General features: G+C 43.2%; 7 protein-coding genes, 1 long non-coding RNA gene and 1 other non-coding gene across 13 annotated transcripts; 3 read left to right on the top strand and 6 right to left on the bottom strand.

Annotated features, from left to right (window-relative positions):
• Positions 1–1,445: 1,445 nt before the first annotated feature.
• On the bottom strand, positions 1,446–52,639 carry LOC117778435 (FERM, ARHGEF and pleckstrin domain-containing protein 1-like). 2 transcript variants are annotated; one of them, XM_034613992.1, is made up of 28 exons: positions 52,383–52,639; positions 46,316–46,543; positions 25,162–25,266; positions 23,953–23,995; positions 23,599–23,677; positions 21,170–21,267; positions 19,947–20,061; positions 18,386–18,533; positions 17,449–17,544; positions 17,131–17,297; positions 16,980–17,048; positions 16,770–16,845; positions 16,463–16,673; positions 10,388–10,596; positions 10,105–10,194; positions 8,614–8,747; positions 7,777–7,858; positions 7,616–7,677; positions 7,140–7,315; positions 6,919–7,049; positions 6,732–6,800; positions 6,538–6,627; positions 6,112–6,194; positions 5,563–5,675; positions 3,841–4,001; positions 2,927–3,034; positions 2,671–2,822; positions 1,446–2,286 (listed from the first exon to the last, which is right to left on the bottom strand). In XM_034613992.1, exons 2-28 carry the CDS (start codon positions 46,487–46,489, stop codon positions 2,211–2,213), a joined length of 3,117 nt encoding a protein of 1,038 aa, XP_034469883.1. In that variant the 5' UTR covers positions 46,490–46,543; positions 52,383–52,639; the 3' UTR covers positions 1,446–2,210. The 2 variants fall into 2 exon arrangements, with proteins under 2 accessions (XP_034469883.1, XP_034469877.1); XM_034613986.1 differs by having other exon boundaries at positions 10,388–10,599; positions 52,383–52,638.
• On the top strand, positions 1,837–8,123 carry LOC117778515. The gene is made up of 3 exons (XR_004616798.1): positions 1,837–1,951; positions 7,075–7,077; positions 8,084–8,123. It is a non-coding gene; the product is annotated as an uncharacterized LOC117778515 (long non-coding RNA).
• Positions 52,640–55,603: 2,964 nt separating the features above from the next.
• Positions 55,604–58,880, bottom strand: LOC117778496 (NF-kappa-B inhibitor zeta-like). The gene is made up of 10 exons (XM_034614088.1): positions 58,668–58,880; positions 58,015–58,085; positions 57,589–57,914; positions 57,397–57,502; positions 56,817–56,963; positions 56,418–56,481; positions 56,170–56,330; positions 55,978–56,088; positions 55,723–55,890; positions 55,604–55,644 (listed from the first exon to the last, which is right to left on the bottom strand). The coding sequence occupies exons 1-10, from the start codon at positions 58,717–58,719 to the stop codon at positions 55,606–55,608; spliced, it is 1,245 nt and encodes a 414-aa protein (XP_034469979.1). The 5' UTR covers positions 58,720–58,880; the 3' UTR covers positions 55,604–55,605.
• A 782-nt stretch (positions 58,881–59,662) lies between these two features.
• Positions 59,663–69,983, bottom strand: gk (glycerol kinase). Of its 3 annotated transcripts, XM_034614020.1 has the most exons (22): positions 69,799–69,983; positions 68,406–68,479; positions 68,214–68,320; positions 68,036–68,113; positions 67,843–67,922; positions 67,117–67,254; positions 66,924–67,033; positions 66,518–66,584; positions 66,307–66,324; positions 64,259–64,294; positions 64,098–64,165; positions 63,981–64,023; positions 63,826–63,906; positions 63,653–63,731; positions 63,459–63,555; positions 63,271–63,355; positions 62,643–62,763; positions 61,580–61,723; positions 61,422–61,454; positions 61,368–61,391; positions 61,022–61,108; positions 59,843–60,451 (listed from the first exon to the last, which is right to left on the bottom strand). In XM_034614020.1, the coding sequence occupies exons 1-22, from the start codon at positions 69,889–69,891 to the stop codon at positions 60,441–60,443; spliced, it is 1,674 nt and encodes a 557-aa protein (XP_034469911.1). In that variant the 5' UTR covers positions 69,892–69,983; the 3' UTR covers positions 59,843–60,440. The 3 variants fall into 3 exon arrangements, with proteins under 3 accessions (XP_034469895.1, XP_034469911.1, XP_034469902.1); XM_034614004.1 differs by having other exon boundaries at positions 59,663–60,451; positions 61,368–61,454; positions 69,799–69,982; XM_034614011.1 differs by lacking the exon at positions 66,307–66,324 and having other exon boundaries at positions 61,368–61,454; positions 69,799–69,982.
• Positions 69,984–70,644: 661 nt separating this feature from the next.
• On the bottom strand, positions 70,645–70,716 carry trnae-uuc. Its single transcript has one exon. It is a non-coding gene; the product is annotated as a tRNA-Glu (tRNA).
• Positions 70,717–71,005: 289 nt separating this feature from the next.
• wbp4 (WW domain binding protein 4) lies at positions 71,006–74,727 on the top strand. The gene is made up of 10 exons (XM_034614117.1): positions 71,006–71,159; positions 71,329–71,401; positions 71,495–71,557; positions 72,523–72,649; positions 72,733–72,921; positions 73,005–73,072; positions 73,183–73,258; positions 73,382–73,590; positions 73,684–73,931; positions 74,064–74,727. Coding segments are annotated over exons 1-10 (1,260 nt in total). The 5' UTR covers positions 71,006–71,157; the 3' UTR covers positions 74,269–74,727.
• Positions 74,728–74,990: 263 nt separating this feature from the next.
• mtrf1 (mitochondrial translational release factor 1) lies at positions 74,991–78,255 on the bottom strand. Its single transcript, XM_034614104.1, has 9 exons — positions 77,871–78,255; positions 77,097–77,194; positions 76,939–77,020; positions 76,731–76,838; positions 76,270–76,442; positions 76,056–76,173; positions 75,808–75,944; positions 75,635–75,733; positions 74,991–75,499 (listed from the first exon to the last, which is right to left on the bottom strand). Exons 1-9 carry the CDS (start codon positions 78,253–78,255, stop codon positions 75,362–75,364), a joined length of 1,338 nt encoding a protein of 445 aa, XP_034469995.1. The 3' UTR covers positions 74,991–75,361.
• Positions 78,256–79,554: 1,299 nt separating this feature from the next.
• Positions 79,555–82,107, top strand: LOC117775795 (coiled-coil domain-containing protein 122-like). Its single transcript, XM_034609241.1, has 6 exons — positions 79,555–79,663; positions 80,016–80,113; positions 80,800–81,198; positions 81,304–81,420; positions 81,604–81,677; positions 81,909–82,107. Exons 1-6 carry the CDS (start codon positions 79,636–79,638, stop codon positions 82,003–82,005), a joined length of 813 nt encoding a protein of 270 aa, XP_034465132.1. The 5' UTR covers positions 79,555–79,635; the 3' UTR covers positions 82,006–82,107.
• Positions 82,108–99,007: 16,900 nt separating this feature from the next.
• On the bottom strand, positions 99,008–121,457 carry zgc:65895 (uncharacterized protein LOC393546 homolog). Of its 2 annotated transcripts, none has more exons than XM_034609222.1 (3): positions 118,461–121,457; positions 102,651–102,702; positions 99,008–100,945 (listed from the first exon to the last, which is right to left on the bottom strand). In XM_034609222.1, exons 1-3 carry the CDS (start codon positions 120,518–120,520, stop codon positions 100,676–100,678), a joined length of 2,382 nt encoding a protein of 793 aa, XP_034465113.1. In that variant the 5' UTR covers positions 120,521–121,457; the 3' UTR covers positions 99,008–100,675. The 2 variants fall into 2 exon arrangements, with proteins under 2 accessions (XP_034465113.1, XP_034465121.1); XM_034609230.1 differs by lacking the exon at positions 118,461–121,457 and adding an exon at positions 103,037–103,377.
• Positions 121,458–121,896: the final 439 nt, after the last annotated feature.

Below are 121,896 nucleotides of genomic sequence, written 5' to 3'. Positions count from 1 at the left end.
AGGAAAAGAAAGAAGTGCGAATAAACGCATGCAAAGAGAACCTGCAGCTGCAGGCGGACATTCTCTGTATCCCCGTTGGTAAGGTTTCTTTTTATCTGCTCCTTGATTCTCACCTGAGCCACAAATGGTTCCAGTCCACCCATGGGGAGGATCGACGACGCATCTCAGAGACATGACACTAATGTCTTTTACCACTCGAACACAACCCGTTGCTGGAAATGTACACCCCAGAATCAATAAACTTATTTTAAACGTGAAGGTAAATCTGAAAAAAACAACCATCTGTTTATCAGAGACTTTCTTCTTTGTGATTTGTTATTTAACCTTGTGTGTATCATTAATAATAAAGGCAGGGAGAGCAATGATCAAACTGGTTCCTTGTCTGACAGGTCACCCTGATCCTGTGTTTATCTGATGGAACATCATGTGTTGTGTATTGCTGAGCACGAGCAAGTCAGACATGTTTATAAAATAGAGCTCTTGATCACTATAGCATCAAATTGTTATGACTGCGCTCTACTAATACATTCCAGTCAGTGTAGCAGACATGTTGAACAAGCACAAGTTTTATTTGTAAAGATTCCCAATTCTTGAAGTGCAAATATTTAGTCCAGTTTGTACAAAATGACGTCTAAATATGTCCAGACTAAAAAAGTGCTAACAAACGCTCTTCGCTCTTCGTGCTGGACCAACACTTCCAACCTCCATTCCAGAGGGACAAATTAGAAATGACTAATGGGACTTTAGATCTGTTTATTTTTTTTGCAGGAGTGTGCATGCAATGTTTTTGTTTGTACAATATTGCTACGGAATGATTTTAGCTTATTTATGTATAAAGTGTACTGATAGTTCAAATTGTTGTTTCCTCATTTCTGATCTGGGCCTCGTCGAGCAGAAAGGTGGGACGGGGTCATTGCACTTTACTCTTCACTGCCGAGTGTGTTTGCACTGCAGGTTTTTGTGGGAGAAGAGAAAGTGGCGGTGCAGGAAGTCAACAAGTGACTCCTTAAACATGCTGGATCCAGGAGCGAGTGAGACCACAGGCCTCAGCCACATTTATGAAGGTCAGTTACTGCACAGGACACTGTTTTCATGATAAGGGGGGGGGGGGGGACAAGGAGTTCACCGATATACATTTGTCTTGAACACTTGAATGCACGACCAAGTGCTTCTATGTCATTCTAAATCATTGGTCTTTGAAATTACTAGCGGGAGAGCCTGTAACTTTACTAATAATTATCTTGTTTTATATAAATTATAAAACACCACAGCGGCCAAAGTAAAAAAATCTGTCCCTGCTCTGCTTTTAAAAATGAGTATTTCTCCTTGAAATCCTTTTTCCTTTGTGATGTGTTGTTCTAATACAATTCCGACCGAGGCTCTGTTCATGAAACACCACAGTAAAACAAAACACATCTGTTTTCTGGGATGTTCTCCCTTTTTTTCTAATTTATTTATGAACACAATCTTTTCTCATCTTTATTTAAAATAGTAAAATACAAAAAAAAAAAAAAGTAGGGTAACACGGAGGAGAAGGTTTTTGGCAACGAACCAGTGAAATCTCAGTCGGCCTTTTTAAACAAAACTCGCGGGAAAAGAAGAAAAAAAAGAACATTTCACAGTGTATCAAAGTACTGTACAAAAAGTCACTCATAAAAAAAGTGGAGACGGATGTTTTCCAATCTGGCGTCACATTGAATTCATAAAATTATGGATATTGAACATGATTGAACATGAGTGTGTTCACGTGCACACAGATTCCCACATACAGTTCATTTCATCCTGGTCTTATTCAAGCCTTTCTATGTACATTTTTGAAACCTTATCACAAATGTGCTGCTCTACAGGAAAATAGAGAATATTTAAAATCACCTAGGAAATATTATATGGAGTGAAATACTTAAGGGATAAAAATCCTCCGTATTGTAAACAGGGATGTAGTTAAATCCATGTGTGTGTGTGTGTGTGTGAAAGTCACTCGATGGCACAAAAATAAAGAGTCGGGAAGGAAAACATCGTAGGCACGACTTTGCGTTGGCAGTTTGACGAAGAAAAAACGTTACGATATGACATGATTAAGTTTCTGAGTGACGTGTGTGACGATTAGTGTAGATTGTGACATGATTCTGTGAATATAAGAAAGAGTCTTTTCTGGTGTTTGTGCCGTCTGAAGTCCAGATCAGAACGAGGAAGAGGAAGTGGCCGGTTCATCAGTAAAGCTCCTTCCTGGTGCTCAGCAGCGAGTGGCTGGAGGAGCAGGTGGCGCTGCGGATCACCTCCATCCACCTGCAGGCCAGATTTATTCAGTTCATAAATCAAGATAAACAATCATTGTCACATCCATCAGGACTAAACTCATCACGCATTTCTATTAAATTGTTGCTGTTATTCATGTTCATGTATTATTCTGTTGGTTCTGTGGTCTAAATATCTTTTTTAAATTAAGTAATTGCAATAAAAACAAATAAAGAGAATAAATGAATCCAGATTATAATAGCATATTAATAGAAATGTGGAGCTATATTCAACAGAATGTGTTTTTTTCCCACATAGTTAAACCGTCCACGTTTCTCTTCTTGCCGAGGATAAAACTAAATACAGATTTGACGCAGTGTGAATAGAATCAATTCAACTCAACCCCCCAAGGGTTGAATATCCAAAGTGCTGTACCTTTCAAATGTGTACTCGCTCTCTGATCTGAAGTAGTAGACGTGGGACTTGAAGTGGAGCTTGAAGACGTAATCTTTGTGGATGTTCTCCGACTCGGACGGGACGGTGACGGAGTAGCCCAGCAGAGGGAGGCTGGCCAGCGGGTAGTCATCCTGCAGGACAGAAACATTTCAACTCATCGCCACAGCTCTGTTCTCAAACCAGAGGGAAACGTGATCACTGCATAATCTCCAGTTGGTTCCTCTGCGTCTCTAACCTGATGCGACTTGTAGAAGAAGAGGCTGAAGTTGGTGAAGACCACCCAGAGCTTCTGCCAGCCGTTACTGTTCTTGAACTTCCTCAGCAGGTTACCTGACAGCTGGTTCTGGAGGCACAGAAGACGAGAGAAAGAATAAAAAGCCCGCTGAAATAAAATGCTGATTTTATTATAGCGTTTCAACGGATGGAAAAAGAAGAGCCTGAAAAACCTGACACACAGTTGAATGCAAATATTAAGATGCTGTGGGGTTATTTAAATAAGGTGGATGCAGAGACTCTTGCAAACAAACTCTTCCCCTCCTTTTGCACACAACTCTGAAATCTAACATCCACGTGACAACTCCTAGAAGAATTTGAGGGGAAAAGACACACAAAAGGACAACAATAGAAAATAATCCCATACCAGAAATGATAACAGGATCTCTTTTATAGTTATATTTCTTTGGGCCAGTAAGAAATTAACATCCAATAGTTGTGTTACCAGGGTTTGTGCAACAAATTTGACATTTTTTGTATATTTCTTTGGCTCTTGCAATACCTCTCTACTCCAGGAGGTGTCCCTTAAGGACAGGTTGTGATTCCTGAACCAGCAAACCACAGAGAGAGAGAGAGAGAGAGAGACAGACAAGGGCCCCTGGTGTCTGCTGAGGGGCCTCATCGACTCACTGGTCACACTACTGCCCCCTTCAGCACGGGCAGGGGAATGGAAGATGGAGAGAGAAAGACAAGAGGGTGGAGGAGATGGATGGAGACAGAGACGTGGAGGAAAGACAGGATGTTGACATAAGACAGGAGGAGAAGAGTGAGACACCACAGAGACTTCAAGACTTCACACTGGACAGATCAGAGGACAGGACAGGAAGTGTGATGCGAGGAGGGGGAGAGGACGACCACGAGCGCACAGCGCCGTACCTCCACGGCGACGCTGAAGTCCACCATGGACACGCTGGTGTTGCGGTGCCAGCAGACGTGCACGGTGGTGTTGCCGCGGTGACCCTGGCGCTCCAGGGACGAGCGCGAGCCGCAGAGCTCGTCCTCCGACTCCTGCTCGGCCACGCCGTCCTCCGACAGCTCTGCGGGACGAGAGAGGTCAAGAGAGGTCAGACACGATGATCTAATATAAACATCAGGAGGGTTCATCTTTTAAATGAAATAAAAACCCACGACTGTGCCACCTTTGGATAAAATATTGCTTTAGTAAAGAACCTTTCACATTATATAATGTTGACAATTTGAAAACACTCCACTTATGTAACTATTTCTAATGTTAAAAAGATGAATAAATGAATACAAATACAGTACAGACGATTTATTTCCTTCTGTTATTAGGGGAAGAATTTTGCACATTAACATGATATCTTTAATGCACATAAAGGTGCATGTAAAGATGTTACTTGAAGGTATTATACAACTTATTATCAATGACAACTCAATATGTTTAAGTTCAATGATCAGCAGAATCTATCCCTTCATTTCCTCAAGGTTTCTGCAGGTTTCAAAAACTTAAATTTGAGACTTTTAGACTTTTAATCCTACGTATAATAATGATTTATTAATAATTATAAGATAAATTATGCTCCTGACATTATTAAGATGTTCATAAAACTGTTCAATATAAATAAACGAGATTAAATTCAAACACACAGTAGGGCTGCACGATTAACAAATAAAAACTGATTCACACCAATAGAATTTCATTTGATTGAGGATTTGTTTGACAGGGATTATGCTGCATTTTAATTTGGGACATCAGTTGCCTCAAAACAAGCGCCCCAGAACTTTCCCAAGGAACCTAAAGCACCACATAATGCTGCGTCATCTCTGTTTTCTCCCATTTGATGCAGAGAAGCAGAAAACCGGCAGTGAGAGAAATGTGGAGAAAAGTTTGTATCAAAAGAAACAACGAAATGAATCCAGAAGAAAACACGCTGAGGCTGAAGAGAACCGTGATTCTCATCTTTTCCAGAGTCTTGCAGCTCCAATTCCCATTCACACCCGTCTACATATTCTTAGGTTCACCGCGGCTGCAGATGAAGACGCCACAGAACAAAGAGCTGAGGCAAAAACATTGATCAAAGCAATTTCAATACAGTCTGGACATAAAAGAAGAGGAGAGAAAAAATAAAATCACCCTTTTGTTGTCGCTTGTAAGTTAATACTCTTCAACTGTTGGACAATAAGAGATGTCGAACCGAAGGTCACCAGGCGGGGGCCTCGCTGAGCGGGGTGACAGGCGTTTAAGATAAAGAATGAGAAAGAAGAAGGGGAGGAATAAAGGGCCGGCAGCTGGGGACTGGACCTACGTGTATCAGGTGACGTTACAATATGATGAAAGACCACCTGTGACACATCGGGGAGGTTTTTCATGTGGCACTGAAAGCTGCAGTGTGGAATTGTGGGAATTGTGCAGTTATCGCTGTAGGTAAAGGTCGGTGCTTCCCTGGAGGGCGTAAATATTCAGTCGGTAAAGAGAACAGGTCCCAGCTGACGTCCCTGTGTCACATGATGTCTTCTGAGACATAGACTTTTTCTAGAGACCGACTCGGCTCGTCCTCGACCCCACTGTTACGCTTCGACGATGACATAATGTGTTTGTGTTGTTGGGGTTTGATGCTTCAAAGGGTCGGGACTTACTGTTGTCGGTGAGGCTGGTGGAGAGCAGGTCATCGCTGGGGCTGCTGCTCTGCTCGGCGAGGTCGATCGCCATCCTGATGTCCTCCACCCACCGCTCCATCTCCGACGCACAGCTGCAGACGGAAAAATGAGCAAAAGGATTACACGCCTTTTTATTTATTTTTCATCTGCACTCTGTGGCCTTACGAGCCGATAAAACCAAGAAAAAGAGAGTGCGTGAGGAAAAAACAAGCAGCGAAATGTCCGTATCAGTGCATGAGTGACTGAATGGAAACTAGGTCACACAGTTAAATTTCATTAGAGGACAAACAAAGTGTGGCGGAGCTCCTGTGGAGGAAAGATTCATTTTTAATGAGGCTGACCTGCATTAAACTGCACATAGTTTCTATTCATTCTAAAAGGCTTTCATGAGAAATGCTCCGCTCAAGTTTTCAGCCATTTTCTTTTCTTTCTTTTTATCTAACATAGACGGTTTGTGGTGTTTCTTAACTCTTTGGGAAAGCTGTATCTTTGTTCTACAATAAAGTGTGTGTGTGTGTGTGTGTGTACCTGGCCGCCACCACCACTGACTGCCGCTGTCCGAACAAGGTGAAGGAATGAGGGACTCCCCACTCCTCCTCACTCTCTCTGATCTGCAGAAACACACACACACACACACACACACACACACACACACACACACATTACTTTCACACACATTACTTTCACACACATTACTTTCACACACTTAAATGCTGCTTAAGACCTATTCAAAATAACCCTGGATGATATATTTCAGACAGAACCATCAGTAATCTACTAATGGTGACTGTATTTGTGCCCACTCCTTTGTGGTAGACCTCAGTAATCACAAATATGGTTGGAAAATCTACAGTTCCTCCATGTAAACGAAATTATTACACTGACATAGAATGAAGACAAACTAATTTCATCCCCAAGAAAATCGACTTTTAGCAGAAAAGAAAAAGATCATACCGTCATGCCATAAAGAGGCAGCTGGCCGTGAACTTTAAACTGATTGACCGGGGTCGTCCCTCGACTGGTGTACACCAGGGAGTCACTGAACTGAGGGGGGACGACGAGAGGAAGGAAGGAAAGAGGTGTCAGTTGCATTTTGTTTGCCATCATCAGTTTTAAAAATACTCTGAAAAGCGGCTGTGCGGTCGTACCAGGAAGAACATCCTCTGCTGGAGACCTTTCCCTGAGAGCTTGCTGAGGCAGCCGAGCCTGATGAACTCCTGGAAGAGGAGCAAGAGAAAATATCAGAGCTGCAGAAATCAGCGGGATGAGTCACTTTTTTAACAGGATCATATGATTCTAAGTCTATATAATAATAATAAATGCAAAAGGTCGAACCCTTCCGCGGATGGCGAGGTTGTCGATGCCGGTCAGGTCTTTCTTCAGCTCCAGGAGCTTCTGGAAGTTCTCCATCTTCATCATGGTGCCTTGAAGCTGCAGCACCATCTCAGTGATGTCCGCCAGGCCCGCTGAGGGAAGAGGAAGAGGGTAGAGATGGTAAGGGGCGGGGGGGGGAACAGAGCATCCTCCTCTTCCTCACCCACACCCTGTCCCCGTACCTCTAGAGTCCCTGAAGTCGTCGTGCGTGGGGGGGTAGTGCTTGCAGAGCCGCTCCAGGATGAGCTTGTAGTGCAGCAGGCGATGGAGCGGTCGCAGCAGGAAGATGTTGAAGGGCAGGTAGCAAACCCGCTGCTGCTCAAAGTCTCGACACAGAGTCTCCACCTTGCGACTGGACCTGAGGACGGTCGAAGAGTTTCTTTTGTGTAAACTTTGGGTAATAAATCTTTCTCTTCTTTTATTTCTCCTCATGTAAAGCAAATGAGGATCTCAACAACAGTGAGGATAAAGTAGAAATGTGTTGCTTCTTATTGCTTTACATTCTGAATATTAATTCTCATGATTATATGTTTCAAAACCAAAAAGGCAACTTCTCCTCAAATGTAAAATTTTACACAAACGTCTAATGCGTTCATTTCCTACTGCTCCTTAACACCAGCCAGTAACGTTTGCATGATTACGGCTTTAGTTCTCTCACCTGCAGGCACGTTCCAGTTCAACCAGACACTCTGAATGTTTCTGGAGGTTAACGGTCAACTGCTGCACATGCAAAAGAGACAAGAGAGAGTTTAAGGATATGGGAAAAATGTTAAAATCACCTGATAATGAATGGATAAAGTGTAAGGGAGACATAGTTACCCTCAGACCCTGAATGTTCTTCAGTAGAACATCACCGATCCGCTGATAGTCTCCCTTAATGTGGGCGTTGGAGCGACCCTCCCTGTGAAAAGACAAAACAGACAATATTGCAGTAGCACTTATCAACCAGTAGGTGTCAGGTCAGAGCAAAGTTCCTCACACATGAGTGGAAAATCTCTAAATTCCCATCATCCCATTCATCTTTCCCAGTAAGACCTTGGTCCAGCTCCAAACGCACGGTTTGTCCTCCTGTCTGTCATTACGTAAAATAACACAGAGCAGATTCCCACAGGAGGACGACCATGAGTGTGTGTGTGTGTGTGTGTGTGTGTGTGTGTGTGTGTGTGCGCGCGCACTGGTTCCCATGCAGTGACGTCACATGAACTAAGACTTGAGGTCTTCTTCCACGTCTTAACGTTTCTTACATCTAAATTAAAATGGCACGTGGTGTTAATGGCAAATGCGACTTAAAAGTATTGAACTCAAAACTCTAATTTGTCCTCCTTCCTTTCAGCCTGCAAAAGAAGCAAACTGTAAAGCACTTATCTGGTTTAAAAAAAATCTGATTTCTTCTTTTTCCCCCTTTCTTTTTATTTGTAAAATATCTAAAATAAACATTTCCAGACATTTAAACTTTAACATAAGTTGCTTTCAGACGTGCACTGAAGTCCAGACATTTTCCTGACATTTCCCGGAGCGGTTGTGTGTGGATATTTCTAATTCATAATTATATCATGTTAACATACTTCATGTCTGAGTGAGGCCACGTGAGAATTCAGCAGGAAAATGGCTAGAAACTGTGTCAAATACAAATCATGGGAGTGAACGGACACTGACCACTGTGCCAGCCGCTGCTCCACCTCTTTGAGGAATCCCTGGTGGAACTTGTGGATCGGATCGTAGTTGGAAGAGATCAGGTTCTGAACGAGGTCTGGGAACGCCTCGTCTTTGCCCACAGAGCTCTGGAAGGACTGTGATGGACACACACACACACAAGAAACTGTTATGATCCCAGCAGACCCCCGAGAGAAGAGAACAGTGTGTCAGAATGAGTGATCTGATTTGAGAGCACGTTGACGTTTGGAAATCCATCAACTGCACGCACACAAACACACGAACATGATCCTCACGGCCCAAAGCGAGCGCACGACAACCCCTGACACAGAGGTGTTATATCTCCCCCCCCTCAGAGGAAATCACCAGCGATTATGACGGCGGCGCAGACAGAAGGCCGTCCAGCTGTTTGAAGAGGAAGGGTGACAGCGTGGAGGGAGAGAGGGGGAGGGAAAGAGGGAGGGAGGGAGGGAGGGAGGGGTGTGGGAGCTCAGGCCTCGGCAGTGCCAGCCAAAGAAAATATTTAAGAGGTTTTTTTAAAAGCGCCAGCGCACACCCTCCTCCCACATCAAAGAGGGTGGAAACTACGGTTGCGAAGGAAAACAGTGGCGACGGAGAGAAAGACACGGGAGAGGGGGAAACAAGATATCGTTTTCCGCTGCACGCCGAGGTCAGATGTCACGGTCAGCGTCTTTATATGAAGGTGACGCAGGCAGGTGCTTTAAAATGGGATTCCCCACAATTCTCGTCGTTACCTCTGCTGCAAATCCCTTCTAATTTGTCGGGAACAACACAGACAGCGGAGGAATCACATTAAGCCGACCTTTCATCCCAGGATTCAGGATCCAGACGTTGTGTCTACGAACGCACAGTGACTTTTCCCTCTTTTAGTGGTTTTACTTGTAAACCACAAAAAGAGGCTGGAGCTAATCGTCTATTTAAGCTTGAAGAACAAACAAGATACAAGCTTGAGGGAGGAAAGGGAGCTGACTGTCAATATAAAAAAACACAAGGAGCTTTAACATGCTGGCTTCAGAGCCGTCTTCCGTCCGGAGCGACAAAAAAGATCATAAAGCTTTAGATGTCTTGGTCCAAACTAAACGCACATGGAGCCAACTTTTCAGGGGGGGAATAAAAAGCAGAGGAATAACACAATGTAATCTTAATATCACATGACAGACTTGAGCTCCTTGTCCTTTTATTTTCAATTTCCTGATATTTTCGCCTGGAAAAACACAGAATTCGACCCGATTCCAGGCGTAGAATCACACAAACCAGAATCTTGACTCATTGTCAACACATGCTCCTTTCAAAAGACCGGCTTTCACTCACTAATCCACAACTGAGGCTTTTAAGAGACCAAATTTGGCTCGCCGTGTCTCAGTGGCTGTGCACTGAAGGGAATGTGTTTACGCTTGGTCAGGGCAGCTCGACGAATAGGACGGAACATGTAGGAAGAGACACCGTCTTGCTGACATGTCTCAAAGTCCTCACCTCTGTGACGACCTGCAGGTCGTTGAGGTAGGTCCGCTCCGTGGTCAACAGCTCCTTGGCGATGAAGTAGGCCTTGTCTGTGGGAAACTTCTGGACACAAACGGAAAGATTAGACGGATCCATCAGTCAATACATCTATTTGATAAAGAACTGTACAGACACGGTTTTGTTCGTCAAGTTCTGCAGGTTAAGAAATTCTTAAAATAACTGACAGTAGAAAGAAAAACCTGGAACAAATTTAAGGGGGGAAGTGGGGATTGTGCTCATCATCCATTCTGCCCACCTTCCTCCTCGCCTCCTCCTCATCCTCGTTGCGGACGTATCCGGCCTCAGTGAGCAGCGGGCTGGTGAGCGGCGATAACTGCTGTCCCTCCGCAATCTGACCCGGGCCCAGGACACCGTCGTTGCCCATGCCCTGTCCATTCATCGAGCCGTTGCCGTTGACCACCAGGCGGGGACTTCCCAGCGGAGAGTCGTCTGAGCCGGGACTTCCTGTGGGGGGAAAGATAGGAAAGTGGAAAAAGGGAGGGAGATGAGGACGGGAAGAGAAAAAGAGTGAGATACGATGGCAGGAGAGGATAAGGGATGGTGTTACTGTGGATTCTATATGTACGATATAAAAGCTGAATTCACGAAATTCACTGCCACGGTGAGGAGAAGGTTTCCGCTTTTAGAAGCTCAAGATGTGAGCTTGTTCTCTGAATCACCAGTCACCACTCAGCGTGGCAGTGGATTTCATGCATCGACCATCCTACGCCATCAATCTTTAACTATGAGTCAGGACCCAGAACGAGCAGCTGTGGTGTTCCAGCAGGTCGCCACATGACAAAAATGCTACGATCCCTCGACTCAAGGCTGCGTCTACAGAGTAAAGATAGAAGGATGGAAGGAAAAAACTATTCATTTGAAGTGGCAGGTTAGTAAGAAGCTATGTTTTATTCTGAAGGCGTTTAAGCATATCAGTGCATTATAAGGGAAGGTAAAAGGACAAATGATGCAAACTCAACTTTATGCCAAATATTTGCCAATTAACAGCAATTTGTTCCGTCCAAAAAGGGAGAAGTAGCCCAGACTTTTGTATTTTAATGTCCAAACTGGCCTTATGACGAACATAAGCTGCAAATTCTCCCATTGAAAGTTGAAAAGCTATTTGAACTGCATCACGTCTTTCCATTTCCCTCATGATGAACTACAGCAGGATCTTCAACAGTTGTGACGTCTAAAATTAGAGGTTTTTTAACAGGAGCCTGGTCTGACTATCATCTGGAAAGAAGACTAGAAACCTACTTTTCACTACAGAGCAGCTACAGAGGTTTGACTACAAGTTGTGACTTTATACTTGCCCGTACAAGAGTCCACTGTTACACACCAAACTGGATCATGGGTAAAAAAAACCATGGCAACCACTGAGTGCAGATCTGTGACGGGTGCTATAAAAGAACTTACCACCACACACAGACACAAAAACAAGACGGGTGACACAGCGAGCGAACACAAAACAAGACGTGTGGAATTCACATGTGCACGGTGACCACCAAAACAAAGCACTACTCTACAGTCTAGCTACCACGACACGAAACACGGGGAGGGGGTTCACGACTCAAGCGGGTCGGGGGGGGGGGGGATGGTGGTGGTATGACGGGGTTGGGGGCAGGGGTCGGCCCCCCTCCACAGAAAATTCCGGAGTCCCTTTTTTTTCTTCGAACATACAAGGTCGTATTTTATTGACACTAGTGCACACAATCAGTTACAGTGTTGAAAAAAAGAGCGATGGAGGGTAGAGAAAAATAAAAACAAAATAGGTTGTGCAGGAATACAGAGTGTTACAAGAGTGACAGAAACCCAGTGAGCCAGCCTCATGCCGTACAGTGTGCGTTAAAGAGGAGAAACGGATCATTTCAAACAATGCCTTTCGTTTGCACAGGGATATAAAGACTTCTTCTGGCAGGTCTGCAGCTAAACTGGCGGCAGGTTGACCTCGGCACGTCCAGTATTTATTAGGATTTCATGCTTTTAGAGATGATACGCGCCTGTCGCTCAACAAACACCGAGCTGTAGCGTTTGGCCATGCGCCATGGGAAATCAAGTGAATACCAGACATGCAAAGTAAAGCTGCCGCCAATCTGCGAATCAGCTAAATCGTTAGAACAGCCACAAAGCCGGGTTTATCCCTCGAAAAGAAAAATATGTAAACAGAACGAAGCACAAATGTGATGCTTAAACGTTTAACATTTTAAAAGACTAATTTAAAGAATGTAGTTTGACATCTTGGGGAAATAAGCTTATAGAAAACAAAATCACAATCTATCAATGTGTTACTGTTTGTACAGTACATGAAAATTACACAAAGCCTCCATGGAAGTGCTGCTATTCGGGGACAGGCAGTGAAAGGGAACACAAGGCGGACTCAACTCCAGCGTTCAGGTGCATGTGTGATCGTGTGTGTCCATCTTCTGACAATACTCAGACTTTCACATCTTGCAAAATCTCTCAAAGATCCATATCTGTTTTGTTTTTTTACACTTACACTTACATTAAGCTTCACTTTACTTGTGTCTGTCGCCCGTCGCCCTCTCATCATGTAATAAGAGCACTGGGGTTGAGTCGGCCCCGTTTCACACTTGTGCACAATGAGGGAAAAAAAAATGGGGCGATAAAAACAAATGGTTTCTGCACATTTAAAAAAAACACAGGGAGCAGTTAATTAATCATGAGGGTTAACTGGAATAGCTCACTGCACTGAAAGCCTCTTAAAATATGCGAAACCATTTTTGAGCCCCACGACAGAAAACAGCGGGTGATTAAGTGGAAAAATAAAAAAAGCAGAACAACAGAAAAGCAGGGACTTTGCTCGCCTTGTTAACATGCAATCAGAGTAAAGAAAAGGAAAAACAGTGAGAAAACAGTGTTGTCACCCATAAAAAAAAACATGCTTGAAATCAACACATTTACAAAGCATGGACATTGTGTTTCAGGAAGAAGCAGTAGCTCTGAGGAAAGAGAAGGTTTAGGGGATGAAAAAGTTGTTGTCCAAGTTTAGTCACCCCCAGTGCTTGGGAAATCAATGCAAATTCTATGTTTGCAGAATTTAGAGGGAGAAAAGTATGTATGCAAACTGTAAAGCAGGATATATAATCTAAATCCAATAGAACTTCTGTATTTCCCATGGTTCCTCCAGCTTAATGCTGATATCACTGTCGTAACCATTAACTAATTACAGTAGTAACACAATAGTTTTAATAATTGTTAAATGTGTTGGCTAAAAACACTTGATATAAATTGTATTCATAATGGTAAGGCTGGAATGTTTTTTCCTTTTTTGACATTTGGGAAACACAGACCTTTTATTAACGCTATCCACCTAAGAGTGTGTTTGTGTGTGTGTGTGTGTGTGTGTGTGTGAGCAGACAGCCAGCAAATGACAGTGACAGGGATGTGAGCACAGCTTCAATACACAGCATCGGAACAGAAGAGAAAACAGCATCCAAAGAAAGTGAAAGATAACAGTGAGTTCTGTGGTTATTGTTGTTGTTGTTGTTGTCGTGCATGCCAAGGGCCAAGGGCCAAGCCGAGCAAAGCGGACAGCTGGAGATGGTCACGGTGGTGGACGACAGTCGGTGTGTTCGTTTGTCGCTGACGTGCGAGTGTGTTGAAGAAAGAAAAAAGAATGATAGAAAGGAAATGACGAGTGAAACCAACAGCAGATAAAGCATCTGGAGCAGAAATGCCGAGACACGTGGAGCTTCGGTTATCATCTAAAATACAGATAATAAATGTAATCTACTCAAACTCTTGCTCTTCCACTAATACAAAAGAGAAGTACAGGATAACTTTCTACCACAAACATCCAAATTACAGTGCAAGCTGCCCACCGGACAGACGGACGGACAATCGAATGAAAGCATGAAAAAGTGCTCAGAAGAAAAGGCCTTCAACCGAATAAGAAGGCATTACCGACCATTAGCTACAGCACTCTGATCCCATTAGCTTACACATGAAACACGTTCTCCTACGAGTCGAGTGCGTCACTCTAAGTACAATCCATCCTCTAGCAGGAACTATAGAACTCAAATATTCTGTACACATAAAGGGAAATATCGTGGTCCGAACAATCACACTTTGCCTCTGCCTCCCCCTTCCAACTGGAATCCCTCCACGGACTCCAGCCATTTTTCTTACAGCCCTTCTATTGCACAAGACGACAGTAAAATAATTAGAATAGTTTGATTTACTGGAAATGCTACATTAGGGAACTACGAACGGGGGAAACAGCATTTTCTACAAACCGAGCCTAATAGTCTCAACAGCTTTTCAGAACGAGCTATGAAGCGTCACATTTCACCCCAAAAAACACCAAGAAATCTATTTTATCTCCCGCTTCAACATGAAAACATCTCATTTACAGAACTTGGCTAATTTCTCCTAAATGGATTAAACTGACTGGGATTACATCAGTGCTGTTAAAGGATTACAGCGATTACTTCTTCAGAAAAATGACAATTCCCTACAAAATCTATTGTTCACCTGCTCAAATGTCTACACAGTTTTTAAGTTATGGCACATTGTAAGGAAGGTTTTCCTTAAACCGTCACCTTTGCTCGTTTTGTAACTTCTCACAACTCTGGCTAAATTGCCTCAAGGCTTCTTTAATGATTATCCTTAAGACGAATAGCCAGCAAAAGTTCCAACGTGTAAAGTTTAACTGGATTGAAAATTACAAAAATCCTGGGGATTGGGAGGTTTACAAATATCGGATGAATCACAGCTACGTCGCTTTCTATTCACAGTTAAAAATACGTCCAAAACTCTAAAAATATGTTAAACCATTTGCTTAAAAAAGTGTATCACAGCAAATCTAGTGTAAAAAGGTGAACTAGAACGACTTCTATATTAATACTCAAAGATTGATGGACTGGTTTTCTGAGTGATAAGACTTAAACCAGTCGAATATCTGTAATATTCTTGATTAAGGTTTTATGATTCCTACATAAACAGGATTATATTTGTTTTGCATAATAATGGATGATTCGAGGCTCAGCTACTTCTTATACGAATCCGTCTCAGCAGCTAAAAACCCGGCCGCCGATATCTTCCTCATTAAAGCGGTAACATCCTCCCTCCTCTCCCTCCCCATCCACCCCCTCCTCAAGCTGCAGACTCCCGAAGGAGAACTTGCTGCGAGGCAGCGGCGACGAGTGTGCCACATTTGAGTTAACCGAATTCAGGGAGCTGACGGCGGCCGGGTTGCCGTACATTAGCGGCTGGCTGTACGCGCTGCTGCCAGTGTCCGACTCTGTGTCGCTTGTGTCGGTGCCGCTGCTGGTGGAGCCGTCAATCATCTGTACCGGTTGGTTTAGATTTTTGTGGTTGTTTGTGGGTTTTCCCTGGCGGCCAAACAACCGCTGCGGCGTGCTGGATCGCGCCTGACCCGGCACCACAAGGTTACCCGTGTGGTTGCCGTTAGTTACGATCATCCTACGCTCCATCGGGGCAGAGCAAGGGGCTTGGGCGTGCAGCCCGGGGCGATGAGGGTCCCGGTGGTGCATGGGAGTAGACGTCAGCTGGCTAAGAATGAATGGATCAGTATCAGAGCGATTTCTCATGTTGTTGTTGCTATAGTGTTTGGACAAATGTAGCGGTGTGCGGTTTGAGGTTATTGGGGAGTAGCTGCCGTAGTGGTTCGGTGGTTGGGACGACGGCGGGACAGTGGGGGCTTCCATGGTAACCGTGCCGGGTAGTTTACTGAAAAGATGGCCGCCGTCGTCCCATCGCGTACCTGAGCGCGGCTGACCGTTGTGACCGTTTGTCATCTCGGCGTGACTGAGCGAGTTGGTGCGGTGGTGGAAGCTGCTGATCACCGGGCTGGAGCACTGACTGCGAGTGCCAGACCCTAAAGGTCGACCTAACCCTCGCTTGTCTCGACCCTGAAAGATCTCATCCAACAAGGTGCTGTGCAGCGGAAGACGGCCGTGAAACGAACCCCCATTGGACAAGATGTCATCTGTTTGCCCATGACTCAGATTTAACTTGTTCGACACAGGAGACTGATCTACATGACTTCTGTTACCCAGCATACCCTGCGGCTGCGGCTGCTGCTGCTGCTGCATCAGCCCCTGGTGATTGGTGTGGTAGAACCCATTCACAACCCCAAACAAACTCCCAGCTTGCCCCTCATTACGACCGCTACCACCGCGCTTATTATTATACACCGCAGGCTCATCCTCATTGCTGTCATTTGCATTGCTGTGGCCCCTGGGGGCCCTGTTGTTCTTTGTCACATCACATTCACTGTCTATGTCGCTGCAGTCTATGTAAGGTATAGAGGAGCTGCTGCCTTTGTTTGTCCTGCAGGATGGACCTGGGTTGAGGAGGTGCTGGTCCGGTGCTGATCCCGTGCTGCCGTGGTTCCGTCTGGACTGAATCGGGTCCGAGCCAGGAGCCACCGGTATATCTTGGAAACCGTTGGCGGAGGCCACAACCGGCGGCGGCTCCTCAGAACCGTTCGTCTCAGCTCGATGGCTCAACCTGGCTGAGTCAGGCTGGTCTGCTAACGCGACGGACATGGCACTCTGCAAATAAGAAAAGAATAGGAAGAGAATATAAGATAATGAGAAGAAACTTTCCAAGGTAAATAAAGGTTAAAGACATACTAAATTGTGCGTTACCTCTTTTGGCACTTGTAATCTGAAGGACGAAGACAGAGGGGACATGCCGCTGTGGGACAGAACCTTACTGTGCTTCCTGAAAACAGCAGAGGAGAAAGATGAGGTCAAATCATCAGCAAACTGCTACAACAATAAACTGCTGTGGATTAGTTGCGACGTGATGGATGCTGGGTAGAGAGGACCTGTCTCTAATGAAGGAGGGAGATTCACCTTTCAAATGGAACTTTCTTGAGCTCCGAGTCTTTCACGTAATCGATGACCTGCTTCTGAGTTCTACCACTGCAGGAACAAAGCGGCTGATGAGAAACAAATTAAAGACAAAAGCAAACAAAGAGCCGTCACATCTCCAGCCTCTCCTGACCTGAAGCGGAATGAGGACCCTCTGGTGAAGAGGATGGGCTTGGCTTTGGCCTTGGGCTCCTCGAAGAGCCTGAAGAAGGCGTGATACTCGACGCTGATCTTCCAGAAGATCTTACAACAGTCCCTGCTGGCCATGGCGAACTCCAGCGTGTCGTGGTGTGCGCTCTGCTGGAGGACGCACAGGCAGATGTGAGCATGAAAGCGAGACAGGACAGAGGTCTAGATGACCACGTGATAATATAAGTAAAGAAAAGAAGGACGAGAGAAGAAGGGGGAAGACAGAAAAATGAAGGATTGTAAGAAAGTCGTATAGACTTACAGCGGGGTCGGCTCGCAGCTTAATTAGGAACCTTTTGCGTTTGAAGCTCAGCTTGCGAATCTTAGACCAGTTGAAGGCATTGATCTTGGTGTAGCCCTAAAATAAAGGAGAGGATATTATGAGAAGCTGGTTAATACTCACCATCTGTTATCTTACAGGGAAAAAAGATAAAAGGAAGGACTTCAAATGCAAAAATCACCTTTTCTTCTGTATGGATTTTTCATTTACCCCTAAAAACACACAGTTTCAGCTTGACTCAATAAAAAAAACCTCTTGGTATAACAATAAAATATTCTCAGTGCCGTTCTCCATTCTTCGTCCCTGCTCAGCTGGGTGTAGTCTTGCCACAAAACCTCAAGGATAAATTAACTATGCTGTGTCATATCAGCAAAAAATGTCAAGATCCAAACACTCTGTGAAAAGAACGAGTGCAGACTTTTTAACAAAATTCGGGTCAGAGTGGTTAGAAGAGGGTGGATCTTCTCTTTGAGTCCGAACGTATTGCAGGAAGGTGTAAGAAAGTCTTTGAAACCAGGTGTGGCCTCCATTAAACCAGGACATGCTGACTGCAACTTCTACATTCTGCTATTTGCTGTGTCCTTGTCTCAGTTTGTGTTTCTGTATTCACTCAGGAAAACATCCAAGATACTGCTAAATAATATATCTCCCTTTTTTTGGAAGAAACTATTTCAGGAATTTACGTCAAGCTGAGATTTACAGTTGTCTGCTTGTCCCTGCAACAACTTCAAACTATTTTAGGATTTCAGGCAGGTTGCTGAACCAGAGTTTGTGCCACAAGAGAATTCTAGAAGTAAAACCCTTCAAACTAAAATATTCTCGTGGATTTTAGTAACTGAAACACATTTCTCTGTAAGTTGGAGTAGGTTGCGTTATAAATATGTTCTATACTTGATACTCAGCTAAGAATCTGTTGTACCTGGAAGACCAGCACCCCGGTGTGTGCCACCGACAGGTTGAGCTTCGATCCCTCTCTGTCCTTGGCTGGGTGCAGACGAACGCCGTACATTTCCAACCGCCGGGCGATTTCCAGCAGCTGGTAGTCCGATTCTGCAGGAGTCTGCCCGCTAAGGAGGAGAGCGATCTATCAGTTCAGCAATTATCCATCAATCAATCAGCATCTTATGTGACTCTTTCTAAAGTGTCCTTACACCTTCTTCTCATCTGTTGATTTGAAGATTAAGTGTCTCCACATGCTTAACTCTCTGAGAGCACTGGGGACTGTTGCTGCCATGATTTGACAGCTCATCAATATCCTTCACCACATGGTCATGTGTCATTGTTTCAACTGTATCTGCCAGATTTGAGAGGGGAACCATTCCAAGTTTCAATTCCAGCTGGTTACCAAAAGTAGAAAGTCTTGAAATACACCACAGGATCAGATGTCAGTGCCCGGAAAGAAATCTGCCACAATACAAGTCAAAAAAATCTGAAAATAGCTTCCTGTTTCCTGTATAAGCTGCTGAATTGGCCACTTCCTTCCTGCGCCGTCGGGGGGGTGCTGAGGGACTTGAGGAGAGAAGGGGAAGGAGAGAGGGAGCCCAGAGAGACGAGGGGAAAGGGTGTGCGCTGTGAAGAGTGTGACCGTGACAAAAAATAATCAACAAGTCTGAGATTATCTGCAGTTGAGGACGGGCTGAAGGGGAATTTATATTTCTGGAAAACAGGAAAATGCATTTGTCATTGGTGTGTGTGTGTGTGTGTGTGTGTGTGTGTGTGTGTGTGTGTGTGTGTGTGTGTGTGTGTGTGTGTGTGTGTGTGTGTGTGTGTGTGTGTGTGTGTGTGTGTGTGTGTGTGTGTGTGTGTGTGTGTGTGTGTGTGTGTGTGTGTGTGTGTGTGTGTGTGTGTGTGTGTGTGTGTCCCAAGGGCACAGAGGCAGGGCCAAGTAGTTTGTTTGTAGATAGCCACCTCTGCGGGGGAGAGATTAAAAGTGTGTGTGTTTGTGTCCACATGAGTGTGGGCGTGTGTGAGCAGTTGTGGTTTAAGAGATAAACATCTCTGCGGGAGAGAGAGGTATAGGTTGGGTGTAATTGTTTAATGTGTGCGTGTGTGTTGAAAACAACGTCTCCTGACAGCTACAATCTCAGCGACACCAGGAAACCCCAGTCAGACTAAAGCTCAGCTAAGTATTGTTTTCTAAGAAGGGATAATCTTGACCTGCTATTTCAGGTAAACACTGCTGCTCCTGTAACTGTTGAAATGACCTCAATTCTTATTTAATGCCTGCTATTAAAGCTGTGCAGAACACGTGTATCATTATTGGACACTTTTCCTTATATTTAGAACATTAATAAACAAAAAATAGATACTATGTCTATAATCAAATCACCATAATCTTCTTTTATAAGACATTTTATGGACAAGAGCAGCCCTCGTGACTGTATACACACTTAACATTTTACACGGAAATCCTTAACTTGTTCTAATCTGAAAACACAGCAGCTTGGGCCCTTCTCTGAACTGTGCATGCAACAACTCACACATGCTTGCGGTGGCAGTCGGTGATCTTGTCTCTGATGGCGTCCTGGTCGGGCAGGTACTTATTGTGGAGGAGATGCTGCCAGCTCTGGGTCTCATCGAAGTCTCCGATCTCCGCTGATGGAGGAGAAGAGAGAGGGGGGGAAGGGGAGAGAGTTGGCGGACGGGTGAGTATTCAATATTTATTTGGAGTAAAAAAGAAGAGAGGAGAAATGAAGGTGAGAGAGTAAGCGTGTGGCTAGAAGAAGAACAGATAAAGATCATTTAATTATGTTTTATGATTTATTATCATTATCTGTTTTGCTCGTTTTAATCTTGTATATACTCCATCTCAATCTAATCCACTGTACATGCAGTGTGCTGATGCCTGCCTCCATCTGTTCAATAACAACCACTCGTACTGTACCACCCGCAGGTGCACACACACATGCCAGCACTGACGGTTACCACGGCAACCCAGTGATATCCTTCAAGCATGGCGTGCCGCAGCGAGCACCGAAGCCCATAAATTCTATCCCCTCCACACACTGAATAACAACGTTCGCTGGAGGTGAACACTGATAGAAACAGCTCCCACACAGTGTTTACTTCTTTCAAACATCACGTTTAATGTTACTAGTTTTCCATGTAGGGGAATATTAATAATTTATGTTATGGATAAGCACTGAAGAATAAAGACAAAGAGGCAGGAGGGCGACATTTCGATCGCGGTACCATGCTGGCAAGCATCTGTCCTGCTGGAGCGAGCCGAGACCCTCTTCTCATTAGTGTCATCGTAACTGTTAAACACTGTGAGAGGCAGCTTTGTGTTTATATGATGCTCTTTTTATTTATCCAGTACACGCATGGGGAGAGCTGCTTGAATATCCCAATAACTGAATATTTGCCGGGATATTTTAATATTAGCAGATTTTATCGTCCCTGGGACATTAAAAGGGACGATTGCCACATAATATTTAGAACCTGATGCACGAAAGGAAGTAGTGATGCATCCTCAGGTTGATACCTTGATCTCATTTGTTCCACTGTAATAATTTTAAAGGTGCTTTGTAAATAAACATTTACTTGACTCGATTCTTCATTTCATCATGTCTAGCTGTATTAAAATAAAGTGGCAAGAAATCAAGTTCAATTTGATCGTATGTGTCGTGTAAACCGACATATGGTGCGTGTTGTGAAAAACATGTCAAACTGCCAATGGGGCACCTGCATGTGCTGCACTTACACTGAATGATGTGGGAGACCATGAGGGCGGCGCTGGTGTCGTTGCAGATGAGGCGACCGCAGGCGAGGTCGCGTTTAATCTGCAGGGCGAACAGATACCTGGAGAAAAGAAAAACGGAGGTAGAGAGGACAAAGAGGAGAGTGTGAGAGGAAAGTAGAAAGGGAAAAGGCACAGACAGAGAGGTCAATGCACACTCTGTAAACTTAACAGCTTACATTGTTAAAAGCAATTCCATTACCTTGACATTTATAACCACACACTGCTGATATATTGCATCTCCTGGCGACAAACTGTTCCCTAATTGAGAAAATGCTCCTTTTCTGTTAATAATTACAGAGTCTGCTTCTTATTGCAGGATCTGGAGCTCATGAGCAGAGTCACGCACTGCACGTCCATGTACGTGTTGCCAGGTCATGACGCCGCACTTACCGAGAAACAGCAGAGGCAGCGTCATAAAGCAGAGAGCGGTGCGTAGGTGGTGTGAAGAAAGCTTAGCTCAAAACCCATTGATAATAAAACCCTGACTCAACACACACGCCCACGTAAAGTCTCAATTTTACTAACGCATATTGAGATTTCAGTGTGTTGCTTAGAGGGTTTGCTGCATATTTTTAGGAAAACGACAGAAGAGAAAAAATTCACCAGAGCTAATTTAACATTTCTCCCACATGGGCCCTTTAAACATCGAACTAGACTGCACGAGGACGACAGCGCCCGCCTGAGGTTCAAATTCACAATGCATCCATGAGCATGTGATCAATGGACCAGGGCGGCTTTTTATGCAATATCCTTTTTATAAGTGTGTCATTACCTCAATGATAAAGTTAATGAGGCTTCGGCGAGAGTCTATATCGTTTTATCCCTGAGAGGAAGAACAGCAGGGGCTTTTACTGTGTAGGGACGGCAGGCCAATTTAGAGTGAAATGTCTATTATGGAGAATGCAACTACAGCGACAACATACAGTATAAGAACATTACACCTAAACTAACAGTGATTGGCCAGTGTTGTGTCACAGTTAGGGCGGCTGTGGCTCAGGAGATCACTGGTTCAATCCCCAATAAGACTAGATAAGGACTTTATAAATGCAGCCCATTTACCAGGGTTCCATTTTAATAAAAAGCCAATGACATGTATCCCAAAACAAATCTTTCCTCCATCCGCCTGTTTCCATGTTTGGTCTGCATGTTGACACACTGACAGCAGTTTAACACTGGGACAGCAAAACAAAGAGAGTGGGCCCACTTCCTGTTTAATGCTGGAGTCAGCTGGCACACTACAGGACAATAAAGTGTCCAGATGAGAGGCAGCATTTCAAAGTATTCTGTTGTTAAACTGCACACAGCCAGAGGAGGACATGATGAAGTTTGAGACATTCTTGAGGTCACTTGCTGCTCTTCATCTAAAAGCTTCTTCTTATTCCATTATATTACAAACTGTGATTTAAATTAGACATTTATCTTCAAATAAACTCATGAAGAACAAATGTGAAAGCCACTGGAACAAGAAATATACACTCCTGTCAGTTTCTTGTCCATATCACCCATTTCCTTCCAAACAAAGTCAGCTGACAAACATATGAAATCGATGCTCTGACACAGGGAGGCTGATATTACACAATTAAACTACACACAGTAACACTGGATTACGTGCTGTGAATCCTGTCTGTGTGTGTGTGTGAAGGAAAGGCTAAGATGTGACTCAAGGATTACAACTTGAAATGTCCCCTCTCAGACAAGAGCTAACACTTCCTGCTTTCCTCTTGAGTGGAGTAAATCCAGCTGGGCAGGTCGTGGCAAGCGCTGCACCATGGGAAGATGCGGAAGGTGGAATCATTCTCGTATTTTGGTTGTTTTCGGGTATCGGCGTTGTGTTGCTGAAACCCTGAATTTAGTTAGACGGACGCAAACGGCGCAGTCAACTCTTTTAAAAAAGGGCAGGCGAGATGGCCGCTGATAGTTTACCCACAATAGATGGAATGTGAACATTTCTCCTACATAATCTAATCTTTGGATGCTTCTCCAGTTTCTGCTGGCTGTCTTAGATTAGTTTAAAATGAGAATATGTCTCCCAGAGTAAAAGACTTCAATCCTTTGCAGTAAGACCGCCTGTTTCCCAAAAGCAGCCGAGTATGCTTTCAGCTATTTTGGAACAACAAATGTTTTTATGAGCCTGGTTCCAAGACGACAGACTAAAATGTCTTGTTTGGGTCCAGAAAAAGGAAGAATAACCTTGTTAGACGTTGTGGTATGTGGATATAAATGTGTTGTAAATGTTAAGTGGCAACTAAAAATACAAAACAAAATCCAAACATGTTGTAGAAGGGCCACAGATACAGCTATAAACTGTATATGGTGTTTAAAAATCCCCCTGGAGGGCTGGAAACCCTCCTCTTCAGAAAGGTGGGGTTTTCTGCAACGTGGAGACCTACCGAGTCAGCTCCTCCATGAGCTGTGTGTGGTCAGGAGGGAAGAACTTCACCACGAAACGGAGGATGGTGTTTTTAGGCCCTGAGGGAGGGAAATAACGGGATATGGGTGAGAACCGAGGGGCGGGGGGAGGGTAAGTACAGATTCAGAAGAAGAGGCAGACAAAACTGTTGTGCCATACATTCCCCTGTTATCCTATCCAGTGTCTGATTTTAAAAGATCTGAGTCTTTGTGTATGAAACATTTACTAAATTACCCTCAAAATTCAAGGGCCAAGATCTAAGTTCTCATTTTCTAACACTTTAAATGTCATAATTACACTCGTGGTCATTTCTGAGCATCTGTGAGCTACTTACGTCTGATCTGTTTCAGCGTCGGCTTCAGCAGGTCCAGCCACACCTGTGGACGACAGAGACCGACTTTACCATCATAATAGTGTCTCATGACATTCTCTTACTGCAATGCAGCTGAAAAAGGTTTATTTAAATAAGTCATTCAGTAGCTAAATAAAACTCTGGATCTAGTGAATTTGAATGGGGTTTCATAAGGGGACTATAAAATAAACAGAAACTATGAACCAAATAATCTATATCTTATATTGGGCTTTCTATAAATATTAAAACACACTGTTGCAATAAATGCAACAGCAGCTCCTTATGATGCATAATGGAAGAGTCATTATATCAATACTGTCAGAACATGAACATGATGCTCCTTGTAATGGCTTTTGACATATAGTGCAGTATATTTTCAATCTGGGTAATTTATTACACCTGTAAAATTCCCCACTAGCTAACATAAAAAAGATAAACACTTCGCAGGGTGTGTAGCTTTGTGCACTTGTGTGTGCGTGTGCTGACAATGTCGTCGTAATTTCTTCAGTATTACATCTTTTGTGGTCCACTTCAAAACCGCCTCAAGCCCGAGACACAGAAATGCACAGTGGGTACTTGTAGCCGAGCATATTGAAGCGTTTGTATGTGCATATTGATACATGAATGGGGCAGGCTATGAATGTTGTCCTCCAGCTATGGGTTCCTTTATTACGCAGAGACAACAACAAACTGCAGACGCGGCCCCAGGCATCTACAACCAGCTGCTTCTTTCATGAAACACGTAGAAAGTCCAGGTGAAAGCCGCGACGTCTTAAATCCCCAGAGGAGGATAAACGAAAAGAGACTCTCCCCTGCAGAGTCCCTGTGTGGCGCACTGAGCTCCTCCATTACATTACGTTGGACTAATCACAACCTTCGCGTGAAGCGGAGTGTGCACCCATGTCATTTAGGCTAAAGTTAACTTGTGGGAAAGGGAGAAGGAAACGTTGCTGAGATCCTCCCGACCACATGGAGGAGAGAAAATCCTCTGCGTGTGCTGTGCAAACATCCTGGATGCTAAATCTAGATCTGTGCAAGTCACAGGGTTTTTTGAAATGTTATTGGAATAGGCTCCTTTCACAAATACAGCACTAAAAAGAGTGAAGACAGATGATGTTTGTTGTACTTTTGTGCAAAATGTTAAGTCGGAATATTTAAGAAAAGGGTTGAAAATGTATTCAGCAAAAATACCGTCATCTTGCGCTGGTCCTGGTACTCCAGTCCGAAGTAGTCCCCCTCCGTCAGGTTGAGGTGGACACAAGCCAGGTCGAACAGCACTTTGCCAGGAGAACGTTGCTGGAGGAGAGGAAGAGAGGTGGAGAAAGACTAAATTAAATTAAGATGAAAGCGGAGGATAGAGGAATTAAAGCAGACGCCACATTGTCACACAGCATCTCATCAGTGGGAGAGCTGATAGTGGAGTATTTTTGAACTGACTTTACCTAAATCCTCAGTGAAAGGAGACGCGTATATAAATAAATGAAAAATCCTGATGCCATGTTTTCTAATTCTGCTGACCTTTGACCCTATGTGAGGTCGAGGCTTCAGGTTTGGGTCTTATGAGTAGCTGGAGGCCCAGGCTCAGCTGGGAGTCTCCAGAAACAATCACAACGCCCCAGGAAAGAGCACATGTGTGCTTCAAAACACTCGTATCATCTGTGTTCTGTTAAATGACGTCGCTCTACCCAGTGCTGGTATGTTAGCATGTTAACCATAGTTCTTTCTGGAGTCGTTCAGCAGCGACAAGCATGAGGACTAAATGTGGGACCAAACGAGACCCAGACATGGAAGCGAACCCAAAATTAGCACAGAGCAATTTTCTCCGAGGCGGTTCCAGCGAAACGGTGCCACCCTGTCAGTCCGCGGAGCGTCTGAGGAGATACACCGTGCTATTACATTCAGCGAGTCTGATTAGGCTCCAGTGGAGGTCTGTTATGAGTAGCTATTAAGACACGCATTCCTGCCGCTGACAGGCACATACAGGCAAAAACACAGATCCGAGATTGAGATCAGCAACAACAGACAAAACCTATACAGTCTAAATGTAGGAAGGGTGGGTGATGATGTTGTGACTGGGGCATTTCATGATGCTGAACATTGTGACTATAGCTTTTTAATTGGTTTTACTGCGTCCTGAACATACAAAAATAAAGAAAACATATCCTCTTCTTTTAGATCTGTTATGGGCCTGTTGCTGCTTAGAAAGCCATAAATAACACTGACTTTCAACTATTATTAAGAGACTTTTATTTAGCCATAGAGTTACCAGGTAATGTAATGACATGAACTCTAGAAACTGTCCAGAAAATTGAAAAAGACTGTCTGAAAGCAACTCAACTTTCCAAATGGCATGCACCTAGTTTCAAAAGTTATGATTATTTGCCACGATAATCCAAGTTATTATTGATCTGCATTTTTGTATTTAAGAACAACCTCCTGGGTATCTCTTATAGAATACTATTAAAAAGACAGAATAAGTTCAAACTGCCAGGATACAAAAAGGATGGATGTAGAAACTGCACAATAGAGGCCACAGACAGGAGGGAGTGGTGAGCAGAAAAAATGAGGAGGAGAGGGATCAGAGCAGCGCAGGGCTCGGTGTGAGCCAAGTCTGTCACCATCTGGCTACCGTGTGTGTGTGTGTGTGTGTGTGTCCATCTGTTTCTGTGTGGTTAAGACTGTCTGTAGGGACACACCCACATACTGTACTCGACCGCCCACACGCATGCACACTTTCAAGCTACCCAGGCCTCTAGAAACAACTGATATCTGACAATTTCACGTCAGTTCGTCTGCAGATGGACGCGACCTGGCTGAATGACAGCTCAGTGATGTCCTCGCGTGCATGTTATGTCAGAGACGACTCGGAGCGTGACTGGCAGATGCCACAAAGCTCGAGGATCTCTGGAGTTTGGACGAAATCCAGATCTGGGCCGTGATCTGGTTTAACTGAGGTTAAGAGGGGAGAGGAGGAGGAGGTGGGAGAAAAGAATCTGAGTTTAACGCAGATTAAAAAGCAGGGAAGGAGACAGAAAAAAATAATAATCTGGAAATCATAATTAAATTTGGACAGAATAAGAAATCTCTATTCTTTCTTCAACTGACAGAATAATTTGATAAATTGTGCTTTAAATTGGACATTTTTCTTCAGAGAAAGAACATATGTTAAAGCCATTCTGTTATCACACATTGATTTGTGTTTACGTACCAACCACATTTTTGAGCCGAGAAAGGAGGAGAATGACATGAAAGCCCCAAAAAATGAGAAGGAAAAGAAATCTGTGTGTTTTGGAAACGGCTCGTCTTGCACAAAAGGCCGCGGCTGAATTCCAAGTGTGTTTTAGGAAAAAGCAATTTCCTTCAATATCATCAAACCCTTCTCCGGTAAAGACAGCGGGCCTGTGTGAATGCATTAGGGAGATATCCCCTATCACACTAAAGTAATGTAAGACGGTGGAATGCAGAGGGGAATGTCACTGAGGGAGCAGGGGTGAAATCTTGAAATATCAAAACCAGTTACAATAACAGAGGGTTCTCAATCACTTGAGGTGTCACTGTACAGGTGATATATCTTCTTACAGACGTGTGCCACATTCTTTGTTTCGTGTACAATGCTCGTGATTGGAGCAAATGAGCAAATGATATTGTTGATATTGTTTAATGAAAAGAAAACAGGGACCTGTGGTACCAGTCAAAATCGTAACTGTGAGGATTCCTGAGTGGAAAAAGAAAACGTTTTAATGAAGAAGGGAGGAAAGCAGTGTCCCAGTCCTGGTCAAAACCATTAGGTGTGGTCAGACTCAGCTCTTGTCAGGGGCTGAGGCAAACCTCTGAAAACAACGGTGGCTGAACTGGATCTCGTTACAGGCAGGTTTATAAAATTCAAATCATATTTAAATTTTACTCTGCTGTGCCATAATTTTACAGGCTATGTTAGTCTAATGGTTTTATTTTAAATTAAGAGTGCTTCACTTTCTCTAGAAAGAAAATGACTTGAAGTAGAACCGATTGTTTACAAACTGGTAATAGGCACAGAGACAGACTGAAAATACCGCTGGTGGCTAAGGAGGTTCTTTCAGGAGGAAGTAGTTTCCTGTTGTATGAGATAACATTTCAGTTATAGCCACCATCGTCAGCCACGGTCAAAGGCAGTGGAGGATACCATCCTTATACTTCTGTCACATTTCCATAGAGGATATGATACAATCTGTGTGATGACCAAAAAGCTGCCAGTTGTTTCAGTTCACGATTTCTACTCTCTCCCCGTCTAACACCAGAGTTAACACAGACAGTACAACAAGCAGTGGTGCTCACCGAATGAAAGTGGCACTCAAAATGGAACAGTCCGGCCTGTTCTCGTGATCTGCTCTGATCTTGGCAGCAGTTCGCAGCAGAGGAAATGGACCCTCGGTCGGGGTCAAACATGATATCCATATATATAGGTGTTGTTGATAATAAAAATTATGGAATAAAAATAGGCTGGGTGTCACACTTGCTGGTGCAGGGATGACGGGAAAGTGTTAATGACAAAGCACCACAGGGAAATCTCCCCAGCGAGGTTTACATTTTTAAAAGTTTGAGTGTCTAAAAATAACCGCTGTGTGCGAGCGTTGAGATCTTTCAGCTGAACAGAGCCGACGAGGCCCCCGTGGAGCCCAGACCGGGGTCTTTTCAGTTCAAATCACAATCGCCTCATTCAGCGGCTTCCATCAATGAGCCTTTCTTAGTCGGCCAAAAACACAGATGGATATAGTGTCTTATCTAGATGTGGAATGAGGCTTTGAGAATTTCATATGCATACAGTGAAACATTCATCGGCATGTGTACTCGCATGCAGACGCAGAATAAAGAGCCTGAAAAAGAATTTCCAGCTCCAGACAGTAAAAGCAACCTGCAAAGGGCAAGGTCGCATCCATAAAGGCAGGGTCCAGTTTCACACAGCTGTCCTGTTGGGCCTTACACCAAACACGGCTCTTATTTTTTAAAAAGATAATTAGAGGGCTAGCCGGTCTAGCAGGGAGCCTTAATGACCGACTGTCCGGCAGTGAACTGTGCCGGAATCTGGCTTCAAGATCTAACACAATAGGAGGACGAGTGGCGACTTCAAGAAGTCGTCCAAACAGCTCCAGACGTGGGAGAAGGAACATTAAATCCATTTAAAACCATTCAAATCAAATGTTCTTGCTTGTGACAAAGCTAATGAGGATAACACAACATGCTGTTATTGATGGGACAGTACAGAGCAGAAAAGTGACTGCTCATTTTTCCAGCTAGTGAGTCAGAACAAATAAATAAATAAATAAATAAAGCATGAGAGGCCCTTTTTGCTGCAGCAGCTGTATCAACTGCTTCCACTTCCTGTTTACTTTTCACATGACTCATGCCCTATAGCAGTCATTCCCAAAGTGTGGGCTGCGGCCCCCTGATTTGTAAGTAAGCAATAAATTACCACAAAACATTTATGATTGATTTTTAAAAAAAAGTAATCATCACAGGTAATGAAACAAAGACATGAGATATAAATTCCACGTTGTTCTTATTTTATCTGACCTATATAGCAGGTGTCATTGTTTTTGCTGACCGTCACATTAACACTTGAACGCATCATTAGCGGGGGAATCATAGGTGAGGGAGAACTTTGTTGTGAGCTGGGTCGAGCAAAGATGGAGCAGAGGAAAGCTGCTGATGACGAAGGGGAATCAGGAAGTCCAACTGACTCATTCAAAACTAAAAAGAGGACTCGCAGAAAGGACTCAAGTGAGTACCTGTCGCTGGCCCAGAGGACAAACCCCAAGCCTGTGTGTGCTGTGCGCTGAGATGCGAGCTAACGAGACCCTGGGACCATGTAAAGTGCGCCGCCGCCATTTAGAAACTAAACATGGACAATATTTATCCAAACCTCGAGCACCTTTTAAAAACACGCTGAGAGAGCATCGGAGCCAGCTACGCGGCAACATCAGCCCTCTCATTGGTTGGGTGAGTTACAGGTGACACGATGTCACTTTACACGATATGTGATTCAATATCAAGTATATCGAGATAAACTGCTTGAAGTGTCAGACTAGAGGAATTCCAGTGTTAATGTCAGTTATCCAACATGGTCAGCTGGAAATTTGATTGTGGTGGATCCCGCAGGTAGAGAAAAACCAAATCTATCAAACAGCTCAGAAGATAAGTGATGAAAATGTATGTTCTGCTTCTACCTCCCTCTCTCTCTCTTTGTTTTTTACTTTGGATCATCCCCTGTGTCACTCCATCCCCTGTCTGGCGTCCAGACTCCATTTCGGCTCTTTGCCTATCAGGGGCACTTGCCAGTAATCCGTCAGCGAGTCTGTTTACTCATCAGAGTGCGTCTCTGCCAAACCCACCCCCCATCACTGTTACACAGCAAAGCCGTCGGCCAGCAAAAACACACACACACACACACACACACACACACAGAATCAAGCAAACACACTTCCTCCAGACGTCTCTCGTGCTGCGGCGTCTGCGTCCGGCTCGTTTTGACCCCGGAGGCCTGCAGCTGAGAAAACCTCCATATATTTCCCTTCACTTTTCTTTATTCCTTTTTTCTTCTTACGGCTTTTCTGTGGCTCCCTTTATGTCGGAGATGAACAGTTAATGAAAATGCATAAATTACAGTAATAAACCTCTCGAGCAAGTCAGTCGTTAATAAAGTGGTGCCTTTGTGAGACCGTACAAACTGTATCTCACACTCATACTCGATGTCAGTTTTTACATTTCACATCTAAAAGTCTACGTGGATATATTTTACCTATTCATTATTTTGTTTATCTTCCAGTATTTCCTTCGCTCTCTCTCTCTCTCCTCTGATCCTGTCTTCCCCTGCAAACCCACGGCCAAGTAAAACATTCTCACCATCTGTGGTGGTGCGCTGAGGGTTTACAGAGAAAGCCCAGAGTGCCACTGATGCAAATGAACTATGAAATACCCCCCAAAAAATGACAGGACATTTTTTAAGATTTTATTAGAAAATTTTACTAAATAAGGCCACTGGGCTGATCTGAAACAACTGCAGACTCCAAATCATGGCTTATCATACTCTTGGCAGAAATGTGTTTTTCAGAATAACTCATTACTCCACACATGCAGGAAACAAAAGAAAGCGTCTTGAAGGGAATTGGCATGAAGTAAAAAGGGGTGTTTGAAGGGTAGTTCTCCTCTGTAGCGCTGGTCTGGTCTGCAGCACTCGGACTTATGTCAACAGGGATAGAAACCAGATGGGTGAGACTGACGATAAGAACTCTCCACGGGGGGGGGGGGGGGAGACAGGGGTAAAAAAATAAAAAAAGTAAAGAACACCTCAGAGCTGTTGAGTTTCTTCCCTCTGTCTCCTGCTAGGAATTCCAGCATGGGGTCTTTTCAGCACAGCTCAGGAAGTCCATCAATTAGTCAAAACTCGAGACTTAAAACAACCATCAGATGTATGTGATAAAAGAAATAACAAATGCATAAGAAAGTTACATAAATGGAAAGTTGAGGACAAAGAGATATTGATACTTGAGAGAGCATGCTGTGTCCTGTTGCTTAACTTCAGGCCAATGGGACAAAAATCAACAGAGAGGACGCAGCTTGAGTTGGGGGGGATGTGCAATGGGAAGATGTTTTTTTTTAAAGTCGAAACCGTTCTTCTATCTCTGTGTCAGTATGCACGCCGGCATTTTGTCCAATCTCCTCACAAGCTGATGGAACGATTACAAAATGAGGCAGATCGGGGGGGTTGTTCCCTGAGGCGATGTTTCACAGGACCAAGCACAGTATAGTCGATAGAATCTGCTTTAGTAGTGTCATGTTAAGAGTCACTGCATTGGTGCGAGATCTTCAGCTTTGGAATTAAGGGAGCTGCTTAATGACAAACGACAAAGATCCCCCCACCCCCATTGTGCACTGGTTAACCCGGCTGCCGCTCCTCTAATGTCACAGCAAAGAAAATGCCAGTGGGTTTTCCCCATAGCGTGTTAGCATTGGCTAATGCATCTTCTTGAATGATGAAGATATAAAGTGGTACAGCCTTGGTGCAGCTGCATCCACCGATTGGTGAAATATTTGGGATGTACTTTCGATATGGTTTTAAATTATATTTCTTGAATTGTTCACTTTGGGGCATTTTTTGGAAAGATTCGGTATTATCCTGGTATGAGGTTAAAGAATCCCACTGGCCTGGACACTACAATTTCCTCTCAAGAAAAAAAAAAGAGAGGAACACGAAATACCACTAAGCAGTGGGACAGCTGGGCGAGGCTTCCTCCCTCCTCGACTGCCCACCAATCACGTTCTCTCTATAAGATTAGGTTAAATGGCTTAACCCAGTGGCCGGTTCCTCCATGCTGCCAGAAGGGAAAGGACTCAGGGTTCATGCACACGCACACGCACACACACACACACCAAACTGGACTGGTGAATACACAGCAGGTTGGTAGAACACCTGCTATAGCGTCCTGCAGTGACAGCGAAGGTGCGGTGGGAAATCAAACTGGCAACACCCCTGGTGCAGGCTGATGAAAATGCCTACAGGCTGCGATGAAGACGACAGTGTGTCTCAGTGTGCACGTGTATATGTGAGTGTGTGTGTCTGCATGTTACGGCTCAGTGCACAGTTGAAGCAGACAATTAAATTGAGCAGCAGAGGGGAATACATGCACAGTTTTGTACCATTAAAAAAAGCAATTAGTGTCTTGGGTAGGATGGTGGCGGGGACGTTTGTACTACGCCTCGTGAAATAATGAGGACTGTAAATTTCACAGCACACAACTGCTTTGTCCCCTGAAAGCATCTGGCACTCCAGCAAGAGAGACGGGGCGATAAAATGCAAACGGTCGACCAAATGCTGCAGGCTTTTATCTTAAGTGTCTGACAGTATGTCACTGTGAGTGGCTCCACTTCTCCCTCTCTGCATCACAAGTCAGTCAAACCTCAACCTGCAGACGTGATGTCATTATTTCCAATGTCCACTGCTCATGAACGTCCATAGATCTGCTTATAGAGCTCAAGGAAAAATTACACAAACTGTTATAACTCCAAAACTTTCATGAGAATAATCAGTTTTTTATGTTTTCTTCAGTATCAAAATAAACCAGTGATGCTTCACGCCCAAATGTAAACAAACATGGTACTGATAGTCTCCTTTAAAATCTCTTTAACACTTCCACACTACCAGAAAATAATAGCAAATCACACGCTATAGGATATTATTATGATTATTGGTCCAGAGGCAGGGCCGGACCACCTCACACATCTCTCATGTGACCTCATGGGGAAGCAGATGGAGAGTGGCGTGGAGCGACAACTTGCTCTAATGTCAATAAACAAAAGTAGACGGCGAAGCGATGTTGTCAACACCGGTTATCTAATTTTTCAGCGAGATTTTAACGCTAGCTGACATTAGCCTCAGAATGTTATCCGATGCACATTCAGCTGCTCTGGTCTCTCGGTCTCGCTCACTGGCTGTGACGTGATCATCGTGATATCAAATCGTAAAATATCAAACGTGTTTGATAAATATCAGGGTGGCCCTGATGATTCTGTGGGCATTACGGGAGGTTTAAAGAATGGCTCTGTAACCCCTCACACTACCAGATAATCTGGGCCGACGTTCGCTACAGACCAAGGCTCCAGACCAGATTTCTCCTCCGATTTCTGTAGTCTGAGCCCAGCTTTATACGCTGGTCCAAAATCTCCCATCGATGTTTAACTGGGTTGAGATCTGGTGACGGCAAAGGTCACAGTGTGACTCACATCAATTTCATTCTCGTGGAAACTTTCATGACCCTCGTGACCTTTGGGTGGGGGCAGCGACATCCTGTATCTCCTTTAATTCCTCACGTCCGCAGATTAAAACTATGACGCACAAATGTTTGACAATGCAGATAAAGACAAGCTTAATCATTATTAATGGTGTAGATACCTAAGCCTGGATTGTGTTGCTGTTGATGAGACAGATGATTTACAATGAAAAACTAAGCCTGCATTGAACATGTTTGTTTGTGCCTTAATGGGGACACACAGATGATTTACAAGTTATCAACATAGCCAAAAAACCTTCAGTGCATTTCAAAGTGGATATGACGGTGATATTAAAGCATGTCCATCAGCACTCACACAAACAAAACACACGCACACAACCTATTAACTTTCAACTGGAAATGAATCAGTCAATCGGCTTCAATCAACTTCAAATGAAATGCTCCCAAAAACCGATGTGCTTAAAAACAACACTTCAATCAAATAAATCAATCACAGCCAAAGTCAGTAGCGTGTTGATAGCGATTCATCAGGGAGCGCAGTGCTGGAAACTCCCAATCTGAGATGTTAAGGAACAGTCTCTGCAAAAGTGAATTAGGATGGGGTTGTCTTTCAGCGCTGCAAGTATGATGAGATTTTTGCATGACGAAATCGTTTGACGGAAAGAGAAAGAGAGGCATTGAGTCTGAGACTGATGATAATAAAAAGTAGGAGAGGAAAGAACAGGAAGGTGAGAAAGGGTGAAAACTTTTTCTCCAAAACATCACATTTGAGCACGCATTCCTCCGCTAGTTTCTCGGAGAAACGCGCAGCAGGGGAGACGCCATAGAATTCCACTGAGGCTTCTGGAAAACATCCAGACGGAGGCGAGGAGGGAGCGAGGAAGGAGATTAAGAAACACTTCACCTATTGAAAGAAGACCGAGCGCTGTGTGCTCCCACAGACTCACTCAAGCAATGTCCAAATGCTAAGGAGAGAAGTTACACAGCTCGGTCCAGAGCTGCGTCAGAGACTGAATGAGGCACCTCAGTGGTCTTTTATATCTAAATCTAATAGGGCGCCTTGGGTTTTAATCTGGTAGCTAAACTCCTCGTTCCCTCTTGTGCAGTTCTTTTCTGGTTCCCATACCAAGGACGATGGACTCCCATGTTGAGGAATCTCTTAATTCCAGATCAACATGCAACCTTAAGGGTAAAAAACAAATCAAACTAGAAGGGCACTCGGAGAACACATACCTCCGCCAAGGCCCAACAGCCCCTTTATTAAACTACACTTAAATCCACTAGATTTGTATTTGGATCCGCACCAAATTGCTCAAACTCATAGACTTCAGTACCTGAAACAAATCCTGAATCCAGACCAAAATTTAAAGGGTTCTTCCCTGATCCATACACCGAGTTCATCCGTCCAGTAGTTTTCGTGTAATCCTGCTAACTTCAAAAACATAAATTCTTTGGCGATGATAGAAAACTTATTTTAGGTTCAGACATGAAAAATGACCGCCACATTTGCCTGCATTGCTCGAATAAACAATGTGTTCCTGGGGAGAAGTCATGCTCCCCCTCCTCTCCCTCAGCTGTGACTTTATCACCTATACCGAGGGAAAACCCTGACACGAGCTAAATACTCTCCGGCATCATCGAGGGAAGATTTATGGCTGCAGCTACAGCTGGAACCAGAGCCTGCAAACATCTGTCGAGCTCACGCCAGAGAAATCAGAGTAAAAGGTTAATTTTATGTTACTTTGTACAAACTTGGCTCCCCCCTAAATGCCCCGCTCTGACAAATTGGGCTTCGGTTTCCAGGTAGAGGAGGCCGAACAATCAAAAAGCCTCATTATACAGCAAATTTGATCTGATTAGGAGAAACAGCACTGCTGCCTGAAGCTACGTACTGAGTCCAACAGCAACACGTGTCATTAAATACACCGTACAGCTTCTGTTTTTCAACCTCAGCCAGATTCATTTGTTAAATACGGAGCTGGATACCCGCCAGGGTGTCTGGTGGTGGTGATAAAACCCACCAGCCAGCAGTTGATGTTACATTGTGTTTAAAATGACAACGCTGAGGTTTTACCACATGGTGACAGGGAGGGTGAGATGATATTATTGTAGCGCCACAGCTCCAATTGAATACAGGAAATAATCAATATCCCACTGGTGAGATTATAATGACAAGGGGAATTTGTAAAAGCAATAGTGAGAGTTTCACCACATACACAGCCCCAGCTCAAAACCCAGACTCGTAATCCACAAAATAAAACGACTAAATTGTAAGGGGTGGTTTTGTGTAGAGGAGGTACAGTGATTACCCTGAATGGGGCCCGGCTCTTCCACTATTGGCCTCCTCACTGGGGACCTCATTCACAGCAGTTACACAAAAATCCCTTCTACAGCCAAGCAGAGCGGACAGTGTTTGCTCATTCACCGGCTTCTGTGGGAGTCGGATGTGTGTCTGTATGCATCTTTCTCCTCCTCCCGAGCGCCGCAGTCTCTCTTTTTCTCTATCGCAGCGAGTGAAACACTTCTCTTTTTCCCTCAGTGGGGCCCACTTTGTTTCGTTCCCACCCCCAGCTAGCTCCCTTTCAGAAACAACCCCTCGGGAATCGCCTCCTTCAGAAATAGTCTTCCACTTACTGGGTAATAATCGCTCTGTCTTGTCCCCCCATTCCCTCCTTCCTAGCTCAGAGGCAGCTCCGTCTGTGGCCCCGTCTTTGAACTCAGCACGTCTAAATGCTTCCACGTGGCTCCATGTGCACACACCCACCCTAAAAGCCAAGTTACAAAAGGCATGCTTCTACTGAAACCATGTAACACCAGAGTGTGACACAGCATGGGGAGAGGACTGACAACAAATAATGCAATTCTCACTTCTTTAAATTAGTTTTTTTTTTTTTACTTTAACAGTATGAAATTGCTCTTTTCCTTTGCTCCACGGGCAGGTCAAAGTTTGGGGTCAACTTCATAGAGATAAATAATAATAAGTAGCTGAGAGGAAACTCAGTCCACAGTTAGAACTCCCTCTCTGAGGTCTCTGACCACAGGAATGAGACAGTGGATGCCAACCATTACATAATACAGAACTGAGCCTCTGTGTGCAGGCATGCTGCATCCACATGTTCCTCAAACCTGCGGTCGGGACACCACAGAGAGTCTGAGAACATTTCTAATTCAGACATTTTGCCATTTGTCTCGATTGGATTGTTGCTGTGAGCCTCTTAGTCACCATGGCTACACTTGACAAAACTTTGCATCCATGCACTGCGCAGTTTGTGGTGATTCTGGAGGCCGATTTAATTCGAGCAATTCAAATCGTTGACTTCATGGAGACGTAAAGGAAAACAGGCTGTCCACTGAAATGACAACCGCTGGCAGATTATATCAGCTGGAGCTGGCAGGCTAACAGATGCTAACCCCTGAAAAATGCATCACGATCATAAACTGTATATAAAGATGGATGACGTCTATCCACTTCCTCCCACTATCCAGAAGTTAGGCCAAAATATCTCTGATACAAACAATGCCATTTTGCCGATTTAGAGTCTGCGCAGTAGCAGAAGTTCCGTTTTTATAGCATCAAACAACTTATTACAACCAAAAGTAAAGAAGAAATTAGCACTTGAACATACAGCAGTGTGACAAGAACTACTTAAAATGACAGAAACCAATCTTTGAAGCATGAATTATTCTCTTGGTTCGTGTCCCATCCACTAACATGGAGGAGGACGGAGTAATCCACCTGGTGGCAATCGAGTCAATTTGCCTTCACTTTTGGGATGATGTCATTTCTTCCCTCTTTACAGTCTGTGATGCAGTAGTTTGTGCTGTGTGTTAGCTCAGTGCTAAAGGGAGGATGGTGCATCACCCGTGTATTTAAATGATTGAAAAGCATAATTTATTCATGCTCGGCGATGAGAGACAGAGAGCGAGGGGGGGAGGGATATTGCATCTGCAGATCTAATAAAATATGTATTTTAATAGGACTGTCTTTAACTCGTCTTAAAAGTCCATCTTAGCATGCACGCATTGGAGATATATTCAGGCACACATAACATTTAACATTTATGTGGCCCTCGTGAGTTCATATAAACAGTATCAATATATGTAATGGTGTGTTACAGCACTGGATTGAGCAGGGACTGGGAGGGAGAGGTGGGTTAACATAGAGCAGCTCTCTGTGGATGATGATGAATGAAGCCTGACAAACGCTACTGTTAGTACTGTACATGTTCCAGGAGAAGAGGAGAAGAGAAAGAGAGCAGAGGTTTTCGAGTTCGTATATTGGAGCATTCCAGAGAAAACAGAAGTCACTCTAACCCATCACCTAAAAGTTTGAAAAAAGTAAAAACCAATATTAAACAAAACAACAAAACCAATCAATCAGTAGGAGGAAGAGAGGGGAGGAATGAAGAAGACGAGAAAGAGAGAGAAAAAGGAAAGGAGACAGAAGGGGAAGATCACAAACCCAGTATTTCAGCCTCACCCTGAAATAACAATGTTACACTGTCTTTAACCATCACCTCTAGCTTCAGGGCAAAATTCTTCAGAGGAGCAAATACAAACATCCCCAACTTTCATTTGAGCACTTGAGCTGACTGGTGAAAGTTTAAAAACAACTTTATGAGTCAGTCTGGACCAAATTGGGACTGTCTGGTTCTGTGCGCGCTAATTCACTAATGGGAGGGCTGCATTAAAAACTAATTTCTCCAGCTCTTGTTGGGGACGAACAGTCGAGGTCTCTGTGGTGGAGGCACAACAATGAGGCAGTCATACCTCTGCTGTGGAGGAGGGATGAGACGCTGTTTAACCCACATGAGCGTTTCTAACAGAGCAGAATGATCTGGCTTTAAAACATTGACATGCTAAATATACAACTTCAGGCTGAAGCTGCTTTCAGACATGCAAGTGTTGATATTTTCCTGAAAATGCATGAGAACAGAAATGTCCAGGTCAGTTGAACTTTTCCGACCAGCCCCCTTAGTAAAATGTCTGAGTGAGCTCACGCGAGAACAGATCAGGAAATTTTCCAGCGGACATGTTGACATGTTGACGTTCTTAACATGTGACAGCCACAAAACTGGAAGATGTCATTGAAATTCCAGAGCTTTTGGCGATAAGGACTGGCGATAAGTAAAAAAACTAAAACACAAGATTCCCACAGTGGAATTTTTACGTCAAGTCCTGCCTATCCCTCGCCTGAATGTTCATCCTGTTGTTGTGAACCTGTCTGATCCGGTCAATTTTCTGCTGCCTTCTTCATATGTGTCCTAATTTTCTGGACATTTCCCAGAGTTCAGCTATTAAAAAAGCCAAATTCAAATGTTAATCTTGAAGAAATTGGAAAGAAAATGGGTCTTTGTGTGATTCCACTGCTCCTTTTGTCCTTTTTTAAAAAGGTGTAACCGACTCACTATCTTCCTTTCTCAGTCCTTTCATATCTGCTCCTTCCACGTGTATCATTTACTCCCAAGGCAGCCGGCAGCACAAAGGCCCATCCATTTGAAATGTCAACTGCTTTACATCGTACCTCAGTGAGTGAATGTGTGTGTGTGTGTGTGTGTGTGTGCATAATTGTGGCAGGGGACTTGTAGCTCATCTATCACAGGCCTTGGGGGACTGCTAGTCCATCAAATGATGTCGTCTGTAAAGCGCTTCCATCATCCTAATCCTCGTAACCCTCCCCCCTATGGTCCTGAATCGCTCCCTAGCTCACTTTTAGACCATAACACACACACAAAAGGTCAGGAGCCATGCAGATCATAAAGCCACAATCCAATCATGCAGCAAAAAACCCTCGCAGTGATCTTACTGCACCTCTCGCACACACGCCTCGCACACACCCCCCTTTCCACTCTGTCCTTCGCCTGACGTCCACTGAGAAAGTCAATCTTGACGTGGATATACTGGATGGTCTTGCGGGTATTAAGGTCAACATGCTAGACAAGGCGTGAAAAAGTAATAACCAATCAGACTCCACTGATTGAAAGATAGATGGGGTAGAAAAAGGGACAGCGTTCTCCTTTTCTATTATATCACCTGAGACGCAGGAAAGAGACGATGGAAATGCGATGGGAGAGTGAAAACTCCGTCAGGGCACATGTGGCTCCATATGCAGGTCTTAATCATGACAAGTATTATACATATATGCTTCTGCTGAACCGGTGATTCATCTCAAGCGAGGGCAGGTCTACGGGGCGGGGGGGCAGATTTAACTGAGCTTAACTGATCTCCAGGGAGCAGGCAGCAGGTCTTCATCTTTGTCATCGGGCGAGTCACAGAAAAGAATTAAATTACAGCTGCAAAGACACCACAGACGACCACGAGAGAATAAGATGTGTGCAAATCAAAAAGAAGGAAAAAAAACTCCATTGTCTGCAGATCTGAAAGGAACAAAACACGAAATATTGAATTCACGGTCTTTTTGTTTTGCTCAGCGTTGCAGACCTCTCTCTCTTTATCTTTTGTGTGTTTTGCTTCAAATCCAGTATTACTGCATGTCATAATGTATTGTAGCTAACGCACATTCAATCCTATTGAAGAAACAAAACTCAAAAATACATAATTTAATTTAAAAACCCAAACCATTGGATTTGCTGTTTTTAACAAAGTGTTGGTTAATGAGAAGTAAATAATAGAAAATAGATCCCTATAAATCATTGTAGGGATCTATTTTCAGCTGTGGATTAATACAAATTTGGTGCCGAGTATTCTCCAGCAGCAGCAATGACTTAAAATTAGCTGCATGAAAAAGCATGTCGCCCAGTGCACCATTGTTTGGATATTAATAAGCTGTATCAGTCTTTAGCTACATGGACAATAATTGTTTTCTCGTCTTTCATGAAATTTGTGGACAGTAAAAAAACATAATCCTGCTACTTTCACTAGAGGAAATTACCCCGACAATGCAACATATTCCATTTGGATTTGGAAGATTACTGACTTTTGTATGGATGGGAAAGCCATTATTATTTTCTCCTCACTTTTGTCCCTATAAAATTGGTTTAAAAACCTTCTTCTCCTCAAACAAGTGCAGTCACTTGTTCCTTTCCTCCACCACACAAACCAAAATGGTTTCCTTTGGAATCTCCCCTTCAAATCGCAGATGCCTTGACCTAAACCTCAACTGAGCGAATCTGGGGCAGCGTTCTTTTCTTGTTATGGAAAAAAATAATCACCAAACAAAGATTCTCTGTGAAATACAAGTAAACACTACATAAACACTGCAGCTTAAACGGATTAAAACTGTAATCAAACTAAATATCGGAAGAGCTGAGTCAAAAGTGGAGCGTGATGTGTACATTTGTGGATTCCTGAATTTGTGTGTTGCAGGACATAAGAGGAATATTATGTTCTGGGTAAACCAGTGCAGAGCCAAAGCCACGATTAGCTTCAATGAAGGGCTTCACTGATACTGAATTTCGATTTAATAGGTGAAATCAACTCAAGGCAAATGAGAAAACTTCCTCCATTATTCAGCAGGCACACAAACACACACACACACACACACACACACACACACACACACACACAACAGATGTAGCAACACACACACACTGCACATGCTCTCTACCTTCAATTATTTACCAGGTGGGAGTGGGTGATAATGTTCTGCACTCACACACTCCTCCACCATGCTGCTTCCACTGCAAATTAATAATGAAGCCTCCCAGCGTGTGTGTGTGTGTGTGTGTGGGTGTGTGTGTGTGTGGCTACAGTGGTCACTAATGCAGTGTGTGCCGATGTCTCGTCATGATGTTTTATTGATGAAATACACACAAACTACAGTTTCTCTACATCAGGTCAGAGCAAGACAAAGGAAATGACAGTAAGTTATAAAGAAGTCTAATTATCGATGTAAAATGACCTTGTTCTATAAATCTATGAAGGGAAAAGATACATTCGATTTAAATGGTGTCCCTACAACTCTCTAGAATCTGCTTTAAATCTAATGTGTTCCACATTCCTCCTCATGGGAATCCTGATAATAGACTCTGCTCATGGTGCTGGGGGGGCGGGGGGGTACACATTCCCACTGACAACCTGAGGATACAGCTGATAGAAAATAAATTGGATAATATACTATAAAATAACAGATTATGATGATTTAATACATCAATGATGATTTATGTTGAGTTTATAGAATTTTTTTTGAAGCTCTGAAGGTCAAGTCTCATTCTCTGTGGAATATGCATTCAAATAATGAGCCTGTTCCAAAGCAAGCTGTGGCATCATGATATCAGACTAAACTCTAACTGGGAAACAAAGCGTCAGACCCAGCGTCAACAGCCAACTGCTCTCAAGGATGCAAAGATACAACCCGTCGGATAGGTCACAGCTCGAGTCAGACTTTTTGAAAGGATCGGGATGGAGCCCGATACTCATGGAGCCCGATACTCATGTTTTCTTTTCTGCTCCATACTCATTTGCTTTTAAAGAAGACTATATGAAACCATAAATGTTTAAAAGGCACATTTAGCAGATAGCCAACGTTAGCAAAAACTGACATGATATATGTATTTAGGTGTATCCTTCTCCTCCAAAGACGACATCTTTGGACCTTGAGGATGAAGAGGTCACAGCAGCACCTGTCCAGCCGACTGTACCTCAGCAGCCTGAATCACTGACCTCCGAGGAGGTGTATCCTTCTACTCCAGGAATCAATGTGTCATCTAATCTGGACGTGACTCTGGATGAATACTTGAAGGATGTCAAGTTTAAGACCATCTCTGAGATCCTGCCTGTTCTGTAGTAGGTTTGTTGGATTTTCTCTTTTCCACTCCCAGAAGTTTCCAGTGTAAATGTGTCATTTCACTGTATATTTCAAATCTGATGCGAAGCAAATACTATGTCTTCACAACAAACTATAATAATTAATTGTGTTTCTTCAGCTGGCGACTGCACTGCTCTGCCTGGAAGCCCTGGATATTGTCCACAGCGATATCAAACCGGAGAACATCATGGTGCTGGATAAGTGGCAGAAACCGCTACAAGTGAAGTTGATTGACTTTGGACTTGCTTGCCAAGGCCCCGACATACATCCAGGCTCAGGGGGACAGAGTCTGTTATACAGGTAAGGCACACAGCAGTCGCAGAGAAGACAACATGTGGCAGAGATGCTGCAGCTTTGTGTCACTAGTCGTTTTCTTTTCATACATGAAGTTTAATGTTGTTTATTTTGTCTCCATCAGGGCTCCAGAGGTCATGTTGGGTCTCCTTCACAGGCAGCCTATTGACATGTGGTCTGTAGGGTTGACTGTGGCAGAGATGGCTCTGGGCCGCCCCCTGTTACCTGGGAAACACGAGTACGACATCGTAAGTATCTTCCTCACAGATGCAGATAGTTGCAGCGTCCTGGATTTGTTTCTCGGCTCTTAAATCAGATCATATGTGCGTTTCCAGATGAAAAAGATTGTGAAAACGTTGGGTGAACCGCCCACGGACCAACTGGACGCTGGACCACGCAGCATGCAGTATTTCAATATCTGTGGGACATGGAGACTGAAGGTATGCATCCATCGATCATTCTATCCTTCCATCCATCCATCCATCCATCCATCCATGATTTACCCTAAACTCTGTCTTTTTGTAGACTTCATTAGAATTGCATGCTCAGACTGGGCTCCACTACAGCGACAGGAAGTGCTTCAACTCTTCATGTACCCTTGAGGAGGTACGTTAATGTTTGTTATGTCATATTAATACAAGAATGTCTTCAACAGACTCCTCAGGAGTCTTATTCTTTGACTGCATTTGCATCATTTGATCCGATCATTAGACATATTCAGAGCTTTGTCATTCCAGATCATGTATCAAGGCCTCATAGCTGAGGACGAGGAGGAGGTGGAGCACTTCATTGATCTCTTGAAAAAGATGTTGAACGTCAACAAGAATGAGAGGATCACACCTGCTCAAGTACTCAAGCACCCTTTCCTCGCTGTGGAGCAGCATGGTGACGGCCCACACATGACTGTCACCATGGAGGAGCCCTACGTACCTCAGCAGCCTGAACCACTGACCTCCGAGGAGGTGCATCCTTCTCCTCCAAAGACGACATCTTTGGACCTTGAGGATGAAGAGGTCACAGCAGCACCTGTCCAGCCAACTGTACCTCAGCAGCCTGAACCACTGACCTCCGAGGAGGTGCATCCTTCTACTCCAGGAATCAATGTGTCATCTAATCTGGAGGATGAAGAGGAGACAACAGCTTCCGTCCAGCCTGGTTAGTCACATGTCTAAATCCCTGACAGACTCCCGGTGTTTATTTTTTCAGTCGAACTAATCCAACATTTCTTTTTGGTTTTCAGAGGTCGTGACTAAGAGCAGAAGAAAGTCGGCATCAAGACGCGTCAGGACGTTTTTCAAGCGCGTCAAAAAGGCCTGGTGCAGCTGCTTCAACTGCTGCACTAAAATGCCATGAGCTCCACATGGAAATTTTTATCTCAGTATTTCTTTCTTTCTTTCTTTCTTTCTTTCTTTCTTGATTGCAATATTTCATAATATTAGCATTTAAACATTTCTTGATTTAAATATTTCATTATAGCAGTATTTCTTGATTTCCAATATATCCTTATGTTAGTATTTCTTTGTCAATGTCAATATGTTTGCATTTAATATCTATTAAAAAAAATGTTTAATGAATTTTGTTTTGCCATTTCATTATTTCTTAATTCAATAAACCTGTGAAAACCTACAAATAAATATGTTCATGATATGAGTGGAGAAAATATGGAGTACATTAGAGAGTTCTGTTAAGGGTATGCTACACACACACACTCCTGATCCTCCACTTTGATGAAGATTGGTCTTTAGTTTGAGTAAATTTAAAGTGATATGAATTAATTAAATTAAAAAAATTAAAAAAAATGTTATTTTTCCATTGACTTCCTTAGAGTCTTATCTGCTCTTTTCAGCCATTTTTCTCTGCAGATACAAAAAGAAAGCAATAAACAGGAAGTTTTGAACGTAGCATTTCTTCCATTTTTTTTTACGTGGAATAATATTACTTCGATGTGGCACCTCTCTCTCTCCCCCTCCCACAGACACTGGAGCCCATCCCTCTGTCAAACTGTCCACTCAGCCACAAACGCATCCTCAGGCACTGACACACTAACGACCACATACATTCTTGTCATTTTCGCAACAGCCAATTACAGCTCCCCCCCCCCCCCAGAACTGGCAGCTCTGGATGCTCCAAACGCCAGCTGAGGCAGTGTTTCTTTGCAGATTCTTTCTTAATTATCATCGCAAAATTTCAAGCTGATAGTATGGCGGCCAAGGTTTTTTCCGAAAAGAAATACTGCATGCGAATCAGCGAGGAGGGCATGAAACCGAACCCTCCGTCAGCTTGCAACAGACATTAATTCAGAAAGCAATGAGACACCCGCCCAGAGATCACATACCAAAGCAGCACAGCACCGATGTCATTAAAGCTGCCGGCGGTGCAGCCTCTCAGAGGAGTCCTTTCTCTAAACAGCATTAGGAAGTCAGAGAGCTGCTGTGGACAAACACATACCTCACACTCACTTATATACACACGCACTTTAGATGCCAGATCAGGGTGAACACAGACTGGAGTATACAAACAGTACGCAGTTTGTATAAGAGAGTTAATGATGGGACAGAATCAAGTTGAGGTAAAGAGGAAGGATCAGGGGTCCGGAGGTGGGGTGTGCTCAGACAGGAAGCTGGTTTCTATCCCAATTCCTGTGTATCTCCAGGAAGTGGAGATAGGAGATAAGACTCAAAGGTGAATGGAACATACATGTAGATAGCCATCCTCCTGCAGCCACAAACTGTAGATGGAAGGAAAGTGTATTTGAATAATCGCCACTGATCAGCCCCCCCTCCTGGGTTGTTTTAAACAGATGAGACAGAAAGATAAAGACAAGGCCGATCAGCTGAACCCTGAGGCATCGCAGTCACCTGACAATAACTTCTTTATTAATTTATTAAAAGATACAGACTTGTGCAACTGGTTTTAGCCAAACATACCTGTCTGCATGCTCATCCTGGGAACAACAGATCTCCCAAATAAGATCATTTTAGTTTATTTATACACGGATAAACATTCCCTGTTCCTCTAAAAGCCACAGTTTCCAATCTGGATTTGTACTATCTGAATTACGTTTTGACATAAGAAATGAAGGTAGAAGTCAGAAGTCTGCCTTGAAAATGTTTGTTTTGAAATGCATTTATCAGACGAGCTGCGTGAAACAAGGTTTTTCATGTAAGTAACAGCAGCTATGGTCTTATAAACAGCCTCATGAGCAATAAATAACACAAGAAAACTGTCGGAGAACAACAACAAACACCCAGAAGGGGAATAGTTCCCAAAAGCAACGTGATCAAAGATAGAAATCTCTTCTGCCATAACGAAGAACAGGAAACTGTTCTCTCAAACTTCCATGCACACGTTGCACCTAAGAACCACAACTATTGATTGTTGATTGACAGTGAGTTTGGGCAATTCATTAGTCTGCGAGATACATATTTACACTGAGCAGGTTTCATGGGTCAAATTCCTTCGAACACACTCATTTTGCAAACATCCAGAGGTTCATGGAAGCAAAAGCAGAGGCACTCACCGATATCTGAAAGACTTCCTGCGTGTCATCGAGCATCTGCACCCGTATGGAAACCAGTCTCCCGGGAGGCTGAGCAGGAGGACGCAGGCCCGGCTCCAGGGTGGACACCCCGAAACTTTCAGTGGCGCCCAGCCTCTGCCCGGCTGTGGACGGCCTGTCGGCGGGTTCGACCATTGCGACGTGCGCTGCGGTGTGGCGCTCTCGAGCTGCAGGGACCTCCGTTCACGTCTGGGGTGGGGGGGAAAGATAAAGAGCGTTAGTTGGTTACAAAATGTCTTTTTATGTGCTTCAGCGCAGCAAAGCCAACAATCTCACTATGTGATTTGAGGTATTTTTGATTTTTGGCTTCTCAAATATATAGCAGCCCATTTTAGGCTTGAACAGTCAGGCACTTTCTGTAACACCCAAGCTTTTACATAGGCATGCAGCCTAAATAGAACCGTTCAGGGTGATAGTACATTTCTGTGCACAGCTTCATGTAGTGGAAAAAACACAACATAAAAGTCAGATTTAAAAGAAAGTAAGAGGCTCTGTTGTGGCAATGAGGGAAACTTTGCCAGGAGAGAGACTTTGTCCTAAATTAGTTCAAGAGATATGCCAAAGAGTTCAGTCTGGGTTAAATTGGCTGTGCAACATGTCAAAAAACCACAAGACATTCAGTCAGTGTGCACAAAGAAGCAGACGGACGTGTCCCACACCTTGCTAGACAGACACATGAGCTCATTTCTTCCAGGTGAAGCACACACGGGTGGGATTTGCTGTGTTTCCTACAAAAACCAAACACAGAGCTCTGCTGTGAGACGAGTTCAGACTTGAATCAAAGCGCTCCACAAGTAGAGCAGATGAGATACGGCCTGAGAACGCACAGACAGACACCCCCCTCCTCGCCCTCCTCTTTCACACACACACACAAACTCTTCAGTGTCTCTCCCCCCTCCACCTCCGTCCCACACTTGATAAACCTCAACCCTCAGACAATAAATATCCTCTCAGACGCTCTGTGACATCAGGGCTGAGGAATGTTTTAGAACATTGGTCAGGGGGGTAAACGCGGGGATGAGGGTTACATGCTGCCGAGCTGCCCTGGTACACACACAAACACTTATTTAGATCAACAGCCGTAAGTTTTTACGCGTGTCTAAGTGCATTGGTACAAGACAACGGGGATAAATCAAAACGTAAACCTGTCGGATTCCTTTTTCTTTGCTTTGTACGAGGGGAAAATCCTGTTTTATCCTCTGGTCAGTCACATTTGGACACATGCAGTCAATACTTCTGGTCAATAAACTGGTAAATCAATTAACCATCAGGGACCTATTGGACAACATGTTGATTAACAGGTCCTTGGATCGTTCTCTCCGTCCTCTGAGCAGCATCCATCCTCATGCTCCTAACGGTGAAGAATCAAGCTTGAGCAATAAATCAGCCGATATTGGCTTCATATAGATACATCAGTATTAGCGTACATGTAAGTAACAACGCTACAGAAATGCTAAGTTAAAAGTCCTTTAGGGTCAAGCTCAAATATGTGTTTCTCCTCAAGAGAGCACTGTTTATTTTATGTGTTTATATAGAAAGAAAAATCCTGATCGGTCAATAAAGCCCCAAATTCAGGCCTCCCTAATCCATAGTGAGGAATAAGCCATTCCCTCTTAGTTCTAAATACTTAGGAACAGATGGGTGGTGCAGTGAACTGAAATGTGACAGCAAAGCCTGTGTTTCCCAGCATCACCACGTCCACAGCGAGGCCTGTTTCAAGAGCAAATAAAAGTGTATTATTGGATTAATGGGGCTGTCCGATTCCAGAGACTCCTCCAGATGTGCCTGAGAGAAGAGCAGCTTTATTTAACCCAAATCAGGAGAATAAAGCTGGTGTGTAATTTGCGGTATTCTGCGGACCATCCTAAAATCCACTGAGCGCATGGTCACATGTCTGCGAGGCTGTGATGACGGGAAGTCTCTGTTGCATGATGTACGAAGAAGATGCTGGTTCAAGACACATCTAACCGAATGAAGAAAACTGAATCTGAAAATATTATAATAAATCAATTCAAACTTTAATTTTCAAATTTACTGTACTGTTTTATCATGAAATGTAAAATATGTAACTTCGGCCACTACGGGGTCTCTCAATCAAAACAATAACTGAAGGACTAGTTTGATGAGGACATGAAGCAGTGTGAAATCATGGAAGTATATCTTTAAATTAAGTATCTTACAACACAAGACTCTAATATAACACTTTATAAACCAATGTGTCAATTGTTTAATAAGGAAAAGAACTGGAAGATATATCAACAGTGAGATTAGCCAGAATGTCGGGGCTAGAAGAACCAGAATGCCCCTGCAGCAACCTTTGACCTCAGTGTGAAAGTAGACAGATAACAAGGTCAGACACATTCTTAACAACACATACACCAAGTTAAACATTAAAATAAAACTAGAATATCACTCAGTATAGCAGGCAAGGCCCCATTCAATCAAGCTGCCCCAAATTGCACACACTCATGATATCAGTTCCTTAAATATGCTTGATTTTTCTCATCAAGATCCATCCTGGGAAATGAGAGAAAATGTCACAAGAACTTTAAGATATTGATTAAACATTTATTTGGATCTGCACTGAAATTGAATGGGTTCTTCCATGACCCACACCACATCTTTCCACCAAGTTTAATGGTAATCCATCCAGTCGTTTAAGCGTAACCCTGATAACTAACTAACAAAGAAACCCAGGTGAAAGCATAACCTCCTTTGCGGGGGTAAAAAAACATAACAGCCATTCAAAAATCAACTTTCTTTGGTTTCTCTTTCCCAGGGTGCTTTGCAGCAGGGTTATATACAAAGCACAGACATTACATTTTTACTAATCCCTCCACCTGCACACAAAACACCAGCACTTCTCTCTCCACCTCAGTGACAAAAGGCAGGAGCTTGAAACTGGAGCCCGGCCAAGGAAGTGACCCGACAATGAAAAAAAAAAAGGGACCTGACATTCAGGTTACTCATTACACCTGTGGGAACAAATTTGTTCTCATGTGCCACTTCCTTACTGCGCTTTGCCACCGTTTCCAACAGTTTTGCATTTGCATTCACGGAGTTTGTCCTCCGAGGGGTTCAGCCATATCAGAGGTGGAATAATAATAGTTTTTGAAACCCTACACTCACTCACTCAGGGTTACCTACTTGTTTTTGTCCCAGTGTCGCATTTCAAAGCAAAACAAGTGTCAACTCAGAGCCAGTTTTATGGCTCGGCCTTATCATCCACTAACAGGTGGGTGCCAATTACCCTGACAAACACCAGTAGATCATACTCCGCAGGCAGCAGACGTCTTCATTGTTTCGACGCAAACACACAGCTTTCCCTCATAAACAACTTTCCGAATAACAAACTGTTCATTTAGAGCTCCACCATATTTTCAATCTCACTAGAGTGAAAGTCTGGAGGCTGAAGGTTTCATCGTCTCCTCAGTCGGGGCCCGGGAAGGATTAAACGTGGAGCTGCTTGAGCAAGAGCGGAATACAGAGCGAGCTGGTCACACGGGCACAAAGGAAGCTACTGTGGGAGCTTCCAACAGCGGGGCCTTAACTCAGCGGGACCGAGGCCTCTCAACCAGCCTTTGAACTGGTGTTAGTTGAAAGTTTCCCAAGGGTTTGTGAGACGGGAGCCAGGCCCTGGGAATCGGATGTGAGTGTGGGTGTGGGTGTGTACACAAGCGCATCCACGGAGAAAGATGTTACCAATCTGTGTTTTTTTTGTAGTAACTCTGCATGTTGAAGTAAAAATAAGGTAAAAAACTCTGACGTTACATAAGCAGGGTATTTCATTTTCGCATGGAGACTGGTAAATGTACTGGTTGGAAAACTGTAAAAGTACGGACTATATTTAAGGGGACGGCTACAAAAAGTATTTGAAAACATAGAAACTATTCTATCACAAGCTGAAAATACCTAAACATGGCTAAATATCTCAAGAATGCCTGTTAGGAATTCCTAAAGCTCAAGGAAAGGTTGAGTTTTCCACACAAGAAGTCCAAAGTTCTTCATCTTAAAATTGTCATATTTAAGAAGCTGGAAAAAAAGATAAATAACACAAAAAGCTGAAATCGCTCTGTGCCATATCGCACAATACACAACTAACAAATCCAAGCCTTGGCCTCAAACCACAAAGTGGCTCCATCCATTAGCACACAGAGTTACTTGTTGCCATTTTGACAACAGGCCACTGACTGTTTACAATCTGACTCACACGCTGAAAAATGACACCCAGTGTCAACAGCGGCCCGACAAGCGCAGGTGAGGAGGGTGAGATCAAGGCTACAACACTGCACGCTTACACCTGCGATCCCTGGCAGATCAATGGCTGGGCTTGTTGCCTCATTTCATCAAGGTGACACTCTCCACTCGTGGAAACATTAAGCCGCTCCACTGGCCTCAGGTGGATTTCTATTGTGAGGTTGCGCGTGTGTGTGTGTGTGTGTGTGTGTGTGTGTGTGTGTGTGTGTGTGTGTGTGTGTGTGTGTGTGTGTGTGTGTGTGTGTGTGTGTGTGTGTGTGTGTGTGTGTGTGTGTGTGTGTGTGTGTGTGTGTGTGTGTGTGTGTGTGTGTGTGTGTGTGTGCGCGCGAGAGAGAGAGAGGAGGGGGTGAAATCAATTCTACCGCGATATTGATCACAATAGTGAACGAGCAACAGCATTGAGATTTGGCAGATCCCTGCTTTTAGACCTCAACACCCATGCTCCGCCAGCCATTAGCAAAATGAAGTGCCCGGTCGTGGACGCTGCTGCTTCCCCACTGACCGTGTGCTCTGGTGGGGGGTGCAGAAAGAGAGGGTGTCCCCCAGAGATCAATAAAGGAAAGGGGGATTGTTTCTGTCAGCTGACACCCTGTAGGTGTTCTCCAGAGGGGGAGGGTGGTCAAGGTTTGCCTCGGAAAATGCCAAGCACCAAGGGGGGGTGGGGGGGGATGATATACACTATCTAACATTCAGCAGCTTTGTCAACACCAAGATCAAGCCCATTTAAAACACAAACACACGGACAGAGTACAGTTGGCAAAGAGCAAGCCCCTGAATGTAGGTTAGCAGAGTAATCCTTTAGGCCAGAGCAAAAGTGTCAGTAGGCTAAGACAGCCTAGTCACACTCAGGACACTCTCCTAGTGTGTGTGTGTGTGTGTGTGTGTGTGTGTGTGTGTGTGTGTGTGTGTGTGTGTGTGTGTGTCATTTTAGAACACAGGACAAGTTGGTGAATATCCCTTGTACGTTTGAAGTTGCATGTGTGTGGGCTCAGTTTTGTAACCTCTTTAGGACCTTTTTCCGGCATAAGCACTGATCTTGTCAGGACCAGTAGACCTCACGGGGACCTAAGAAGCCTGGTCAATGGGGCAAAACGTCCCTTCTGAGGTCTGAGAGTCGGGTTTGTTAACTCTATTCCCACATAAACCCAACAATAAACTAGATTTACATGGAGTTTTGGGTTATGAATGGAAGTCAATGCAGTGTCTTGACATGGAAAAATGCACAAAAAAGTCTAACTATAGCTTTAAAAGGACAATATAAGGACCTTTTGACCAATCCTCAGTTAGTTTAGGGTTTAGAGGCTAGGGGTTGTGTGCGTGTGTGTGTGTGTGTGTGTGTACTGCTCAATATTAATGTGCATCATGGGGCGACGTCTTGACAATGACAGGCTCAGGCCATTGTGGGGTTGTGGACACCAAATGTCTTTGTCTCCAGCTGGAACCACATACATGTAGTTAACATGTAGTTTAGCAGCAGAGTGTATGTGTGTGGAGAAGTTGGTGCAGGAGGCTCAGCAGCAGAAGAAGAAGAAGAAGAAGAAGAAGAAGCTCCTCCTGAGGCAGATTAGTGAAAAAAATGAACAAGCTGCAATGGAAGCGAGCTAATGCGTAAAAGAAACTCGACACATCTCGAACTGTTGCGTAAAAATAAGCCAACGCGGCTCTTTCACTTTTCTTTCGGAGCAGGGACAGTGCTGCGCTACATGCAGGGAAAAACCGGAGAGGCTACGTGGAACCTCGCTCCACGAGCCGGGTAGCGTGGTTTCCTTACCCCGCGTTCGGTTGTCGGTTGTCGGTTGTTGAGAGCGTCTGGTGTCCGGACGCGCAGGCGGTGAAATCCCGGTGCTCCTGTCCGGGAGTAGGTGCGTCAAAGCTGGACCGCTCCCTCTCAGCTGGGCCGTGGAGAGCGTGCGGCGGCCATCGAGGCGACTGTGGGGAAGCCGTGCGAGATTTCTCCCGAAACAATGAGGAGCAACACACACACACACACTTAGTGCACACACACATACACACACACCGCCTCCAGCTCCACAGCGCCAGGCAGGAGAGAGAGAGAGAGTGAGAGAGAGAGCGGCCCGACAGCGACACTCTGTGGTAGATCGGAGGAAATGCAGCTGTGGAGGCAAGGGGTTTATGGAGAGATATTGGACTTTGCATGAGTATTTCCACCTCCATGCTACTTTTATATTATTCTAAAGGCTAATATTGTACTTTTCAATCCACTACATTGATTAGGAAACTTTAATTACCAGGTGTATACTATGCACACATATCTATATAAAATGTATTGCATATTTCTATTCTTTTTGTTCTACTCTCACTTGTCTATCTGCTACTGTAACAAGTGAATTATCTTATCCTAACTTAACTTAACTTAACTTATCTCGTTTTATCTTATCTCGTCTTATTTTTATAGACGTGCTTTCATGTGCGCTTTTATCGTTTTCTTTTCACCTTTTATTTTACTTGTTCATTAATTTCTTTTCTGTCATATTACTGCTTTCATGTGCTCAAGTTTTCATGTGACATAACTCTATAAATTATTCATTTAATTTGAACGCTACCTTGTTTTCGACCACCTAAACGTGGTTGTCTGGCCTCCTTGTCACATTGCAACCTGCTGATTGTTATTTCTCTTATATTTTTTACTTTTCTTGCTTTGCTGTCAAAGCACCTTGTAAACTCTGTTTTTAAAAAGTGCTATATAAATTATTATTGTCTTATCTTATCTGTTCTTGTAGGTTTACATCTTTGGAAAAATCAATCAACTCAAAAATTAAAGTGTGGTTTTAAAGATTAAATTGGCAATAAAGCAGTGTAGTGGTTGAGATCCGCCCTACTTTACCAGATGCACAATAGTGATGTGCACAAGTGTTGCGAGGTGTAAACGCAGGCTTTGCATAGACGAAGAAGAATTCAACACTGTAGACCAGTGGTCACCAACCTTCTCGAGCCCAAGATCACTTTTTAATTCCAAACGTAAGCCGAGATCTACCACCCTGACATCTTCCAAAAAACCCACTTAGGAGGGTCATATTTATTATTTTTTGCAATTTGTGTTAAAGGCTGAATGTACAAGAAATAAATATACACAAAGAGAGGCAGTTGTGCAACTTTTTCTATTCAATGCACAATATTCAAATTAATATCTATTCATATTTATAATGCACAATATGTAGCTTCTCAGTTCCACATCATGTTCTGCAGAGGAGCTGCTACTGCAGCACAAAGTTTTTACATATAGGCTTTGATTTGAATATGGCCACAAATATGATTATTGCCTTGGATGAAAGAAGTCCCTTGTACTCAAATAAATACCAGTACTGCACAGTATGACGCCGCGTATCTTCCGCTCTTGCAAATATTTCACAACCTTTTTAAACAAGGGAATGAATTCCATTAACAGAAACGCTGGAGTGCTTTTATTTTCAAAAGGCATACAGAAAGTGTTGCAACCATGTTTGTGACATAAATTCATCAGAAGAACATTAAAACTCAGGTAAGATAATTTTCTGTTTATTCTGCTGTGAACCACAATGTTTATCTGTTTGACAAAAATGTATTTACAACACTTTCAGAACCCATTTCAAAGTAAAAGCACTCCAGCGTTTCACCTTCTGAATCCACTCATTTGTTCCAACGGGGCTTTGATTGTTATCGACAGACCGAAAGATGCGCATCTTCAGACCGTAGAGTCCTGACATTTAGTTTAGTACATAAACCAACTTGTTCTTGAAGGAAATGCAGGAGATAAACCTGCAACTCCACCGCCAGTAGGGGACAAACAGCGCGTGTGAAAAACAGACAACCGACACACAGCTGAGCTGCGGCACGACGACAGCCAGTGAGTCCAGAGAGTTGGGGGATCGACAGTGAAGACTGGGAGATCGACCGGTAGATCGCGATCGACGGGTGGGCGACCACTGCTGTAGAATGTAGTTAAGATCTGCTACTAGCATTAAACACAGCTACTTAACCTCTTGACATTCTGGTGACATTCGCCTAAAACGCCTATCTAAGGCATACCCAAAGTAAATTGAAAGCTGTTCTTGAACCATTTGGAGTACATGCATGGTTTTGGTCTCTTTTGAAAGTTAACACTCAGAATCACTGTAAGTGCTACTGGCATTGAGTAATAGAAGTTGGAACACACTGAAGTAGAAGGTTTTTATTTCCGCCTGAATATTTTTTGGTAAACAGATGCCTGCAGATAACTCTAGCTGGGACTTATGAGCTGGAAAACACAATGGGACCACAGCATGAAGCCTTACCTAGCCTAAGTTCAAGTTTGATAACAATACCACAGAAAATGAATATTTTACACATGTTTTTCTAAGGGTATGTTTTCCAAAAAAGGCCATTTGGAGACTCCAAAGGACCCTTGGTAACATGGTCACACACATACACAGTGAAACAAAGGGACACACACACACACACACCTCCCCTAGAAAAGAGACTTTATTCTTAGACAGACATGTAATGCACAGTTCACTGTTGGGCTAATATAAATCAACATTATAATGTCAGGATATTTATCTAATGTTTTTATACGCTTCAACTTAAGTAAAATGTAAATATGCATTTACAAAATCTGGAAGGTCGATGGCCTAAAAAAAAATGTCATGCCACAACATGATACAAAAACGATGTGATTATCTGATTTGTCAACATGATTTCTGTTATGTTTGTGTAAAATGTGTATTTTTGATCTAAAAATATTGCTATATGGAAGCTACAATAATACTAAACATGTTAACTACTAGTATTTATCAAAAAAGTACAACCCCTAATCCCTCAAACATAGAATGTGATCACAATTATCAAGTATCATCCTAAAGAAAACCCAGTTAAATGCAAGTGTTAGCTTTACTTTCTTTGTAGCATTACACGGTAATGAACAATGAGGCATGTTTCACTGAAACAACCAGCATCTGCCTTACTTTGGCAAATAGTTTCATAGAGCGGACTGTCTGACTGACAGTGTTTTTGTGCTTTTAAGCGTACACCCGTTTCCCCTTCAGGATGAGCCGCACCTTAAGAAAAGATGGAAGTCAAATTGTCAGTGCGTCACAATATACTAAAATGACTTATTAGGTTTTTAAACCGCATACCTTTTCACCAACGGGTCCTTCGGGCACCAGCTGAGACGGCAGGTCATTTTCAGAATTCTTGGTTCCGGGGTCAGCTCCTTTTTTCATCAGCAGCTTTACCGCATCAACTTGACTCTTGTGATTTTGCAAAGCGCTGACAACGTGCAGGGCAGTGTTTCCACTAAACGTCTGAAACGTAAAATGCAGTTTCTGAGTTTACACAACCTTATAGCTTAGCAGGCAATTTCTGAAGAGTTTCCTGAGGACATGTCTCACCTTAACATTTACAACGGACAGCGAGCGAGGCCGGTCAAGAAAAAGTTGCAGCAGCTGCACGTTTGCCTCCTCAGAAGCCATGTGAAGACAAGTCCGGCCACTTTTGAGATCCTGTCGGAATCAGCACAAGCTCTGGTAACTATTGACCGCTTTACCTGGATGACTAAGAAAGTAAGTGTTTGTAACAGTTACCTTGGTCGCGAGGGACGCACCCATGAGCAGCAGAGTCTGGATACATTCAACAAACACGTGTTTCCTCTGCATCACCACATACGAACAAGGACTTTCCAGAAGCTTCAGGTCTTTAATGACATTGTTGTGCGCCAAAACTGCCGTGTGGAGCGGGGTCAGACCTCCAGAGAGAGAGAGAAGAATAGCATTCAATCAGACGGAGAGGCAACATTAGCATCAGAGTTTTCAGTATAATCCAACATTCTCACCCTCATAATTGAAGACATCAACATCAATCGGTTGTTGACTCTGGCAAAAGGCGTTACAGATTGTCTGCGAAAACAAATTGTCACATGCAACTGTTGATGTTTGTGGTGGTGAAGAAGAAACCTCTTGTGAACTGTTGAGCATGGAATACAGTAGCAGTCAAAAGTTTGGACACCTTCTCATTCAATGGTTTTTCTTGATTTTTACTTTTTTCTACATTGCAGATTAATATTGAAGACATCCAAACTATGAAGGAACACATGGAATCATGTGGTAAACCAAAAAGTGTTGCACTTATATGCACTTTGGGAATCCCTGTTCTAGGCATGTGTGATACCTGCAAAAATAAAAAAAGTGAATGAACTTTGAATTGTGGTGATAGATTTACACAAAATTGGTACCTGAAGACTGAGAAAGTGGCCTTTTTCACAACACACGTGCAAAGGCGACCGACCCCAGAAGTCACAAGTGTTGATTTGTGCTCCGTGCGCCATCAGATCACGGACGATTAAGTGCTGATTGGTGGCAGTGGCTATCTGAAGCGCTGTCTGTGGACAAAAAAGCAGATGAATCACGCAAACGTGTTGAAGTCTGTGATGGAAATCTGAAAATACAAGAGGCTGGAACACCAAATTTGTCTTTGTGTATTTTAATAGGGGCTTTCTGCAGAAGGATCAACACAGAGTGAAGATGCAGAACAGTCAAAGCAAGGATATTATATAGGAGAACTAAGGCTGTTTGTCTGAGCCAGTTCAGACTGGTTCTGTAGGCGCAGTTTGAAACAGGAATCAAAACACAGACAACTGATGTAAATAAGTGATAAAAAGGTCTTAAAGTTTTCAGGTCACACACACAGTTCAGGTCATAAAGTATTAAGACAGTTCTGCAAAAACTTACTTTTCAACTACAAAATAGGTTTCAACCACACTTAGTTATTTTTCCACTACAAGTCAGATGGACGCAAACTGAGAGTGTGCATACCTGGCTGTTGTGCTCCTTCAAGTCCAAAGAGCCAAGTTTGGCCATTCTCCCAGCAAGCACGTAAGCCAGAGCTCGTCTCCCTTGCGCCACAGCAATGTGAAGATACCTGACAGTCGGGAAAGGAAAACGTCAGTACCACCGCATGCAAATTATGTCAATGCTGCGCTGCCGACTTTACCAACTCGTACGTACGTGTCCCCGTCTGCATCTTGCCAGTTGAGCAGCTCGGGGGGAACGTCTCCAGCTTTATGTGCCGCTTGCTGGATTTGCCAGTGAAACAGAGACAGTTTGTTCTCGACGGTCGGAGCCACGTTTCCCCACAAAGGCGGAATCTGCGTGTGCTGCGGCTTGAGGTGAATGCTTCCAGGATAAGCAGGAGGGAAATGAGGGGGGGTGTTTTGGTTTACTGGTACGTGAAGGCCCAACTGGTAAGGACTCGCGTCGCTGGCAAAGGGTTCAGGTTCTGCAAATTTAAAATTCTGCTCCATGTGGTTGTCCTCGTCTGAGCAGTTCCACTTCTGAAAGACAATCATTTGGTTACAAACACCCTACTACGTTCTGTCAAGTGAGCTTCTTCCTCATGTCCGCGTTAACTCAAGATTAAACTTTGTCACCAACCTGGCATTTCATCATTAGCAGCTCTTTCACCGTGTTGTTCCTCTGCACGCTTGCCTGGATGAATCCTTGTACTTTGCCAAAACAAACAAGTAAACGGGGGCTTGTTATTACCGATTGCTTTACCCAGGCAGCAGAATAAAATAGCAAGTGTCAGCGAAACAATTAGAACTTTTGTGTATGGACAGCTAGTAAGTAATGTATTTAATTACCCCGCCCCCAAGGAAAAGCGCATTCTGTACACTGATGGTGTTGACTGCATTAAACGTGTGATTATTAATAGTTCAGTTAACGTCGTTGTCTTATGTGATTGTACGTACTACGTGTTATTTATATGGCACTTTTCAGGCTTAAGAATAAAGTACTACTTCAAATCACAAAGATGTGAAACTCCTTTTGACCTGGGGTGAGGTCATTCAAACTTTGGAGCAGTACAACTATATTGTATTTAGGAGAACAAGAATTAACCATTCCATCCACAAGATAATTATTAGTAAAGTTACAGGCTCTCCCGCTAGTAATTTCAAAGACCAATGATTTAGAATGACATAGAAGCACTTGGTCGTGCATTCAAGTGTTCAAGACAAATGTATATCGGTTAACTTCCTTGTCCCCCCCCCCTTATCGTGAAAACAGTGTCCTGTGCAGTAACTGACCTTCATAAATGTGGCTGAGGCCTGTGGTCTCACTCGCTCCTGGATCCAGCATGTTCAAGGAGTCATTTGTTGACTTCCTGCACCGCCACTTTCTCTTCTCCCACAAAAACCTGCAGTGCAAACACACTCGGCAGTGAAGAGTAAAGTGCGATGACCCCGTCCCACCTTTCTGCTCGACGAGGCCCAGATCAGAAATGAGGAACAACAAACGCATAAAATGTCTCACGCAGCTTCCTGGTTGACATGTCACCCAGGTGAGTCTGAGGCGGTTTCAAAATAAAAGCATTGACCCATTAAATTGAATGCTGATGCAAATGAGTGGGATTACATTTAAATAAACTCACTTGAATGCCCAAATCCTTTCAAAGTACCATATAAACTAAAGACTGTCTCGTAAACATATACATCTATAATACTTTTGATGACTAACTGGTTCCTTATCCCGCAGATGTGTTGTACTTAACGTGACATTGCTGTTGGTATGAACCACTCCCTTCCCAACGCTTCCTACTTGTTGGGGTTTTCCCCTTAAAGAAAAAAGGTTCGTTGTTCTTGCCTTTTCTCCAAATGCAGCCCATGACAAGTAATTTGATCTTTCTCTTGTAAATAAACGGTTAACACATATTTGGACAAAATTTAAACACATGTCAATATTAGCGACATTTAGATCTGATTGTATAGTTTGGATATTTTTTGGGGAAATACAAGTAATAACCAAAAAACAAATTCATTTTTGATGCAACTTATTCTCCCACACTACCAGCTTACATTCCGAATAAAATAGTTTCCTCATTGTAAAACAATCACACATCCGACTAACGCCCATCGCGCACTAGTTCCCCTTTGCTAATCTTCCGGACATTTGGAACCTGAACAGGATTGTACACTGCTTTCATGCCTGTGGTCATTTTAAAACACATTTAGATCCAAAAAGTGCCCTATAAGCCTTTACACCAATTACCGTCGTACTCATTGAATTAAAAAATAAACCCGTTCAATTGGAAGCACTGCTTTTATTTTCATTTGGAATCCACACACTAGTCAAACATGACACATGTTGGGCAACAGAGTAAAGACAGACATTAATTTACTCTCTACTACTTCCAGGTTAATTCTTCAAACCTGGACTGTACAGCACGGCAGAATAAAGTGAGACCTTCCAATGGTTTCGTAACACTAAAAATATCAAGTCAACTCTTATTCCAATAAACCTGCTTCATCAAGAGTGGATGCATATTTACAGTTCAGTGGCAATATCTTTTGCCAGTTTCAATCGTGACCTCAAATCAAGCTACCTGGGATGACATCATAATAAATAAATTAACTTCCTTCATCCTTTAAGGATGTTTGCAGATTGTTGGGCTCCTGGGAAACTCCCCAAAACATTCCTTATTTGATTGATGGAATCATAGTGTGAACACAAGTCCTTTCGTTAAATCCCAACTGTTAGAAATTATATACATGTACACAGCTCCCACAAGATCACAGCTGGGAGATAATGTGAATGACTACCAGTTTGGAAAGATTACAACAATTTGAACTATCAGTACACTTTATACATAAATAAGCTCAAATCATTCCGTAGCAATATTGTACAAACAAAAACACTGCATGCACACTCCTGCAAAAACAATAAATAAAGAAACAGATCTAAAGTCCCATTTGTCATTTCTAATTTGTCCCTCTGGAATGGAGGTTGGAAGTGTTGGTCCGGCACGAAGAGCGTTTGTTTCCACTTTCCCTCTTTCTTGCAAAGCCTCCAGAATTCTGAGCCTAGTGGTGGCCTAATGTGGAAATTAAAATAAACACAGGAAAGTTCAATTTAGACAAAGGTGGACGTTACGAAGCTCAAAACAAACAACATAAGTCAGTTGTACGAGACAGGATTTCTTTTATTTTTTAGGAAGACTATCTAATGAATAACATGAAAAAAACATTCACATGAAAGAAAGACTACTTTCAGGGGGGGGGGGGGGGGCTACTCTCTCTTTAGCCTAATTGAATCTGCTAAGAACACGACCCATCATTGGTCCTAAAAGTCCTATGTGTCCTGCTCTATTCCTTAGAAAGTCAGTCAATTTGTCCATTGTTCTAACATTGCAGGGTCACTCCTCAACCGACTCCTTGCGATGCCTTTTTTATACTCAAGTCTTTTTTGAAGAGATGCATGTACTTTACAATTATGTTGCCGAGTATCAATCCTCGGGGGATCTTATTACAAAAACACCCGCTCCCAGAATGGTTGGATTCTTTATACATGACCAGGACAAATTCATTGATACCAAAGAGACAGAACCGGTGCAACAGTGCAAGTAAGAACATTATGCTTCATAAACATGGAAGCAGAAACTGACCTGCAAGGTATTTGGCACCGACTAACATCAACATGCTGCCCATGATGAAAAAGCCCAGGGGGATGCTGCAGAAGATGCTGCATTCACCTTTGTGTCGTTCGAACGAAGGCACGATGAGGGAGAGACAGACGAAAATCAAGTCAGGCCTTTTGATTTTTTACAGGAGGGTGCATGTAGGACTTTTTTTTTTATTACAACATCCATACAGTATGATTTCTGAGCTTATTTTTGTACAAACTCCACATGGTAGTTTAATTTGTTGTAACCACTCCACAGTGGTATTACCTCGTCTAATGAACATCTTTTATTTTAATTCATGTCGCTGGTATCTCGTGGTGTTTCTTACCGTTTCCATTACCAACAGGCTCCGTCGTCTCCCAGTTCATGGACTTCTGAACCGCCTTCTTCCACCGTGCGTACCGTAACTCGCTCTCTGCCAAGCAAACAAACTAACTTTATTTCCCCCGCAGCAGCAGCTTCTGACGATATGTACAATGCCATCATCTCATCTTTTTGGTATTCTTGTGTTTCCCCCCCAGTTGTGTTCACTCATCGTACCTTCAGGGTTGATCTGAGGCTCAAACTTCTCTGACGTGACTTCACTCAGGTCCTCGGGGCGCAGACTCCACACGCTCACGCCCTCCGCTGCTCCGGCTGCCATCGCTGCCCCGAGCGCCGTGGTCTCAGGCATGGACGGCTTCACTGAAAAACAACGAGACACATTTTCTTAGCCAGTTATGACAGATCCAATAACTGCCGTACAGAAATACTACACAGCCTTTTGATGCTTTATGTGGACAGTTTTCATTTTTAGTCTGGACATATTTAGAGGTCATTTTGTACAAACTGGACTAAATATTTGCACTTCAAGAATTGGGAATCTTTACAAATAAAACTTGTGCTTGACTGGAATGTATTAGTAGAGCGCAGTCATAACAATTTGATGCTATAGTGATCAAGAGCTCTATTTTATAAACATGTCTGACTTGCTTGTGCGCAGCAATACACAACACATGATGTTCCATCAGATAAACACAGGATCAGGGTGACCTGTCAGACAAGGAAGCAGTTTGATCATTGCAACAGTTTATTATGCAAAATATGTCTGCGCCGTTTCCATTTAGGCATGACGCTTGGTAGGTGGAACCGCCCAGGATGTACTCGCCCAACATCAGCTAGGATTGGATTCAGCTCCCTCTGTTGCCCTTAAATGATAAAGGGTGGAGAAAATGCACTTGGCACAAGCAGATTCCCTTCAGAGAAAGGATGAAGATTTACACACAATTCATCTAGGACATTAAACTTCTACCTGACCAATAAAAACATTTATTGCTGAAAAAGCAGTTGCCTCCTCTCCCTGACTTTATTATTAATGATACACACAAGGTTAAACCACAAAGAAGAAAGTCTCTCTGATAAACAGATGGTTATTTTAAGACTTCAGGTTTAAAATAAGTTTATTTATTCTGGGATGCACATTTCCAGCAACGGCTTGTGTTTGAGTAGTAAAAGACGTTGGCGTCGTCTCTCCAACAAACATCAGAAGATCCTCCTCAGTGGGTGGACTGGAACCATTTGTGGCTCAGGTGAGAATCAAGGAGCAGATAAAAGGAAACCTTACCAACGGGGATACAGAGAATGTCCGCCTGCAGCTGCATTAGCAGCCTGTTGGACGTCATTCCTCCGTCCACCTGGAGCTGAGTTAGTGGGATGCCGCTGTCCTGATTCATGGCGTCAAGTATCTGCAAACAAATACCATTTGTCTCAATGTCAGGTACCAAGCAGTTAAAGGTCAAACGAGAACAGGATTACTTTTCAAGGGACGGGATTTGTTACACCCCAAAATTATGCTAATTAATTTGAGAACTGAGCTAAAAAAAAAAGAGGTCATGAATACTGCAAACAAAACAGCATTTTAACTCATACAGCTGGCCTCACATATGGTCAGTCCATTTGGAAATAATAGGGGGAAAATAAAAGGACACAATATAACATCATACAAATAAACCCCTTCATCCTATGCTGATGCAGCACTTGGTTTTGTCCCTTTTACTTGGCCTATGTATTTAACTCTGCTAATAAGGACAAAACAGTGTAAGCTAAAAATGCGCGCCTCATTCAGAATACAATGAAGTGTCAAAACTGTACAAATTAAAGGTTTTTTTTAACTGATGATGACACAAGAAATTGGTCATTTATTGCAATTATGTGAAATTAAACACGTCTTGTGTCTTTCGGGGAGCGCTTACCTCTCGTGTCTGGAAACAGACGGCTTCCAGTGCAGAAAACGCGAGGTGGCTCTTATTCGTAAACTGAGTCAACCCACAGATGATCCTGTGACACGGGGATTTAATGACACAGCAAGATTTACTTCAGCAGGCTGTGTGAGTAACTGGAGACAAGTTCGCAGCACCACCACGGAACGTCTCGCCCTTACCCTCTTGCGCTGGGCTCCCAGTAAGGTGCGTAAAGACCCGAAAACGCAGGAACAAAGTAGCAACCGTAGGATGTACCGACTGACGCAGCCAGCTTCTCTGCAGAAGAACCAAGACAGGAAAATATCACCGACTACAAATAACGGCTAATTATCTACATTAAATGACACCACAGTCCTGAAGATGTCGCTCCTACCAAGTTCTTCAGATGACTCGATGATTCCGAGATTGTCCTGCAGCCAACGAACCACAGCTCCCGCAATGGCCACAGAGCCCTGACAAGAGGATGAAGCAGGGAAACTTAAATGAATACAAAAAATTGACATGATAAAATCCACATTTGTGTCAAGCTGACACTGGACACTGTACCTCCAGTGCATAACAGGCAGGTGTGTCCCGGCCAAGCTTGTATGCCACAGTGGTCAGAAGTCCGTGGTCAGACATCACAGGCTGCAAAAACGCAGAGAAGTGTCACTGCGTGCAATGTGTGCAGGGTTTTAAAACTCTAATCTGAAGTAATGTACCTTGGTTCCAGTGTTTCGCAGCAGAAAGCAGCCAGTTCCATACCTGGAACATATGAAAGATTGGATTAGGGTTGAATTTCTAACAAAGGACAACTTTTGCCACAAAGGGAACCTTACGTGTTTTTCGCTTGCCCGTCCTGAAAACACATCTGTCCGACCAGGGCTGCCGACTGATCCCCGAGACACTGCGTTTCAAGACAAATGCATCAGGTTACAAACACTATTTAAGAGCAGATTATGTGTAAGGACAAAAAAAATAAATAAATAAATAAACTCACCCCTGAAATGGGAATACCTGAGAGAGCTCCAGATTTCTGTCAGAGGAAAAGATTTGTTTGAGTGTGTTTCCTGGTTTAATAACATTAAAAGAGCATTTGAAATGTTTACGAGCACTATGATTAAATAGAAAAATGTTAACATACAATTTATTTTAAATTTGAAATGAATTCAGTCTGTTGGGAACAGAATTATAATACATTAAATTAGAGACCTGGGTCTAATTCAGGAGGAAATATGTTGATCGATTAAGAAATCAATAGTGTTCACAAAAAAAAACATACAAATTCCATCAGGTTTACTCACTATTAACAGTTTTGCCCTAACACCACAAAGCTCATTATTTGACTACAAGAAGCCAAATAACAAAACTAAACCAATTCCACCACAACATGTGCACATGCAGCGTATTGTAACCGTGGAAACTGAGGGAAAACGAGGGAATGTCAGAGCCTGTTTATAAGAAAATGTCTTCACTCCTACGTGAGGCCGTCATTTTGATGGCGCAGGACAAGAGTCGGGTAAATACAACTGTGCCAAAGGGTGAAGAGATTTGGGAGACGGGAATGGGACGCTGCAGAGGGGGGGGGGGGGGGGACCATCTGAGTAACATGCCACAGAACGGAAGCAATGAGGGGGACAGGGGCCATCAACTACATTTCCAACAGGGTATATACAGTGCATCCAGAACGTTTTCAGACCCTTTCAAGTTTTCCACATTTTGCTATGTTTCAGACTCATCTTAAAATGGATTCTAGTCACCCTTTCCCCCCTCATAGATCTACACACAATACTCCACAATGACAAAGCTAAAACTCTTTATTTGAGTTTATTGTAAATTTATTAAAAATAAGACTGAAATCCCATTTACACAAGTATCCAGACCGTTTGTTATGACACTTGCAACTGAACTCTGATGCTTCTACATCTTGATTGGAGTCCTCCTTGAGGCTGTCATTGCTGCCAAAGGTGCTTTAACCAAGTACTTATTGAAGGGTCTGAATGTAAATTAAATATTACTCTTTAATTTTAATAAATGTACAAAACACTCCAAAAGCTTGTTTTTTGCTTTGTCACTGTGTGTAGATTTATGAGGAAAAGAATGAATTGAATAAATTCTAAGATGAGTCTGAAACAACTAAATGTGGAAAACTTGAAAGGGTCTGAAAACGTTCCAGATGCACTGCATGTGTATGTGATGGGTCCAAAATCAAACAGAGGCTGGTACATTTTGTGTCCAGTAGCGCCTGCAACAGACGATTCATGGTTATGATCATGTGAGCCTGTATTTAAACATCCAGCAGTTAGAGCAGAACAGATGTTTGGGCCTGCAGACACAACTCAGGGCTCAAGCACTTCCATGTGTTTAACTTTACTGCGTCTGCCCAGAAACCAAACGTACACCGTCTGATAATTGCCGTTTTACCAACTCTGTCCTGCTTAAGACTTTATATTGGACATTAACATTTGATGAAGATGACAAAGAAAAACGACAATTCCACCATTGGAAGGTTTGTTTGCATCAAACGTCTTACGCCGCCAATAGATTACAATACCAAATGGACCACGTTAAAGAGTTATCAATATATCGGCCGATATGAGCCTTTCACAGACACCAGTATCTGTTTGTTTTCCAAAGAGAGCTGACATGAAGACATTTTACTTTTTTTTTTTATTCTATTTTAGAGTTACCTTTAAACTTCAAATTATCAAGCAGACATTCAATTTTGACAGGAGGGTTTGAAAAACTACACCTTAGGAATGTTAATACCAATATATTAGCAAAACTACTGATGCCGCAGTTAGTGTTGTGCTTCAGGTTCACAGCATGGTAACTTTTCTACATGCCCATCACATTTGTTTTTACTGATGAGCACGTGATTTGCCAGAAAAAGAGAGCAATCAGTATCAGCTATAAGCAGTTATGAGGCTATATTAATTCAGAAACTAATATCCATATGGATTTGGGAAATTTGCTTTGGCCACGGAGAAGTAGGACAGGTTATATTCTGCATGATGAGGTGAAAGAGTGAGGGTGAGAATTACTTACCCGGCTAGAACATATTTTCTACCGGCGAGAAAGGAGAGACAATGGCACACACACACAGAAGAAATGCCTAAAAGACTTTTTCAATCAACCTTCAAATCACTCGCAATAGACAGCAGTGAAATCGTGGAAGGATTACAAGTTAATATAAACACTCACTGCGGAGAAATTTCAAGTGGAAGACTCAGAGATAAACAGATTAATGCGCACTTACCATGAGACCATATATTTCTGATGAACTCCTCACTCTGGGCAAGATCTCCATGGGGATACCAAAATATCTGATGGGATATAGAGGAAGAGCAATGTGACAGTCATCAAGTTTAAAGCTAATACAGACTATTCGATAAATACAGGGAGAGCTGGGGCTTAATTATGGTGTCAGCAGCCGGTGGGTCATGATTGCAGGATGGAGCAGACATGGCAACCACACACTCACAGAAAGGGGGAGAGTCAGAAAGGGTAACAAGAGGAAAAGGGGGGAGGAGAACTGGAGATCCCAACATTTGTATTCCATTTTCAAAAATCCTCAAATGTACAAATGAATATGGCTTGAATTTCTAAGTATAAACATAATCATCTCAGTAATACTTGTGGGAGCAATGACACAGCTTTCTTACTTGCAAAGTTCTGGGTCCCATTCCAGAGTGTGAATGTTAAACAGCATGGTTCTACTGGCGTTGGTCACATCTGTGCAGTGGACTCCGCCCGACTTGCCGCCTGTCAGACACTGCAGGACGCCAATCACACAGGTCAGGCTCAAACAAAGTGTCACCAGCATCTGGACGACAGCTGTGGTCGGTGCCCTCTTACCCAGATGAGCCAGGAGTCGACGGTGCCGAACATGGCGCGGTGAGACACGACTGCATCGCGGACCTCGTCCACGTTGTCCATCAGCCAGCGGAGCTTCACCGCGCTGAAGTAAGTGCTGATGGGGAGCCCGGTTTTATGCTGCAGGGTGAAACCATGATTATATTGTTGCTGCTGCCAACACCGTTATCAAGTCTGTTGGAATTTGACCCTCTGGAACTGACGTCCCACGGGCGGGCCTGAGCTTCCAGTGCGAGATTGTTTCCATGAAATAGATTGAAAATAAAAACCACAAATCAATTATTTTTTGCTGCAGATGTTGTATGCTGTGCTGGGCAGAGAAAGGTGATCATATCTCAAAAACTAAGAAAATAAAGAAATATTTTGTTAATGTTTTTATTCAACTAATTCTCCCCACGTGTCAAGTTTTTGGTATTTTCTTAAATTCAGCACTTTTACCACATCTTACAGTTCATTTACTTGCATAACCTTATAGCTTAGGTTGAATTTTACCGACATCAGACAGTTCAAGAATTGACTGGCAGATGATTTATATTGCAGAGTTCAATTAGTTAAACTGAAAGGGGCTTAATTAAATTATAAAGATGGCCAAAGAAAAAGAGTGAATAAGTCAGTGGAGATATGAGCTTTGTGAAACTGCACGTTGAACCTTTCAGAGGAAAACACATGAGGGAAAATAGAAAAACCAACTCGAGAGGAGGAGCTCACCTTCAAATGGTTCTTGTTCCTTCCGGGGGTTTTGTTAATTAGACGTTCAACAGTTGATTGAGTGCGCAGGTCCAACCAAACTGAACAAAAACACTGCAGTTATTTCATAGAAAGCGAAAAACACGGAAATCCAACCCCCGGTTTTAGAATCACAGAATGTCAAATCTGTGACGGAAACAAAACTTAGTGTTACCGATTGCATTGTAGAGGGGCTCCCCTGTCTCCTTGTCCCACACCACCGTGGTCTCCCTTTGGTTGGTCACTCCAATAGCTGCACACATTCAAGCACAGTCTTCAGATCTTGAACACCTCTTTAAAAATCCACTGAACTTGGAGCAAGTGCACATCAAAGAGAGCGAGTGGCATCGAACCTTTAATGTTTGAGATGTCGATGTTGAGCTGGGTGAGTTTCTCGCACGTCCTCTCCATGCACTCGTACACCGAATTCAGGATTTCTTTGGGGTCCTCCTCCACCCATCTGAAAAAAATGTAAAAAATCAAATCCATTTCTTGATTGCACGTGCATTGCTGCAAACGGATCATGCAGCAAACTGTTCACGTACCCTTCTTTGGGGAAGCTCTGTTTGATTTCCACCTGGTGATGGCTGAGGAGCTCGGCTGTTTTGGAGTTGAACACCTGAACGAGAGAAAGAAAGCTGATTCAGCCAAACACACATGACGAAATACAACTGGGGTCAAGATAGGACAAAGTAGAGAAGACCCCATACTAAAAAAACAAACAAGAAAAGGTGATTTAAAGGCAGACTTCAACTGACAACCCATGGAGGAGACAGACCAGCTGAGTGCCACCTGATCTAATGGAGCCAGACCAGGCGAGATGAATCACCCCCCATTACCAACTCCCCCTATCAGGCTCCTGCCGGGAGAGGTCTGCTCAGGTGCCTACACCCACCGTTTAAAAGTGGTTCTGCCTCAAAACCTAGGAATTTAATAATGTTCATTTATACTTTAAATTGGCATTCTACACTGAAGCAGTCACTTTGTCCTGCCAAACCAGATTATTGTGGCTATGAGAAGGCAATGAGAGACAATGCATGAAACAAGTGTGCGCATGTGTGTGTGACAAAATTCCCAGAGTATTAGTCTCCCCAGTCGCCAGAGGCAATAAAATAATGTATGAGATTTCCATTTTAACAAATTGTCAAGTATTAACTTGAAGACACCTTGTTTTATTTGCATGTTCTCTTATTGTTCTGCAGGAAGAACAGGTCAGACTCAGGCAACAATGTGGGACTGTACTAACGTTTTGTACACATCAGCACAAGTACTATTTAGAGACAATTAACTCCAGACAGTCCTGAGATGACTCATGCAAATTCTTGGCTCCCGACCATCGTCCACACCCAGAAAAGACATCTACTGCAATAACAAAAGACCTTCAGCGTTGGCTGGGAATAAAATGTCTCCAAAAAAATACTGACAAACACCTTCACAGAAAGGATTAAAGAGATGGCTAAATAAAACGTTACCCCATTGAAACACAGCAAATTTCTATTTCAAGAACTGCACAATCAAAGATCCATAAAAATAGCCTTGGTGCTTGTGATTGATCATTAGATTCTTAGACAAAATGGCAAATAATTAAGTTTGATTACTTATTTGGTCTTTAAATGTCAGCTTGCAACTTCACTATAAATTATTATTATATTGCATGTCAATCAAAGGCATTTCCATCTCATCCCTTGGTTTGTTTCGCAGCTTTTCTTGTTAAGACATTTTAATGCTCCTCTCAACTGCTGTTTTCTTTAAAAACGATTTTAAAATGTTGGTTTTAAAAGCTTTTCAAGTCACAAATGTGTTTTATTATTGCAGTAGAGCCAACACACATGACATGTTGGATGAATGTAATAAACAGAACACAGCTACACCATCATAAACAGCCAGACTCGTAATGTAGCACAGCACCGCTAGCACCGGGAGCAGAGTTTCTCTTACGAGAAAGCGAGTGGAGCTGGTTCCCTGGTCGATGGCGGCGACCAGCGGCCCGAGCGTGATCCGGTGCGAGGACGCGGCCATGGCTCCGTTCATGTGTGGCAGAGGAGAGCGATCACCGCCGGGGACAGGGCATCAACCTCACGCCAAAGTCGGGCGGCGAGTCGCGGTGTTTAAGCGTCATGCTTCACAGTCGGCAACGGGTGATGACGCAGACGCAGCAGAGGACAAATATTTGCTCTGTTTGGGTTTTACAGGTTTGAACTACGGAAAGAGGTTCATCATTTTCTCTGGCTTTGTTTTTAACATATAAATCGTGTCTTTTGTTCCCATGATTACATCAGTGACAACAACAGGATTACTTTTGAATCATTAATTTGATATATATATATATATATGTACATTTGTTTTAAATGTTATTTAATAAAGACATTAAACCTGTCTGAAAACATAACACCCATCAAAGCCATCTAAAAAATAATAATAATTCAGTTTGCACATTTAAAGTGTTTATATGGATTTGAACTCTTTTATTATTTCTTCTTTGTTATTTTTTTCATTCATTGTATATTATTTATTCTGATACATTTTCTTGAGATATGTAATTTATATGTGACAATTTACTTTATTTCTGTTTCTATACTGTATCTTGACTTTGCATGTGGACTGTCTATAATAAAGTTTGTTTATTTGTGTATCATTGTTTACAGGCAGACACAGCGAGAACAAACGTTAATAATGACTTCAATTTGGTGGGAAAAAAAATAATAGTAAATTTGAATGTGTTGATTAAAGTGTAATCTATCTAGTCTGTGCAATATAATGTTAAACCACAATATAAAAGAGTAGTTCCCATACCGGGAGTCGAACCCGGGCCGCCTGGGTGAAAACCAGGAATCCTAACCGCTAGACCATATGGGACACGTAGCACAGAATGCAAGTGCGTTGATTATTATAGGTGGTTTCAGTTGGTATATGTTACGGTTATGATTATGGTTTTGTTTCTACTTTGCATTTCAAGGACACTCCGCCAGGAGGCATTAAAGAGTCAATACAAACTGGTGTGCCTTCTAATCAACACAATCCTGCTACTACTTCTGATCCACGTCTCAACAATAAACCTCGTACAGATTCTTATTCCGAACACGTGCTAAACTCTCTCTGCGTCTCACGATTCATTGTTTTTCAAATGTTGGATTTCAGCCTGGAGGCGCAAGCATCGTCTTTTTCTGGCGACGGCCGATGACGTCATCACCGACGGCCGGTGTTGTCATTCCTGAAATGTGGGGGAACTGTTGTTTCTTTGTATTTGTTTCGCTTTAACTTCCTCGTCCCGCTTCAATCGACCAAAGCTGAACTCAAATGTAAGTGCGTTCACACACTGGCGGTTTTGAGCTACTTGACACGGAGCAGGACCAGTGAGGGTTTCCGTCCTGGGCAGGATTTCTGACAATATAGCCACGTTAGCTGCCCATGCTAAAGCTAATCTAACTCATTCATGTGTTTGCCAACTGCTAATTTGTGTGTTTTCAGGGCGGACTACTGGAAGTCCCAGCCGAGGAAGTTCTGTCAGTACTGCAAGTGCTGGATTGCAGACAACAAGCCGGTGAGTCGGCTGAGACTTCATGAGGTTATGGTCAAATGGACCATTTAACAACATGTCATGCTAATGTCTTCCCACGTTTGTCTGGATCTGCAGAGCGTCGAGTTCCACGAACGAGGGAAGAATCACAAAGAAAATGTGGCTGCCAAAATTTCAGAGGTATTCACAATTTGTTTTCTTTGACTTTTTTTTCTGTGTGTATTTAAGTGGGGATTAAATACTCCATCTTCCAGGGGTAGATACTTGTATATATGTAAAAGGGACAGTTTACATTAATGAATATGAGCACAATGGTGCATATGAATGTACCAGAGTTAGTCCCGGGCAGGTTGATGTGAAACAGTTGAGGCAGAATCCACAATATACAACAGTTAGTACAAATCAGACAATTAAAAGAAGACAAAGAAGGGTAATAACAAGACTATTCCAGGTGATTCAGTAACCATTGTTTTACAAAATTGGAGAATAAGTTGAAAGAGTTTCTTTACTTCTACGTGCTGCTCGATGGGAAAAGGCTGATTGTGAAAAAGTACTTTAATCTACTACTGAAACGAAAGTGTTTTTATATGTATTGAGATTTGACTTCTATAACTGTAAATATCTTCCATTTGCACGAGTCTAGTTCTGATCAACCTGTCTTATCAATAGCAATAGATTTACATTGACGCTTCAAGTAATGATTATTTGAATCACTGATTTGTCTGGTTATCTATTTATCTTATTTTGCTTGTCAATTGTGAAAACTGCCGTTATTACTTCATCCAGAAAATGGCGACGTCACCGATGTATTCCGTTTTCCATCATGTCTGTCCAAGAAAAAACAGCAAATGATGCAGAAACAGCAAATATATGACATCTCGTGAAAAAATTATGATTTAGTTTCTGTTTCTATTTATTCAGTCAGCTAATTAGGTAATTATTGCATCTCGGATTTACAGTGTCATAAAACACAAACAGAAACGTTCTGTATTCTCACATGTGGGGTTTGGATATATTAACAGGCACAAAAAACTCGCCCGTCTTGGCACTGCTCTCGGGACTGGCAGGGGAGATAAGGTCCAGGCTCTCCTCTGATTGGACGCTTGTCGCTGTCGCTCATATCTTCCTATCTTTCCTATCTGCAGATTAAAAAGAAGAGCATGGACAAGGCCAAGCAGGAGGCACGTATGTCTAAAGACTTTGCAGCGATGGAGGAGGCTGCGATGAAGGCGTACGAGGAAGATCTTAAGAGGATGGAAAGGGAGGCAGCAGGTAACTGACACTTGTTGTGAAATAGTGTGTAACTGTGTAGGAGGAACCTTTTTTTTTGTTTACGTAAAATTTTGTTGTGTTAGGATTAGGTCCGCTGGTCGAAGCCCCAACAACTCCTCGACCAAAACCTGTGGTCATATGCCAGACCAAAAAACAGTATAAGAAAGAACTGAAGTCAAACAAGAAATCCGCAAAGCAAAGAGAAACACAGGTTTGGGCTGAAGGGCGGTCAGAAGATGGACACACATACTATTACAACTCAGTAACCGGAGGTGAGGAAACTACTATTCTTCAACAACATTTCAAATTCAAACTGTGCTTGTTTTACTATGTTGTCTTTGTGTTTTAACTACAGAATCTCGATGGGAAAAACCACAAGATTTCGGACAACGTCCAGCCTCTGCACACCGTGGCCAGATTCAGGTTAATAACAAAAATGTGATATTTTATGACATTTTTTTTCTAATCTGCACTTTATTATACTGCTCTGTTCATAACACGTATTTATACATTAATATTGTGTTTGTTTTCAGAGCTCTTCAAGCTGTCCTTGGATGGAAGCTGTCAGCCCCGATGGTTATACATACTACTACAACTCAGGGACTGGAGGTAGAATATGTTTCTATGCATTCACACTTTATTTTAATTGGTATTTAATCCACATCTTTGCTCCTTTATCTGGTCAGAGATTCTGTCTGATAAATCATCTGCTTTGTCTTTCTCACCTCTCAGAGTCCAGCTGGGAGAAACCGGCAGACTTTCCTTCCTCTGAGGCATCTGGGTCTGGATCCAGCAAAGAACAGAATCGGCAGGAGCCTTCAACCCCTCAACGCGAGCCACTTTCAGCAGAAAAGAGCTCCAATGAGGCCCAGGCATCTAAGGAGGCGGGGGTCTCTGAACAAGCCAGTCAGCTGTCCAATGTCCCAAAGATCAGCTTCAGGGTGAGAAGAGTCCTGGTAGAGGATTGGTGAAAAGAATTTAACTTCTGTCGGTAAAGATTATATCAAAACAAAATCTTTTATGTTTGTCTTTAGAAACGGAAAGCTGAGGACAGGCCCTCGGACATGGAGGAGGACAAAGAAGATAAAGCCAGTGATGATGCTCCAAAAGAAGATGCCGAAGAGATGAAAAAAGAGGAAGAGGTCCAAAGCACAACAGCTGAACCCGAGGAGAAGAAAGAGGAAGAGAAGAAGAAAGAGGTCGTGGTAAGGCAAGCCAGAAAGCCAAAGAAGGCCAATCCATATGGAGTCTGGGAAGAGATCCAGGAAGAGGAGGATCCATAGTAAGTATAGAGTGTGAACCAGTTTAAATTTGGTATGAATGGTTGATAAAGATACCGATTGAGATGGATCCCCTAATGGATTACAGCAGCTTGTGAAAACACTTTAACCCATTTTCTTTCTTTACCCTCCAGCGCCAGCATTGACTTACAGTTGCCCCAGGTGGAGGGGAGCGCCGCCTGCGCTCCGGCCGAACTGCCGCCGGAGCCCAAACCCAGGTTCGGAGAACGCATCATCACCTCCCTTGGAGACGAAGGCGGACCTGCTTCGTTCAGGAAAAACAAGACGCAGAACGGAAAATCCAGGAGCCTCCGACCGAGAGACGACGACGACGACTGACAGAACTTCAGACGTCAGAACTTTGACAGCAGAATTAGACTTTTACACAATAAAAACAAAAAAATCTTTCTAGGAACTTTTGGGTGGACCATTTTGATCTGTGAAGTGGTCAGAAATCATTTTTTGGGGGTGAAAGATTGGCCTGAAAAAAAAAGGTTAAATGCGAAAATTCTGAAACCTGTGCAACACTTTCAGTTTTCAGGTTGGTTTGGTCTCATTTGAACAGTATAGCAGACATCCAGGTGTGATGAGTTTATTCACGTGAAAATGTTTTCTTCCTGTTTGAAAAATGCGGCTGTATCCAATTCAATAACTTTTTTTCTATCAGTATTTTTTTACCTGTGTAAGTTATGAAAAGGCGAGTGGAAACATTGCAGTACTTGTTAGTTAAAGTGAATGAGTGTCATATTTTATAAGGTTGAAAAATCTGTTCTAAATAAATGATCATAGTTAATTTCACTAATTCGTGATTGATAAATGACTAATAAAACATTTATTTACATAAAAAGAGGTCAGATGACGAGGGGAAATGTGCTGGAGGTTGCTGCTCAGCTGGCACACACATGCAGGGTGTGACATGCAATTTGTGTGTGTGTGTGTGTGTGATATAAAGCTGATAGGTGGTTTTACACAGTTTCACTGAACTTTACTAAGAAGTTGCGATCATGGTGCTGACTGATTATGACCTGGACAACTGAATGTTAAACACTGTCATTGTGATATACTTTTCTTTAGAATTTACATTTATATTCTAAAAACATTTTACGTAAATTTTTAACTTACAGCAGCGAGTAACACATCTTAAAGGCACTACTTAAAATCATTCACTTCCCTTTGTTTAAAATATATAATCAATACATAAATATGACTCATCATTTAGGGAATTACCTTGACACAAAATACATAATTTAATATTTTATTACAAAAATAAATACCTCCAAATTATGATCATCCTCTTAAGCTACATTCTTTGCAATTTCACTTTTGTACAAGCATAAATAGTAATATTACAATAAAACATTTCAGCGTAGTCCGAAATCATCCTCAAAACTAAAATACTGTCCATTCAGTCCACTTGACCGGAAGTCGAGTGTCAGTCTGCAGATTTTCCCGATTCTGGTTGTGGCAAACTGCTGCTGCTCTCTACCACCTCCAGGAGAGCCTCCCTCTCCGTGTGTTCACGTACATCCGAGATCAGATCGTCAAGAGCCTCCCCTCCTCTCATGAACTCCTGCACACGGAACAGAACCCGCAACAATGATTTTAACTAAGAGTTTGAGTTTTTAAAAACGGATTCAACTGTTAAACGATTCCTTATGGTTTAAGCAGAATTTGGAGACGCACTGACACTCCCTTAAAATCTAACCTTAATCTCTCGGGTAACATATCCAGTCCGGTGGTCTGTGACACGGTCCTGGCTGAAGTTGTAGGTGCGAATCCTCTCCGACTGAGAACGTGTGCCCACCTGATGTCAGGAACATGAGCATGAAGTCGCTGCAAAACTATGTGCGTAATACATTTATTTATCTGCTCACTCACCTGCTGCTTTCGTGCCGTGTGCCTCTGCTTATCCTCTTTACCCATCATGCCCTGGTAGAGCCGGGCCCTCAGCACACGAATGGCGATGTCTCTGTTTTTCAGCTGGGAGCGAGTCTGCTGACATTCGGCGGTGATGCCTGTTGGGAGGGTGACCGAGGATTTATGAGACATGAAAGCAGAACTGAATCTTGATGTTTTAAAAACCTAAGCCCCTGAAGTGGGTTGAGAACATGTCTGCGTTGTTTTACCTGTGGGGAGATGAACGATGCGCACTGCGCTGTCTGTTGTGTTGACACTCTGACCCCCGGCACCTCGAGCTCGGAATGTGTCGATGCGAAGATCCTTCGGATCAATGTGGACGTCAAACTATGCACAGAAAGCACACAAAAAGAAAGAAATACTTTTATATTTGATACAGGCTGATGAGAAAGCAGGTGGTAAAGAGGAATCGATAAAGCAAACCTCCACTGGCTGAGGCAGGATGATGACAGTCATGGTTCCCGTGTGGATACGCTGCATCCTGGAGGAGAGGCCGACCTCAGGGATCCTTTGCACCCGGTGTGTTCCTCCTTCATGCTTCAGATGTCTGTACACATTGTCCCCGGCTATTCTCACAGCAGCATGGTGCAAACCACCTGAGACACAAAGTCAACCAACGTTAGACCTTTTCTGTCATGGCCCTCTTCAGACATTGTGACTTCTACAGCAAAGCACCATTGGTGTGACTAATAAACATTAATAATGTTTAATAAAGACTGCTGGAAAAAACCTCAACTTTAAATCTGTACATTTATCCAAATTGTCTATTTAGATTTTCCATAAAAACACATTAAATCAGACAAGAAACAACAGACGTGACTCTCTGGACAAGACCAAAGGAAGAGGATGAATGAAACTGAAATACAGACACGAATAGGAATTACCATAGTCAGCAGATGTGTAGTTGTAAACCTCAAAGTCCCAGTTCTTATAAAACGCAAAACCCTGGTACATGTCAAACATTTCTTTGGTGAACTGTTGACAGATGTCACCTGAAATCACAGAAAGAGAGAGAGCATATTGTTAATGCAGGCAAGTGCCAGCAGTGAATCAATCACAAACTGGGAGTCCAAACGATCTGCATCTACACACCTCCTGTTGTTCGTCCTGATACGACCTCCAGCAGGACATTACTGGAGTCCAGAGGGTCAGTGGGCACGAGAGCTTTAATCAACTGGAAAGAAAGAGGGTTCACTCGTTAACACAGAATCTTCAACATGCGGTTCATCATCCTGCCTTTGGGTTCTTACATCTTCTCTTAAGGCCAAAATCTTGCTGGAGATTTGTTCTTCCTCCTCTTTTAGCATCTGCATCAGTTGCTCATCTTCATCTTTGGTACTGGCCGACCCTGGAGGAAAACACAACATGATGTGTGCATTTTAAGACATTTTGATACTATTAATTCATCTCTACAAGAACAAGGACATTTGCTTGACGTAAGACTGACTAATAATTGTAAAATCTAAAACATTGTTTCCTGTGTCAATACAAAATGATTACTTAGGGGTTACGGAGGCCTGCAAGGAACATGGAAGTAAAAACAAACAAATGTGCTTATGCGGGATCTGGAGAAAGTTTTGCTTGCTCATGTGGCCTGGTGACATTAATTATGGCATTTAGTAAACAACATCTACTATAAGTCTGGGGCATCATATGTACTAGCTGTGCAAGCAAATCTGTTTTCAGAATAAAATTGTTGTCTAATTCTATCTATTCAGAGATTCTAAGAATGTTTAGGACATCCATTGCACAGTTATAGGACGTGTAGGGCTGGGATACAAATCAATATCTCTTACAGCAATATGCCTTGTGCAAAGAACTTTTAAACAAAATCAAATCCATTATAATGTAAATATAAATACTAATGTGACATTTATCATGAAATGTATCGAAATGAACTGATTAGAAAAGTTTGATCTTGATAGAAGTTTGCCCATATGACAGCAAAACACGAAAATAATCACTTTTGTGTTTGTTTTTATTCTGTCATTTATTAGTGACATCAATAAGTAAAGAGCACTCACCCTGCAGCAGTGAACGAACCTCCTCGAGGTCTTTCAGGGCTTGTTCGATCCTCCCATGTATATTGGCCAGAGGCAGCAGCTCAGAGTGTCTCTTCATCAGCTCCTTTCTGTCCGACTCGTTCAGGTAAACCTGCTGCAGCTTGTCACTGAGCTGTCCGTGCTCGTGCACCAGCTGCTGCAGGTACCTCCGGACACACTGCTGCTCGTACATGTCCCCCACATCGCTGTGACACAGACGCCTTGATCCCTGTGTCCTCCACTGAGGCTCCACTGTGATGTTAGCGTACTTCTTCACGTGTCCTCCTGCCTGTGTCCTCCATCGTCCTCTGACGCTACTACAGTGAACTACACGACTGCACAGTCCAAACCAGCGGCCGACGAGCATTGCACAACATTTACAGAGCGACGGGGGAAAAGAGAAACAGATTACACGTGTTGTTTCTGTGTTTTCATTGCACCGTTAGCTACCAGGAAGAGGAACCGGATGTCTTTCTTCTTCTTAGTTTAATGGCGGCGGGGAAATCATATTATAGTTCCTGTACCGCCACCTACTGGGCTGAAATGGCTCAGTAGGAGCAGTCAAGTGATAGACGGAAAATACAATTTTGTATTTTATATAAAGATGTACAAACAAGAAATCAATTGTGGCTCTGTACGTTGTAGTGGAAGGACCTCACAGCTCAGATAGAAATATTTATCTTTTTTACGTTCCTAATAAGACCTGAAGAAGAACCAAGAGGGTCGAAACGTCGTCAGGAGGCAACACAGTGACACGTCACGTGTTTTCAGTTTTTGATTTCATTTTCAGTTTGTTACTTTGAGTTTTTGTGTTTTTGATTTAATTTCATAAATTTGACCTTTTAATAAAAAATATTTCACACTTGATTACATATATCTCACTAATAAATATGAAAAAAAGTATTATTACACCCTTATTATAAATTATATTTCATTATAGACAGATAACCAAGGAGACTGTACAAGCAACTATAAATCATCTATAAATAATTAAAAAACACAATCACACATAACACAAAATGGGTTACTCTAACCCAGGGGTCGGCAACCTTTTTGACAATAAGTGCCAATGTAAAATGTTCTTGTTAATTAGTGTGCCATATCAAAAATTTTTTATATTAAGTTTTATTATTGAACCACATTAATATTTCCAACAGACATGTCATTTTATTCCATCCATATTGGCTATATATAGAACAACACTTTAAAGTAAATGTTTAAACAAATATCCACTAACTTTCGAGGATGGACTATAGCCAGTTAGATTTATGTTTAGCCACAGCGTTATTTATTAATTAATACATTTTTTACTTTTAACTTTTTAATAATGATTTACGTTACTGTATAGATTAATTGTCTTCAGATTAATTGTAAACCTGTATTACTATTATCACTGTGGCTCTGTTATACAAAAGAAATGCACCTATATGACTTATATGATCAAAATAAATTCTATACAAATTGAATTAATTGCCCATCTGTTTGTTTAAATATTATATTTTTATTATTATTTATAATTTAAAACATGTTTATTTTATAATTATAATTTTATCTTGACAATGTATTATTACATTAATAGTAATGCATTTATACCAATGTATTATGTTACTTTTTTGTACGCAATTCAATGTTGAATAAAGTTTTTTTTAACTTTTTTTTAAAGCATCTGTCCAATTACTGGCTACGTCAGAGTTTCATCATTAGCCAGCTGACAGCTAACAGCTAACTTAAGCTAACAAGTGTCAAAATGACCGATTTTAGAGTCAGTGAAGACGGTAAGATGATTTTTAAACTATTTAAATATACTAACTGACAAAAAAGTTAATAAATACTTTTACTGTTTAACAACTATGAACGGTTTAGCTATTACAAATATGCCACTAATGTCAACATTGTGAGCTAATTATAAGCTAATATCATAGCAACTTAGCTCTAAAAGTACTTCCTGTGGTTATAACCTTATCAGCCATAGGTTAAATTAAACATGTTTCACATTATAACATGAGGAAATGACACCTGTAAACGCTACTAGCTAACCAGAGCTTTCTTAATGGCTTCCTATTTATTTTACATGTATCTTGTAAAGCCACAGTCAGCTGGTGTTTGTTTTTGTGGACCGTCTCTCAGGCTTTTCACTGACCAAGGCTGTGGAGGACGTCAGTCAGCACAGCTTCACACAGGCCGAGGCTCTGAAGGAGAAACAGAAAACCCTCAGCTCCCTGCAGGTTCACATGCATCCTTCCATTCAATACACACATCACAAGCTACATTAGCCTCTACACAACACTGTGTGCGCGTTGACAGTAAGTGTTCGTGGTAGGTGTAGGTGTTGCAGTAAAGGTAGAAATACATGGTCAAATGAATGATAAAGAATAAACAGAAATTTAGATAAGACAGTGATTTACAATAGGGAGATTTACTGTGTTACAGCGGCAAAGAGGGAATAGTGAAATACACACTGGAATTGAATAGGTACAAAGCACAATATATACACAAGGAATTGTGAAAAGTCACCGTATTATTACTGCTCCTTTCATCTGTCAGGCTTTTTGCAGACTTTACTTAAAACGTTGACACATCTCTCCATTTATGACTTTTCTCCTGAATATTGTTATTTTGTCCAGCATCTATTTCCCTTCTGTCCCTAATGGGAGAGGGATGCCTCGCACGGCGCTGTCTCTAAAGTTTCGACGAGTGGTTTTGTTGGTAGTTTTCCTCACTCTCATTAATACAAACTGTTTCTTCTAATCAATGTTGTAAATACTGTATGTTTTTTCCCCCTGTTAATAGGGTATTTTTCTCTTGTTGAGGGTCAAGGGCAGAGGTCGCCATACCTTGGTATATCCTGATTGTCTCACGATAGTTTAGTTATGTAATCGCTGCTTTAACAAAACAACGCCTTCCTCTCCAGGCTACTCTTTCAGATGTTCAGAAGAAGGCTGAGATGGCAGAGCAGGAGCTGAGATCTAGAGTGAGGGACACCCTGGTGCTGGAGGGCAACGTGGAGCACCTGCAGCGGCAGACAAAAGTCCTGCAGGATCGTTGTGTGTCCATCAACAAGGAAAACACACAACTCCACATTCGCATATGTGAGCAGGAAGAGAACGCTTGCACGGCGCTGGCAGGGTTCGACACCTACCGACAAAAGATGGAGGGTCACGCAGCCGCTGTTTTGCGTGTGGCGAGCCAGACGGAGGCCTTTAAAGAGCTGGAGGAGAAGAGAGCGCTGGTCAGGATGTTGACACTGAAGAAAGAGGAGCTGAGGGAAGATCTGGAGAGCTCAAATGGAAACACAGCACATCTGGCAAAGGTGGAGAAGACTTTCATTTGTTTATATCCACAGAAATCTCCCACAGTAAACTACTGTATTCGTAACTATTATATATATATTTTTTTGTCCTTTGCTTTTCTGCAGCGAGAGACTAAGGCTCTGAAGGGCGAGGTCTCTTTGATGAGGCGAATCATAGCTAAGCAGAGAGAGCGACTGCAGAAAGAGTTTGAGACTCACACCCAGATGAAGAAAGACATAGAGGTGTGGCAAAGAGAATTTGTCAAAAAACTAAAAATATCAAGTGCAGCCCCTTTTCACATCTAATTTTAGAACGCAAAGAATGAATAAAGTGAATAGGATTTAAGCCCAAGGTCATAGTTTGTGTTCTTGTTTTAGCCTCAAATGAAAACTCCTCAGTCTTTGTTTGTGTCTCCACTGCCTCAGATCCAGAACAGGCGTTACGAAGCCATCGTCAAGCGCCTCCACTGCCAACTGAGCAGGGCCCAGGCTGCCCACAGGTAAAAATTAACACAAAAACACAACACCAGTGATGACAACAACCTATTTTTATGCAGCAGTGAAATGCTTAAGTACGTTTATTTATGGAGATGCAAACAGCAAAATGACAATTCTTCTGCTCTTGGTGATAAACACAGCGCTAAAGATACAGAACATATTTAGTTGTTTATTTCACAGAATTGCAGCTGTAATGTTCCCACGTTTAAAAAGCTACATCTGCTTTTCTTTAGGCAAATGTGTGAAGATATCTACCACATGGAGAGGCAGCTGGCTGAGCTCAAGAAGCAGCGGGAGTCATCACAGGGCAGCGTGGCCAGTAAACTGTAGTGTCAGCTTGTCTAATTTGAATATGGTTTACGCTAGGTTTTTATAATTGTCTTCTTATCAGATCCAATATTTCCCATTGTTATTCATATTCAGTTTCTGATTAAAAATTGTTGCAAATTTTGAACAGCAGGGGTCAGCAGTGTCAACTAAATACCTTTGTCTGTTTAACTTCATCACAATACCCTCACCTATTCTGCTATAGACTGGCAGTTTGATACCAGATAATAACATAAAGGTTCAAGCTGAATATGTTCCTATCAACGCACAAGTTGGAAAACTGTACAAGTGTTAAAATGTTGGCCTGTTGGCACATTATTAAATCCCCTTCAATAGCAGGACAGTACGCAGGAGTGTTTTAATTTATAGGAACTGGTCTGGAAACAATTTGGGATAACATAAGCAGGGTGTGAGATGGGGTTTTAGGTCAGTGGTGACAGCGTATCGGCTTGTCCAGTGTGTGTGCATGTGTCCACAACAGAACAAAAGCCAAGTGTCCAAACTCTAACTGTCGATGCAATGGTGTTGTTTTGGTACACGCTGTTCCGAGCGTCCGCTTCACCGGGTCGCTTGATGGTCTGCGAGATGACAGTCCCGCTGTCGACTAACAAGGGCGTGACTGTGCTACTTCAGCCATCGCTCAAAACTAATTAAACAATGAAAATGGCTTTTCAGACAATTACCCCTCATAAAAATGTGTCTCGTCAGCTTCTGAGAAAAGCAACAACATGTGAAATTGAGTACATTTGCTTGATTTTCACATTTGTTTTACCGTGTGAATCCTGTTCTTTCAGACTATATGTCTCTTTGTATTATTAGAACAGTGATATAAAAGCAACAGCAACCATGGAAATGCATTTTCCAAGCCCTGGATAATCTGTAGAAATATACACAAATGTACAAATGTAGATTTTGATGAACTGGAGATAAAACTATAGCAAATTGGAAAGATAAAGAAAACAGTAGTTTCTTCTGTTCTACACAAACCTAGCAATGTTTTGACCACAGAATCCTTTTTGTGTATTTGTGCAGTTTTTATTTTTATCTTAAATCTGCCACGTGTGACTACTAAACCACTCTATAACAAAACTAATCGTTTTAAGACAAATACCGGCAACTATTTCATATTTGAAAACAATTATTCTGTGAAATATTTGTGCAAACGTCGAGCAGTACACTGTTAAGTAATCATAGCTTTAATTTACAATCAGAATGTGTATTGCAATGTGTGGGGGTGAGAAGACCACATGATTAATTACCTACAACTTAGGACTGTGTTTATTCCCTGTCTCCACCACAAACTGTTGTTAGGTGGGGTATTTTCTTAAAGGTGTGCAATTGGAGAATATCCAGCCAGTGTGGATGTGTCTTTCCCTGCAGCACAGCTCTATCTGAATGACCTTATTTGCTGTTCTCAGCCTCACAGCTCTGTACTCTGTCCCTGCTGACGCTGCCAAGCCCCAGAGCTGCTGTGCTCGGCCTTTTAAAAACACGCAATACTGACACGCAACAATTTCAATTAGCAAAAAACATCCTCATATGAAGGAGAGTCCAGAATATATATAAAAAAATATACTCCAATGTCAAAGAGTGAATTTCTATTGCATATATGTATATGACATGTGCCTGCATGCTCACACCCACGGTGCCACTCCCAACAGTGTCACCTTTTAGAATACACAGCTCTTTTTTATCCTCATAACAATCATAACATTCCATGAGCCAAAGTGGGTACGTTCTGAAAACGCAACCAAGTGTGCAGGAATTGTTTTGACCATGAAATATGCGTTATCAGGCGTTCTGTGTTGCACTTACTTAACAAGGGGTTTCCACAGTGAGTTCCTTTAAAGGAAAGGCTTTAAATAAATGCCACACATATCCTCCCAGTCCAGGCTAATTAAGCCGAGCTGATTGGGGGGAATTCATCTAACACCCGCCTGTTACCATATGCTGGTTTCGTTTCTTTGGCTGTGACACAATAATCTACTCCATTTTGGCATCAGTCGTCATTTCAAAATACACTTGGCTGTTGAAACAGAGAACCTAGGGGGAGAGTTTCGGGAGATACCAGCCGGCGGGAACCTGAACAGCGATAAAACGACAAACATATGTCGGTTTAAGGAGATTGTTTCACAATCAAATACACAAAACACTCAACTTAATTCAGCTATAGCACCATTTCTACAGCACTGTTTCTAAAAATTGTAGTTTATTCGTGTGGTTCTCCCTCACCTCCCTCTAAGAGACGTCTCTGTACCTTGTGCTGGCGTTTTTTAATAAATGCCTTTGCCAATAAAACAGGCTTGGCTAGCTTTCACATCGATGGAGAGACTCTCCGCAGAATGGCTGAGCTCATTTATTTCTCTGTCATCGTCAGGGGACACAATGAGCCGTTTGTTCATTTTATCCATAGAGAAAGTGGAGGCAGGTGAGGGAATAGTGTGTATTCAGTTAATTAAAAAGCAACATTAAGACTAAAAACAAACACTGATTGGTGAAGCACAATCATTAGGTAACAAAAAAAATTCGACTTTCAGCCATGGGATGGATTCTGGACAGCTTATGATTCACGGGAATTTCAGTTTGTTCAGTTACCAGCATTATTAGCATGTCGTGCGTGATTATGTGCGTCTGCCTGGCACATTTACAACCGCTTTCACTTTGCTCTGGCGGGCTGCCCGCGTGTATGTAATGTGGAGGAGGCAGAGGAGACAGCTGACTCTTGAGTGTGTGAGAAATCGCCACGTGCATGCCTCGAGTGTTGGGTTGTGTTGGGTTGTGTGTAATAAATTCCTGAGCGCTTACCACTGTAGGTTGAGGTGTAGTTAGAGTCTGGCAGAGAAACCAGCGCTGGAAAAACAAAGTAGTAGAGGCGTTAAATATAAAGCAAGTGATGCAACGTGAGTGTGTGGGTGTGTGTGTGAATTCTCTCAACTACGTGAAAATGTCAAAAATCATTATGTGTGTTTGCATTGGTTGATTTCCACAGGTCACATCTAGGTTTTAGTTGTTTTTATCTCAGCTGCATAATCAATGTCTTCACATTTGTGCACGTGCAAGTGTGTGCAGGTGCATGCTGGGACTTTATCTCTGACTCCTGTGACTCCTGTGTTTCCCCCGAATTCAAGTCCAGACTCGAGTTAAGATAACACCCCCGCCGGTGAAAACATGGTGTCGTCTTTAAGTGATGTAACTCATCTACGTGCACAGATCACAGCAAAATATATTTTGTAAAATCCCTCTGAGAGAAAAAAGACAACCCAGACTCTAGATATAAGATCCAAATTTCAATACTTTAAGATATTAACCTGTTTCTATGGGAACACATGATTTTACACTTTTAGACCAAGTCCAATCATTCTGGCTTTGCTTCTGACATTTTCTCCAAGGAAGGATCTGCAACAACATCAATAGATCAGTGTCTTCTGTCTTCTGAAACACCTTTGAATGTCAAAAATGTATCAAACATGACTACACTCTGAATAGTTTTGTGCATATTTGAATCACTGGTTCACTGGTTTCACTGGTTTTCTGATCTTCACTACCCTGAAACCATCTACCACACCCCTGGTACAAGTCCTGCTCCCCGCTTGGGGCCTGACTCCCACCCAGCAGCTGTTGAGTATTGGGTGGTACTGTGTGTAGACAATCAGCTGATTGGCTGTTTGCATGCGACCACATTTTTCTTCTGTGACATCAGCAGCTCACTGTCCACACCTGAGCTTAAGGTGGGAACGGACGTTGAAATACGCCCTCGGATGATCATCCTCCCTCCTCTCCACGTCGTAGGAGTCAGGAGAGGATACAGCATTTGTTTTCTCAGTTATAGAGATCAATTCCCTGAGGGACCTCCATTCTGGAATCGTTTCAATGTGACTTTAAGAGATTTAGTGCTGCACAAACTCTGAGGAAACAGCTTGTAGTCCACTTGCACTCAGACAGTGTGTTTAACTTTTTCTGTTTGTGTAAGTAATTGCTGTCTCAGTAAAGTTATACAGACGGCTCTGTCTCACAGAGCAGTAATCCTGATTCCCGAGAGCGGCCTCTGGCTTGTGTGTGGTTAACAAAATTAAAAAGAAGTGAGGAGGGGATATCCCTCTGAAGCGATGGTTATGGGAAACCACCGTGACGCTGCATCGCCTCAAATCGCTCCCGTTGGTCCGTGTTAGACTAAACAGATCTCCAGTTCACCGTCAAAACCTGCTGACTTTTAAACCTCCTGACCTATTTTCATTTGTCTTTTATCTGCTCAGATAAACTTGTCCGCAGGTGATTCTTCATTTACAATGCATTCTTTCAAATTAGACCAGGTCCACTGGGTGAGTCACCAGGGCGTTTGTTTTTATGTTCCTCCTTTCCCGAGCCCCGAGAGCTGTGCCCTTTGTTTCTTGGCATCGTCCGCACACAGAAACCAAGTCAAGGTGTTCGGAGTTATGTCGGGGTGTGGCTGGTAATTAGCTTGAGGAATGTTTGTGATTTTAACAGGCACAGAATGGCCCACAGATGATTCCGACTAGAGACCTCTAAACGGTCTCACCTAACTCCAGGAAGTAGCCCGGGACAAAAATAGATGCGATATATAGAAAACCTTTAACCCACAAACCCGCCTGTAGCCGAGCCTCACCCAGACATGTACCTGAGCAAAGTAAACAAAGACATATACTTTAATGTCCTGGCGTTCATGACAGATAAGATAACGTGTGTTAGGATGCATGTTAATATAGTACATGTGGGCAGGATGCACATGTTCCACATAGCAACAGTACATATAGTGACTTACTCATACTCAAAGGAGTCACGAGTCCAAAGTTGCGCACACAGACACACAAACATAAATACATATAGAGTACACAGCATTGTGTAAGAGGCAGATAATCTGGTCCCACTGCTAAATGTACACCTGGAGGTGTGCACAGTCAGCTGCACACCCACCCACCAGGCTGTGAGTCATTCTTGTAAGTGCTGCTCAGCATCTTAAATCCTCCGGCACTAATCATGGGATGGACACGGTGTACTGTTAGTATACTTAAGTACAGGTAGTACAAGCACAATTTAAAATAAGAATAATAAACCTTATTTATGTTGGAGCTTTCTCAATGATGTTACAAATTGTTTTACAAGGAAGAAACAATGAGAGTAAAACAATGGAACGCAAGCAGAGAAAAAAGAACAATACAATAGATAGAATTATATAAGTAAATAGGATTAGTTGGGGCAAATGAGAGCCAATCATTTGTATAAGCTTTCATAAAATGAAATGTTTTGAGAATGGATTTTAAAGAATCAAGAGACTTAGTTAGTCTAAGTACAATGGTGAGCAAATTGCATAATGTGGGGGCTCCTTTGTTACAAAGCGAGACCAGCAGGGCTCCAGTCGCAGATCTTAGAGGTCAAGAGGGTATTTACCAGGTCAATAAGTCTGAAAGGTATTTTGGGTGCCAGGCCATGTGAGGCCTTTAAAGTGAGTGATGACATTTTAAAATCAATACATCATTTTATAGGGAGCCAGTGTAGGGAGGCGAGCACGGGTCAATGTGGTCATTAATTAATAGAAGAAACCTGAGTAAAGTGTATTAAAGCAATCAAGGCGAGATAATTTAAAAGCATGTGCAACTTTTTGCAAGTCAAGTGATTTGATTCCAAAAATATGTTGTTCAAACTTTCAAAATGCTGCTTAGTAAAAGTTTGTAGGTTTCATTGGCTAAATTATAAGATTATTATTTATTCTGCGACTGGATCATTTTTTATGAACTCGCCTGGTTTGTGTGTTTTGATTGCAAATGCAAGTGAGACAGCGCTGTCTTGTTCCCTCACACCTTATGCACGCTGCTTATAAATAGTCTGGTAAATAAACGAGTGCAATAGGATGTGAGATGGTTGACAGGCCGCACCTCTGCAGGCAGCACCGGCAAAACTGAGGCCTCCCTTGAAACTGCAGCACAAGACAGTAAAGTAGGGCAGCGAGAGGTGGAGGGAGACCCAGGTCGTCCATGACGTCATGCTAACAAGTGTTCGTGCTAGCAGGAAGAGAGAGAGAGTGGGGGGGGCAATGCCTTGGCTGGTTCCCTCCCTGTATCCTAATTGCAGACAGAACAGTAGGGGCAGTAAATTATGAATGAAATTCAGAGGGAAGCTGTGGAGGGACGGAACTCAAATTCAGGGACCTTCTCTCTCTCCCCCTCTCCCTCACATATAGGCATGAAAAAGCACATGCAGTACTGCACATACTGTTCCCTATTTATTTGCCCTCGCACAGGCCAAGAGAAACCACAGCTGCAGTTTTGTCATTCTGCACAGAATTCTTTTTCACAGGGCATTGAAAGTCGCCTCTGAAAACACGGACAAAATCCTCCCTTTTATTCGCCCCGTTCTGTTCTTCTCGTTTTCCTGCATGTATGCGACAGAGAACAAAAGAAAAAAGAAACCTCATGCAACTTCTTTTTGGGTTAGGGTCAGCCATGTTATGAAAAATGCACAGAAAACTAAATTTAGAGATAAATCAGGCAGTCTTATACGTCAAAGACATCATTAAAATATGATATGTGGCAGTTCTTCATTAAAATGTCTAGAAACTACTTCTTTATGTTATATATTATGTTGACTTGGGTGCTTACATTAACCAAAATGTTTCCAATAAAATCCCCAAATTTATTCAAAATAAAGGGACGTTTGGTCGACCACTTCGTCCGTCTCTGCTATAACCTCCGAGGCAAATGGCAAACGAAAATTGAACACATTGCATCAGGTAAACTTCCATTGGCACTGGTGGTGAAGACTCCCATCATCCCTAGCTGCTTCACGATGTCATTAAACTAGGTCTTTTGTTAATGATTAACCTGAATAGTGAATATTGATATATTTGAGTCACATTTCTCCTTCAGTATTTAGATGGGAAAATAACCTGTCGAGGATGTAAAATCTTTTCTCGTTTCATGTGCTGGAAATGTCGGTTAAATACACATGTCCGACTTTACGACTCTCACGCTCCAGGCTACGAAAACAGTCACAAAGAACATGCATGGACTAGATGTGTGGCTGCACAAAAAAACCGGCTCCAGACTGAAGTAAACACATGCAAACACGCCCAGCAGCACTTTTCCACTCCTGCTTATGAAGACACTGCATGTTTACCGCTCAGATGTGTGTGTGTGTGTTTAGATGTCAATATTTGCCTTTGCTGTGGTCTGGGCGGCTGCAGGCCCCAGCCAACCACTCCGCTTCATTCATTTGCTTGAAGAAGACAAAAACAAACACGTAAATTCGCCATTGTGTCACTGTGCCGACATGTTTCAGACCAGTATGCTCATTACACCAGGCTTTGCTTCGTGTCAATCACTTGGCTCCCACTGAGAGACCCGGAAAAAAAGGACTATTCAAAACATGTTGCATGACAAGCTTCGCTATCCTGTCGCCGTCTTCCTGCCCGGGGCCTCTTTGTAAGTCTTGACAGCAGCTATGTCACATCAGCCTAAACACTTTGTGGTGTTAAAATGACAAATGACAACGAAAGCCACAAATTAGACAACGGCGAGCGGGTAAAAACATGAAAACACAGTGGGCTTGCTGTTTCAAGCACTTGAGATCTTCAGTGTTTTCACACCTTCTGCCCACGCTATGATGCATCGTGACTGCAGGTGATACACGTTTGTGTGCCGCTTCCCAAAGCTTCCCCTGTGGTCGGAGGTTCTTCATATAACAGCCTGTTTTATGTGAGTTGTACTCATCTTGGATTCCCACGTTTGTTTTGTGAGAAACAAGATCTGTGTGTGAGAACGACTTAAAGAAAGGAGATGTGAATTATAGCCTGGACGCTCAGGTGGTGACAAAAGACTGTGAACACCTATGTGTGTGTGTGTGTGTGTGTGTGTGTGTGTGTGTGTGTGTGTGTGTGTGTGTGTGTGTGTGTGTGTGTGTGTGTGTGTGTGTGTGTGTGTGTGTGGGAGTGATGGGAAACTACTGATCTAATTAAGGGAAGACATGAAATGTAATAAAGAACAGGAGGTATCATTTTATATAATTTATTGCTATTACAAAAATAAAATCATGAAGCTTTTTCTTCTTCTTCTTGAGTGATTTAATTAAATTATGTTCAACGTATATTTAAATATATACACTAAACCCACAATTTATTTAATCAAATAACTCAAGTTATTTGATTTATTCACACTAACTCAACATGATGGAAAACACTTCATTAAATGTGACCCTTTACATTGAAATTATGTAATATAATGTATTTGAAATACACACAGTCAAAAATTATTTTTGTGTATACAACTACAATGGCACACGCAGTACAGTGCAAACATCCTCCATGGACCAACAGTCCCTTTCAATTCAATCAAGTCACATGGAAATTCCACACAGTCATAAATATCATTTCCCTAAATATGTTTGATTTATCCATGAATTACTCTCTGGGCAAAGTTAAACCAAATACATTTTCCTGGCTCTGTCCCTTTGTCCAAACCCACACCAAAATGTATTGGGTTCTATCTCGCCTCGTGTCCCATCCCTCCACCAAATCTTATGGAAATCCTTTTGTTTTTTTGCGTTATCCTGCTTACATACAAACAAACCAACAAACAATAAAATGAAACATACCCTCCTTAGTGGAGGTAATAAGAAACATCTACTTCTTCCCTCTCAAAGTGGACACAGAATTATTCGTAAAACTAAACTAAAATCGCGAAGGAAAAGAATATAGGAGCTTCATCTGTATTTTACAATTTAAATTCACACAGTTTAATACACTGGCACAATTGTCCTGCTGCAGGATGTCTCATGTGGACACAATGTACTCTGTGCATCCGACCTATAGCCAGACACATTCTCACGCATGCATGTGTGTGGATATGTGCTCGTCAGCTGTACCCTGTATGCTAAGACTGCGCTGGAACACCATGTTCTCTTCAAAGCCTCAACCCCCCCCCCAGCTAAAGAGAGCGAGGGGGGTGGGTCAAACCCACTGTGTTGTCCTCAGTGGGTTTGACCTAAATATCAACTCAGCGTATGTGACTATCTATTATATCTTTACAATCTATGTGGTGTAACTCAAAAACTGTCTCTTTGTCTCTTCTGCATTTTTTACCTCTGCTACTCTGGTTTCTTGATGAAAAGAGTTTGTGACGTCGTGAACAAATATTAATGCACACACAGCTAAAAAGATATTCTGTACAGGTCGAGTGAGGTTTGAAGCACCTTAAAAAGCTGATGCATTTATATTTGTGTTGGATAATAGACTCACGCTGCTAAATTAGATATGTTCATGGTTTCATGGAGGTTGTGTTTTCACCCCTGTCCCTTTGTTTGTCAGGAGGATTACGCAAAAAATTGTTCTTCGCAAAACTAGGTGTAAAGATGGGACCTGAGCCGAGAACGAACCCATTAAATTATGGCGTGGATCCAGGGAATTATTTTTCACTTTCTGTGAGACAGGGCACTTTTTCCACAATTTCACCAGGGAATAATTCATGGATCTGGATGAAGAAGATCAGGCACATTTAGGACACTGATATTTGAGTGTGAGCCATTTGGTGGGGCAGTTTCTATAAGGGATGCCGCTTTGTCTAAGAATAAAGTGGGAAACCTGAAGGGGAGGTTTTTCAGTTTAACGTGACGTAATGTAATACCATGTCAATCACTGTTTTTCCTGTGCTCGCTGTTCATCAGCTGATGATAGCAAATTGTTCTCAGCCGGCAGTGTGTTGTATCCAGCTGCAGGTCACATGTTTTCCAGTGTCTCAGAAGAAGCCAAGGTTCTGTGCAACATGCCAAATGCAGGCATGAATAAATAAATAGTCTCAATTCAGTCACACGCGAGTGTAACCGCAGCATCTCATGTGCCAGGTGCTGCAGTGCTGCAGCAGTGTAGCAACAGAAATGCCTCATTCAGACATCATCCTTGGACTGCACGTACCGTATCTGCCTCTGCTACACCGTGTGTCTCTGCCCGATGCTTTTCCTTGCCCCAGTCTGCATTTTCTTCCAGATATTCGCTCCACGTGTGTCACTGTCTGCTGCCTGGAGCCGGACTGAAAACGTGAGCGGGAAGAACTCAAAGAAACACATCATTTACATTTTTTTTAGGATGACTGTCTTATCTAGATAGTCAGAAGAAAGCTCAGACTATTTCAGTAGATGTGGTAGTTGCCTGCAACAAAAGAAGAAATTGCATGTCTGCCCTGGAAAAAGATCAGAGAAGTGGGAATGACAGTGAGGTGAGAAGTGAAGGACGACATGTGGAAGAAAGCGAAGGCAGCCGATTTCTCTTCCTGTCTCAAAAATAGGAAGCAAACAGGAAACACTGCAGTGTTAGAAGCTGACCTCAGACTGCGGGTCTTGATATACTTTGCACGCGTTGGGGTTGAACACACCATGTACCAGACATCAGGGTTCAAAGACATGGAGGAAGCACAGAAATAGACTTTCAGATGCTTTGAAAATGAAAGACGGCCGCTAAGAGAGAGAGTTTAAACCCGATGTGTTCACATTTCTGCTGAGCTGCGGGAGGTTCAAACACAAAGTTACTCCTCGATCAGTACTGCGGCAAAAGAAACAACCCGAGATGCAAAGTACGCTCTGTTGTGTCTGTGGATGCACCCGAGAGCAAAGATGATCTCAGAGCAAATATGCTTTTCGCTTTGTCAGGGTTTGTTTAACTTTGCTGTGTCTAATTATCTGCACACTGAGCACGCCCACCCTCCATCTCCACAAACAAGAAGTGGGATTTGTGGGTTTCTGTGAAGGGCTTTGCACTTTCCTGCAAACAGGTCAGTACAGAGGGGCAGATGTCGGCCAGATGAAGCCTTGTTTATCTATTTAAACTCTCCACTTTCCAGGCCGGCTTCGATCTGCTCCCTGGCTACTTGCAGAGGCCTCGGGCTTCGTTGGCCATTTGGTGAACACCTGCTCAAACACACCCGCTGTGGTGAATTTGCATTTAGGAAATCGGTCTGTATTTCTCAGCCGGGTCACTCTGATCGTCGGGGCAGACGAGAAGCACCGCAGACGCCTGCTCGCCGAGCGCTCCAGCTATCTTTGAGATTTGCTGTCACACAAGGTCGACACTTCTCCTTCCTTCTTCTGAACAGTCGAGCTGTGTGGACGTGTCCGTGCGAGGCCAGAGGAAGGACGTCTTTAATGCTGGCATTGTGACAGCCCGGTGTGTCCTCTGATTGCTGCTGATCAGCACATTGTCAGCTAGGGAACAGACTGTCTTGCACATGACTTCATGAAACAGTCGATGTCAGTCTATAGAGGGATGGAAATCAATTACTATTGCTGCTGCAGCGTGGCGATTGTCTGTTTGCTAAGCCTCGCCTGCCTCTGTAAAGCTTTTCATTCTCACACAGCATGTGTGCGATTTACAGCAGTAACAGTGGTAGATTATGAGACATTTTCAAAAATACAGGATTTTGGCTGGGACTTTTCCAGAATCAAACTACGCTCCTCCTAGCCCCACCAACAATGTGTGATTCATCCTGTCTCATGATTTTTGCTGCCCGTCCTTCCTGTGCACAGTCTGTCTTCTGCATCTTGCTGCACTCTGTGTGGACACCGTCACCTTTTCCCACTCCTTCCTGGCTGCAGAAGTATTAGGACAGAAACATCAGGACAATCTAAATAATATATTCCCTTAAACGCATCCAAAATGGAGGACAACCTGCTCGTGTGTTAGATCATGAGATGATGACAGGTGCACAGATTAATATTTTAAATTGAACTTTTACCAGGGTGATGAAGGGCTTGGTTTTGGGTGTATTTGGTCCTGACACAACTAGGATGTAGAGGTCATACTTTGTTTAAAACCATTACAGACTGTATATAATTTTATATACTTACTGTGGGACAAGCTAAAAAAACAAACACCTTCTCACCAGACACACTTCCCTGTATGGCTCTTAAAATTAAGTCCTTCAAGCGTCCTTCTAATAAAGTGGAGCAGTCTGGGCCATAAACAACCTGATTAAGAGGAAAGCTCTTTAAGTGAATGCAGTGTTGTTGGGCCTGTTGTTGTCTCTCCTGCTGTGTCAGCTCAACAGTGGTGTAATGACTGTCTGGCTGAACGGAAAAAGACGCACACACATTCACATGCAGATGCAAACTCCCGGGCATGTCAGCCAAAACAAACACAGACCTGAAGTGAAGTGCACCACAGAAGATTCCAAGTGTCTTACAGATACTGTTCTACTGTCTGTTTTACGCAGATTTTACAGCATAAACTGCCTCAGGATAATTTATATCCCCAAATAGAGGATTAGGAATTGAGGGATTGATGCTAAAATCTGTCCCCTCTCATGTTTTGCCTCCTCAAGTGCACTTAGATGTGGTTATGGTTTTGTTTTCATTACGCATCGTGCAGCAGATGCTTAATGTTCACCAGGAATGCCTCCTGCTTTTCTCAGTGACACTGCAAAAATAAATACTGACGCAGGGAACCAGTCAAACCAGACTGAAATAACAACAAAACATTTCAGACAGAGCGCCGAGTAAAAATAATTTGTTACGCATACATGGAAGTCATTAGCTGTATCTAGAATCACAGGCGATGGAGATTTTAGGATGAGAACTTTTACGGTTTTGTCTAATCATAGGGAGCGAGGGAAGGTGCTGTGGGGAGGAAAAAGTGGAGGGCAAGAGAGGGCCGTAATCCCCCATAATCCCCTTCTCCGCCCAGTGGGGGTAACGGGCGCCGTGCCTCCCTCTTTGTGCTTCAGTCTGTGGTTTGTTGTTGCAGTTTTCAGACAGTTCTCGCCGAGAGGGCGCGACACGTGCCTCTCAGAAATGTGACTTTGGGCAGAGGACAGATGAGGACAGACGCACACCGAAGTACGGACCTGCTGCAGAAAGAACAATCGCAAAGCGTGCGGGTGTATGTTATATTTTCAGATTTGTCCGATTTTTACAGACACATTCCTCCATCAATTTAAGAAATAATTCACACATGGAAGAAGAGGAATGTCAACATGAGCCAAATATTTCCCTATGATTAAGTGTAATCAAGTGGAAACCGGGAACTCAGTGCCTCCATGGTGAGACAGTGTTAGACTAAAGCCCATTTCTGCTACGGCTAATATGCTCTCGTCTGAATAATCACCATGGTCACGATCAAGTCAGATCTAGATGCAGTCAAGATAATGATGAACTTTTGTCCGTTTTCATCTATCATGGCTCCATCCATTAATTTGCTGAACCACTTGTACTTGTACTTTTCATTGAGCGAGAGGCAGGGTTACGAACGCTTGATACGAACACTAACATTTTGCGGCGATGACATTATTTTGTTCTGCGCTAAACCAATCAAGACTAGGTCTAAGCTGTCCACCAGGGTACGACACTTTGGCTTTACTTTTGGGGTGCTGTCATGTCGTCCATCTTTGTTTTCAGTCTGTGGGCGCCCCTTTTATATCAAGGCCAACATTCTGAGACAAACAGGAAATTTAGAGTCTCCATTTAACCCAAGCTGCATGTCTCTGGACTGTGGGAGGAAGCCGGAGAACCTGCAAAAAGCCCAATCAGCCGCCATGGTCGAAGTCAAAACCGTCTTGAGGTGACAGTGTTAACCACTGTACCGCCGTGCCGCCCGTACTGTGGGTTGTCTGAAGGAACCCGCCAGGAACATGAACGTACAAGCCACCCTTGTCGGAATGACACAAGGCTCTCAATTTGAAAACTGGATAAAGTTAAATAGTCCGTGTCTCAAAAAAACAACAACTTATCTGATAAGCACTTAGCGTGAAGCATTTACGTCACAAGTCCACTCCTGGAATGCACCAGCCATCGAAGACAAGATAACAATTGTAACCCTTCAAGAAGACACTACTCTGGTGCTAGTGAAGGAGCTCTCGTGTTCAGCGCGAGTCTTTTTTTCTCGCGTGTCTATTTAAGTACTGCCACGTGCTCGCGTCTCCCTCGAGCTGCCGCCCAAACAAACAGACCTGACCCACATATAGTCTCTTCATTCAATCAGCTGGACATCCAATTAACTGAGGCCGGCGTAGTAGAGCTGGTAATTTCCGGAATGTCCACACACACACGCACACACACGTGTTCCCAGGCCTTCTCCTCCCGTTGGCATCACATGGTGCATCAAATGACTGACCCCTCGTCTGTATTTTGTGTGTAATTGGATGTTCAGATGGGAGCAGAGGCCCGTGGCGGCAGCTGACTTGAGCTGAAAGTAAGCGCCGATAATTAAATTGAGGCAAACCGCTGTCTCCAATGTTTTGTCTCTACAATCCAAGTTCAATTGGGAGACATGATCACGATGAAAAGGTATTTTTGAAGTTGCGGCCCTGTGGTTTAATTTATATCAGGGATTTGGTGTCGATGATAGTGCCGTTAACAAGTTTTCTTTCAGTGTGTGTGCAAACACAAAGTGTATTTCTGACACGGGCTAATCCCCCCCTGTAGCACCTCAGGGGGTCCCCCAGGAGGTGGAGCTTTACTTACTGACAGTCTGGACGTAAGGGGTTTAACCAGCAGGACACCTGCTTTCTCAGCAGTGAGGACGACATCAACAGCGCTGAGGGGGGTCCACGTCCGGGGGTTTCTTGGGGTCGCTTTTGGGGCAGAAAGGTCTTTGTTTGTCTGAGTCGACCAGAAGTAGAGGTAGTACGTGTAAGCATGCGTATGCAGTATTTAATATACTTTTTGAATAAAAACTTCAATATAACTTTTAAAGAAATAGAAAATCCATGAAAGAATGCTGTGTTTACTACTATAAAAACAAGCCAGTTTAGAGATAGGGTGCATAAATATGCCATCATATGCAGTTAATGGTGCCACACAATGTAAATAATTACTAAATATGTGCCCCCAAACACGCCCGGCGGCACAAATAGACTAGGTTAATCCGCGTGTGATCCCTCAGCCTCAGAGAACATCCTGTACCCGTGGCAGCGGGCTTGAAGAAAACACCTTTTGTCAATGAAATGGGATTTGCGAAAGTGCCATCTGGACACGAGAGCAGTAGCTGTGTCTCCGCACGCCGTCTGATCCATGCAGCCCCGGTCGGCCCGGCCTCTCTCTCTCTCTCTCTCTCTCTCTGAGGTCAGAAAGAGGGATCAGACTGACCTGAGAAGAAGAGATGAGGAAGGGGTGGGGGTGGGGGGGGGCTTCAAATAGATATACATGTAAACATCAGATGAAATACAAGGATTTAGTAGATTTTGCACAAGATTTTTGCACCTAACAGAAGAATCGTATTTTTCGTAATTTCTTTATATTACAAGTTTAAAAAACACACTGGGCTGTTGGTTTTTTATTAAAACAACCGATAAATACTATAAAACATTGACTGAATTTTGACAGAGGAAAAGTGTAACCTAGAAAAAGATACTAAAAATATCCCGGGACGATCAGAGCCAACCTTGAGCTTAGAATTTGACCTTGAAATCAAACGTCAAGTCGCTGCGCTCGTCTCTACGTCTGAAGCTGCTTTGACTTTTGGACACAAGGAGCTTTCTGCCACATCTCCTGGCCTTCATTTGGAGTAAGAACAGTCACGAGAAGTGGCTGCAAGCTTAAAATATTGTTGACTGAATCTGTTTGGTTACTCTTACATTTCCATAGTAGTCAGACTTGTTTTTTTTTAGAAGTGAATCCAATAAAACTTGGGTAAATAGAAGAGTAGAGACAGAATCTTGTGAGTCTGTGCTGCTGTAGAGAGACATTGATTCAACTTTACGGCCATTTTAAAGACTTTTAACCCAGGATTTGGAACCAACCCCCACTATATATTAAAAACGCATCCTCCAACAACACATTTAAAAAACTGCCCAAAAGTTATCCTCGTTAGCTTTCAATTAATTAAATCATTTAGTTTCTCTTATTGTAAACGTATACTCTGGGTATACATATATCATAGAGCGTAGACAATAATCCATGACAAACTACAGATTAAAATGTATTTATATGTATAGGTATATGTTACATAACATATATGGTTTTGCGTAAGAATTGACATTTCAAGTTTGACCTTGTATTTAAGTTATCATTCCCATTTTAAAGCACATTTTTACAAGTGTTGTGTAAATTATATTTATTACTGTTCTATTTTAAGAGTACAATAGCTGTTAATTAGTACATTTGTAATGGAAAATATAAACAGCACCTATTATGACTGTTCATATTAAAAATAACATTTGATATTTATCATAGTGAAATGGTTTAAAGACCCTAGATGTAAATGGTCTATAGTCACGTTCAGCTGCAGCTACAGTCTCCTCACGTATGACGTCGCCCTTTATTGCTGCATGCTCCTGTCTGACCGCATGCGGGTCCACGTGAGGGAGGAGTGGGCGGAGCCAGCATGAGGCGGCTTTAGGGGGCTCGTTCTTCTAGAGCCAATGAGAGGGGCTCTTATAGAAAAACACTTCCATGGAGGCCCACCCCTCACTGCATAAGTAATGAGGTCAGGAGAGGAGGACACTACATGGTGGTAACTGGGAGGTCTGGGTCAACTGGGCGGCTGGTTAGTTACTAGAACACGTGAAAACCAGCTGTGTTTACTTTTATATTGTGTAGCTGGTAAACCCACTTTATGGGTTTCAGGGACAAAAAGACTTTAAACCGTTTAATATTTGACTGAAATTTAGCTGTTACCTAAACGTTTCAAAAGAAATACTCTGATGCAAGATAAGCACATTCAAGAAGGATGTACCCACGTACACCAAGGACAACAGTCCACTTATGAAGTGGATCTATACCAAATTGCACACACTTATGTCAGATTTTTTCCAAGATCAAGATCCATGAATTACTCTGAGAAATCATTAGAAATGTTTAAAAATGCTCACAATGTTAAAGACATTGGAAAAACTTACGTGATGCAATCCTGAATTAAAATTGCTTCTCCCTCGACCCATACCGCAAGTTTCGTTGAAATCCGTCCAGTTGTTTTTGCATAATCCTGCTGACAAACAAACGCAGTCAAGAGCATAACCTCCTCGGTTGGAGTTACCTTGAAAAAACGTGAAGAAAGAAAAACAAACAATCCAGCTTTTTGCTCTTTAGTTTTCATTTTTATTTGAGGTGCAACTGTCTAGTGCAATTTTAACGTCACATTTGTGATGGGCTGAGGAACATGCACAAATACATAGACAATTCTGCTAGGCATTTTCATTTCCTCTCCCTCTCATTTCTTTCTTGTTTTGTCAAGTGTCTCACTATTGTGTTCGGCGCTCCAGTTGCACTGCGAGCAACTTAAAACACTCGGCTGTACAAAAGACATAAAAGAAAAAAAGAAAAGAAAAAAACAGAAAAAAAGAATAGTTCATTAAAAAAACAACTACACGTGTCCCCAGAAATGGTCAAACAGTCCTGATCATTTGAGCGAGTGAGTTTGAAGCGACGGCAGAGGAGCGGTCACGTACAGTAAGAGGCCGTGTGTCACCGCAGGAGAGACAGCATCTTATAGTGCGGAGGTAAATAATCCTCTTCTGGTCCCACCCTGAGTAATGACATCACAGGTAGTTTCAAAACCTGGCAAAACCATAGATATATATATATATAGATATATATATATGTATATACAAATATATGAATAAGACAACTAAAAAAAGCTTTTATATATGTATCTATGGTTAGAATCCAGGCACTTGGCAGAGTTTAATTGGACATTTGAAATATGTACAGAGTTCACTACCTAGAAACAGTCACATCCTAATTATTCACCTCTCTGTTATTTATTTTTACAGACACTTATTACACCAATAAGAGCAACAACAAAAAAGATAAACAAGACAAAAACTAATTCTCATCCTTTCACAACCCACCCTAAAAAACAAGGATTCCCTGCATAAATGTTTAATGCTCCATCCGAGAAGGGGCAAGAGCATTAGGGTGGTGACGGCAACGTGAACCTCAGAAAGAACACAGAGTTCTCCAAGTGAACAATGAGACGCAGGTAATATCTTTTTTTTTTTTTTTTCTCGAAATAACCAACCCCCTACCACTCAACCCAGAAAATAAAGTCTTCTCGTCGTGTTCAGATGCTGTGAGGGTTGAGACCCAGAGAAAGTATCAGCACGATTATTTGACTCCCATTCCAGATGGGACGCGCAAAACTTCGTCCCCTGTCAGCAGCGCCCGAAAAAAGTGCAAACGGGAGAAGGGGGGGAAAAAGGAAGAAGAAAAAAAAAACAAGAAGCTGGTGAGTAAAAAATTGTGTGCAGATGAACAGCGTTGGGTTGAGGTGGGGCAGGGCGATGGCACGCTTTACACTGGGGGGGGGGGGGGTCACACGAGAACGGAATTCGACGTGCTCCCCCTGATTGGCCGAGACCATGCGTTATAGCTCCTCCTTCCTCCAGTGGCCCTAGACAACTGTCGGTTCCTGTCAGTTCCGTCCTCCTCGACATCACCGCGACGACCAGCATGACGATTGTCTGAAGCAAAAGTCAGAGATGAAGCAGACACATAAAAACACGAGCCGGTGCAACTCCAAAGTCTTTCAGTTAAATAAAGATGTGCAACAAAGGAAAGTTGGTTTTCGTCGTCCGGGTTAAGGTGAAGTGTCCTTGAGACGGTGGCATAGTCGGTCTTGATGCTAGAGTCAGTTCACAGTATGGCAAGACTCCATCTTCATCCTCCTCCTCCTCCTCATCTTCTTCCTCCCATCCCCTCTATCGCTCATCCTTCGGGAGCTCTTCAGTGTGCAGGTTCTGTGTTACGCAGACGAGCTGGAGTTCTGTGCGGAGGGGAGGACTTGTGTGGTTCCGGCGGGGACCGGGACCGGGGGCTGAGCGCCGCTGGTGGGGGAGCCGTCGGTCTGGACCTGTGCCTGGAACTGGGCCATCTGCTCGGGGCTGGCCAGGTTCTTGAGCAGGTTATTCTCCTGCTCCAGTTGAGTGTTGCGCTCGATCAGCTCCTTGATCTGCTCCTTCAGCACCTCCACCTCCTCGCGCACGGCATACATGAGGTGGCTCTTCACCAAGTCCTGAGAACGAAGGGGGGGAGACAAAGAGCGAGAGATGGTTAGCTAAATAATGAATCAGATTCCTTGTTCTAAGTTTCCCCTGGGAGGAAAGAAAACATCTTGTTCAAACTACATTTCTGGTTCAAACCAGTCTCCTTGTTACACAACAAAAACAAAAAACACTAAAATATGCTTATTCAACTCTTTCTGTAGTCACCACAACAATAAGTCGTTATTAATCTGAAAATATTTGGACAATTAATAATTTTAAGAAAAATTAAAAATATCTTCTACTTCTTCAATGTTAAATAATAAATCGAATATTTCTGGAGTTGGACTTTTCCTCAGACAAAGAAAAGACATCTGAAGGTGGGTCGCTTTGGGCTATATTCTCCACTCTAGACTAAACGAATGAATTGATCGAGACAACACTAATCAGATTAATCTATAAGAAGCGGCAGCTTTTACAACTATTCATTGTTTCTGTCATTTTTCAAGCAAAGATGCTGAAACATCTGCTGGTTCCAGCTTCTTAAAAGTGCAGATTTGCTCTTTTTCTGATGTTTAATATCATATTATTCTGCGTATACATTTAGGGTTTTGAGCTGTTGATCGGAGAAAATCGATTCTAGGGTATTACAAATATTTATTAAGACGGATTGTTAGTTGCAGATGTAATCACTTGATTCACAACTTCCTAAGTCATCCTCATTTCTTTATTTACTCAGTTTATAAACCTAGAGACTACTGCATAAACATTAACCACGTTGACTGGAGGGCTTGAAAACACTCTGGTACAGGTAAATATGTGATAGCACAGTGCAAAGGTTGAACCAGCATCATAAATCCCTTTACGGTCTTGCATAGCACAATGTCAGCGGGCTCGGCGTGTGAAAATGAAACCATTAACTCCTCATAAATATGGTTTTAAAATGTGAGAGGGCTTCGTGACGATGGTGACGATGTTGTGTTTTGCCGGGCTGCTGCTGCAGAAAGCGGGATTTGCGTTTAATAATCCCACCATCCCCTCCCTCTGCAGACCCGCCCCTCCTTCCTCACTCCTCCTCCGTCTCCCATGTCCCGGGAACAAATTGTTCCTGCATCGGGGTGGGAGGAGCCAATGGAAGGCCGAGTTATTTATACCGAGCCAAGGGGAGGCGGCTGCTTGCCTAGCAACACGGGACATTGGGAGGGAGGGAGACAGGGTAAGGGACGATACATGCTTATGAGAGAGGGAGAGAGAGGAGGAGGGAGTGAGGGATGGCGTGTGAACCTTAGCCTGGCCCGCATCAAGTTGCCAACAAGCCGGAGGTCATCGGTCCAAACCGTGACAGAGCAGGAAGCTCCTGTTGCCTCTGTGCATACCAGCAGGTGCATATGTATGTGCGGGAAAACATTAGTGTTTTTGTACAGCATGTTGGCCCCCATCTCGCTTTTAAAAAAAAAAAAAGACCATGAAAGACCATCATGCCTTTCATTCATTCATTCATTCATTCATTGATCAAGAGCTGCTTTATGCTCCATGTATTTATTACCTTCACAATCAAAACACACATCCTATTATAAATGAACAACGACAGGCGATTTATTTTGATGGTACAAAATAAAAGCAGGTTGGGTTAGATGTAGGAGTCAGTGCACGGGTTACATAACACTGGCACAAACATGTACAGAATGTGATCGGGCTTATAAATACATACAGACACAATGAAAAACAGCATCTTACCATTGCTTGTTCGATCTTGTTGTCAATAGCCACCACACTTGCACCGGAAGAGCTGAAGGACAAGAAGAAGAGAAAATAAATATATAAATAAATGTGATTTGTTGGATGATTTTAGTGTGACATCAGATGAGCACTGCAGTGTGTGTCTGTGTGTGTGTGTGTGTGTGTGTGTGTGTGTGATGGAAATGTCTCCATCAAGGGCAAACTGCCAAACGCAGAGATGTGAGATCTATCATGTCACTAAAATAAGGAATCAGGATTACTGTCTGCAACAAAGAGAAGCAGATGGAGGCTGCAGGTTTTTTTTTTTGCTGGTGGAGAATCAATGACATGTTCCATTTGGAATCCAGTGAGCAACAAAGCCTCCCCCTGACTCAAACATTTACCTATTGTCGACCCGGACTGACGCTCTCTCCTTCCCCAGCACCGAGGACAGAAACGAAATCGAGAAATTCCTCAGTTGACAAACGCCAAGGTCCATCGCCACCGTGTAACACTGGGGATTCATGCTACCCCGTCCATTAAAACCCCAGTCGGCGGTACAGTGAGGGAGTCCGGAGGTATAAAAGTAGAAAAACTGCGCATTCTTGTGTGTTGGAGGGCAGGCTGCTGCTGGGTCACCGGAGCGACCGCGGCGCTTGCAGCCGGAGGACGGGGCACACAAAGACTGAAGGCGGCTGACGGCGGCGGTGCTGCGGCTCCGCACACAGCGGCTCCCCTCCCTGGCTGATCCGTGCGGGGGAAACAGCGCCAGCGCCCGCCTGATTGGCCGAGAGGGGGGAGCTCATTAGCATAATGCGTGGCATAAACTGGCGCTGCGGCGACGCTGATTGGAGGAGAGGCGGCCGATGGGGATAATTTATGCAGCATCGCTTCTACCTGCTGCAACGATTTCTATAAAAGCCCGCATCCAACTGAAATACACAATCTAATGGACGAGAAGCGACGCGCAGGCAGTAAATAAAAAAGAAATAACAAAGCACGTTTAACTTTGATTGAACGTTTGGGGATTAAAACGTGTTATTCAGGGGGAAATGTGGACTGTAGGTGATGGGAAAACTTTCCTCAGCAATAACAAGCTGTCATGTGAAGCAATGTCTCCACCTATTGGCTGGAACCCATCTCTAAAAAGCAACACAGGATGCCAAACTGACTAACACAGGCGTTATGTCATTTGAGAGAACATGATCAATTGCCCAGGGCTTGACCAGAGCGGAGGAGCTGACCTCAGCACCGGCTAGCCGTCACTCGAGAAGGTAAATAACCCCGGAGGGTCAATAGGAGGAAGGTGTCAGATGGCGGAAACGGCGGAGGCTGAGTTCAGATCAGTTTGACTGAAGTGGGAACACACTGTGCTTTACCGAAGAACAGGACCACCCCTCTATTCTCTGTTAATCACGAGGCGTCGTTACACAGTCTCTGGTTTGCTGTTTTTTGACTGACAGAAACTTAGTCGCCTACAATACTGATAATGACTCACTTGTTTGAGTGATTTAATCAAACAAAAATAATCTAAAATATTTGCTTGTGTGCAGAAACAATCAATCGACTGATGAATCAAGTAAGATCTACGTACGTTCACAACCATATCAATATGTCCAAATAAGATTTTCACACTTATTTCATCTTCAGACATAAATAAAAACTTCAGAAAACTAGATGGTTCCTCTCAAGGGGTTTATCCTCACGAATACAACTCACGGAGAATATTGTAAACACAAATTTAGTTGCAGCCATAATTTAAATAATTGTGAAGTCTTGTGGTTACATGCAATAGAAACCTTTATAAGGGCGTCTTAAAATACAAAGAGGCCGATTTGATTCTTTTTGTGAAAATGACTTGGAGCCGCTGATCAGATCAATATTTCACTTTAATTATTCATCGATTTAGGCACTCTGATGTGATTTGGTCTGAGATGTGTAGGTGTGGACTGATGTGGTCGCTATGGAAACCTTGGGAGCAGCAGCACACAAAGAAAAAAGGAAGCACGTGTAAACAGATGAGGTCAAGATGAAAAGAGTCTGACACTAAAAACCGTTGAGCTGTGCCTGCTACAGTCAGGGTGTGGTTTTCTTTGTAGACTTCTGACCACACACATGCACACGCACACGCACACGCACACACCATAAGAGCTTTAACAGCAGTCTAAAACTTGGAGCTGCAGTGGGGCGATGTCTGACTGTCCTGCTCTAAACACCTTAGCTGTGTTACATCTGTCTCTGGCTGCAACCAGCAGGAACTGGACCGATTGTGCGTCTGCGTTGGACTTTGGAGATCTGAGAAGACAAAGAGAAAACCCCCTCAAGCTGCTCATGTGTTTGTATTTCAGTAGCTCCACTTCTGTCACTGACTTTAGCTGTGCTAAATGGGAAACGGTGCGGTTGAGAGATTTTACCGTCATAATGTTTACTTTCAGTATTGTAGAGACATTATTCATGTATGCTTGTGCAAAAAGTGTTGGGAAGAATCTGAAACAATTTAGAAAAAAGGTAAAAATTTGGGCGTTGGTTTAAAAAAAAAAAAAAAACTACAGATTGTCCACAGTAGGGAAGTGTGTTTGTAGGTTGGACAGTTTGTACAGTGGGTTTTGGAGAATGACGTCTATTGGTGGCCTGATATCTGAGCAAAGGAAAGTAAATATGGTCAGACTGGATCAATTGAGGAACTAGAACATGATGTTTATCAGGCAGTTGATATTAGAGGGGGGGAGCTCAACTGAAAGCAGACAAGATCACTTTTCTGACTCTGTCTCAATCTGAATGAGCTTTAGCCCACCACACTTTCACATTCACACACAGTCAAGTGTAGCAGCATGCATGTACAGAAGCAAGAACATCATGTCCCGGAACATCCATGGACAGCTGAGCGGGAGTTTAAACAGGCTGGTGTGATGAGCCTTGATGCCTTGTAGCAGGCAGAGGCACGCGACCGCTTTCACGTGAAGTTAGATTTCGCAGCAGGTGTAAAGTTTCATTCAAATGTTTTCCAACTGTAGGCCCTACTTCAACATTTAACCCGCGGAAACGTCACCACAACAACCACAACAGTCACACGGATACAGCAAAACAAAGCCGCTTGGCACCAGCCCTCGTTTAACCCCTCGGGTAAGTAGTAGATCCGGCCAGCGCCACACTAACTCGACCCCCCTGACAACATAACAACACTACAGGTATCGTTACCTCTTCAAATGCTTCTCCAGTTCACAGAAGAGCAGCTTTAGGGCCGTGGTGTCCCTGCCCTGCGCTCCTCCTGCCCCGGCCAGCCCCTTCTCTCTCATTGATGCCCACCCCACCAAAAAGCACCCCCAAAACAAACAACGATAACCACCGCACCTCCTCCGTCCTTCTGACCTGCGCCCTTTGGCCCCAACCCCCTGCTCCCCTCCGCTTTGGGAGCTTCACATAGGGGAGCCTGACCAACAATGGAGACCAGGATGGAGCTGTGTGTAGGACGACAGGCATGGGAGTGGGAGTGCGTGTGCATACAGCGGGTGCCCGCCTTAGAATGTTAAGTCCTCCCGATTGCCCCCTTGCTAAGCCTGAATCGCATATACGCTCTCTGACGATTGGGCGCATTGGCGACGGGTGATAGGAGGATAGGTAGTGATGTCACTGCATAAGGAGTCATGTCACCTCCCCTTCTGTTGTTATGTAAACTGTCGGCAGAGATTAGGGTGATCCATCCAATAGGATGAGCTACTCTTGACCACACACCGTCAGCACGCTCTAGGCCTGCCGATAAGCCCCTCCTTCATCCATTTCCTGCAACACCCTCTCAGTGATGGTGATGGACACAGGAGTGCTACCCTACTCTACATCTCCATGTTTCACTTTATTGTGAAGAGGTGCACATGCGCTTAAATTGCCTGAATATCACACCAAACATCCACCTCCTGCATCCCGCATCACGTTTCCTTACACAACCAGTTATCTCGAGGAGGATGTGCATGTTGTAGAAGGCATGCCTTCAGACAGCCCTGTCACTGCACATCAGTGGATGCTCACTGGACACATACACAGTATGGGTCTTGAATGGAGCACGCCTCACGTGCACCTCCATGGTGGCTCCAAACGCAGGCGTGCACACAGTCGATACTACGGGCGAAACAAAGACAAAACAAGATGGCTAGCTAGACGCCGGCTCAAAGAGCTGATGGTGAGCCACACAAATAAGAAAAATAAACTCAAAACGTGTAATAACACTGAAATAAAAATGTTGAGAACAAAAAGGAGAGGCAAGCCTGCTTAAAGGTACTTGTGGTGGACAAAATGGCGGCAAGGGGCGCGCATGGCGCAATGTCTGGTGGGTTTTCAGTTCAACGCATGCAGTGAAATATTAACCTCATTAGTTGAAGGTCACGACTTCTTCTATTCCCTCAACTATGCGTCGCTAATCCAAGAAACAATCTACAGCCTGAGACGAGAGCAGCGAGGCGCTGAGCGATTTATGTGACAAAAACGCTTCTCGTTTGAAGCCGCAACTCGTCGCACAGTATATCTGTACATTGTGTACTCGCAGGTCTGGGCTGGGGTGGGGTGGTGGGGGGTCAGTGTGCGCATGCTCCCTTAGAACAAAGAGTCGAAACTGGTCGGAAAGGAAGCGCTCGCTGATGTGGAGACAGTTTGCTTGCAGCCATTCGCTAGTGACGCAGCCAACCCGGCTCGGCCAATGTCACTGCATCACAGATAGCCCAGATGGAATGCACTCATTCATTATGTATCCTTGTCCATCCAAAGCTGGTTCGTGTGACAAAGGGCTGACCCATATATTACCAAACTCACGTCATGTATATTATACGTCGCTTACTACACATTGAAGAGTATGATGACAAATGTGCGTGAAGGAAAACTAGCGATGAATAAGACAACGACTTTGAAACCAAATCACTATCTTATTTACTTTATCTTATGTTGGTGAGTTTCCTGTCCAACTAGTATAAAACAATGTATAAGATAAACCTGTATTCCTCACTAAAAAAGCCTTCAACTCTGTGTACATGATGTGCAGCAACTTCACCATCACAACACTCTTTCTATTCAACTCTATTTTACTCCAATGACTTCATCCTCTACCTCCATAAAAAAAAAAAAGGTCATAAACATATCTACACAGGAAAGAAAGTGGTTGGTGGTGGTGGTGTACGTCTTCCCCACACCCTGTGGAGATTATATAAGTACACGATGTGGATGTGGAGGGATAAAACAAACGAACAGATGGTGCTTGCATTGCCCACACGGTTAAAAATATAAAGTTTTCTATAGCAAAACAAGGCGTGAACTATATTTCAGAGAAGTGGCACCTATCATTAAGAAGTAATCCTGCTGGTTTCAGGCACCTAGCTTTGGAACTAGGTCAAAGAGATGCTCAATTCTGCACTGTTTGGATTTTTCTTTTCTAAAACCTGCAGGCGATATTGTTTTTAAACCATACAAAACAAACTGAGAGCTAAATCAAGGCATATAGTGAGCCTAGATGTTCTGGAATAGCGAAAAACAATCAATAGTACTAACAGAAACCTCAATGCCTTCCCATGTGTTTGCTGTACAGTTACGGTCTCCATCCCTCCTCCTGCTCTTTTACCTCCCCTTTATCCCTGTTCACTCTCACAAAAGCGTCAAGCTGAGTGTAAGTAATGTTTCCGCCTCACTTTATTGTGCGGTTTGAACGAAAAGCAGAGCTGGGCGCCCGGGCGGCAGTGTGAGGTCCTGAAAGAGATCCAGCCCTGCTAAACAACTGTGTGAAAATACTCGGGAGGGATGTAAACTGCGGCCATAAAAAGTCACAACACAACTTGATGTAATCAGATGGGTTTAAGACAAAATAGAACGTCACAAAAACAGTCACTTGTATATCGTGCTCCTGCTTCTATTGGTTTCTATCCCTCTCTTTGCACCCCTCGGTTTGCTGCTGGGAGACGAGAGGTTGCGTGTGTCTGTGCGTGTCCGTGCATTCTCTTTGTGTCTCCCTGTATCCATCAGTATGCGTGTAAGTGCGTGCATGTGTGTGAGGCTGGGGAGGCAGACTGGCAGAATCCGGTTTGGGAGGCTTTTAACGCTGGCATTTACACAGCGGAGAAGCGAAGCCGACAGCAAGATCAACGCTGCGGCACAAACACTCCACTTGAGAACAGGAAGATGTCTTTTCCCTTTCTAAATTTAGAAAACAAAAACATAAGAAAGGGGAGCACTGGGGGGAAAATACGAATAAGATCCGCTGAATAATATAATTGAATGTGGACCTGCAGCATGCAATCATTCCTGCGTTTTCAAGGTATAATTTCAGAGTTGATGGAGCGCACCAAGGTAGCAATCAAAAATAAAAACCCTTCTCCTTTTTTGCAACTGGAGACGATCTCCCTCGATCTTTGCCTAAACACAGACGAAACCAAATACAGGAACACCCCCTGAAATTCAAACAGCTCCCATGGCATCACAGAGCTTCAGGGCAGCGGTTCCATGTAGCGTTAGTGCATCAGTCTCTGCCCTGCACGCAATGCCTTACATAACCAACCTCTGTACCATATGGGCAATGAAAGAGCAAGAGAGGAAGGACTGAAATCCAACGTCTCTGCTGGTTGAGCGACAGTGCAGACAGGCCTTATTCTTCTGATGGATGAGGTATTAACTTTCAAAGGTCTCGCACATTCCCTGTCCCTGGTGAGGGGTGGACACATTTTAGACGGAACGCACGGGAGGATTCAGGGAGGATTGTGTGATACATTAAAAACGCCTAAATGATGATGTAAATAGAGACGAGATGCTGTCAAGCTTATTAACAGTGCTGCAGTTTAGAGCTCTTGTCTGTATCAGTTCATGTGCAGGAGATATTCTAAATCAATGGATAAAAATGCCTCTCACTATTTCTGAAAGCTGAAGGCAAGAAATGGTTTCCAGTCACACATAGGAGCTAAATTTGGGGAATGTTTAGCCATCATCATCCAAAACTGACTTCAAAACAATGAATCCGTTACTGAAATAGTTGCCAATTAACATTTCCTGACAACTGATTATTTTAGTTGTCGTTTCAGCTCTAGCACGTATGCAGCCACAATTTCACAGAGGATAGAAATCGAGGAGACAGCATGCTTGGGTTCGGAATTTGGCACGAACAGCAGAGATTAAAAGGAAATTTGACTAAAATAAACACAGATATCTCATCTCCTCCTGCTTCAGCGTGTGACTGGATGACTCACAAACTGGCAAAGAACATCTCCGTACGTGCGTTTGTAGTTGTAAGAGCTTTGTACGCTCACTAAAATAACTTCTGGCTCTTTGTGGGCAATTTACACACATAAAATTCAACAACTCCCTCCTCTAGCTATAATCCAGGCTGTAAAACAAACATTATACAACCTTATGACACAGTGACTACAGGAAACATCACAGGAAGTAAAGATACAGACCCCCCCAGTCACATGGGCATGCAGTGTTTCTGTTTAAGAAAGAAATACTGTCGGTTCTTAAACAGCGAGGGTCTTCTCAGCAGCGGTTGAGAAACGTTGCTTTAGGCTCCCCTCCGACTGTTAGAAACACACTCGGGTCGCCGGCTTCACGTGGCGACCCGAGTGTGTTTGTAACAGTCGGAGGGGTCAAGACCATGACACTAAACGTTCAGAAAAGGCTTTACGCAGAATTATTGTTATTTCTTTTACGAGAAGAGTCGCCGCCGGGGAGGATAAATATTTTTCTTTGATGGGTAGTAGAGTAGTCATGTTACTGTGTGTGAGTCAAATCAGAATGAAGGAACTGGAAAAGAACTTCTCGGACAGGTAACTGGTAAATATTATGGACAGATGAACAAGAATTAGAGTTATGATAATAAGGGATTCACTAAGAAATTTACTCTGCAAATCTGATAAGTTGAGAAAATGATCAGTGGACCAGTTTTTGTTCAGGTACAACAAGTACTGTATAGCTGCACTGAACGCTGTATTTTCTCTGGAGCAGGTGCATGTGTGAACGCATATGTCCGAGAGAGAGGCTCTGCAGTTTCTGCGGACTTTCTCCGCCTGGCCTCCTAGAATATAGTCTGTAAAAATGTGTGAAAGGCAAACTGCGGGTAAACTCCGTGGCAAATACTCCGGATTTTACCCGCAGGTCATGTCTGAAACAGCTTCTGTCTCCTTGAGGAGGACACCACCCCTGCCTGCTCGGTGTCCTACTGCTGAACCTGACCTCTGACCGTCCTGTGAAGAAAGCAAAGCATTCAACAAAGCCTCACGTTACTCTAATTTCCATCTGGGCTCCGAGGGCCGGGCACCATAAACGCCTGGAGATGACGGACGTAAAGTCTAGCTTGATATATTCTACTGTTGTCGGGCCACGTTGGCACCGTCATGCAGACACAGGTCACCTAATTTGTTCTCGTGCATGTTCTCCCTGATGTTTACTTTAAGGCAAAATTTCCATTGACCTTGGTGGAACTTGAATAGCACAAGTGGCTTAGTGAAAACCAGTTTTTTAGGACACTGCATTCATAGGAAGGTCTATATATATATATATATAACAAATTTCTACATTCAGGGTTTTATCTGGTTTAATTAAAGACTTATATTACACGGTAGTATAACAATATGTTCAGATCAGGTGTCTAAGTGAGACATGACCAGCCAGCATGCAAAATACCAGGAGCCCCGAAACTGAAGTAATAACGTTAAATGGAACTCAGTCACAACTTGTGCTTTTCCCACTGTGACATGTCAAAATGTCCGCCATGAAACCTCCCTATTGTGAGTGAAGTTGGAGACTTAAAGACACCTGCTGCTGCATGTGAACAAAAGATGCTCGGGGGTGGGGTGGGGGGGGGGGGTGTTCTCCTCTGGCAGCGAGCTCAGCTGGAGGTTTTGGTTCCGAAGGTTCAATTATAGGATGTGATATATCATCACGTTTGTTTTGCTGTCGTCGGGTGTGAGTGCTGGCAGAGACTGGGAGGATAGCCACTGGGGGAAATAATCAAGAGATGGTGATTGACAGAGAGTAAGAAAATAACGGCAGATTCGTCCGGAGGAGTGATCGAGCCACAATCAGTTAAAAGTAGAAACGGTGCCTCGCATCCTCTTAACCGGTGGTTTTCCCTTAAGGGAAGAGAAGCAGTTCTGTATAATTAAAAACACACATCACACACCGTAAACCACCCGCACAGATGAACTCATAAACGACCCGCGAGCAAACTGACAGAGACATGCCCAAACACATATCACATCCTCTCGGGCCTGCAACTCCCTTCAAGAATCTGCAGCTCGGCATGAAGGCACAAGGCAAACAAACGTGACACACGTCGAACTCAACCGTGCACCCCCTCAAACCCCCCCCCCCCCCTGCTGCCTAAAACTCCCTGAGCCTGATGCAGCTGCATTAAGATCTGCACAAGCACTGTAGGAAACAAAAACATCCATCTGAACTAAAATGTTAGTTTATTATTTTTGTCTGATCGGCTACATGCACAATTGATTAATGCATACATTATAAAGTCTGAGCTCTAACGGTCAAAACAGGAATCTAGCAGTCATATGGGCCTGCACCTAACGAATTCATTTTTATTTCTCACCTGATTCATGGGTTATTAAGCTAATATCAAAATAGCTGCGGATCGTCTGTCCATTTCCTATTGATTTATTCAACTTATGTTGTTTCTGCAAAGATAGTGAAGCTAAAAAAAAAAACACAACCAGCCTCATAATGACAAGTTGAGTCAGGTGTAACATCTAATCAATTATTATTATTATGATGATTGACAAAGGATTTCGTAATTTCTTTGAAGCTAAATCCCAAATATTTGTGGGTTCCAGCTGCTCAAATAGATAATTTAAGGCTTTACCCTAGTCATACATGACACCTAATATCCAAAATCACTCACTTACTGAAATTTAAGACCATAATCAATGAAATCTAGTAGAAAATAACCCTTGAGACACAACGCTATCACAATAATGAATTTTAAAGTGCTACGGAAGTATCATAAAATTAATGTTAACATTAACATTGAGATACCTCAACCTATTTAAGACTAATACGTAATATTTAGCGCATTTACGGCTTTTAACGCCTAAATATTCAGATTTTTAAACATTAAACTTTTAAAGACACCCTTTAGGTCTGACACACATTAATTTCTTTCAATGATACAATAAATAATCCAGAATAAGATTTTCGGTGTAATAATCTGACTGATTTATAAATCTGCCAAATGAGATATGATATGATATTGGTCTTGTGCAGCCAGTAAGTAGGTTTTTACACAGAGCTGCAGATATAAAACCATTCACACGTGACTTATTAATTGCGTGCAGGAAGGACATTTCCACTCCGCTGCAAGGCACATTTTAGGTCACTGATTCTCAAAGCACGCCAGGATTATATAAACCACTGATGACCTGGTTCAGGGGATTCATGAGCCAACACTGCCACCTTGTGGTGAAACAGCAATCCGACAACATGAAAGGGTGGAAAGACAGTGAAGTTAATGCCTCTGCTGGGGCATGATTTAATATCACGTCTCATTACCACAGTAATGACCCTAAGAACCTTCCACTGTGATTAATGGCTACTGACAGGCAGGAGATGCCACCCAGGAAATTAGACGCAACATGTTGTTTCACAAAGCTGCAGTCCGACTTCCAAAGTCAGGATCTGTCAAACAGAAATAAAGAAGCCATATTACCAAGTACCTGCTTTGCTTAAATCGCATTACAATTTCAGTTCTGCACGTTCAAATGGTGTGAACAGACAGAGAAAACCTTAAAAAACGAGGCATCATATAGAGATTCAAAATTAAATGGGGGAAAAAAGGACAAGTGGAGCAAAGCTTCAGTCACCTGTCACATGAGTAAGCGAGGGAACGATTTATACATTGTTAAGTGATATATAAGATAAAGTTGAAGTATAACTCCCCATGCACAACCTCTTGAAACCTTTATTTCCCCCCTTAATTCATTTAAAAAAGAAATGTATTTCCTTAAACTAAATCCTTCCTTCTACAAAAAGATGTTTGTAAATTAAGTCTCAAATAAAGTGTCTTTACATGGTGTGAAAGCTTTCTGCTCAGTTTGATGCATAAAACCACCTTAAAAATGACTTCTGGATCTATTGACCATCAAAACTGATGTTGATTGTGAAATTTAAGAAAAAATAAACCATCAAGACATTTTAAATTTGACCTGCACACAAACCTAATGCATATTCTTGAACATGCCAACGTCAGAGTTTGATTCAAAACCTTTTACATTTCATGTGGAACAACGTGAAGTGAATTCTTTCATCTTAGTTTCTTCCTGCAACATAATCCATTAGGGATTATGTTTTAAACTTTTAACTGACACGTGGTTTATTCTCCTCTTTGTTGTGCTCAGTCATTTCCGCGTGTATAAACCATCTGACATTCTTATCTTAGGGTGTGTTCACATGAGCAATGGTTCACAAATGTTTGGTATGACTCACCACTTAAGTTTTAAACATTCATACCATCAACAGAGTTAGAGGTCATGTATGAGGTTTTACTCACAATCGAAGCATTCAGTCAAATATTAGCATTAATACTAACGTGCACCCGGGACAAAGAAACAGATGCTCAACTTACAAAACACACAATGGGAGTGTGGCTTCATTTCCTCTCTTTACATAGAAAAATCAATGTTTACAATCTCATATCTATAACCTTTAAAGAGGAAAGAGGAATTCTCCCTTTGACAGAAACTCCAAGCACTGGTCTGTGTTTGGTTTTAGCCGCAGGGGACTCCCCACCTGTCGCCGCGTAAAAGCTGCATTTTGGATGGTGAGCCTTTTCAAAAACAGGCTTGTCAGTAACAACAACACATACATATATCACAAGGTAGAGCCGGTAAGACTACAGTGCCTGACAGGCAGCTTATCACCACAAAAGAAAATTTATGATCAACAGAGTGAAGTGAGTGAAAGCTCCAGATTAAAGCAGCTTTCATTCTCACCCAAACCCTAAAGGGTTCAACAGGGTAAGATCTTTGAGTCAGACCTTCACTCAGGAGCAAAAATTATAAAATAAATAATAATGTGACATTTATCTTGATCATTATCGATATTGCCAGTTTTTATCTAGTAGTCCAGCCCTAGCTCAAAGTGCCTTGAAATGACAGGTAAAGCAGTAAACTCAATTTTCAGTACGTGCTGTAAATACTCTTATCTTGCAGCAGAAAAAAACCAAAGTAAAGGGAGCTCTGATCTGCGCCTGATCATCTACTGATGAGAGAGACCGAGGATAGAGGGTTATAATATAATCGTAGCTTTTAAACGCAGATAAGCTTTAAGTATTGCAAGTTCAGTTCTGAGTGAGCTCCCTCCCTAATATGCTTGGCTACAACAGAAGGAGTCGTCCCTGTTACATCAGATTCTGCTGGGTGGTTGTCAAAAAACGAAAGTCATGATTCATTAATTGATTGATCATTATCCCTTCACTTTGCCTTCAACCTGTAATCTTGTGACTGCTTGGTTATATTTAAACTTGCATTACTGCAAAAACAGCCGAGCGAGTTTACTTTAATACTGCAGAGACATACAGAAACTTTAGCTGCTCGTGTAAGGCTGTCAAGAAGCTGCGTGTGCAGGTTTTATGGGCAAACAATCTCTATCGTGCATCTGTAACTTCAATGGTTCCAAAGGATGAGGTCATACGTATTAACTGCCATATACAATACAGCAGTACTGTACTATGACACCTGACATGTCTTAGACATGTTCTTGACTGTGAAGTGGATAGTGACAACTCAACAAATCAGCACATGATGCTTTCATTTCATTTTTTGGAGCACAGAATAATATTTTGGGAGGGTAAATAATGTCTTAAACCAGAGTGTTAAACACATTCATGCACACAGGAATTCACAAGGTATAATTCTGGATAAAGCTCATTACTGTACTGGAAGAAAGACGCTCACCGTTCTCGTTTCAGTATTTGCTCTGCAGGCTCTACTGTGTTGCTTTGCCTGCTGTTGTTTGTAAAGCTACGAACAGCAAATTAATTCTCTGCAGCCTGTGAGCAAATTCGTATTTCTCTTGAAGTTGGAACACAGAACATTTACATATGGCAGGTATGACATTTATATGAAAGTGTTTATGTGTTTTGTAAGAGTTTTTTTCTCTTACTGCACATAGCTATCCAAATGTCAACTTCTACTGGCACAGGCCTGCGGGCTGAAATTCCACCTGGGGAGGAAGGAGGACCCTCACTGACACATAGAAACTGACAGCGAGCAGGTGAAAACACACAGACACACCCTCACATCAGGGCTTCACAGCATGCACACATGATTGAGGGTTTTCATCATCCCGACATCTGCAGCAAGAGGCTTTGAAAGAGCCAAACTGGACGAGCTACAACTGAACCTCAGAGTGAATTTGAATAATCAACCCGGGCCACTCATTCAGGGTTTCTGCAGGTTTCAACAAGTTCAATTTAAGACCTATGTCAAGTGCAACAGATAGAAAGGCAGAGGAGTTGGTATCTATAGTCTTTCTCACAGCAAAGAGTGTAGTTATCAGTTCCACATTAATATTATTGTAGTTTTTTAATAAAATACCATGCTAATATCTGGATCATTGAGCAACAACTACAACACTCTGGAACATAAACTATGCATTTTTTGTTATCAAGTAGCAATAAACGAACAAAAATATAATTAAGACCTGCATAAATGTATTATAATCCACATGAAAGCCACAATAATAAGTCAACACAACAAATCATCAGAGCAAAAATCCGCTACTATTTTGATTAAATGCTAAATAAATAAGATACCCAAAATGATCTGATGTCAACTTCTATTTCCTCTCTTATATCCCTGTAAACTGAATATAGACACAATACAAATACTTTCAATGCCAAGTGTGAATTTATCACCCTGGTGCATAAGTGATGTTTCGTGTTGTTTCAATAGAAGGAAAACCAGTCCTTCTGCAGTGGACTTCTTTACTGTCAATATTGATAGAGGTGTTGTTACCGGACAACCTGGCTGTTGACTTATTCATACACACTGTGCTCTTTTCAGTCATCAGTAAATGCGGGTGCACATGCCTGATGGTTTGAGGAAAAACCTGCATGTGACTTGGCCTGATAAGCTTAGAGGAAATGATTTAAGAGTGCAAAGGGAAGACAAGACTATTCTCTGAAGGAAAAGGGTTGATGCACCAAGGTCTGCAAAGGGAAAGGAAGACGGAGAGAGAGAGAGAGAGAAAGAGAGGGTGACAAAGGAGAAACACACAATACGAGACTGAAAGAAAACAGTAACAGAAGCGCAGAGCTGGATCGCAGCATGACGTGACCATGAATATAAACAAAGCAGAGACACACACACGAAGACTAAGACATTTGCAGCCGCAGGACAGAGGCCGATTCACGGCAAGAAAACGGTCCGATTTACAGAAACGCACTTACAGAAGAAGGCAAGGAGATGCCATTCAACACACACACACACACACACACACACACACACACACACACACACACACACACACACACACACACACACACACACACACACACACACACACACACACACACACACACACACACACACACACACACACACACACACACACACAAATGATGGGGTGCCACGAAAGCCTCCCCACAGAATAGAGCCCGGCTCTGTCTGCAGCCACGTATGACTCAGACCACATCAACACTAAGCCAGCAGTTATCGAACCCCGTCTCTCAAGACACAATCTGAGCTGTTGGAAATGCGTAATAGTTTTTTTTTTTTAAGCTCATCAACAACTTATTGTGACGATAAGTAAATTACAACTAGCTCTGATGCACAGCCACGTGCTTCACCTTTTCAACAGTTTGCATTTGAACCCAATCCAGGAGGATGGTGTACATTTTTTATTGGGTGAGGCTGACCATGCCCAGTTGAACTCCCATGATACCCTGCAGTCATCATTGTTGTACTCACAACATGAATATCCTGCCTAACAAGAACAGTGCTGTAGTAACACTAGCTGCCACAACTGTGCACAACTCCAGACCAGGACCCCTTCATCACAGCACAGTTGGATATAGGAGGGTTTTTTCCACACCAACCTTATGTTTATTAAAATCTACCTGCAACTGCAACAACCACTTTTGAGCAGCAAATCAAACAGGAACATAGGACTGAGTAATTGCACACATAAATAAACCCTTCTGCACATCCTCTGGAGCGGAAAAAAACCCCAACAGATCAAGTCTCTGATAAAAGAATAAACCTAAGGGGCGAAGAGAAAAAAGGGTAAAGTTATGAAAGAAAGAGAGAGGAGGGATAGCATGAGGCTGTACAACAGAGAAAATGAAGCCCTCCTGACAAAACAGTCCTGGGGTAAAGGAGGTAGATATGAAATGGTAGGGGGTTGACCAGAGCAGTGCATCTGCTGAGTCACCAGTCACCCTCTGTGACTCAGCAGCTACACTGCTGCCATTCCAGTCACTGGTATTCTTGCAAAGGCAATGTCGAGTGAGCCGTTCGTCTCCCACTGTCTTCTGAAGGCTGACAGATCGACCTCAGGGGACAGGGGATCAAGCACATGTAGATCTGAATGACAGAAACCCAGTTGCAGGATGCAGTTATATGCTGAGCTAAGGATACTGTGGTAGCGAGAGAGTTTGAGCTTGTAAATCATGTGTGGCTGCTTCAGTGGTGTGATGGTGCAAACACACGTGTATTTCACTTTTATAGTCAACATGTGAAAAAATTATGTTTTTCAGCTGCAGCTTGAACTACATTAAAAAGAACTAATTTCAATTTCATCAGAAAAACAGCTTGCATTAGAATAAACAGCGTTGGCAGCACTGCTGTCCATCCTCACCTGTCCTCCTCTCCTTCAGCATGCTGACTCCTGAAGCCTGCAGCAGCAGCGACCATCAAGGCACTGGCCTCAGCTGACATCCCCATGTGGGCCAGTGTTCCAGCAGCACCGCTGGCCTCTAAGCCCCTGTCACCTACTGCCACCGCCAACCTGGGGAGACCCAGCAGGCCTTGGTGCTGGAGCAGAAGCCTCTGGGCGTCCTCCAGGTGGTAGGTTCTTATGGAGCTCCCTCCTACGGGGACATGGGTGAGGGTCGCGCCTGGGGTGAGAATTGGCTGGAGGTCAGCTTGCAGTGCAGTCAGAGGCATGTAGTGGGTCCCGTGAGTGTAAGCAAATGGGGCTGTGGCAGTGGATTGGGGCTGGATTTGTGGCTGTTGGTGAGGTAGGGGCTGAGATGGGAGGGTCTGCGGCTGTCCTGCAGCAAAAGATCCTGGAGCTGGGGCTACCTGACCTTGATGGGGCAGCTGCTGAGTAATGCTGACTGCTGGATGTGCAGGGACGCCTGGAACTGGTGTTATGGGGATTCCTGTTCCATGTGGCAGAGGAGGCTGGACCTGATTCTGGAAGGGAGCGGTGGGCTGGATGAAGTCCGGCTGACAGATGCTTCCTTGGGTCATGACCCCTGCATGGAGCTGAGGTGCTGGGTAACCTCCCTGGGTTTGAGCCTGGTTGGGGTCCACAGCATAGGTCAACTGCTGGGGTATTACAGGCAGAGGCTGACTTCCACTTGGTTGTGGTGTTGCTGTAGGGAGAGTGACAGGTGCCACGGGTTTAGGCATGTGAGCTCCACCAATGACCTCTTGGGGTGAAACATAGGTCAGAGGAGTAGTCTGGGCCAGTCCCTGTGGCGGGCTCTGCATGGCTTGAGGACTAGTGAAGTCCAGGCTGGGCTGCTGATAGGGCTGCAGTGTGTGAGGTGGCTGCACAGCAGGGATACCTGGACTAATCCCAGCTGTAACTGCTTCAGTATCTGCTGCCAACTCTGCACCTTTTGGTGCCTCAGACGTAGCTGGAGGAGGAATCTCCTTTTCATAATACTCAGTGCATGTCCATCTTCCCTTGCGGAAGGGCTCAGAGTTAGTGTCTAGCTTGACCACCCTAAAACGAGAGCCAGTAGCTGTCTGGGTTTGGGTGTGCTGGTTGTGAGTGTTCGGGACAGCAGCAGACGGTCCGGTTCCTCCTCCACCAGAAGCAACTTGCCCACTTACACTAGTGTTGTCAAACCCTGCAGACCCAGAGGGAAGAGCTGCAGCAGCAGTGGCACCAGTCACATTAGATATGTTTACACTGCCCAGTAGATGTGCATCAGTGGCTGCCCCACCAACAATAGGGGTTAATGGTTGACTTGTCCCACTTGCAGGTTTTGTGTTATCCAACCCCAGTGTCCTCTGGGACTTACTAGGCCCGGCTTTGGAGGCCATAGACGGGCTGGAGCTAGCCAAAGGAGCAATGGGAAGTGCTGGGAGCTCACCTCCTCCCAGGCCGTCAGAATGATGATGGTGGGACTGAGGATAATATTGATGATGCATGGTCCCATTTACGATAGAGGTGTGCTGCTGAGACCCCTGAGGGATGGAATGAGGGTGATGGGGTTCGTTGGGCGAAGCAAGCCCGGGTGTGTCGACCCCATGGAGGCTGTTCAATGTCTCATCGGAGGAGCTTCTCTCCGGCACACCTGTATCCGTGGCCCTGGACACTGACACGTCCAGCATATCGGAGGAGGAGAGGTCTTCGGTGTGCGACTCATCCATATCATCATAGCTCTCAGTGTCATCGGCCAAACTGTTGTTGCCGCTCACGTTGATCTGAGCTGAAGTGACACTTGTAATTTGGAAGCCACTCTTCTTCTTCACCTGAGCGCCGGCCACTTGGGACAGGGGCTGGTGGTGGAGTCCCGGAGAGGAGGCTCCAGTCTGGGTCGGATTGTCGTCCACCGCGTTGACCCCACTGCCGGCGGCGGCGGAGGGGACAGAAGCGCCGCCGCTTCCCCTCCTGTAGTGGAAGGCCGTTTTCCGGCTCCCGGTCGCGGGCGGGTCTCCGGGAAAGTCCTGGTGTTGCATCTTTTACCGTGGAGGAGTTAATACAAGCCAAAGAAGAAGGGGCAGGCGGCTGTTTGCGCTACCTACTAGCTAACAGAGGCTAGCTAGCTGGGTCAGCTGCAGTACCGCGATACTACCGAGCCATAAGTGAGAAGTCGGATGATTTATGTCCTTTAAAATCAAGCTAAACACGCCGAGGGCAGAAACACGTGTGAGCCGTGTCCTTCTTCTTAACTCAAGTATTAATCCAACTCCAGACTGTATTGGATAAGTCAAATTAAACAAACAAAGAATGGTGGATTCTAGCTAGCCCTTGGTTAGCTTAAAGCCGTGTTGGGTCGCCAGTAGCGATTAGCCACGCTCCTCTAGAACTTGCTGTGGCGTTTTGTTTTACCAACGACAGCGGTTGTCTCTTTAGATATGAACGTTGACAATCAAGCACACAGAAATCGGCGAAGCCCCCCGACTCATTGGCGTGCACGCGAGTGGTCCTCGTCGCTGGCCGGTGAATGTCGCAGGAAAAGCGGCATCCATTCCTCTCCCCGGACGTCGAGTCTCCACGAAAACTAAGACAAACCTGGCGATGGGTGGGTACGCGTCCCCCTCCTGTTAGCAGGCAGCCGTGAGTGGGTAGTGTCCGTCTGTGCAGCGGGGGAAAGTGCTCGCTAAGTCCATCTCGGGTCGTGTCACCGACTCCGTGTTTGCTGTCTCATTGCCGGTGAGCAGCAGCAGCTAACGGGCTGTCAGGCTCCGGGGAGGGAGGGAGGAATGCAAACACTCCCGCTGCTCATGCGCGAGTCGGCCTGCTCCTCTGGCCCGGTGCAGCGTTCACTGTCCAATCGGAATTTGTGTGATCCGCGCAGTCGTGGACAGCCGGATCATGCAAATATCTTTTATTTACTCATAAATAATTGTTTTGATTTGATTATATATTTACATGCTCAGCATTTTTTGTATATTATTTTCTTGTCTACCTCATTCTGACTTATGTAACATATGCATTTCCCCGGTGTTTGGATCAATTGTTTTTTCTTCTCTTATTTTGAACATTAAAGAAAAGCATATTACAGATAGATAGATATGTACTGATTATTATTGTGTTACAGCAGCATGTCAAGGGCATTGCACACAGAGCGAAGTGGCAATAAAACAGATTCGAAGAATTAAAATCACACGAAATAGAATGTAATAAACATAAACACAATGTGCAAAAAACTGTACATACACAACAAAGTACTAGAATACACAGTGAAGAGCTAAATATAACAGAACGACGAATAAGCCTATAATATCGATGATCAAATAATATGTATGTGAAACAATCAACTTTTTCACAAAGTACATGTCAAGAGTGAGAATGTCAATTTTACAATTTTTACTGAGTAACTGAAGGCAGC

The sequence above is a fragment of the Hippoglossus hippoglossus genome, chromosome 2, assembly GCF_009819705.1.
Source record: "Hippoglossus hippoglossus isolate fHipHip1 chromosome 2, fHipHip1.pri, whole genome shotgun sequence".
In the NCBI taxonomy this organism is placed as follows: Eukaryota; Metazoa; Chordata; class Actinopteri; order Pleuronectiformes; family Pleuronectidae; genus Hippoglossus; species Hippoglossus hippoglossus.
Note: the sequence above shows the minus strand (reverse complement) of the source record. Positions and strands in the feature narration are given on the sequence as shown.

Excerpts from the sequence above, each read along its gene's own strand:
- LOC117778435 (XM_034613986.1), bottom strand. The coding sequence starts at position 46,489 with ATGGTCGAACCCGCCGACAGGCCGTCCACAGCCGGGCAGAGGCTGGGC. Across the intron at positions 17,298-17,448 it reads AGCTGCGAGCCGACCCCGCT|CAGAGCGCACACCACGACAC; the intron begins GTAAGTCTATAC and ends TGCGTCCTCCAG. Across the intron at positions 17,049-17,130 it reads GGGTCCTCATTCCGCTTCAG|TGGTAGAACTCAGAAGCAGG; the intron begins GTCAGGAGAGGC and ends TTGTTCCTGCAG.
- LOC117778496 (XM_034614088.1), bottom strand. The coding sequence starts at position 58,719 with ATGCTGGATCCAGGAGCGAGTGAGACCACAGGCCTCAGCCACATTTAT. Across the intron at positions 58,086-58,667 it reads CCTCAGCCACATTTATGAAG|TACAAGGATTCATCCAGGCA; the intron begins GTCAGTTACTGC and ends GTTTTGGCAAAG. Across the intron at positions 56,331-56,417 it reads TGATGTCTTCAATTATGAGG|GTCTGACCCCGCTCCACACG; the intron begins GTGAGAATGTTG and ends CTCTCTCTGGAG.
- gk (XM_034614004.1), bottom strand. The coding sequence starts at position 69,891 with ATGAACGGAGCCATGGCCGCGTCCTCGCACCGGATCACGCTCGGGCCG. Across the intron at positions 68,480-69,798 it reads CCAGCTCCACTCGCTTTCTC|GTGTTCAACTCCAAAACAGC; the intron begins GTAAGAGAAACT and ends TCTCTCGTTCAG. Across the intron at positions 64,024-64,097 it reads GACGGGCAAGCGAAAAACAC|GTATGGAACTGGCTGCTTTC; the intron begins GTAAGGTTCCCT and ends CATATGTTCCAG.
- wbp4 (XM_034614117.1), top strand. Across the intron at positions 72,922-73,004 it reads TTACAACTCAGTAACCGGAG|AATCTCGATGGGAAAAACCA; the intron begins GTGAGGAAACTA and ends TTTTAACTACAG. Across the intron at positions 73,259-73,381 it reads CTACAACTCAGGGACTGGAG|AGTCCAGCTGGGAGAAACCG; the intron begins GTAGAATATGTT and ends CTCACCTCTCAG.
- mtrf1 (XM_034614104.1), bottom strand. The coding sequence starts at position 78,255 with ATGCTCGTCGGCCGCTGGTTTGGACTGTGCAGTCGTGTAGTTCACTGT. Across the intron at positions 76,443-76,730 it reads CTACACATCTGCTGACTATG|GTGGTTTGCACCATGCTGCT; the intron begins GTAATTCCTATT and ends TTTGTGTCTCAG. Across the intron at positions 75,945-76,055 it reads CATCGTTCATCTCCCCACAG|GCATCACCGCCGAATGTCAG; the intron begins GTAAAACAACGC and ends CCCTCCCAACAG.
- LOC117775795 (XM_034609241.1), top strand. The coding sequence starts at position 79,636 with ATGACCGATTTTAGAGTCAGTGAAGACG. Across the intron at positions 79,664-80,015 it reads TTTTAGAGTCAGTGAAGACG|GCTTTTCACTGACCAAGGCT; the intron begins GTAAGATGATTT and ends ACCGTCTCTCAG. Across the intron at positions 80,114-80,799 it reads AAACCCTCAGCTCCCTGCAG|GCTACTCTTTCAGATGTTCA; the intron begins GTTCACATGCAT and ends CTTCCTCTCCAG.
- zgc:65895 (XM_034609222.1), bottom strand. The coding sequence starts at position 120,520 with ATGCAACACCAGGACTTTCCCGGAGACCCGCCCGCGACCGGGAGCCGG. Across the intron at positions 102,703-118,460 it reads GCTGAAGGAGAGGAGGACAG|CTCTTCCGGTGCAAGTGTGG; the intron begins GTGAGGATGGAC and ends CTTGTCCTTCAG. Across the intron at positions 100,946-102,650 it reads ACAAGATCGAACAAGCAATG|GACTTGGTGAAGAGCCACCT; the intron begins GTAAGATGCTGT and ends CTTCGTTCTCAG.